At 37.6% G+C, this 138,480-nt stretch overlaps 16 protein-coding genes and 1 pseudogene across 37 annotated transcripts; 8 read left to right on the forward strand and 9 right to left on the reverse strand.

Annotated features, from left to right (window-relative positions):
• The first annotated feature begins 1,091 nt into the window (after positions 1-1,091).
• LOC147546820 (tryptophan N-monooxygenase CYP79A68-like) lies at positions 1,092-3,808 on the forward strand. The gene is made up of 2 exons (XM_086673461.1): positions 1,092-2,872; positions 2,964-3,808. The coding sequence occupies exons 1-2, from the start codon at positions 1,799-1,801 to the stop codon at positions 3,597-3,599; spliced, it is 1,710 nt and encodes a 569-aa protein (XP_086529587.1). The 5' UTR covers positions 1,092-1,798; the 3' UTR covers positions 3,600-3,808.
• Positions 3,809-4,860: 1,052 nt separating this feature from the next.
• Positions 4,861-12,746, reverse strand: LOC147546821 (B3 domain-containing transcription repressor VAL2-like). 2 transcript variants are annotated; one of them, XM_086673462.1, is made up of 12 exons: positions 11,589-12,746; positions 10,928-11,009; positions 10,740-10,841; positions 9,746-10,416; positions 9,529-9,625; positions 9,226-9,400; positions 8,909-8,991; positions 8,385-8,807; positions 7,833-7,882; positions 7,574-7,687; positions 7,441-7,508; positions 4,861-6,208 (listed from the first exon to the last, which is right to left on the reverse strand). In XM_086673462.1, exons 1-12 carry the CDS (start codon positions 11,750-11,752, stop codon positions 5,361-5,363), a joined length of 2,877 nt encoding a protein of 958 aa, XP_086529588.1. In that variant the 5' UTR covers positions 11,753-12,746; the 3' UTR covers positions 4,861-5,360. The 2 variants fall into 2 exon arrangements, with proteins under 2 accessions (XP_086529588.1, XP_086529590.1); XM_086673464.1 differs by having other exon boundaries at positions 8,385-8,699; positions 11,589-12,683.
• A 3,374-nt stretch (positions 12,747-16,120) lies between these two features.
• LOC147546822 (protein FAR1-RELATED SEQUENCE 5 pseudogene) lies at positions 16,121-17,454 on the forward strand (annotated as a pseudogene).
• A 1,065-nt stretch (positions 17,455-18,519) lies between these two features.
• On the forward strand, positions 18,520-23,593 carry LOC147546823 (uncharacterized). 2 transcript variants are annotated; one of them, XM_086633029.1, is made up of 7 exons: positions 18,520-18,963; positions 19,063-19,156; positions 20,709-21,911; positions 22,204-22,266; positions 22,371-22,591; positions 22,838-22,947; positions 23,224-23,593. In XM_086633029.1, exons 1-7 carry the CDS (start codon positions 18,901-18,903, stop codon positions 23,318-23,320), a joined length of 1,851 nt encoding a protein of 616 aa, XP_086489155.1. In that variant the 5' UTR covers positions 18,520-18,900; the 3' UTR covers positions 23,321-23,593. The 2 variants fall into 2 exon arrangements, with proteins under 2 accessions (XP_086489155.1, XP_086489156.1); XM_086633030.1 differs by having other exon boundaries at positions 18,604-18,963; positions 19,063-19,649; positions 19,708-21,911.
• A 794-nt stretch (positions 23,594-24,387) lies between these two features.
• Positions 24,388-26,688, reverse strand: LOC147546824 (uncharacterized). Its single transcript, XM_086633031.1, has one exon. It carries the CDS (start codon positions 26,540-26,542, stop codon positions 24,767-24,769), a length of 1,776 nt encoding a protein of 591 aa, XP_086489157.1. The 5' UTR covers positions 26,543-26,688; the 3' UTR covers positions 24,388-24,766.
• A 7,165-nt stretch (positions 26,689-33,853) lies between these two features.
• LOC147546825 (uncharacterized) lies at positions 33,854-37,481 on the forward strand. 5 transcript variants are annotated; one of them, XM_086673471.1, is made up of 4 exons: positions 34,381-34,643; positions 34,763-35,357; positions 35,840-35,970; positions 36,549-37,481. In XM_086673471.1, exons 2-4 carry the CDS (start codon positions 34,886-34,888, stop codon positions 37,020-37,022), a joined length of 1,077 nt encoding a protein of 358 aa, XP_086529597.1. In that variant the 5' UTR covers positions 34,381-34,643; positions 34,763-34,885; the 3' UTR covers positions 37,023-37,481. The 5 variants fall into 5 exon arrangements, with proteins under 5 accessions (XP_086529596.1, XP_086529593.1, XP_086529597.1 ...); XM_086673468.1 differs by having other exon boundaries at positions 34,392-34,643; positions 34,722-35,357; positions 35,837-35,970; XM_086673469.1 differs by having other exon boundaries at positions 34,392-34,643; positions 35,837-35,970.
• Positions 37,482-39,096: 1,615 nt separating this feature from the next.
• Positions 39,097-43,523, reverse strand: LOC147546826 (Leucine-rich repeat protein kinase family protein). 2 transcript variants are annotated; one of them, XM_086673466.1, is made up of 3 exons: positions 41,626-43,523; positions 41,211-41,472; positions 39,097-40,879 (listed from the first exon to the last, which is right to left on the reverse strand). In XM_086673466.1, exons 1-3 carry the CDS (start codon positions 42,677-42,679, stop codon positions 39,430-39,432), a joined length of 2,766 nt encoding a protein of 921 aa, XP_086529592.1. In that variant the 5' UTR covers positions 42,680-43,523; the 3' UTR covers positions 39,097-39,429. The 2 variants fall into 2 exon arrangements, with proteins under 2 accessions (XP_086529592.1, XP_086529591.1); XM_086673465.1 differs by having other exon boundaries at positions 41,211-43,481.
• Positions 43,524-50,351: 6,828 nt separating this feature from the next.
• On the reverse strand, positions 50,352-67,903 carry LOC147546827 (uncharacterized). 6 transcript variants are annotated; one of them, XM_086673476.1, is made up of 22 exons: positions 67,578-67,903; positions 66,821-66,969; positions 66,168-66,472; positions 65,914-65,989; positions 65,680-65,757; positions 65,429-65,524; positions 65,004-65,058; positions 64,586-64,676; positions 63,708-63,933; positions 63,271-63,424; positions 63,166-63,203; positions 62,458-62,527; positions 62,285-62,377; positions 62,141-62,166; positions 61,117-62,039; positions 60,912-60,958; positions 60,596-60,746; positions 57,708-59,179; positions 57,395-57,482; positions 57,234-57,312; positions 57,026-57,152; positions 56,584-56,890 (listed from the first exon to the last, which is right to left on the reverse strand). In XM_086673476.1, the coding sequence occupies exons 8-15, from the start codon at positions 64,607-64,609 to the stop codon at positions 62,008-62,010; spliced, it is 663 nt and encodes a 220-aa protein (XP_086529602.1). In that variant the 5' UTR covers positions 64,610-64,676; positions 65,004-65,058; positions 65,429-65,524; positions 65,680-65,757; positions 65,914-65,989; positions 66,168-66,472; positions 66,821-66,969; positions 67,578-67,903; the 3' UTR covers positions 56,584-56,890; positions 57,026-57,152; positions 57,234-57,312; positions 57,395-57,482; positions 57,708-59,179; positions 60,596-60,746; positions 60,912-60,958; positions 61,117-62,007. The 6 variants fall into 6 exon arrangements, with proteins under 6 accessions (XP_086529603.1, XP_086529602.1, XP_086529600.1 ...); XM_086673474.1 differs by having other exon boundaries at positions 57,708-57,900; positions 58,716-59,179; positions 61,117-62,166; XM_086673475.1 differs by having other exon boundaries at positions 60,596-60,737; positions 61,117-62,166.
• A 2,963-nt stretch (positions 67,904-70,866) lies between these two features.
• Positions 70,867-76,071, forward strand: LOC147546828 (uncharacterized). Its single transcript, XM_086673482.1, has 3 exons — positions 70,867-70,904; positions 73,554-73,815; positions 73,975-76,071. The coding sequence occupies exon 3, from the start codon at positions 74,003-74,005 to the stop codon at positions 75,962-75,964; it is 1,962 nt and encodes a 653-aa protein (XP_086529608.1). The 5' UTR covers positions 70,867-70,904; positions 73,554-73,815; positions 73,975-74,002; the 3' UTR covers positions 75,965-76,071.
• A 6,140-nt stretch (positions 76,072-82,211) lies between these two features.
• LOC147546829 (uncharacterized) lies at positions 82,212-83,271 on the reverse strand. The gene is made up of 2 exons (XM_086673493.1): positions 82,646-83,271; positions 82,212-82,554 (listed from the first exon to the last, which is right to left on the reverse strand). The coding sequence occupies exons 1-2, from the start codon at positions 83,031-83,033 to the stop codon at positions 82,463-82,465; spliced, it is 480 nt and encodes a 159-aa protein (XP_086529619.1). The 5' UTR covers positions 83,034-83,271; the 3' UTR covers positions 82,212-82,462.
• An 18,568-nt stretch (positions 83,272-101,839) lies between these two features.
• Positions 101,840-105,471, forward strand: GLY1 (NAD-dependent glycerol-3-phosphate dehydrogenase family protein). 5 transcript variants are annotated; one of them, XM_086673492.1, is made up of 9 exons: positions 101,840-102,307; positions 102,438-102,574; positions 102,666-102,771; positions 103,016-103,212; positions 103,308-103,395; positions 103,557-103,704; positions 104,209-104,358; positions 104,450-104,599; positions 105,003-105,471. In XM_086673492.1, the coding sequence occupies exons 3-9, from the start codon at positions 102,755-102,757 to the stop codon at positions 105,015-105,017; spliced, it is 765 nt and encodes a 254-aa protein (XP_086529618.1). In that variant the 5' UTR covers positions 101,840-102,307; positions 102,438-102,574; positions 102,666-102,754; the 3' UTR covers positions 105,018-105,471. The 5 variants fall into 5 exon arrangements, with proteins under 5 accessions (XP_086529618.1, XP_086529614.1, XP_086529613.1 ...); XM_086673488.1 differs by having other exon boundaries at positions 101,880-102,307; positions 103,011-103,212; XM_086673487.1 differs by lacking the exon at positions 105,003-105,471 and having other exon boundaries at positions 101,888-102,307; positions 103,011-103,212; positions 104,450-104,718.
• LOC147546831 (Lung seven transmembrane receptor family protein) lies at positions 105,450-108,473 on the reverse strand. The gene is made up of 5 exons (XM_086673485.1): positions 107,917-108,473; positions 106,645-107,578; positions 106,258-106,353; positions 106,042-106,178; positions 105,450-105,907 (listed from the first exon to the last, which is right to left on the reverse strand). Exons 1-5 carry the CDS (start codon positions 108,177-108,179, stop codon positions 105,760-105,762), a joined length of 1,578 nt encoding a protein of 525 aa, XP_086529611.1. The 5' UTR covers positions 108,180-108,473; the 3' UTR covers positions 105,450-105,759.
• A 2,402-nt stretch (positions 108,474-110,875) lies between these two features.
• On the forward strand, positions 110,876-117,880 carry LOC147546832 (DEAD-box ATP-dependent RNA helicase 20-like). Of its 2 annotated transcripts, none has more exons than XM_086673483.1 (16): positions 110,876-110,940; positions 110,996-111,515; positions 112,137-112,229; positions 112,303-112,467; positions 112,555-112,650; positions 112,734-112,808; positions 113,012-113,173; positions 113,607-113,687; positions 113,840-113,938; positions 115,008-115,103; positions 115,210-115,341; positions 115,446-115,520; positions 115,807-115,896; positions 116,003-116,077; positions 117,271-117,549; positions 117,655-117,880. In XM_086673483.1, exons 2-15 carry the CDS (start codon positions 111,231-111,233, stop codon positions 117,448-117,450), a joined length of 1,704 nt encoding a protein of 567 aa, XP_086529609.1. In that variant the 5' UTR covers positions 110,876-110,940; positions 110,996-111,230; the 3' UTR covers positions 117,451-117,549; positions 117,655-117,880. The 2 variants fall into 2 exon arrangements, with proteins under 2 accessions (XP_086529609.1, XP_086529610.1); XM_086673484.1 differs by having other exon boundaries at positions 110,911-110,940; positions 115,199-115,341.
• LOC147546833 (Rhodanese/Cell cycle control phosphatase superfamily protein) lies at positions 117,869-120,939 on the forward strand. The gene is made up of 5 exons (XM_086673486.1): positions 117,869-119,132; positions 119,301-119,555; positions 119,650-119,748; positions 119,874-120,161; positions 120,261-120,939. The coding sequence occupies exons 1-5, from the start codon at positions 118,680-118,682 to the stop codon at positions 120,648-120,650; spliced, it is 1,485 nt and encodes a 494-aa protein (XP_086529612.1). The 5' UTR covers positions 117,869-118,679; the 3' UTR covers positions 120,651-120,939.
• A 17-nt stretch (positions 120,940-120,956) lies between these two features.
• LOC147546834 (uncharacterized) lies at positions 120,957-125,027 on the reverse strand. Of its 3 annotated transcripts, none has more exons than XM_086673479.1 (3): positions 123,814-125,027; positions 123,437-123,586; positions 120,957-123,333 (listed from the first exon to the last, which is right to left on the reverse strand). In XM_086673479.1, exons 2-3 carry the CDS (start codon positions 123,561-123,563, stop codon positions 121,316-121,318), a joined length of 2,145 nt encoding a protein of 714 aa, XP_086529605.1. In that variant the 5' UTR covers positions 123,564-123,586; positions 123,814-125,027; the 3' UTR covers positions 120,957-121,315. The 3 variants fall into 3 exon arrangements, with proteins under 3 accessions (XP_086529605.1, XP_086529606.1, XP_086529607.1); XM_086673480.1 differs by having other exon boundaries at positions 123,437-123,589; XM_086673481.1 differs by having other exon boundaries at positions 123,437-123,617; positions 123,814-123,893.
• Positions 125,028-126,911: 1,884 nt separating this feature from the next.
• MAN6 (Glycosyl hydrolase superfamily protein) lies at positions 126,912-132,485 on the reverse strand. 2 transcript variants are annotated; one of them, XM_086634253.1, is made up of 5 exons: positions 132,344-132,485; positions 128,458-128,764; positions 128,090-128,284; positions 127,654-127,988; positions 126,912-127,507 (listed from the first exon to the last, which is right to left on the reverse strand). In XM_086634253.1, exons 1-5 carry the CDS (start codon positions 132,409-132,411, stop codon positions 127,105-127,107), a joined length of 1,308 nt encoding a protein of 435 aa, XP_086490379.1. In that variant the 5' UTR covers positions 132,412-132,485; the 3' UTR covers positions 126,912-127,104. The 2 variants fall into 2 exon arrangements, with proteins under 2 accessions (XP_086490379.1, XP_086490378.1); XM_086634252.1 differs by lacking the exon at positions 132,344-132,485 and adding an exon at positions 128,903-129,387.
• LOC147546836 (import inner membrane translocase subunit) lies at positions 132,234-136,386 on the reverse strand. Of its 2 annotated transcripts, XR_015223348.1 has the most exons (4): positions 135,531-136,386; positions 135,011-135,283; positions 134,026-134,421; positions 132,234-133,508 (listed from the first exon to the last, which is right to left on the reverse strand). XR_015223348.1 is itself a non-coding variant. In XM_086634254.1 (3 exons), the coding sequence occupies exons 1-3, from the start codon at positions 136,206-136,208 to the stop codon at positions 134,158-134,160; spliced, it is 1,215 nt and encodes a 404-aa protein (XP_086490380.1). In that variant the 5' UTR covers positions 136,209-136,386; the 3' UTR covers positions 133,884-134,157. The 2 variants fall into 2 exon arrangements, 1 of the variants encoding a protein (XP_086490380.1); XM_086634254.1 differs by lacking the exon at positions 132,234-133,508 and having other exon boundaries at positions 133,884-134,421.
• Between the last annotated feature and the right edge of the window lie 2,094 nt (positions 136,387-138,480).

A 138,480-nucleotide genomic window follows, 5' to 3' on the forward strand; every position in this document is an offset into this window, starting at 1 on the left:
TTTTAGGTGTTTGAACGAGACAAGGAAACCAAACATTCAATGGTGGTATTTTTTGAGGTTTTGAAAGGGATCTGAAGTGAAGCTTCAAATATGCCCATGGCAGTTGAAATAGAAGAGATCAAGTTCAGGAAGGGTACTCCACCCAGTTCATTTAATTCGGCAGGATTGTCTAGAAATCCCACAACCCTAGTAGTTGAGACCTTAAAAGTTTTTAAAATGAGATCTTGATATATATATATATATATCATGTATGTTCCACAGATTCTTTGTTTCTTAAGGTGGATTTGTTTTCCTCCGTGGGACATATAAGATCGTTCCAAGTTTGTAGTCAATTTTGCTCTTAAAGATCTTGAAAATTCAGTGGATATGGTTGCAGAAAATGACTTAAAATCAATAAATGATATTGCTGTTGAGCTCCAAAATTGGTTGAGTTTAGTTCTTTCCCATAAAGGAGATGGTCTGAAAGATAACCCTGAATTAGTTAAAGCGATGAAGGATTCAGATTTAAGTAATGTCGACGAATTTGCATCCATATCACTCATTCTTTCTAGTGTTGGTTTGGGTCCTCCCTTCACATACATTATGTTTTCTTCCCTGACTAATTGTTTATTCCTATAAATTAAATTTAGTGACGACGAAATATTTAGTAATTTGCATTTTATTTGATTCAATGAACAACTCCAACATTTCTTTTCTATTGTTTCTTTGAGTAGTGACAAGACCGAGTTTTTTTTATTTTTTTTTTCTATTGATAAAAAGGTTTGATGATCTACTCATGCACAGATGAACTTAGATATATATATATATATATATATATATGTGTGTGTGTGTGTGTGTGTGTCACCCAACAAAGTAGGAGTACTAGTAGTAGTACTGTAGTAGTAGTATCAAGTATGTATTGTATTTGATAGTGTAATTAAGATGATGTTTGTAATTAAATTCTTAGATGTAGAGAAGAGGGTACGTACGTACGTCTAAAACATGAAAGACTCCTGCCTGCATGCATTCATGCTGATTATTCTCTTCACTAAAACCCACGGATTTCACGCTGCCCTCCAAATCATAAACACACACACACACTGATGTAGGAAAAAGAAGAATCAAATTACCTCTTTCTCTCTATATATGTCTTTGTCTCTCTCTCTCTCTCTCTCTCCATAGAGACATAGAGACATAGAGTTGCATGCTCTAAAGGGAAGGGGGTATTACAAGTAGCTAGCTAGAAAGAAAGGAAGAAGATTAAATTATTAATTTTGGGTTTCCAATTAAATTGCCCCCTTAAGTTGTTGTAAAACACAAGACAGACAAGGGTCTTATTTGTTTAATTAATAATTTAATTAAAAAAATAAAGAAAATTGTTGTATTAAGTAGTCCAGTCCAATAGTCCTATACTCCTCATATATTGCCACATACATGAAGTAGATCAGCCCACCTATGTGCATGTAGTATTTTTTTATAATCTTGTCTCTCACGTGAAGTCCGTGTGGATTACCACATGCACCACCACCACCTACCATCTCTCAAAAGAAGAAGAATAACACATGCAATTTGTTTCATCTTTCCTATCTACTACTACTACTAGTATTTAAGATCCCCCACTTCTATCTCAACCAACTTAGGGTAATCATCCCCTACGTACAACTACTAATTACACAACTAGTTAGTTCATCATCATCAGTACTAGCTAGCACTTTTGGAAATAAATTGTTCAACATCAGCTGCCTGCAGTAATTTGGGGGTTAACGAATCTCTACATAATAACCAGTAATAATAAGCTAGGTAGAAAGCTGCAGTAAGAATGAAGGACAACAACACAACAACAACATCCTCCTCTTTTCTGACTAGTCTCAGATGGGGAGGTACTTCCAGCAGCCCTTCAGATGTAGCTGCCACAGGTCTAACTCTCCTCCTCAGTACTTCCACCTACCCAACTACTGCACTTGTCATCCTCGCTTCCATCTTCTTCATCTACTCCAAGTTCATCACCACCACCAAGAACTCTAAACACCAACTACCTCCTGGCCCCGTCCCATGGCCCGTTATCGGCAACCTCCCCGAATTGTTCCGCCAGAAGCCTACTTTCCGTTGGATAGAAGGACTCATGAAGAAGATGAACACTGACATTTTATGTATTCGTCTTGGTAGTACCCATATCATCTCTGTCAACAGCCCTGAGATTGCTAGAGAGTTTTTGAAAAAACACGATGCTATTTTTGCATCTAGGCCCATCACAATGGGGACCGAGTATTCTAGCCATGGCTTCTTATCTGTTGCCGTCGCACCCATGGGTGATCAGTGGAAGAAGATGAGAAGGGTGGTCGCTTCTGAAGTTATCTGTCCCGCTAGACTCCGTTGGCTTCACGACAAGAGATCCGAAGAAGCTGATAACCTAGTCCGACACATCTACAACCAATGCAACAACAAGCAGTCTCATGATGGTGAAGTTGTGGATGTTCGAAGTGTTTGTAGGATGTACAGTGGGAATGTTATAAGAAAATTGATGTTTAACAAGAGGTACTTTGGCAAGGGAAGAGAAGATGGAGGGTCAGGTCCTGAAGAAGAAGAACATGTCCAAGCACTATTCACTGTTCTTTCTCTACTCTATGCATTCAATGCATCAGACTTTGTTCCTAGGTTGAGAAGGTTGGATTTGGACGGCCATGAAAAGATCATGAGAAAAGCATCCTCCATTGTTAACCACTACCATGATCCTATTATCAATGAAAGAATTAAACAATGGAGATCACCCTCCTCCACCCATGATCACCTCCAGAAAACCCACCCAGAGGACCTCCTCGACGTTCTCATTTCCCTTAAGGAAGCTAATGGGAACCCCTTGCTCTCCCCCGATGAGATCAAAGCTCAATCTGCGGTACGTATAATTTTTTTAAGTATGTAGTAATTAAGATACTTTAAATATATAACTAATTAAGGGTACGTACGTATATAATTATTGCTTGCAGGATTTGATATACGCGTCGGTAGATAATCCATCAAATGCAGTTGAATGGGCACTGGCAGAGATGATCAACCAACCCGAAATTCTTCAAAAAGCAATAGAAGAAATTGACACTGTGGTAGGGAAAGATAGGCTGGTACAAGAATCCGATTTCCCACGTCTGAATTATGTCAAGTCGTGTGCTAGGGAAGCATTCCGTCTTCACCCCATTGCACCATTTAACCTCCCTCATGTTTCAAACGTGGATGCGGTGGTGGCAGGGTACTTCATCCCCAAAGGGAGTCAGGTGCTGCTAAGTCGAACAGGGCTAGGGCGGAACCCTAAAGTGTGGGATGAGCCACTTAAGTTCAAACCGGAGCGTCATTTGAATAAGGATGGATCGGGTGAAGTAGACCTAGTCGAGAATGACTTGAGGTTCATCTCGTTTAGCACGGGAAGGCGTGGGTGTATGGGTATCCCTCTCGGCTCGGCAATGACAGTCACCTTACTAGCCAGGCTTCTTCAGGGCTTCACCTGGAGTGCTCCTCCTGGTGAGTCAAAGATCGACCTCACTGAATCGACCCAAGATTTGTTTCTGGCTAAACCGCTATGCGCTTTGGCTAAGCCACGACTACCTGAGCAGGTTTACCCGATTAAGTAATTAATGAATCAGTGTCTTTGTTTTCCAAAGTACCTGCTGCTCCAGCTGAAAATGAAAAGTAAAAAAAAAAGAAACTTACTAGATCTCTACAATATTTAATAGATTTATCCTTGTTTTTCAATTAACTTAGGTGAGGTGTTTTTCTCTACTTTTTCTTTTAAATATTTTAAGTTCATAGAATAATCAAAACCAATTCTCTATTCTATAAATATTTATGTTCAACTCTTTTTCATTTGCAAGCCTCTCTCTCTCAATCTCTCTCTCTCTCTCCTCTAAAATATTGAAGGAACTATACTTGTTTTTATTGGGGAAAACTGCACATAGTAAGCCAAGAAACATCAAATTAAGCATCTATATTTATATTTTATATAAATATACAAAATGAGAACAATAATGTATAAAAAAAAGAAAACTCAGTTTGGTCGTTGAAATCAAACAACAAGCAACCAACTACAAGGACATTTAACAAGTAAAATGTTCTAACTCAAATCATACCCGTGTTGTCTAAAGAATTGATAAAAAAAAAAATTTGTGTTTCAAGATGCGGACGAAAATCAAATTTTAGCGTTCATATCTTTTTGACAAATTTTCAGCAAATTTGCAAGACCCAATGGTAATGTGGACGACTACAATTGGTCAACACGCTTGTCTTCCCATGGCCAGACTAATAAAAGCCCCCCACATCACTTTTGGACCTATAGTTGGCCTAGCTTTTGGAATGGTCCAAGGACAGACTGCCCACTTTTAGTAACTCATATTGGAGATATAGTATTGGGGAGTGCTACAAAAAATTGACTTAATTTATAACTTGAAGACGACACACTTTCACTAAAATGTCGTCTACTTTTTACCGGGGCCAGTCAGCAAGTCTTCATCTTTTGTACATTTAGCATTTTCTATATTCTTCACATACAATTGGAGGTGAGATGTCTTTTTATTTCTCAACCACTTACTATTTGCTAGGGTTACTAACAAAAACCTGGTTCTCTCCAACTCTAGTTTTTTAATGTGACCCTAATGAGTTGCCAAAAATCAACCTACTCAACAATAATAATTGAGTCAAATAATGTTGTTAGGCTTCAGGCCATTGTCTTGTTAGTGTTTGACTGGGTCATTATCAAGTTTATTACATCTACAATGTATCAAATGCCAAATATCACGACGTACGTAGATCGTAGTCGTCTTCCAAAAAAAACAATAATAATGGAGTCAAACTCATTAGTGTAAAAAAAAAAGGGCGGCCTATAGAAGTAAATCCACGGAGAGAATAAAAACTCGTTCCATATAAAGTAACAACATCCCTCTTCTTCTTCTTCTTCTTCTTTATATTCACCCCCAAAAAACTCAGGACCAGGGAGGGGGGTTTACAACAAATAAAACTTTTACAACAAAAGAGGACATATCTTTATTTTGGTTGGTGGGGTTGGAGCCCCAACCCCCGCCACCTGTGCAACACTCTCTACACATTTAAAAAAAAAAAAAAAACCAATCATCATCATCATGAGAGGAGGAACCATATCATACATACAATAGCAACTCCTGCTGTTGATCTGCTGCTGATGTGCCAAGGTAGTTTTTAGAGAGAGAGAGAGAGGAGCCGGTGGCCGTGGTGGTCGTTATGTGAGTTGGGTTAATCAACTCCTGCTGCTTATTTCACGTACTAAAGGGAGAGATCTCCCCCCACCCCTCAAGAAAGAAAAACAAACACACAATAAGATTATGTAAACAACACCCAGATAAGAATACAATCACAATATGAAACTATTCTGGGAGGGGTTTTCCCACTGGATCATTTTGTCCTGGAGATGAACCAGAAACGTCATCAACCTCGCACTCACGCCCCGCAGCTACTGAAGAAGAAGAAGCTAAGCATCCATTGTGAGCTGGCCTTTCCGGATCCACTGGATCCTTTTGTGACACCAGTTCGTTAGAGCTTGAGCTATTGGCCTGCTGCTGCTGCTGCTGATCGCTAACTAAGCTCCTAAGCCCTTGCTCTTTCAAATATGTATCCAACGGAAGACTGGCCTCCTGAAGAAGACTCATCATGCTCATATGTTCCGCTGCTGCTGCTCGTAACTCTCCTTCCCGATCGGGATCACAATTCAAATCGATCTTCCCGCCCTTGCCGCTCTCCATTTCCTTCTGGGTTTTAGACTGGCTCCCAGACTCCGACTCATTTGCTTGCTGCCACCCCTCATTCTCTGAAGCATCTGCAAGCAATGTTATGCATCTCGACACACTTTCTACTTCCATATCATCTTTGCAAATCTGCATTTTGTACTTGTGTGCAATCTCAGCCTCCTTCTCCGACTGCCTTTTCTTCTTTCTCATCATCAGAGTCTTAAATCGACGCTTCACTGTCATGCACACGTTGCACGTGCATGTGGGTTTGTGCTTCGGACCCTTCCCACTGGGGGGCTGGATGCAAACAATGCATGTGCAACCAGGACGATGACGTGGGTGTCTCGTGGTGGTCGCAACTGATGTTGTGCCTGACTCCCCTCCATTCTCTCCAAAAACAGCCGCAGTTGCTAACGTGTCCAGACCAGAGTGTTCATGTTCTTGCCCCAGCTTATGATTAGCTGCCTCTATTCTCTGTTTCTTCATATCTGTATAAGCAAAATAAAAGGTTAAGAACTAGTCTTTTAGATTCAGTTCAAAAGCATACAAAGATCACCATGGTCACTTCTAAGCATGAGTGGAATTCAACAACCTGAACTGCCAATTGAAAATTCTCATATTATAAGAATATGTTAATTCATCCTTACCTAAGTCCCTGCATAAAATGTAATTTCCTCTCAAACTATTCAGGCAGAGTGCTGTCTCGAGCAGCCATTAGATCTTATATCTTCAATATTTTGTTCAAAAATACTCTTTGAAGTTCGTCAAATACAAGTACACAACCTAGCATCTTAATTTACAGATTCACTTATCTTTCTCGAATTATACTTCATTTGAGTTCTTACAATTTTTGCATTAAATCCTAACATATATGATATATTTAACAAAATCAAATACCAAACTTGGCAACTAAATAACTAAGAGTTATATACAGATACATATTTTGCGATCCTTTCTCCATTCTGGGTACCAACATGTTTTCACCCTAGCATATGGAGATCCAGACCGTCATTGCGAAAGACACAAAATTACTAATATATATATTGCTGCGTGAAAGTCAGAATGATTACACAAAATATTTCAATAAAGCACCTCCATACTGAATTGCAACTATTGGTGGTTCGACAGTAGTTTCTTCTAGATTTTATGGCCGGTTTGGTTTCGATTGTTTTAAAATAGTTCGGGACACTTTGAGAGGTCCACACCTAATCAATCCACAGCTAATTTCTGGGGATTTTACTAGCTTAACATCAAAACAAGTATCTCCCAGTAGGGCAAAACCTCCAAGTAAATAAAAACAAATATTGAGTTTGCCGTGTACACCTAATCTGTTAGGTATGTATCAAAACATATATACATAGATTGAAGTGCAACAGATCCTAGTTTTCAAAAAAAAAAAAAAGTGCAACAGATCCTAAGAAGGTCCCAAGCCAATCCCATTACCGGGGATCAGGGGCTATCTGTTCCCGAACAGATCCGACCCTGATTGCTTAGAAATCAAGAAACACACACACATATATGGAAAGTAGAGCAATGCAATTGTAACGCAGAAACAAACCATGCATCTTCCTGGGAGTCGGATCAAATAATAAAAGCAACCCCAAACCAATAAGCAGCGTGGAAAATTAACTCTACCAAGCTCAATAAGATGAAGTCGCAGAATCAAAGGGAATAAGCATTTTCCATGTAGAACAGAAAAAGCATTACGAATACATCATACCCATATATAGTCTGAGAAGATTTTCCAGTTGCTTTGGACTTAAATCATCTGGTACAGAGCACGCACACCTGCCAGTATGTAATGATTAGTTGCCTTTCATAGGAAGATCTCCAAAAAACAATCTGCCACTGACCTATTTGGATCCCAAACATTGTCTATACATGTCCATATTGGAGGGAGAAGAACCTCAACAGGCAACCTCCTCCATTTCGAGCAACTGTCACATTGAGCCCATTGAGCCTGTTCCCTGCAATTATAAGTTCATTTTATTTAAGTCAGTTGCACAGTTTTCTTTAAATAAATACTTAATAAACTAAAATGTTACTACTATAAAATTATAAAGATCCAAAAGTAGGCTATTATATCTTATAATTGCTAAAGGTTGTACATACCCAGAGGCTGCAGATGTAAAAATAGTATTCTTCCCAAAAACTGGGGACTCCTGGAAGATGAAATATCATGAATAAATTAGAATGTGATATGACTACTTTACCTGAAACAATATGGGAACTAAACAAACAAAATTGAACCCCTAGATTTTTAGGTTGAATTTTTTTTCTCTGATTTTCTCATTTAAGGAAGTTTAATCTGCATATTTCCAAAGAATAATGTTTGTCTGCGCCAAATATCTGGCCTGAATCTAATGGACTGCTGGATTTCACCCTCTCTTTCTCTCTCTTGATTGTTGGGTGAAACCCAGCCAACCACGCAGATTCCGGCCATATTTTTCGGGCAGACTATCACCGTTGATCGCCAAATATCACCCATCAGTCATTTCTCTATTAACAGCTGAACCCCAGGAAAACAGTAACTATAGAGTGAATGGCATATATTAGGCCTTCCTGGGATTAGAGAGAGAATTGTGTATGAAACACGTCAGATTAAAAAAATTAAAATTTATATATTATACATAAGCTTTTGAAAGAAATCTAAAAATGTCTTACTTCGTACTCTTCGAACTCATGGTCCTCAATCACGACAATGCTTGGCTTGACACTTGGAGGTGGACGGAGCAAATTTTGTGCCTCTTCCCAAGTAATTTTCAGCTCTAGAGCAGCTTCACTATCCATGAGAAGCCTCTTACTTTTAGAACCAATGTTACGGCTCCTTTTCTTCTCTGGAACCTGCAGTTGCTGAAGCTGCAAGCTGTCATCTGATCTTCTAAATTGCTCAGTTTTACGCCATCTAACTTCGCTATCAGCTGAGTGAATAGGTACAGACAGGGCGTTTAGGTGGGGATCCATGCTTCCTTTCAGTGACTGAAGAAAGCCAGAGTAACCACTTATTATGGGTAGGTTCTCAATAACACCCGAAAAGAAAGAAGTGTTGGCAAGTGCACCATTAGCAATGGTAGATACTTGAGTATCCTGTTTAATTTATAGTTATATATTTATTCAGTAGTTAGAGTAACACAAAAGCAATCTGTGATTTTTATAGTGGGTAGCTGCAGACAACAGGGGTGAATTACCTGCTGAGTTACAGTGCTGGACTGTGATGCCTTTCGGAAACCCATAACAAGTTTACCTTCAGGATCTATCCTGCTGAATGTTACTGAAACACAAACCAACATTAGATGCAAACTTTTACTTATTAAGAGGAAGGTAGAAAGTAGAAAGGACACTCCAGTTTAATTAGTGCTTCATAAGTAATGTGTGATCAAGAAGAATACGTAAAACATATTCCCTGTGTCGCTGGGAATTATGTCAGAATTTCAGAATATTCCCATTTACACAGACCATATATATGATAAGTGTCACTTCTATAGCAAGAGAGGAAGAAAATTACCTCTATCACCAGCTTGTAGTTGCATGGACTGTATGCAAGGCGTTACACCCTCTAAGACATACATCCTGCTGTTGTTGTTGGGCCAAAATCTGAACTGAAAGAGCCACTCTTTCCCCTTGGCGTCTTGAATCCTTAGAGGAAGGCCTTCTGGTTGAGAGATAGGAGGAAAATATGCCTGTATAGGTGGAGCTCAAGAGATTTATAACCAAGCGATACCCTGAAAGGGTTTCTCTAAACGTAAAACTATATATAGATGTGTATGTAGACTAAGGCAGACATCTAGAAAAAAGTATCACTACCCACCTCTGCACATGCTTTGGGAAGCACTAAGCGACCAATACGACCAGCATCACTCGCACTAAGAACCTTCTCAAACAATGGCACAATAGTGGAATTTGAACTTGAAGACAAAAGTCAAGGAAAAAAATTGTGAAATGAATCAAATTATACTATTAAAATAACAGGACCATAAAACCCAGAGCAAAATCATATTAAAAAAATAGAAAACCATCAAGGATACTCTCCAGATATCTGCTGTAATTCTTGTTCTGTAATCCTTGGCCAATAACGCGGAAGCAATTGGTTCCTTCCCCGTCCTTCAACAGGTGGTCTTGCTACACGAATCTGCGGAAGCATATCTTTTGTTGCCTCTGGACCTATGCCAAGGCCCAGCTTTGGGGGCTTTGGCATTAGATGGCGAGATCTGTGCACCTGCTGAAAGGAAGGGTGTTGTTTGGTACGGTCCCTTCCTTCAACGACCATACCAGACATAGGTAGTGTGAGATTTGAGGTTGCTAATGAAGCACCAAGATTGATACTCAGACATGTTTGACTTAATGAATCGTGTATGCTTTTTAGCTCCAGTAGTTCTTTGTTGTCGTCTCTTCTGGTAATCTGACATGATACAATGGATGGTTGATTTAAGTTTGAAAAGCTTGTGTTTCCGACATCACCAATGGAAGGCATAATATTCTCTCTTTTGATTTGGCTAAGCAATCCACTTGGGTCATTTTTCAGAGATTGAAGCAAGTCGCTTTGGTCGTCTTCTACTGCATTTTTTCCTATTTGCAATAGCTTTCCCATTTCAATGCCATCAGCATCCAGTTTATTTTCCATGGAAGAGGATCTGAACTTCCTCACATTATTTGAGATTGTTGAACCAACCCCGTTCGGCTTTTCATCAACTGGTGTCTGCATGAAATTACGATGAGAATGAAACAACCAAGGTCTAAGAGACAGAATTCCTCTTGGAACATTTTTAAGATATGAGGAAAAATAACAGCCACGAGTACACTAATGTGTCAATATCCTAAGCTATTTTAAAAGAATTGTCAACTCCTCTTGAATATATCTTGTTAAAAAAGTTGAATTCAACATAAGAATCCATCTTGGCCCTTGCTAGTGTTGTAATGATGCCTGAATTTGAGGTGTCGCATAAGAAGAATTGGATATTGTAACAAATATATCAATATTTAATAACAGATGAAGTAACAAGAAGAGTATAAACATCTTACTAAAGGTTGCTCCAAATTCTTCATGCAGTTGATGCACTCCACACCTCCATTATCAAGTAGTTGAAGCAAAGACCTTGAAGCAATACACCCACAATGAAGACGCTGCAATTACAAAATTAAATCCCAAGTAAGACGAGAGGGAAAGGAAACAAAATACTAAAGAGAACACAATAAAATAGCAGGGCTACCTTGCCACATGAACTGCACTCCCTCCAACCAGACTCTTTTTGATGGAATGTCTCACAGAAAACCAATTGATCATAAGCAGACCTAGAAGAGATGTTAGTTAGTAGCTGATCAATTAATTGGATAGGAGTACTAACTAATACAGGAAACGGATTGATTCTTGATTTGAAAAAATAAAAAATAAGGTTAATGGTCAGTCACACAATAGGAGTTGTTAGTGTAATAATATAGATAGTATTGGAAAAAAAAAAAAAAAAGTATGAAACGGGTTTGCACGACGAAAAAGACTAGAAATGTGATGTAGAAGAAGGACGTATTTGGAAACAAAACTGAACTAGAGCTAGTGACTTGTGAGGGGTGGTGGTTCACATTTCATTTTAGGTACAATACAGAATGAGGAGGTTATCAATGTTGTTGTTGTTGTTTGGGAGAATTTGGATAAAATGTAGGGGCTAGGCAGTAGTAGCCTATCCATCCTGAAGAAGCTAGAGTAATTAATAATTGTATGTGGGAATTTCTTACTAAAAAAATCTCTAATAAGTATATTGATGAATAAATTAGAAAGAGAGGCAAATATATATAGCTAGCTAGGGCAAGTATGGTTGGCTAAAAATAGTAAAAGGGAAACGAAATAAAAATGAAATGAAAGGAAAGATATGTTACCCGCAGTTATGACAGAGATTGGCGAATCCATGACCAGATCGAAGGTCCCATCCCTTCTTCCATTCGATCGAGGATGTTGCCCTACAAAACACATTCATGCAAACCACCACCCCCACCTTGCTTTTGCTCTTGCACTTGCTCGAAGACGAAGAAGCCATCATCATCAAATTCAAATCTCCTCAGAAATAATAATAATAACCGACGACATTATCTGAAACCCTAACTTGGATTTGTAAATACCTCCTCCTTGCACTTGCAGGCATGATTCCCTGTTAAAACTTACTTATATATTTATTCAAATTAACAGCTACATAGTTCGATCGGATTTGGAATCGGATCTTGGTACTTTGGTAGGTAAAGTATTTGGGATAGGCGATCCAAGTTATTCTTCCTCCTCCTACTACTACTTACTCTAAGGATGCATGTCAAACGATGCATGCACGACGACGACGACCCTATCTATCTATCTATCTATATGTAGCTCCGAAATTAACCCGGCAGGGAGGGAGGAATCAAATTCTCTTTCTCTCTCTACAATAAAAGGAGAAAAAACAAACACTGTGAAGGAAAAGGGGAAGGAGAAGGAGTGGGGACAAAAGAAAAGAAGAAGAGTATGGTTTAAGCTGCTGTTACTGCCTGCGCCACCAAGTAAGGCGCTCACCGAACCCAAGGAAAAAAGGAACTCTTTTCATCCACCAGGCTCCTCCCCCTGGACCCGAACCGACCCGACCCGACCCGACCCGACCGTCGTATTCACCCAACTAAAATCGACACTTACTCACCCCCCACTTTTTACTCTTTTAACAACAACACATGACCTACTTTTACCAACATCAACTCCCTCCCTTTTTTTTTTGATGAAGGAAACTCCCTCTCTTGCCATTTTTGCAACCCAAATTTACTCCTACAAGACCTCGAATCCCGTGATTTATTGACTTTTTTTTTTTTTTTTTTGACGAAGAGTGATTTATTGACTTGGGATATGGAAGATATAATAAATTTAATCCTAAGACAGCAGTAACTTTTTTTGTTATTTTGTTGAACTAAGACAGCAGTAACTTAATTCAACAGAAAAAAAAAAAAAAACAAAAAAAAGACAGCAGTAACATCTTTAGAACAACAGTATATGACTTTATGTCCAACTACTAAATAAAAACTTGCAACCGAAAAAACTACTAAACCAAAACCTGATCGAATTAAATTAATAATAGATAATCATTATTATTTTGGACCTTTCATTTTGGGTGCTTGATAAGAGTATTTCTTTTTTAACCTTATAATCTTAGGTTCTGATTCTTAATTCGAGTTTCAATAGAAATATAAAAATATTTTAAAGAAATTCTTTTCTCTTGTTTATTATAAACTAGAAAAAAAAAAAAGTCAATTAGATGTGATTGAAGGAAGAAAATGTCTCATCAAAATAATATAATGGTTTATGTTGAAACTTGAGCAATATTTATTTTAAAAGATCAATGTACTTAATAATTTAACTAAATTCGTCAAATACAGGTTATAAGTCACCATTTTTTTCGGCTTTACCCAGTCACATCTACATTAACTTTTTTTTCTAGTTGATAATAAACAAGAGATAAAATTTTAATTAAATTATTAAGTGGAGAAAAAAAATACCTTTAAAATATAATGTCTCATCAGAAATATAATGGGTTGCATTGAAATTTGAGCTATATTTGTTTTAAAAGATTAGTGCAACGGGAAAAAAAAAAGAGTCAAAGTTTAATTGTCTAAAAAAACACTTCTTAGGCTTTCCCTCAGGGGCAGGTGAAATGTCATTTGTAACTGTTAACTCATAATTAACCAAAATTGTGTCATCTCCAAATAGTAGATATATTACTCCTTTTTACTCTTGTTATCTTGTAAATGTATCCTAAAGTAATTATTTCAACTTGAATTTTAACAAACTCTAAAAGTAGACCAGCAAAAACTTAGAAGATTTATTGGTTCTTGTAGTGTTACTAAATCTGAATTATTCTATTATTAAAATCTTGTTACATCTTCGAAGCAGTTGTGACGTTGATTTAAACAAAAAAAAGAGGAATAGTGGTATGAGAAAAAATATATCTCATCTACTTCTGAAGTAACTGATATTTAGTTTTCTATTTAATTCAAATTTTCTCACAATTTGAAGAGTTGAAGAAAATTTTGAATTCAATACAACACTGCTTAATTGATATATTATGTGAACCTTATGAGGATTAAATATTTTTTACTTAAAAGTTTATAAATTCAACTATGCTGCATTTAGATTACTATAATCAATAAGGGAAGTATGCATTGCAACTATATCTTTTACAACTTCAACAAAAAAATAACGACATCAATATAAGTTTTTTTTTAATGAGATGACATCAATATAAGTTGTCAGGTGAATTGAACTTTTAAGGGTTAAAAATAAAAAATATTTATAGTTGGTTAAAACTTAATTTTTATTAGGGATTATTAGGGTGTAAATAATGTAGTTGGGCTTTAGGCCATTGTCATGTTGGGCTATAGGCCCGGTCTTGTTTCAGTTTGAGTGGGCAGTTATTGAGCGTATCACATCTTTGATGTATCAATGCCAAATGTAACGACATACGTAGATCGTAGTCGAATTCCAAAAAAAAAAAAAAAAAAAAAAAAAAAAAAAAAAAACTTAATTTTTATATTTAAGTTCGAAATCCTGAAAATGATATAATCAAATCAAAACATTTTATGATTTACCACGTGGCCTTCTAGGCACATTGGTAGACGGACTTCTTAAAGAAAATCTAGAGGGTAAAGAGTAATTTTTTATTGGCCCTTTAGATATAGCCGATTTGATCCTTGTACGTGAAACACAATCTTTTGACCCCTAAACTAACCATTCGGTTAATACAAAAGTAGATTTTATTGTGTTTTTCAAGTCTCTATGGACCAAAATGACAACTTGTTCTATAAAAAGGTCGTCGTTAATGTCCACCACTATGGACCAAAATGACAACTTGTTCCATAAAAAGGTTGTCGACGATGTCCACTAATAGTCCTTCAGATCTCTATGTACCAATAATGACAACTTGTTTCATAAAAAGGTCGTCGATAATGTCCACCGATAGTCTCCTTACGACCCTTCTGGCAAGTAAGAAAGAAGGAAATACTTTTGAAATAGGTTAAAAAAGGACAAAAAATATTTGAAAATTAAATGTGCCTAGTAGAAGGTTGCGGCTTTGGGGAATAAAGAAAATTCTCCAGAGAATAAATTCTCGAGGGAATCCAGATTTTTTTTAAAATTCTCCGGGCAAAATTTTTATGGGGAATACAGAATACATTTTTTTGAAAGTTCTCCTCCATCTCATCTGTTCTCTCTGCCACTTCATCTTCTCGACACCTCATCACCTTCTCTGGCGAAAGTCGCCGGCCGACTAATTTTCCGGCCGGCGACCTTCAAACATAAAAAATTTGAGAGACCAAAGACAATCCATCTCATGAATTTGAGAACCCAAGCTAACATCTAAAATGTCACATGAATCACGATTCCATAATTGGGGAGGTGAGCTTCGCTCAGCCGACAATGGAAGATTAATATCGGGAGGACGGGAAAGAATTATCTGCCTATTAATCTCCAACTCTTCATGGGATGCAGTACAGGAAGAATCCATAGAAAGTTGTGTTGATGGGTGGTGGTTTTCCATGGATAGTGTCGTCAACAGAGCTTCACCCATTTCTTCTAGTATTGTTTAGGGTTTCTTTATTGATGGTGTTGTAAGATTTTCATTCAAAACAAGCATTCTTCAGCCATCAAGTAATCTCACAAATTTAACATAAGAAACTCATCTATTTAGAACTAAAAAATCTATTTACAGAATGATGAACAACTAATCTACGCGAGAATTATAGAAACCTAAACTATCAATGGTGATTAATCAAGCCCAGCTTTCTGGAATTATGAAAACAAGTGAGTATATAAGGTAATAAGAATTGAAACAATATAGGGGGAATTACTGAAACCCCCACCTTTTCAATATGCACATTACTGAAACCCCCACCTTTCATTTATAATTACAAAAACCTCCACCTTTTTGAATTTTTCCGTCACATTTAACGGGGTAGGGCCGTTAGTGAGGTGGAATGACCGAAAAGCCCATTTGTTAAACAAGCCCACCCTTTATGAATGAAAAAAAACTGGGCGCCTCCGAGAAAACACGTGGGGGCAAATAACCTAATCTTTCTCCCCCACGGGAAATAGCCAAGACGAGCAGCTCCTTCGGTTCTCTCTCTCTATCCATCTCTTGTAATTCTCCATTGAAGGTTATCTCTCTCTCCCTTAACCGAATGTTCTATCTCTCTATCTCTCTCTTGTAATCCTCCATTGAAGGTTCTCTCTCTCTCCCTTAACCGAAGGTACTCTCTCTCTAGGGTTTAGTTTTATGGTTTATAGTTTGGGTTAAATAGAACTTGTTAGGGTTTATAGTTTGGTTTATAGTTTTATGGTCTTCTCAAGCTCATGAACAAGCAAATATGGAGTGGGTGATGGGCCATCCGAGACTTCCAAATTCCTCTTATGTGGAGGAACATATGCCATCTTACTGGAACTTGATGACTTACATTAAAAAAAAAATCAAACGAAATACTTGTATAAAACCCCATTAAAGTGGAGTAACTTGAGTGGAATGTCAGGTCATCCTCCTGTTTCCATCACTACCGACCATGATCGTGTTATACGATCGGCTATCACACAAGTATTACCAGAGTCTCGACATCGTTTTTGCAAGTGGCATATTTTCAAAGAATCCCAAGAGAAGTTGTCTCGTGCATTTCTAAACGCCCAAATCTAGAAGCGGAACTTCATAAATGTGTGAACTTGACAGAGTCAATTGAGGAGTTCGAATCTTGGTGGTTGGCTCTAGTTGATAGTTATGGTCTCAGGGAACATGAATGGCTTTAGTCGATATATATTGATAGGCGACAATGGGTACCGGTTTACTTGCGAGATACATTCTTTGCTGAAATGTCTATAACCCAAAGAAGTGATAGCATAAACTCATTTTTTGATGGGTATGTGAATGCGTCAACCACCCTGCAGCAATTTGTTAAACAATACGAGAAGGCTCTCGAGAATCGGTACGAGAAAGAAGTGAAAGCAGATTATGAAACCATAAACACAACTCCGGTCCTCAAGACCCCATCACCCATGGAGAAACAAGCCGCTGATCTTTACACGAGAAAGTTATTTATCAAATTTCAGGAAGAGTTAGTTGAGACACTTACTTTCATGGCAACAAAAATGGAAGATGAAGGAGTCATTACTACTTATCGAGTCGCCAAATTTGGGGAAGATCATAAATCGTACATTGTTAGATCAAATGTTCTTGGGATAAGAGCAACTTGTAGTTGTCAGATGTTCGAGTTCTCAGGCCTCCTCTGTAGGCATATATTGACAGTCTTCCGTGTGACGAATGTTCTTACTCTTCCGCCTCATTATGTCTTGAAAAGGTGGACTAGGAACGCCAAGAGTGGTGTTATACTAGAAGATCGTGCAAGTGACTTATTGATTAGTTCTCGTGAATCTGCTACAGTCAGATACAACAATTTGCGTGACGAGGCTTTAAAGTATGTAGATGAAGGAGCAAAGAGTGTGGATATATACACTGTGGCAATGGAATGTCTTCAAGAGGCTTCAAAACAGGTGGCTCTAGCAAAAAAGAATGGTGGAAGACTTCCTTTAGTCAATGGAAGTAGCCGGTCAGATGGAGTTACTGATGGATGTTGTACCACCTCACACATTGTGCATCCTCACACAAGCATTCTATTTATATATTTGGTAGTAAACCTTGATTTTATAGTAAAATCACTTACCATTTTATATCCAGCTAGCCGTATTGAATACTTATAACATTAAGAAATTGTTATCTTCGACATGACTATGATATTATGTCGGTAACAGACCTGTAGGTTTTCAGTTCATATGAATGTTGCTTTTGACTTTACTCCTAATTATTATAAAGTCTCTCATAACAAGAACCCAAAGTAGTTAACTATTCTAATAATTCATATACCCCACCACCACCACCACCACCTCCATAATCAATTACAAAAGGTGGGGGTTTTAGTAAGTTTATTATGAAAAGGTGGGGGTTTTAGTAAGAGGGGTAACAAAGTAATATTTAAAAGTATAAAGTTAAATCTAACATAATTTTTAAAAAGGTGGGGGTTTTTGTAATTATAAATGGAAGGTGGGGGTTTCAGTAATCTGCATTATGAAAAGGTGGGGGTTTCAGTAATTGCCCCAACAATATATGTAAAAAGGGAACTTTTCTTCAGAAACCCTAGAATGAGACGCCTAAAGAAAACCCTAGATTCCTGAACTAAATTAGAACATGAACATAGTAGTTATGAAATCCTTCAAAAGGATTAACTACTTGAAAATATTAATAGAGTTGACATGCTAATAAATCTAAGAAACCCTAGAGAGAGAAAACCAATAACTGAGATCAACTTCGGGGAACCTACGATTACCTTCAAAGTTAGAGAGTGATATGTTCTAGAGAGAGAGAAAAGAAATTAGAGAGAGAGAGAAAATTTTAAAAAAAAGTTTTTTTTTTTTTATGTTTGAAGGTCACCGGCCGGAAAATTGGCCGGTCGGCGACTTTCGCCGGAGAAGATGATGAGGTGTCGAGAAGACGAAGTGGCAGAGAGAGGTGATGAGATGGAGGAGCCTTTTTTATAACATCTTCTAAAATTAGAAGCCCCTTAACAATAAAAAGAAACATAAAAAGTCAATCTTATTGACTAGTTTTAAGAAAAGTCTTTATACCCCGGAGAATTTTCTTTATTCCCCAAAACCGCGGCCCTAGTAGAAATAGCGTCTCTGGGGATGTATTATAACGTTGGACAAATATAGGGGCAAACTGTGACAAATTGAGGGTCATATTGAAATTAACACTTTAAATTTTGAACCACGGAGACATTCTTAAATCTTCTTCATGTAGAGCGAGTGACACAAGTATATATATAGTGAGAGAGTGTGAGAGTGAGAGAGCGTATCAGAGAAGAAAGAAAAGTCTCTTATTAATAATATAGCGCTAACGCGGGAATTCAAAATCAAAGAACTCCCCCTTCATAAAAGCCCTAAAATTCTCATCAATCTTCAAATATTCCCCTTCATATCTTCTGACCATTTATTAGATAAATCAGAGAAGGGAAAAAGTTGGATAATTTGAAGCCAATCCGAATTCTCTTTTGGGGTTTCAGATGAGGGTTTCATCATTTTACAACAGTTAAAAAAAATCTCCCCTTTGGAATCCTAAAGATCTACACAATTCATCTTAAACTTCTTGGTATGGATAATCGACTTGGTTCCCGAGAGGATCCATCCGCTTTCCCTCTCAAATTCGATCCCAAGGTTGGGGTTTCCACATTTCTGTTCGAGGTCTTTGTAGTTTGATTCCTTCTTTTCTTTACTTTGATTTTTATTTTTATTTTTTTCTTGGTTAATTTTCAGTTGATGGGACAAAAACGGACTAGTACAGATTTGGAGGGGAAGTCAGAGGGTAAGAGATTCAAAATGCAAGATCGTCGTCCCAATTGTGGTACTGGTAGGGTTTGCTTATTATCCACTCATATTTCATAGCTGATCACTTCTTTCAGTTTCCGTTCAAATTTAATCCGTCGTTTTCATATATATTGGATTTGGGTTTAATTCAGCACACGAATGCTAGTTGTTAAATGATGATCTAGGGTTGTAAACCAAATATTCTTATTTTCCTTTTTACTGGTTTTTGGTTAAAGTTTTGTAATTGCTTCTCCCGTTTGAACCCTCACTCTCCCACTTCAAGAAGGTTCTTTTTACTTAAATTGGACATCTCAAGATTTCTTGTTTTTGCTAGGAAAGGAGCATAAAAGAGTCGTCGCTATAGAGGGGATTAGACTTTTTGTGTATAGAATCTCTTGAAAGGTTTAGTTTAATAAATGAATAAGCATGTTTAAACCTAGAAACCTTAAATGTGTAAAACAGTTTAAAATTTGCCGATTACGCGACCCGTCTGACAGTCAATGCAAGACTTAAACGCACTAAAACACTTTCGACATGTAATAACAATAATACATTTCTCTGGAGGCAATGAAAATGGTTATTAATGCGTTCGAGTCATCTGTTCTGCTTGAATAACATGACTATGAATGTGCAAGAGTATTACGTAGGAAAAACATTGCCTTATAGGTTTGCTACTAATCTCAAGCTGTTGATGCATTATTACTTGTGTTAAAACAATTTACTTTATCTAATTGTATAATGGAAATGCTCTCACTGGGCTGATAATACTAATGGCTGTCCCCCAGATAGTTTGCTTGATTAGATTGTATTATTTAGTTTAAACCTCTTAGATTGTATTTTGGGTTCCACTAAGTGAGTTTGAAGCTGCCCTGGCACTACACGGGTATTTAGCACTTTAATGTCCATGTATGATTTACTTCATTACGCGTAAGAAAATTTAAGCGATGCCATTACTTTTTGGCACTTGAGATGGGGATCCAAGGTTTACTTTGTTATTCAGAGAAGTTAAAGGGCTGTATTGGCTTACTAATAAGGTAAGAGAATCAAGAGAAAAAAGTAACCTAGAGGAAGAGGAATATAACTCCAAAGAGGAAACCAATATCACCCTAGATTTGTACACATACAGTACAAATATACTTCCAAAATTATTACTTTACCTTCATGAAAAGTTTGTCTTACCTTTTTGAAAGAAAGAAAAAACGAAGAGGCACTTTGTTTATCTGTTTAACAATATAAGATGCTGGATACTGTTCTTTTTTTGAGTCAATAACTTTGCTATGTGATTAAAAACATATGGAAACTTCTTATAGTTTGATTTAACTAACATGCAAGAGTTGGGAAGAACTTCTCTCTCTAAACCAATACCGAGTTCATTAGCTTTTAACTTCACCTCAAGCACCACATTAAGTGTACACATGCTATGAGCATGCCATTGCATATGGGGCAACCGAGTTGGGAGAAATTATTACTTGATGAAATATTTTTGAGATTTTTCCTTCTTTTGATTGTACTGCAAGTCTGCAATATCATATAATTTGGCACAGTCTTGTCCTTATTTGCACCTGTACGACATAAAACTTAACCTTTTGCTGCAGGAACTGAAACATGTTATTCAGAATCTTCAGCTGGCAAAGAAGCCAAGAAAAATGATCTTTTGCGCAAAAATATGGAGATTTCTGAAATTGCTAAAGAGCCTGCAACCAAAATGTCTGATGCGTTGCGAGCAAGATCCGCTGGAGAAAGCGCTACGTCTCTGTCAGAAAATGATGCTTCTTTCAGTTTGAATCATGCTGACATTGTTACTGATCCAAAAATAGATCTCAACTCTCCGATGTTTGATGAGCCATCCTTAAATGTTGCTACTGCACACATTGATGAAAGTTGCAAGCGGAATCCAGTAAAAGGGCATCTCAAAGTTCATGACTTGGATGTTAGATCTTCTAAAGACATTCAGTTGGACCTCAATACTCTGGGTATCTCAAACTCAATAGACGAAGACCCGTTCTATCCTTCCAAAAGCCAAGATCATGTGAAATCCAAGGACACTTCAGAGTGCGGAAGTTCTACTGGTCCTATAGAGGAGAAGGACTCACTCAGAAAGTGGAAACAAATGAAAGAAAATGGTTTCCTTTCATCTTCACATGGTGGTATACCAGTACCAAAGCAGCGAGTAAGGAAAAGCAAAGTTGATCATAAGCAAAATGAACTTAAGAAAAGAATTGAGCTAGCAAAGCAAGAACAGGTTAACAAGTTCGCAAAGATTGCAGCTCCAAGTGGATTACTCAATGGATTGAATCCTGGGATTATAAACCATGTAAGAAATAGTAAACAAGTTCATTCCATCATCGAGAACCTAGTAAGATCTGAAAAACTCGAAAAAGGAAGTCAAGTCGGGTCAGCCAGCCAATCAAGGAAAGGAACCGAAGAAATTAATCTAACGGGGAGCGATCGACAAAATATGCTAGATTCTGGTGCCATTCGATTTGGTCATCCCTCTGGCGCTGAATCTCCGAATTCCTCATTGGAGATTCTGGGTTCAAGAAAGCATCATATGTTCTCAAATTCAAACTCTACTCATTCGAGTTCAGACAAGGTAGTTGGACGTGGTAATTCAAATGTTGCACAGAGGAAAACTTGTGGTGAAACTTCTGGGGCTTCGCAGCTTAATTTAGGCTGTACGAATGAAACTGTTAAACAAAAGCTAACATCATCAGTAAGTAAAGGGCCAATGAGTATCAGCACTTTGTCAAATGAGGAGGCAGCAAACCAAGATAGTGTGTCTTCTCTTTCTGTGAAAGGTAAGGTTTTATTGAACAAGTCTGTAATTTGTATCTTGTAGATTAGTTCACTACCCCGATTTGAACAACCCCCATCCTCCGACTAGTGCGTTGGATGGAATCACTTATGGAGACCCATATCGAGGCATCAACTATAAAATGAACGTTGAACCTTGAAAGTTACGTAGTTGGATAATTTCAAAATGAGAGTATATCGAAATGGTTATATGTCTCGAAGATGGTGTTACTGCTCATCTTCTTACTTTCTTTTGTTGTGGGTGAAGCTCATTCTTTTTATGGTACCCTCTTCTAGCTGCAAATGTTGCTTCCCAATGGTTGGACCTTCTCTCCCAAGACATCAAAGGACGTCTTGCAGGTAATAATCTTTTTATCCGCAAAACATTTCTTTACTAGCCGACGTAGTCGTCAATAGTACTCCTCACTTCTGTAGTTATGTAGTTCTTTTCCATTAATTTGCAGCTTTGCACCGTAGTAAGAAGAGAGTTGAGGCTGTGATTCAGACGGAACTGCCTTTTCTCTTGTCAAGAGAGTTTCCAGACAACAAAGAGAATCACCCTACTCCTATGCAATCCTACCTCCCTGGGTGTCTCACGACTTCAACTTCAGACATGCATCGGGCAAGGTGGACAACCCTTTTTGAACAGATGGACAAAACACTCTCTGAAGAGGCAACACAACTAGTAAGTCTAATAGACAACCGTTGAATTAATGTTCTATTACTCTGAAGAAGAATATCCGCTATTTGCAGGGAATTGGTTGTTACCCCCTTTCTTTTAGCAGTGCTAGTTTTTTTCTTTCTATTATTTTTTTAAATCTTTTCTCCTTCCTCATATCGGCAAGTAAATAGTTTGGTCTGAAAGTTGAACGTACAGAAAATTTTTCTTGGGGATAGGGATGTAAGTATCTCCCGATGTTTTGTTCTTCAGGAAAACTGGTTGAACCAAGTAAAAGAGATGCAGTTGCACTGTGAGCAGGGCCTGCAAGGTGTGAACTGGTTTGGCATGCAACTACTAGGCAGACCAGATAACAACTCCAGGTACACAGACCTATACTTTTTAAGTGACATGTGATTCTTTGATTTGTTGCCATCGCCATTTTGACGGTGCAAAATATTGGCATAGATGTGTTTCCTAGTGGTTATAAACTCTTTGCCTCAACTGAATGTGTATTCGTTGATAAAATTTTAGTTGGACCATGCATTTGGTTAAATTCACTCTTCGAGGTTAAGGGCTGATAGCCTGATACTGCTTTATTATACAATGGTGATTTGGCTTATATGCTATAAATTTTCACGACAATTGGGTTGATGCAGGATAAAGAAAGAGAGGGAATTAGCAGTGAGAGCAGCCGCGGCATCCATTTACTCTACCTGCAACTTGGTGATGAAAACAGAAGATTCATGTACCTGATTTTGTCGAAGTCCAGAAGTTGGGTAGTTTTTCTGACAAGCGTGTTAACTTATAGACTTTGTTTCCCATTGATCTCCAGTAGTTGTAAGTAGCCATCTGGATGTTTGTATTCATACATAGAAAATTTTTGTTGCTCATGTGTCGGATCTTTTTTTTTCCCTGTATGGAGCCTTCCAGATTCAGTGTCATTACCTCCTGATTAGAGGATAAATGTTGTCGGCTTAGACCTTCACTTTTTCTTTTCTATAAATGGTTGTGACATATAATGTTCTATATTTAGACTTAATACGTTTCGGTAATGGTAGGATGGTCTGTGGCAAAACCTCCTCCAGCCATCACCCATGGAATTCTAAGTTTAGGGATCAAGATGCATCATTTGATTAAGCTTCATATTGTGTATGGTGTTAGGAGTTTACAACCAGTTTGGAGCAGGGTTAGAAATGATTTTGGAAGAGGGACTCAACTTTCATATTTTATACCTCCTCCACTGTTATAATGTTTTGGAAAGAAACTTAGGTCAGTTGGTGCAATCAAGTGATATGGATCGCAAGCTTTCGTAATACAAATGAAGTTAAATATGTTGAATTTTTTCGAAAGCAGGATAAAAAGAAGTCGCCTAGCAAGTGGATTGGTTAATTCAGGAAGGATATTTAGATCCAATTCAAGCACTGGTTCTTTTTTGGTCAAGACTTCCATTCTTCCAATGGGAGCAGAGTCCACAAAATCTCAGTCCCCTGCATCTTAGATTTCCCCAGTCTAGTAAATCACAATTCCCATGACTTCCTGTGACCCATTCAGAGAACATTTGGAGATGCAGCACCTTAAATTCATGTTTGTTACAAATGGGTGGGGCGCTAATCTTAATATCCCGATGTCAACGATAGATTGATAGATATGGCCATATGACAAGGAGACGTCGAGACCCATGATGTAAGTTCCTCCTGATCATGGCGTTGAATCGTGCTACACATGGGTCAACAAAATCAAATTCACCCATAGAAAAAAGAAAAAGAAAAACAGCCCTACCGTATATTCATCTACTCTCCTCGGCAGAGCAAGCAATCACATCTCAAAATGTACTTGTGCAATTCTTTCGAAATGTACATTACTCACATGTACCAGCTTAACATACATGTTATGTTTATCTGCTCAGATAATGTTTCAGCAAAATTACATCGATAAGAACAACACGTAATGTAAGATATTTTATGAAGGAGAGGGCATCTGATGTTCCCCCCAAGTTCACTTTTCGGGTTTAATTGTTGCTGACGTGATAGAATCTATTACTTTCCAAATCACCCGAGTATTTTTTACCCTTCCTTGTTGGGGGAGATCGAGGAACCTTATCAACTTACATCCCTCAAAGTCCGTTCAAGAGGTCAAAGTTTATTCCTGTGGATTTGAGACAATCATCAAAGCCTGAACCTGAAATAATTAAGAGCATGCTCATCCTTCCATCACTTTTCTTGGTTCGCGGTTGGGAACAACACCTCGCTTCAATGCTATCCCATATACTTTACAAGCATCTAAATACCTTCCCTGATTATTATATTCACCAATCAGCAGGTTATAAGGTATTCTACTCGGTCGTGTGCTTCCTTCAATCATAAGCAATAAAACAAGCAACCCTTTGTCAACCATTCCCTTTAGGCAAAGTGCATGAATAACAGAATTGACTGTAATTAACCTAGGACGAAACCCAAGTCTTATCATCTCATACAAACTATCTAACCCTTTCTCTATTTCCCCTCCAATTGACAGAGCTTGGATCACCAAACAATATGTGTTGGGGTAAAGAATAAATCCTGCTCTCGTAATTCTCTCGCATACTTGTTCGACATCTTTTAGCAGCTTCCCATCAGTCCAGGATCTCCTGCAAATCAATCTAAGAAGGGTATTCATTATCCTCTCATTAACTTGTAACCCGGTATCTAACATCTCTTTATAAACCACTAGAGCTGCTTGAACTTCACCCCATTTTAACAGGCCATGTAACAAAGTAGTGTAACTAATACAATCAGGCTGGCAATTTTTATGTTTCATTTGGTTCAAGAGATTAATCCCCTCGAGAGGCCTCCCTTCTTTGCAATACCCGTTGAACAATGTATTGAAAGTCACTACAGTTGGTTTCAGTCCTTGAAGTAGAGCTTCTTCAAGCAACTCCATCGCCTCGTCTGATCTACCCACCTTACAAAAACCATCCATGACAGCAGTGTAAGTATAAATGTCAGGTTTCTTGGGAGATTTCTTAATATTCATTAACAGTTCGAAAGCTTCCTCAACCCTACCAACATAACACAATCCATTAATCAAACAGTTGTAAGTCTGAACAGTGGGTTCGCAACCTATTTGACCCATGACCTCAAAAACCTCAAAAGCTTTCTTCAATTTTCCTCTTCTACAGAACGAGTTGATGAGAATTGTGAATGTGACAACGTTTGGATGGAAACCATTTTGTACCATCTGGTCCAAAACCAATCTGGCTTGTTCTGGGTCATTTATCTTGCAGTAACACCTGACCATGATGGAAAAGGTCCTAGAATCAGGAACAAGACTATAAGATGGCAATTTGTCGAACATCTTGATAGCCATGTCAGGCTGATCCTCTTTCAACAGAGACATGATAAGATTATTGAAATCTTGAAGAGTGGTAAACCGTCCAATTTTGTTGAAAGCATCAAGATTTTCTACATCATCATCATCTATTAAGCTTGTCATTATCTTAACTTGTACTAATAATTTACCATTACCCTCTTTACCAGAATTCAAAGTTTCTACTACATTTTTATCCAAGGGTTTTTTAAAATTGGGAAGACTTGGTTCTTCTTCTTCTTCATTAAGAGTGGAGACAACATCTAAATGTAGTAGTAGGTCGTTTTCAGGAATCAAAATTTGACTTTTTGTTGTATCTTCTTGGGTAAGAAAACTACTAGTACTAGTAGTAGTATTGTGATGAAGTAAATCATGAAATGGTTTTTTGGGTACTAGTATTTGAACACCACCACCACCACCACCACCACCACTGGGAACAAAAGATTGAGTATTTCTACTACTACTAGTAGATAAAGATAAGGAGGAGGTACCCCCCTTAAGGAGAAGAAGCTTTTTATTATTACCTTGCTGGATTTTGCAGTAGTTGTTAGGATGTCGAAGCAAGTGATGAAGAGGCCGCTCAGGAAAAGAACATGAGGATTGAAACGAAGAAGAAGAAGAAGTCATCATACAGATAATAGAACACAGAGAAGAGAGAGAGAGAGATTTTACATTCAGTCAGTCAGTCAGTCGTTCTTGTGGTCACTGCTGCTCCGCGAATGTGATAAATAAACGACTCGCGGGTTGGATCAACACGAAGGTTTATATAATCCAACCCCAATTACGGGTGGGAATCGGTCCGGACCGGTCGGTACCGGACTCTAACTTCATCGAACCGGTCGACTCAGACATAAACTGTTGGTGACCACCTATTTACTCGGGCGGACTCGGACGGTCACTCTCAAGAATTCTTTGTCCATTGACCGTCCAATACCGTTTATTTTACCGGTCCAGTCGGACACCGGACGGTCTCGTTCCGGACTTTCCAATAAATTTACTTAATTCAGGACTTTATTTTTTATTACCACAAACAAAATTACTTACAAATGAAGATGTTTAGCCAAGAAATCAAAAGTAAATATAAAAAAGAAAAAACACAGTTGATCATCATTTGACAAGATATAATTAAGCGATGCACTAATATTTGGTCTTCCAGAGGACTATATGACTATAGCCAACGATCATGATATATTCATATGTCTATAAAATTCAACGGTCAACTTCTAAAAATGAGGACAGTTTAGTCGGTCAACCTATTCGGTCAACCTATTCGGTCATTCGTACTGGTCGGTTAGTGGTCGGTCCTTCGACATAAAATTTTGACCGTGACCGTCCGCCAATTTTTTCGGGCCGGTCGGACACTGACCGTTATGACCATCGGGTGTCCATGGACACTTTTTATCTCGGTCGAATGGGTCGGATAGCGGTCTTCCGGATCTTTTTCCCACCCCTAACCCCAAAATATAATATAGGTGGGAATAGGGCTGGGAAAACGGTCCGGAAACCCGCGATCCGGCCCGTTCGGCCCGAACCGTGGGAGACCGATGACCGAAGCAGCCCCGAGCCGGGTTAGCCCGGCCCGACTAAACGGGCTAATAGGGCCGGGCTCGGACAGGTTCTCAATTCCGAGTCCCGGCCCGTTAAGCCCGTCCGTAGCCCGGCCCGATGAGTAGCCCGTATAAGTAGCCCGATAGTTTGCCCGTTAGTTGAGCCCGATGAGTAGCCCGGCGATCAGCCCGAAATTGTCCGCGTGTTTTTAATGAATCCAACGGCTGAGATTACATGTAATCTCAGCCGTTGGATTAAATCTATCGGGCCTATAAATACCCCTCAATTCCCAGGTAAAACCCTAATGCCTCTCTCTCACTGACCGAACCCTAATGCCCTCTCTCTCTTCCGCCGCTCTTTCTCTCTGTTTCCGGCGATTTCTCTCTCTCTTTCCACCCCTCTCTCATCATCATCTAGGTTAAACCATCATCATCATCTAGGTTAAAACATCAAAGTAACCCTAAAGCCTAATACCTAAACGAAAACGAAAACGAAAACGAAAACGAAAACGAAAACCTAAAGCCAACGAAACATTAAAGGTTCCCGGTCATCTTACCTTCATCATCCAACCGATAGGATCTACAAAAATGGTTAGTATCTTCTCTCTATTTTAGTCTTCTACTGTTTCTAATGATGCATGCGATGTGGGTTTCGAGTTGGACTTTGGAGAAACCGAGAAAGGGATCTGCTTCTGAGTTCCGACTTCAGATGATGTTCGGTTAAGGTATACGCTGATGATCTTTAAGATCAAATGAAGCGGTTAAGCCTCGAACTCATCTTAGATAGATTTTTTATTTTTATTTTCTGTTATGATCTTGTTATTTGATTTGATTTGTAAAAAGTTATACTATATTGTTATTAGATCTTAGATAGTTAGTTTATCTTTAAATGTTAACAGATCTGTTTGATCAGACAGATCAGAGTTCTAAACCTTTGATCTGTCTGATCAAATAGATCGGATTAGGGTCTGTTCAAATAGATCAGATCAGAGTTGTAATTTTTTTTTTTTTTGGTGATTGATGAAAGTCGATGTAAGATGTACATGTACAGACAAAAAAAATAGTGAATTTTTTTTTTTTTGTTCTGAAACAGAACACTCATTTGATTAAATATATCAAACTCGAATGAGTGTTCTGTTTCAGAACCGTTAGATCTCTTTGATACAAGATGATAGTTCATAGTTCATAGATAATAATCTTATTTTTAGTTCTGAAACAGAACACAAACATAGAGTTTGATCTGTTTAATCAGACAGATCTGAGTCGTCTGACTATCGATCTGTCTGATTAAACAGATCCGAGTGTTCTGTTTTAGAACCATTAACTAATTAATAATATTTTTAGAACCATTAGATCTCTTTTCTTATACAACTTAGTGAGACTAGATCATAGATTAAAGTATTTTTTTTTTCAAAACAATTAAAAACATATCTTTTTTCAAACTAATTAATAATGATGATCTTGCCTTCATGTTTAGGACAATTAAAAACAAATGTTCTTCTCTCTTTCTTTCTTTTTCAAAACATATCTTTTTTCAAACTACTTCTCTTCTTCTGTTTTTCAAAACTATTCTTCTTCCCTCTTCCTTTCTTTTTTAAAAATAGATTTTCTTACCTTCTCTTTACTTTCTTTTTCTAAAACAAATCTTTTCAAACCTTCCCTTCTATTTACTTTCTTTTTCTAAAACAATCTTTTATAAACTACTTCTCTTCTGTTTTTCAAAACTCTTTCTTTCTTTTTCAAAAACAAATCTTTTTTGAAACTACTTCTCTTCTTTCTGTTTTTCAAAACTACTCTTCTTCTCTCTTTCTTTCTTTTTCAAAACATGTTTTCTAACCTTCACTTCTATATTCCTTCTTTTTCTAAAACTAATCTATTTTAAAACTACTTCTCTTGTTTCTGTTTTTCAAAACTACTCTTCTTCTCTCTTTCTTTATTTTTCAAAACAAGTTTTCTAACATTCACTTCTATTTTCTTTCTTTTTTCTAAAACAAATTTTCTATTAAACTTGTCTGTTTTTGAACTTGCCTATTTCTAACTTCTATGTTTCTTACCTTCTCTGTAGGACTCATGATTTCAGACTGGATCACTTGTCATTCCAGTTTTGGATACGTTGTTCAAACACTTAGAAGGACCGAATTGATGAAGAACCTATATGGTTCTCCCAATTGAGGACACTTCTTTGTTGTTAGAACACCGTAACCAAAATGGGTGATTCAAAGAAGCTGGTTAGAAATTGAATGTCCGAACGAATATTGATGTTCCTACAAACCGATGATGAATTTCGTTATCTTAGATCTCTCATGAACTCAGCTTAGTAGAATGACTTTCTATGTTGGCTGTGATTCTACTTAGGTTGATTTGACGGAGAGTCAGAGTGGTGCTCATGGAGAAGTATCTCCTGCTGGTACTGCTGATCCTCCTGTTCCTGGTGCGTCTGCCCCTGCTGGTTCTCCCGCAGGCGAAGTAGATGTGCTGACTGGAACGTCAACCTGTGCGAGAGGCAGAAGTTCTAAGGTTTGGGACTTTTATTCTTTTCATGATGCTCCTGATCCTAAAAATGGAGGCAAGATCGTTAAAATGGCAAAATGTAACTTTTGTGGTGTTTCTCGAAATTCAAAATCATCTAACGGGACAACGCATTTCAAGAGACACACATTTAAGTGTGCTAAAGCACTAAAAATCGACTTGACTCAATCAAAGTTGGTGCAAGATCCAAACAGTGGTAATATGGGTTCATTTCAGTTTAGTCAAGCGAGAGCTCGCAAAAACATGATCAAGCTTTTAATCCTTCGCGAGTTGCCGATGCAATTTGTGGAGGACCCCTTCTTTCAATTTTATATTACTGATTCCTTCCATCCTGGGTTCAAGTCATTTTCTAGGAGCACTGTTAGAAATGATATCCTTAAATACTTTAAGGAAGAAAAAGATGCACTCAGAAATGTTTTACTTAGTGCTCCTGGTCGAATTGCTCTTACTTCTGATATCTGGTCTTCGAACCAGAGGCTTAGTTACATGTGCATTACAGCGCACTATATTGATGAAATTTGGTGTGTCCAAAAGAGAATCATCTCTTACATTCTCTTGGACAAGTCTCATACGGGGGAGCACATTGCCAACGTTTTGTATGATAAGCTAACTAATGACTGGATGATATCTGGCAAAGTGTTTTCCTTGTCAATGGATAATGCAAGTGCAAATACTGTGTCTGTTTCTCGTTTAATCGAGTTAATGCCTCATTTACCTTTGAGAGGCGAATTATTTCACGTTCGATGTTGCTGTCATATCTTGAACTTGGTTGTTCAGGATGGTTTTAAAGTTCCCCAGTTTAAAGAAATGCTTACACGGTTGAAAGGTTGTCTTGAATATATCTCTGCATCGGAGACTCGAAATGCACAATTTCGAACACATTGTGAATCAAAAAACTATTCTCCTAAAAAATTGCAGTTAGATGTAAAACATCGTTGGAATTCAACCTATCTTATGTTGAGAAGTGCCCTTCCGTTTAAGGATCCGATTGACTCGTTCTTATCTGATCGATCTCCGCCTTTTGTCTTATCGAGTAGTGATTGGCAGCACGCCAATTTGTTGTACAAGTTTTTGAAGCCTTTTTATGAGGCAACCAACTTCTTTTCTGGTGTTGATTATGTGACTTCTAACTCCGTCTTGGAGTATTTGGTTGATATTGGGATGGTATTTTTAGATAATCGGCACGATCCTATGTTTGCGGGCATTATTCATTTTATGGAGGCTAAATTTTGCAAGTATTGGGGTGAAACTCCCGTATTGTTTGGTGTTGCATGTATTTTAGATCCAAGGATCAAAATGAAAGTTCATATGCTCTTAACCGAACTTCAGAATTGTTTCGATACTTCGGCTCATGTTATCAAGTGTTCTACCGAGCAATCTGCCACCATGATCGGCAAGTTACGTGAATTATTTAAAGAGTATACGGCTGATTTGAGTGTGCCTACATCCGTTTCTTCGTCGTCTACTGTTGATCAACCTCAGAGTGAGCTCGATGGATCGTCTAGGCGTGGTGCTTTTTGGAGAAGTATTAAGAGAGTCCGAAAGGACCCAATAGCTACCGCTTCCGAAGAAATATCTAGATACGAGTCTGAGCCAGATCCTGCGGTCGATAATATTGAAAAGTTTGATGTTTTGGGTTGGTGGAGTGAGAACGAGAAGAGGTATCCGATTTTGTCCCGAATAGCACGTGATGTTCTTGCTGTCCCGGTTTCGACTGTTGCTTCCGAGTCGGCTTTCTCTTTAGGTAAAAGAATTTTGGGGGACTATCGGAGTAGCCTAACTCCGGAAATGTTGGAGTGTTGTGTTTGTCTTAAGGATTGGTGGAAACATGAGCTTAATGTTACTTTGAAGGAGTTTGATCCGTTAAACGACGGGTTTCCCGAACCAACTCCTAGTCCTAGCATTTCTCAAGTTCAATTGCTCGATTAATGAATGAAGGAGAGAAATGTAACTTTTTGTTTATATTTTGGACTTTTTGTTATTAAAGTGTTGGAGGGAGGGAAATGTACTTTTTGTTATTAAAATGGGTGATTTTGTTTATGATGATAATCATATATATAATGGTTGGTATTTTATTTAATTATTGTTTTTTTATTAAATTAATGTTTTTTTATTAAATTATTGTTAATTTTTATTTTTTTAATAATTCAATAAACCCGAGCCCGACCGACCCGAGCCCGTTGGAACCCGTTCGGGTAGTCGGGCTCGGACGGGCTATGGGCACTTCATGTCTTAGATTCGCCCGGCCCGATCCGCCCGGCTCATTACCTCGGGCTCGGCTTATCCGAGCCCGATCCGCCCGAGCCCGGCGCTTGGTAGCCCGAGCCCGACCGAGCCCGCCCGATTCCCACCCCTAGGTGGGAAGTATTCTTTCTAAACCAATCCCACTATTCTCTAGTGGGTCTTCTAAAACAGTGAGGCCTACAAGTATTAGAGCGGACCGTATCACTAGTAGTTTAGAAGACTGTTCATCATCCTATCAAGTACTAGTATTACTTGTGGCTATGAGAGCTTGTTTGCACAATCTTAATATCCTATAACGAGTTTATGTTTCCTGATTTATTCTCGTTTGCTCTTCAAACGAGTCAGACAATCTTTTAAATTTTTTGCTCTTCATATTTAAATGATGCATGTCTTTGAGCTCTACATGAAGGTAATCGTACTATTATTATAGACTCTTCATACATGAGCGCAACAAGGTTATATATAATTGAATTGTTTTTATTTCAAATTGCTTCCTAAAAGAACTCATCTTGAAATCTTACAACAAAACAAGGTTCTATATCACTTTTTTTTTTCTTGTTAACAAAAGGTTCTATATCACTTTTTTTTTCTTGTTAACAGAAGGTTCTATATCACTTGAGACGTCTTTTATTCTCAAATGACAAAAGATGGTTACAAAAAAGTATAATGGAAAATGATACCTCCGTATTATGAGTATAGGCATATGTAAAAGACCAAATTATAAAAGGACTATCAATCATCACAGGCGTAGAGATCTGGTTAATGTCTTACATTGCAAAGGATCTTTTGTATTAGGACATTCTCTTCTTACCTTCTTCCAACCCATTACTGGTTTCATTAATTTCTTGAAGAATTTTGGTAAACTAGAAGAGACTCTCCCACCTTGTTTATGTGGAATATGTACACTCGGTGGTGGTCGTGACCATGGTGGGGAAGGTGGTAGTGTGAGAGATTGGAAGGCATTTGAATCGGAAAAGCTTCTACCAAGAATGATGCGGTTGAGCTGGAGTTGGATAGCTTGCAGCTCAAATTGATCAAATAGAGAACTTTGTTGTTCATACTCACCATTAGTACATGATGGTTTTCTCTGGTATTCATCTTCTCCAACTCCTAATTGCATTGCTGTTGTAGGCCGCCTAGAAGTGAAAAATCTCAATTACTGTGAGTATATATAATCAAGTAATGATTTGAATAGTTACTTTATACTTACTTGCGGACATTGCATCAACCATATTCCTACTTCACCTTTTATATACTAAAGTAATGAACCTGGCTAGCTTATTACACACAAAAGTAGTGCCCATCTCATTTTCGGTTGTTTACCCCATTATTCTTGCCCACCCTCATTTTCGGGCACTGCATCAACCATGTATAGATGTCACATTATAATACTATACGGAATGGTATATCTATGTTCCTATCATGTATTCGTGTCAATTTGACCGACTTGTAGGTCATCTTGTCACGGGTGTAAAAAAGGAAGAGAGAAAAAGATGGGTGCGGCATCCATCTCTTGGTGCCCCCGTACGGACTTGAAAAGGCGCCACCTCCTCCTTTGACTCCAAACCATTTTCTGCTCTAATCGATACAATCTTTCCCTAATCGATTAAAAACCCAGACGGAGATGAAAGAAAGAAGAAGGATAAAAACCCTTACAATCTCTCGGGGCATCAACCCAAGAAGAAAGTCTGAGCTTGCTTATGAAGATTTGATGCCCTTGCTTGAGAAAATTTGAGCTTGCATGTGATGGGTTTGATGCCCCGAGCTTGCAAGAGGGTTAATGACCTTGCTTGCTTATGAAGATACGAGCTTGCTTATGGATCTGAAACATGTTAGTGCCCTAGATTTTGAGTTCGAAGAGAGTTTGCTTTATGTCCTAGATTTCGAGACATTAAGCAAAGTCTTAGATTGATCAATTAAGAGCCAAAACAAGGCAGTCTGAGACACACTCGGACTGGTCCAAGGCCGAGCCCTTGATTTGACTTTCGGACTGAAAAAACGTGTCTGCAGATGTCGGAGATGAAACGAGATTGACTGGAGATTATCAGTATTTTTTTTTATTGAGAGAGTCAATCCGTATTGGGAGACGCAAAGAGCAATTTGGAGAAAAAGAAAAGAGAGAAAAAGATTAGACCCAGGAACCGGTTGAATCGTGACACCAGACTCGGTCTAATTACTACTAGTACTCCTCCGAGTAAACTTAATTAGTAATTAAAGATGCAACGTAGCTAGCTCGCTAGCGTAAGACTCACTCTGTTTATCAATTCTACGACTACTCTCTCTCTCTCTCTCTATCTATGATCTATCTTCCCCTCCTTTGGCTCCCAAATTAGTCAGGCAGGTTAATTAAGAAGAAGAATAAGAAAGAGTATGAAACCCTAGATAGGTTTTCAATCTCTCCATATATACTAGTACGTAGTCCTAACTAATTTTGATCTGATTACGAAAAGAAAATATCAATTTTGATCTCTTCCAATTTTGTTGTTCAGATTCAACTCCACCTTTGGTAACTAATGCTTACTGATTTCAGCGAGAGGAAGTTTTGGCAAGTGTTAAATACGTAAGTAAGTTGTGAATCGGTAGTAGTAGGTTAAAGAGAGAGAGAGAGAGAATCGGTAGGATCGGAGGAGGAAAGGGATCTGATAGAAGAAGAATGGATACTAGTGGTGGTAGTAGGAAGAAGAATGGTTTAGAAATGGTATTATTATTATTATTATTATTGGTATTAGTGGTGGTCTCAGATGGTGGATCTGATGATGATGATGATACAAGAAGAAGAATGGATCTGATGATGATACAAGAAGGAGAAGAAGAAGGACCTTCTCCTTCACCTAGCCCCCTTTCCAATACTACTACTCATCATCTCATACCGGTGAACCTTAATTCTAACAACAACAACAATTATCCTCCTCCTCCTCCTTCTCCTTTAACAACAATTAATTATTCTTCTTCTGAAGAACAACAAGAACAACAACAACATAGAATTGATGTTGAAAAGTGTTTGAAAGAAGACTCTTCTTCTTCTTCTTCCTCAACCAACAATTGCACCATTAATGCTAGTAGTATGATCATTGCTTGTCTTCTTCCTCCTCCAATTGCAAACACTCGTTCAAATCTAAATGCTGGTACATCCTCTGCTGCTCTATTTATTTACTCCAATTGCAAGTTACTTACAACATATTCTGCTTCCACAATCATAACACATTTCATTACTATGCTCTACCTACTAATTCAGACCTCATTTGGTGTTCATGGAAACTAATTTATACTACTACTACTACTACAATGTTGGTGTGGCTTATTCATTTCCCATACATACGACCAAATGGATACTGCCTGGCCATCATGTTGTCAGCTCTAAATAGTATAAATTGAATTCGAACATGCGGCACAAGAAGCGTCAATCAACATCATATGAATATCTCCCACTTAATCTACTTCCTTCTCTGCAGTCTCTCTTTTCCGTTGTTGCCTTCCTTACTCATTTAAACAATTTAATTAAAAGAAAGGAGTCGTGCGTCTTCTTTCTTACTTTACTTGCATAATGAGCTTGAAATTATATATATTTTTAAGATCCATTTTCAGTTTTATTTATCCCTTGTAGCAGGTCTGCAAGAAGAGTTTTACCTTCTGATTCAAAATGAAGGAGATATTGATCTGGATGTAACTATTACCTTTCCATCTTCTATTACAATGGACATTAAGGATATCCAAATACCGAAACACAGATCCAAAAAGGTCCTCTTCCATTATCTCTCAAATTTCCTTACCTTTTACTTCTTTGAGCTTCATGAGGTTGTCACTTTGGACTTGTTTGAAGTCCCTTGATCCAATCATCTCATCTGTTTGAGGTGGTTTAGTCAGTCCTCAACGGTGGCTAGTCGTATCCAAATCCAAAAAGGATACAATAGTAATCTGTGAGGAACTGTTTGTGAACTATAGTATGATAACTAAAAAGGATTGTTCATAGTTAATAACCAGCAAGTCTTAGAGTGCAACCTATATTAAATATGTGAGTCAGGTAGAATTTAACGTTAAGATAGAAAGAGAAAAGAAGTCTCCCCAATTGTGTTCCTAGACAGCCAAAAGACCCAAATTCCAGCGTTTAATGAGTCGGGGCGCAATTGAGTCTAACGAATATTGGCGTATTGATTAGCGTCAATTACTGCTTAAGCTCGCTTAGTCTTCACTCTTTATGCTGGTTCTGAAATTTAATTCAAGCCATGAGTTCCCTCTACTTACCTATAATATTTGTAGGTGGTGGACAACACCAACTTTGTGTGCTTATGATAATATGGTACTTTTGTTTGTTACAGGTCAATGTACTGGTAAACACCGCAAAACCTTCTTCAATAACATTAAACTCGGGAAGTGGGAAATGTACAATACAAACAGCGGTGGTTCCTAAATCTCAAGGCAACAACATTTTCTCGACGTTACCGCATATGCCTTCTTTTACGACTCTGGCGAGCCCCATCTATGGGGCCTACTTATTGTTTGTGATAGCCCTTATAGTTGGGGGTTCATGGGCTTGTTGCAAGTTTGGTAAGCGGGGTCAGCAGCATGGTAGAGGAGAAGGAGTGGCATATCAGGAGCTGGAAATGGGATCTTCCTCAAGCATCGTCAATGTGGAAACAGCAGATGGTTGGGACGAAGGATGGGATGATGAGTGGGATGAGGAGAGGGCAGTGAAGTCACCAGGAGGGGCGATGCAGACGGGTAATTTGTCAGCAAATGGTATGACTTCTAAGACTTCTAGAGATGAGTGGGGAAATGATTGGGATGACTAACCATTCTTTTTATCATGAAGAAGTAAACTGTAAATTGAAGAGAGTTGAATTTGAGACCAGAAATGATTGGGGATATACAAAAAAAAGATGATATTTTCTTTTTCTTTATATTGTGATTCAAAAATGACAGGGGAAGAAGATACAGGTGAATTTGAGACCAGGAGGGGATCAGGTTTTGTACTCTGGAAAAGCCAATGTTGAATTTGTAATATACTGGGATTTAATTTTATTGTATTTTTTCTCCCCGGGAAGGAAAAAGATGATGATGAATGGTTGGAGGGAAGGTTGAAGTTATTGATCAGGAAACAAAAGAGCCTCCTCCCATTTCAGTGCAGCTGACAGTCTCTCCTCTGCTATTGTAATCTTTGGGTATTTCAAATGCAACATTTTTTTTTTGTTGAAAGATTTCAAATGGCACATGATAAAGGAAAATGATATAGCAAGGGGAATTTTTAGACAGATTTGGGAGAGAATCTTAAAACAACCCAATGTGGTTGATTTATCAACTTTTTCTTGATTTGTATCTTAAATCAAGAGGAAATTCTTACCGGTGATTTGAAAAGTTTCTGTCCAAATATGTCTGGGATTTGCATTGCTACGTACTAGTATTTTTTACTGCTACGTACTGACATGGAACTTATCCCAATCAGGAGTTTATACTGTTTCATCGTACTACAACCATATGGTCCACTTGAATTAAAAAACAAATGATACTAACTCTAAAATTTGGAAACCTTTGTGGAAGCTCAGAATTCATCCTCGAATTCTTCTATTCCTCTGGAAGCTAGCTCATAACATCCTCCCTCTTAATACCCTCCTGAGTTGTTTTATGCCTCATATTAACAAACTCTGCCCCCTATGTCAAGAAGAAGATGAAACAACGATCCATCTTATTTTACAATGTAGAGTTACCAAAGCTATACTTGATAACTTCAATCTCAACCTCCCAAACAACACCGACATAAACTCTTTTAAGGATTGGTTCATGTTGTTACACAACCAGGATTCAGTCGAAAACCATCCTCAATCCCTAAACACGCTCGAAAAGCTGGCCACTATTCTCTGGTATGCTTGGAAACATAGGTGTGAAATCATATTTAGAAACGAAGAGCTAAACATTCCAAGAACTACCTCTACCATTAACAGTTTTATTCACTCCCAAACTGTCTCACTCACAACCTATCAACAAATCCCTCAAAGTACTCAAAATGCACTGGAACCCTCCTCCTCAGGGGATAGTAAAAATCAACTATGATGTGTGATGGGAAAAGTTGACTTTACATGCTTACATTGCTTTCGTTGTTCATGACTTTACAGGTAAACAACTCGCATCACTCTCCTCCCTCTCCAGCAGCCGATCAGTAGATGAAGGAGAAGGGAAGGCCTGCCTTGCTGGAATCAAATGGGCAGAAGATCATGGTTTTAAGCGAGTTATTTTGGAAGGAGATTCGATAAATGTCTCTAACTTTTTGAATCAGGCAAAGAACTCTACTCACTGGACTTCTAAGCATACCCTCAATGAAGTAAAGAGGAAGAAGGCTTCTTTTGATAATATCTCCTTTTGTTATGTAAATAGGAAGTCTAACAGCAAAGCACATAATCTTGCTGTAAACTCTAGGAAAAATGGCAAATGTACTATCTCTTGCTTTCCTATCTGTTTTAACTCTCAATGTAACATCTCTGGACAAGCTATTATTCTCTATCAATAGATGTTATTTTGTCTCAAAAAAAAAAAAATTCATTAAAACAGGGAGAGTCTCGATGCTTCTTTTCTCCCACAGCATCACATTGACATCTCCCAAGAAAAGAAGTATTTTTATACCATTCAAATATCAAGACAGACTTTGACCTCCCTCATCACTCCTCCTTGCTTCTTTCATCCATTTTCTTATTCCACTTCACGCCCCCCAATTTATTCTTTTTCTCTCTTCTTCTTTTATCATCAGATGCATCAGTAGTCTCTTGTTTCTTTTAAAAAAAAATAATCAAAGACAACAACATTGGTGAGGGAGGTCAAGGAGTAGTGTCAAATTTCTATACATATAGAATATAATTAGTTAGCACAATGAAGAAATAAATAAAACACTTATATATATGATATTAAAATCCCACATCTAAATTCGAATCCGGTGAATAGGAATCCCGCACTTAATGTCTTTGAGTACCAAAAGAGAAGATCCACTAATAAACTACTACAACACTACTGAAACCTACTCGATAAACTAAAACACCAAAAGAAACAAAAAAAAAAACACTTAGAACACTTAATCTTCTTCTCCTCCACCTGTGAACTTAATTAAAACAAACAGGAACCGGATTCCTCTTCCCCGGAAATACTCTTTAAATAGTATTATGTATATCCTCATCTCCAATTCCCCTATTATAATCTTGCTTGTATAGCTCAATCTCATTCCAACTCCTCTTGACCTTCTGAGGGGCATCTGATCAGCTCCAATATATTCACCACCTCTCCCATGTCTGGCCTGTTTGATGGAACTTGGGAAGTACATATCAGCCCCAATTTCATCACTGGTATTGCCTCCTCCGTCGGGAACTTCCCCTGCAGCCTTCCATCCACACATTCTTCTACCTTCCCTTCCTCTAATGCACCTCTCACCGTATCACACAGTACTACCACATCATCCTCCATGTATTCCACCGGAGGCTTCCCCGTCACCACTTCTAGGATCAACACCCCAAACCCATACACATCACACTTCTCTGTTATCTTCACTGTTTTGCACGCAAACTCCGGTGCCATGTATCCAAGTGCACTTTGTACCTTGCTGCTCAGAACATAGCGGTCTAGCATTGGGAGTAACCTCGCCAACCCAAAATCTCCAACTTTTGGCTCACCGTTGCTGTCTATCAGAACGTTACTCGATTTCAAGTTGTAGTGGATGATGTCCATCTGGTGCAAATGGGCTAAGCTTCTAGCAGTGCCAAGAATTATGTTGAACCTATCATGCCATGAGAGGATGTCTCCTCCTGGTCCTTCATGAAGCTGCTTATACAAACTCCCTCCAGAGACAAATTCGTAAATGAGGAGCTGTAACGATGGTGTCCAGTAATACCCTTCAAGTGCTACTAGATTATCATGCCTAATTTTTCCAAGCTTCTTAACTTCCCTCTCAAAATCTTCTTGGGACTTCACCAGACTTGAAACAGTTAACTTCTTTATGGCAACTGGGCGCCCGTCCCTAAGGACAGTCTTGTAAACAGCCCCAAATCCACCTCTCCCAAGTTCACAATCCTTATTTAGCAGTGCGTGGGCACCAGCGCTAAAGTCGGGATCACCTGAGAACATAACAAGCTTTCCAGAGTTTGCATCAGTAGTATGAGATCTGCTAAAGTCATCCTCACCTGATAATGACAGGCCCGCAGCAGCCCGAGATGCGGATCGAACATGGAGGTTCAGGAGAGTGACAGCAACTACACCAAGGGCAATAACGACAGCCGCACCAATCGCAATGAGAGCTGATATACTAAGAATGATCTTTTTGTGACGAGAGTTTGGTGGCAAAGAACCGGTGGTTGATGAGTCCGAAGATGAGTTTGGGTTGAGAACAATTGGTTTGGGAAGGACTCCTGGGCAAGAACGGTTAACTACAGATCCACATAAGGATGGATTACCAGCAACAGAGGAGGGGGTTATGGTGTTAAAGAAACCGCCAGCAGGTAGTTCACCTTGGAGGTGATTGTGCGAGACGTTGAAGGACACCAGGTGCGCGAGATTGGCGAGCTGCTTTGGTAAGCTTCCCGTTATGTTGTTTAGAGACAAGTCCACAGATTCGAGGTGGGCGAGGTTAGCTATCGTTGCAGGGATTGGCCCTATGAGTTTGTTCTGTGCCAAGATCCTAGCAATCCAAAGACAAAGAGAAATAAGTAATCAATTTTCAACACATAAAACTACTAGGTAACAAGCAGGAACACGCATGAATTAAAAACAATATGTTTACTTCAAGACAAGAGATCTGTTTGGTGATGTACTTAGATAGGCAGGAGATATGATATAATAGAGTCCACAGTTGGACCCGAAACGAACACAAAACAAAAGTACCAAATCGTAAAAGCATAACAGCAACAACTTCAAAAAGTTAACGAAAGTATAACTGATGAACCATTGAATGCAAATTTGGCAAAGACAATAGCAATGATCGGTATCAAGAGGGAAAGATTAGCACTCACAGAATTGTAAGAGATGAACACTTCCCAATCTCAGTAGGAATTTTACCGGATAAGGAATTCTTCTCTAACCTTAGTTCCCTTAAAGAAACCACACCTCCAATTTCAGAAGGGACGCTTCCACTTAGTTGGTTTTCACTGAAATTGATAACACCAACCTCCTTGAGCTCACCAAGACTCACTGGCACAGTACCAACCAGAGAGTTCCCAGATAAGTCCAATAGCTGCAAATTGTTTAAAATCCCGATGTCCGGTGAAATTTCACCTGAAAATTCGTTGTCAGACAAATCTAATACTTTAAGCTTTTGATACGAGGTTTCCATTGATGGGCTGGGTGTTTCTATTTTGCCGTTTAGGCTGTTCCCGTAAAGAATAAGCCTCTGTAAGCCTAGTCCAAAAATCCAAGCAGGAAGGGTACCTGTCAATGAATTTTGGCTAAAATCCAACTCGGAGAGGTTTTTGCAGCTGACCAGCGAATCAGGCAACCCGCCATTAAACTTGTTTTGAGATAAATTCAATGCCTTCAGTGTCTGGAGCTGTCCCACTGAATCTGGAATCCTACCAATGAAGGAATTCTTGGAGAGATCCAAAGTTTGGAGGCTAGTCATTTCTCCAATCCATGTTGGAACTTCACTGGCTAATTGGTTTCCATGTAAGTTCAGAGAGCTGCACATAGAAAGCTTCCGCATTGAATCTGGAAGGCTCCCTGATAGAGAATTATCGCTGAAATCGATCACTTTCAAAAGTGAACAATCCCCAATCTCGTTAGGCACTAGGCCAGTAAACCGATTCTTTCTTAAATTAATTGCTCTTAGATTATACAAACTGCTTATCCCTATAGGAATCTCACCCTCGAGAAAATTATCTGATAGATCTAGAGATCGAAGACCATTTAGAGACCCGATACCAGAAGGCAACGGACCTGATAATTGATTGGAGGAGAAGTTAAGAGCTGCAAGAGTGGAACATGAGGTCAGGGTCTGTGGAATTTGTCCGGAAAGCTTATTGTTGGCAAAAGAAACAGCTCTTAGATAACCACATTTGGTGAAAAGGTCGTCGGGTATGGATCCAGAGAGAGCATTCCCACTGAGGTCCAAAACACGGAGGTTGTCGAGGCTTGAAAGGGAGGGGTTTATAGTGCCAGTGAAATTGTTGTTTGAGAGAGACAATCTGCGTAGGAATTGGAGTCTGAGAAGACCTCGGCCAATCTTTCCAGAAAGGGACAATCCATCTAGAAGAAGCTCAGAAACACGGTTATTTCTAGGGTTGCATCTAACAAAAGACCAATGGCAAGGAGTATCATCATCTTCATTCCAAGAAGACAAGATAGATTTAGGATCAACTAGTTCGGCTTTGAAGACAATCAACCCTAAGACGTCGTCACTGAGAGGTGGTGGATCATAAGAGGAGGATCTGGCTAATAATAGTGGGAGTAGAAGAACCCAGAAAAGACCAAGCAATTTTAAGCTCATATCGTTCGTTCGTTCGTTTTAAATGAGAGAGAGAGAGAGAGAGAGAGAGAGAGAGAGAGACTGAGAGTAATTTTAGGCTTTCACTCTTTTTTCCAGGAGAAATAGCAAACTGTGAGTGAAGGAGGGGAGACTTACTCAGCTGGCTCTCTCTGTCTTTCAACTGTAATTTTAACTAGTTAAAGTTTAGGGGTTTGAGTTGAAAGAGAGCAGATTGTGGCAACAAGAAATGGTAAAGTAAGAAGAAGCCCTAAAAAGAAAGTGATTAGTAGCAAAAGCATAATACATAGAAGAGGGAGGAGGGATTAATAAGAAGGCATTTTGTTGTGACCTAGAAGTAGTAGTGGTAGTGTAGATCTTAAAATGGAGGAGGATGATCTTCTTGTTGGTAGTCAGTTTGGCCGAAAGCAACCGACCGGAGGAGCTCCAAGAACAACAACAACAGTAAAGACAGATTTAAGAGAGAGAGAGAGAGAGAGAGAGATCGAACCGTTAAAACAACCAACAGGAGTCGCCGGAAAACGCCATGAGGCCGTTTGAACAACAGATATGGAAGAAGTACACCACCATTAAAGAAAGAGAGATTGAACCTCACTCACTCTTAGTAGTATTACTTTCTCTTTCTTTTAGAGAGAGAGAGAGTAATAAAGTAGGGGTGGGGGGTTGTGGTGGCATTGATACAGCGAAAATCAGGTAGATTTGCTCCCCCCCAGTACCCACTGCTACTCTTTATTGCACTTAGTGGTGGTGGTGGTGCTAAAGTACACGGTTTTCAAAATGGAATCCCACTTGGATGGACGTCTACGTGTCATGTGGGTTCCTCATTGCTTCTTTTAAAACGGGTCCCATTACCAACGTTGGACTCCCCCTTTTTAATTAATTAAGGTGACTCCTTCGTTACTGCATACAATTTTGTTGAGGGGCATACATACATGACTTCCCTCTACAACATATCATCTATGTCTAGTAAGTACTAATTTTGTGTATTTTCTTCTCCCACAACAATGAGACAGGATAAAAGGTATTGTGTGAGCTGTGCTTCGACCGAATAACTCCAAAAAAAAAAAAATTAAAGAAATGGTTGTAAGGATAAAAATTAGCGAGTAATCTCTAAATATGTAAAATTAAGTTGTTCTATGTAGTAGTAGTGTTCTATTTGGGCCAAATCATATTGATCAAAATATGTGTACCCCAACGCCAAAATTGGATGCCCTTAGACACCCCAATTAAACTAAATATAATCGTTAGTTGTGCAACAGTCAACCCCACTATTAGGAGGGGGAGGACCCGAGGAGTTTTGAGTAAAAAAGAGACATGTCTTCCTTCCTGTTTTCTTTTACAACAAGGAGAATGATGTTTTCTTTCTCACGCATTTCATTCTTCAGCAACCAAATCATTACAAACAATTGACACCATGAGTTTTGGTAAAATGGTTTAGGCCTCAGTCCACTCCACCCATTATATACCGGGAAGGTATAACCAATGTTTTATACAGTACACCATGAGTTCTATGATCTCAAACGTTTCTAATGGTGCAACCTTAGCTATTGAAGATAAATTTGAAAGTTATATCTCAATCCTTGAGAACGAGTGTAGGAAATATAATCTCAATCATTAGAGATAAGTTTGAAAATTGTCATCTTAACTATTGAAGAAGATGATATATTTTGAAGACGATATTCTCCTCGGTTATTATATAGATTGATTTTAATTGGTTGTGTTTTTTCTAGAGAAACAGAATGATATGGAAAGGATAGAGAGAAAGATCGATGACAAAATTTGTCTCTATCGGCGACACTGACTGAAGGACAGAAGTCCATAGGTCAGGGCATCGCTTACGCAAATATTTTAAATACAAACTTCTCAAAATAATATTTAAAAGTGATGGACTGATTTATAAATATGGTGGGAGTGAATGTAGCGGCAGCTGCATCAGTCAGTCAGGATGGGTACTATAGGGAGGGAGGAATCAATACACACATGACAAGGGCACAGAGCCATAACTTGATCTGCACATCTTTGCCAGCATAGCCCGTGCCGAAATCCCCGTGCTCGGATTCAGGAGCACAGTATCTACCATGGTTGATGCATTGAGTTTTGCACTGTCTGCTCAAGATAAAATGTATAGTGCAGTATGAACTGAGTCTAACCCTTTTGCTGTAGTATCTGAGCTGCTCCTTTGAAGTCTTTGACAAATTCAATCTGAGTGTCACCCTTAGGTCCGCACTCATCATTGCTGTTTGTCCAGAACTCATACTCGACACGGTCTTCAGGATGGTGAATAATAGTAGATGAGCATAAAGGACTTGGGAGAAACAAAAGACATTAAATAATAAATGGAAAACAAGAGTCTCAATGCTCCATTTTTACATTGCATCTCTCCAGAAATATTATTTCTATTCCATTCAAACATCAAAACTAGACCTTCCCAACCCTTTGCTTTTTTCATCATTTTTCTACTCTACTGCAAACCCCCGAAATTATTCTTTTCCATCATTTTTCTTCTTTTGGCTTCAAGTTCACTCTATTGTTTCTTTAAACTAATCAGAGACAACAAAGCTGGTGGTGAGTCCGAAGATGAGTTTTGGTTGAGAACAATTGGTTTAGGATGGACTCCTGGGCAAGAACAGTTAACTACAGATCCACATAAGGATGGATTACCAGCGATCGAGGAGGGGGTTATGGTGTTAAAGAAACCGCTGTAGGGGACGATATTTGGGAGACAATATCTAGATAAGATTTATAATAGATTTAGACATATAGTAATATATTTAACTATATTAAAATTTAGAGATGTACGGGCTTCTAGCCCGTACAGAGCTCCTTCAACTCTTACAACTTGCTTTATGAGTTCTTCAATTCAATCTCCAATTTGCTTCTCTTGTGCTTCCTATATATCTTACCTCTATTTATACTAAAGATAGAGCATACTAGTAAAGACTAGAAAATTCCACATTGGGACTTACAAAGAGTTAATGTGATTTTTAGACTAATCTTTTTAGTCAAACTTCTCTAGACTATTTTTCTCTAGATATTTCTACTCTAGAAAAGACTCCATCCAAATACTTCTCCCAATACAAAGAGTTACATAGGAAATTACAAATTACTAATTTCCAACACCCCTTCTTAATTTGTAATTTTTATCGAGTCCTTGAATTTTTGAAAATTCTTGTAGCACCATTTTCTGTATTAATCTTCTTTGGTTGATGGTTTCTCCTTCCGGTTTCATTTCAGACCAAAAATATTAACTCAATATTGTTTGCATTTGCTCGCTGTAGCTGGAAGCATATTTTTAAATGAGCAACGAGACTTTTGCAGTATCTTACTTGGGAAATTCTTGAAAGAAATATGAATCACTATTTTTCTCCATAATCTTCATAAAAAGAATTAATATCCCACTTTTCGTTTCCCAACTGGTGTGCTCAAACGACAACTTTGGTCGTATTTTCATGCAGATGCTTTGCTTTTTTTTTTTTTGTTGATACGAGCTTGATCAATTTTAGATTCAGAGGCTCTTCACAACCTATTGAACTTGATCACTTGGATTCAGAGGTTCTGGATTTAATTGCTATAACTCAACCCTGCTTTTTGGGTCTTCTTTTTGTTGATATTTTTTTGCTAATTTTTCTGTCTCTCCTTCTTAAGAGATTCTCTCATTCACACCACCAGGTGGACAACCCCTTTCTTTGGGTACTCACTTTTTTCCTTGCTCTCTCTTTGTTTCTTTTTCCTTCTTTGTGGGAATACCGTACATTAAGTTTTTTGTTTGCCAATAGTGAGGAATTCATCGCCTTTTTTTTCGTTGCATTTTCCTCCTTTTTTCTTCCTTTCTAATATGGAGATACACCAACACCCATATTTCAATTTCCAATTAACCTTGGATGAATATTTGTGTAGGACTCAACATTGAACCTTCGGCTCAGATACCACTTGTAGGGGACGATATTTGGGAGACAATATCTAGATAAGATTTATAATAGATTTAGACATATAGTAATATATTTAACTATATTAAAATTTAGAGATGTACGGGCTTCTAGCCCGTACAGAGCTCCTTCAACTCTTACAACTTGCTTTATGAGTTCTTCAATTCAATCTCCAATTTGCTTCTCTTGTGCTTCCTATATATCTTACCTCTATTTATACTAAAGATAGAGCATACTAGTAAAGACTAGAAAATTCCACATTGGGACTTACAAAGAGTTAATGTGATTTTTAGACTAATCTTTTTAGTCAAACTTCTCTAGACTATTTTTCTCTAGATATTTCTACTCTAGAAAAGACTTCATCCAAATACTTCTCCCAATACAAAGAGTTACATAGGAAATTACAAATTACTAATTTCCAACAACCGCCAGCAGGCAGTTCACCTTGGAGGTGATTGTGCGAGACATTGAAAGACACCAAGTGCGCTAGATTGGCGAGCTGCTTTGGTAAGCTTCCACTTATGTTGTTTAGAGAGAAGCCCACTGTTTCGAGGATGGCGAGGTTTGCTATGGTTGCAGGGATTGGCCCTGCGAGTTTGTTCAGTGACAAGATCCTAGCGATCCAAAGACAAACAGAAATAGGTAATCAGTTTTCAACACATAAAACTACTAGGTAGCAAGCAGGAACACATAGAACATGAACAAATATATGTTGACTTTAAGACAAGAGATATGAAATAATAAAGTCCACATTTGGATCATAAATGAATAGGAAACATAATTCTTAGAAGAGAAAAAGAGAGATGGATCGAACCTTTATGAACGAAAAGAAAGGAGTCGCGAGAAGAAAAAAAAAAGGCAAGAAGTTGTTTCAACTACAGTGGTACAAATTTGGTGGGGGCATGATATTGATGGATCTCTCCCACTCTCTTGTCCCGGACATTAAAGAGCTACCACTCACTACATCATCCTTCATTACTCTCTCTACTCACTGCTTTCTTCTCTTTTCTTTCTTTCTTTCTTTCTCAGTAGGAAGGTAGGTTCACTGCTCCCTCCTCCTTTTATTCAGGGTACACAAAATGGAATACCCTACTTGGAAATTGGATTGGATGTCACCTTTTTTTTTTAGTTGAACTGACTGGATGTCACCTTAAAAAAAAAAAAAAAAAAAGAAAAAAAATTGGGTGTCTGCGTTGCATGTGGGTTCCGCATTGCTTTCTTAACTGGGTCCCATTCGCAATATTGTTGAAAGTCCCTTAGAGCATCCCCAATGGTTAGCACCAAAAAAAACACCAAAAAGGAATCTTCACCAAATTTTTTGGTGTTTTCAAAATGGGGAACCCAAAGGCAAAACACTAAAAGTCTCACCAAATCACTATTCATCACACCAAATTTCATTTTTACCATTTTTTAACACTAATTTTTTTATAAAATAAATTTAATTAGTTGAAATTACAAGACTTAAACTACAAATTAAACTAATACGACATTTCGACTGTTGTACTCCGGTTGCGTGTTTTTTTCCTATTTGCGTCTCGTTAAACGAATTCATTAAATGTGGTCATTTTGACCGTTGTACTCCGGTTGCGTGTTTTTTCCCTCTCAACCCAAGGTGTATGTCTTTTTTAATCAACCCAGACACTATGTCTTGTCCCCTCAAGTCTGCAAAAGTTGTCTTGTCCAGTCAACCCTGCAAAAGTAGCCTTGTCCGCTCAACCCAGAGTATCTTATTGAACCCTCCCCTATAAAAGTGTTGTGGCATGGAGAGGTTGTTGCAGAGTATTAGTTAGAGATTATAAATATACCTTGTTGCTCGAGCGTTCCCATTGAGTAAAGATGTCTGGTTCATCGTCGTCTTTTTGCTTGATCTGTAATCGTTCCGGTCATTCCATGAGCGAGTGTGGATGGAGTTGGTGTTATTGTCCGAACGATTGTCATGATTACCTAACCTTGAGTTATGCAGACGGAGTTAGTGGAAGAGGTGGTTATCTTCACTGCAAAAAGTGCAACTATTTTGACTGGGTTTCAGACTATATCGATCGTTTGTTAAAGGTTAGTTTATTAGGTTACGATTGTGGTTATATGTATACATAAATTTTATTCCCAGTGTAACATAACAAATATGTTCAATTTATTCAGGAGGTGGCTGAAACACCATGCCCTGTTTGCGATGAGGTTGGACACGATCATAATACATGTCCGGGAGTCGAGCCTAAAGACGAACCTCCAACGTATTATTCGGGGGAGAGCGATTCCGATTAATATTTGGGATCCCAATGTTTTATTACGAATATTAGAATTCTCTAAAAAGTGTAATTATGTATGTTATTTCTATGGAACGACATCTACTTTGATTCATGGAGTACTTTTTTTTTATTGAAATGTCTCCGAAAACCCGGAGTACACAAAATCGATAACGGTAGAAATGAAAATCATGATAGTCCGATTATGTGTTATTAAGGGTATAAATAAAAATATTTAAGGTAATTTTTTTTTTCGAATATTTAGATTAAATGTTTAATTTTGATTTTAGTGTAATTTAATTAATAATTAAAAATTTTATCGGACCAAACACAAAAAAAAAACATCAAAAAGGGACCAAAAAATTAAACAAGAAACAAAAAAACACCAAACATTAAAGAAAAAACAAAAAGAAAGACTAATAATTAAATAAGAAACAAAAAAAGGGGCCAAATAATTATTAAATAGACCCCTGGCCCACCTCTCACCATTTTAGTGAGAGGGAACAGTTACTGTTCACGGCACAGCAGATTTTTGGCAATCTGCTGTGCCGTTGGGTGGAGAATTTTCAGGAGATCACCAGAATTTGGTGATCTCCTGATCCGTTGGGGATGCTCTTAGGACTACTTAATTAAATGGTTCGGAGAAGTGGCAATGGTTGTTAATTACTACTAGTAATAAGAGTCGAGTAAAAAACTGGCATGCCTTTCTTTTTTAAGGAAATTAATCATATCGTTGTGCTCACGCTAGGGTTTGCATTTGGGGAACCAAATCATCACCAAAGTTCAGTCGACTATTTGTCTGGAGGAAGAGTATGATGATATGGAACAGGAGGGAGAATGTGGGTGCTGTTAGCTGTGTCTTACCTTAGACCCCTGGCCCCTGACCGAGCATTCATGGCACTAGAATTTGATAAACATTAGAATTTTTCAATGAAATAAATCACAAGTAGTTTGTGCGAAATATGACACACTCGGCCCCTGCAGCAGCAGCAGCAGCAGCAGCAGATAGGAGTAATTGTCTTTCTTGAAGGAAGGATGTGAATGACTTCTTCCTCTTCCAAACTTCTTTCAAGGAAGCATGTGAATGCCAGCCATCCAAGCAAGCCTCCAACAAGAAAATGCCAAACCTACAGTTAAAAACATAAACCCCAACATATTGGTATATATATATATATATATGTATTTGTTACTACACTTTTTAGGAGATTCATTATTTTAAGGAGTTTCCACCTGACCTCTGGGGTAACTAAAACTATAGTTCTCTGATCATACACATTTATACATTTTTTATGACCAATTAAACTGCCATAAATGTGAATACATTCCCTTCACCTCAATACATTCCCCTAACACCATTGCAGAATCTAAAATGTTAGAGAACAAGAAATACTAGACAACAACTTTGTGAATTGCGTGATTCGTGTTTTTGATGATTCTGGTCACTAAACAACGACAAGGCACATAAATTTTCTGCCTAGTTTTTCTTTTTCTCTAGCGTTAGAAAAGTAGTGTGGAGGAGTATCCACCCCCTTCCTCCAAATAGTAGGCTTATTATTTTGGTACAAGACATAACTCAAGGGTTTCAAACAAACAAGTATTCCTACATCTGATGTAGGATTATCAATTACAATCCTGAGATATTAACACACCAACCAGCTAATGCTTGGGTATATATATGTATCAATGAGAAGCAAAAGCACATATATATATATATAGACATATACATATGTCACCCTTGGCCTTGAGGCAAAGGAAGACTCCTTGCAGTTGAGCAATTAAAATTAAGGCAACAGATCCCACTATGTGCACCATCCATCGCCTTCTGTTACTTCTCTCTCTTCTTCCTCTGATTGTCTGACGGTCTATGTCTACACATAAAGCAACAGATTTAGATGTCACTGCGGGTGAGGTGGTTTTGGACCTCACCTTGATTGTCTAAGGGCATGTACTGTGCCATGATCGACCTTATCTCTGAATCCATGTATCTCTGCACCCATCGTCATCAAACACTCACATTAGGAAATAACATATTAAAACCAACTGCTATACGCTTATATATACACCAGCACATATATATACCTCCCCCTTCATTAATTATGCAACCAGTTTAAACAAGAGAGCAGACCTATAAGAGTAAGGCTAATATTATTTGAAAATAAGATAAAAGAAGCGCATTTTGTACCCGGATTCTGTACTTGTAAACGGCATAACCCCCAACTCCAGTAAGAGCCAGTCCCAATATGATTGCCCACACAAAGTTCCAACCAGCTGACTCTCTCCCATTTTTACCTGCATTCCCAGTAACAGTGACTTTCTGTCAGATTTCAGACACACCACATTGCAGGGAAACAATTGGCATCTTCCTGAATACCATGAACTCCTTATTAAAGTTTGAATCAAGGAGGTCTCCTCATTATCTTCTCCATTTTGTGATATCCTTGCTTAGTGTGATCAACTTCAGCAGGAATTTCCATTTACAGTTTCTTTTTTTGAATGTCCAACCGTTGTTCAAACTTACAAGAAAATAAGAAGTTATAGACAGAGTACGGAAAAACAGACTATAACACAAGATATAGCTTTCATTAAGGTATTTTAGTTAAACAAGAAACTGTTAACACGGTTCGAATAAAAATGCAGAAAAGAATAACAAAGAACTTCCAGTTCTCTTTTCCTCATTCTAATTAAAAATATAACAGGACGTAACGGCCAAAAGCAACAATTTCCTTGCTTTCCTTGCATTCGTCCAAATGTGGAACATGCCCAAAAAGTAAGAGATAGTGTTATATGAGTGAGCAATACAGAACCACAAGTGTAACTGTTCAAGTATTGGGAATAACGGGGAACTACAAATTCAAGTATTAACACTTCTCAAAACAAAACTATGTTACCCAGCACAACTGCACAAGGACTGTTCCATTAAGTCGTGCCAGTACACTACCTTGTCAACTATGTGGTACACTAGGGGTTTACCTCTTCAGTAAATTACTTTAAGCTGTAGGTCGCCCTGAACTCTTTTTGCAGAAACTTAATTCTTGTTATGCTTATAAAGAGATAAACACGACTCGAACTTATTAAATCTGAATTTCAAATAATAAATATTTTAACTAGTTAGAAAATCTGGTAGAAAAACTACTTGACTACTTCAAGATAATAAAGGAAAGTAGGAGGGGTTAAGATAGCAAGATGACCTAGAAACAGCTGCAAGTCCTATAAAACGGTACTGATTTGGCATAGTTGGAAAATTTTCAACTACTTACTGAGCACGCTGAGAAAGTTTTCCCATCTTGAGTTTTCTTCCAGCAGCCTCCATTGTTAATTTTACACCGTAGAGCTCCTGAAGCTTTTGAATCATGACAAAGAGTTGATTAGATGAAAGGGTATTCAACGTGTTTAAATTGCTTAATGTCGTTTTGCACTAATGAAGCTATACCCTTAATCTCTACTTTTACTATAACTAGGTTCCCACCGCGCCCTACGGGCGCGGTAGATCCCTTTTGGCTAACGCCGTCGAGATAGAATGTGGTGAGACAATTTATTTATCGCGGGCGACTACATCTAAGCGGTGCACGTATATCGGGTCAATGCATATACCAAGATGTCCATACATCACAAAATTTATTTCCATGCCATATACCATCATACAGAGACCTTTAATTCGCATATTCTATGCAAATTACAGGTCTCTTTGTGATCCTAGATGTCCTAAAAATGAATTTTATGATATATGGACATCTTGGTATATGCATTGACCCGATATACGTGCACCGCTTAGATGTAGTCGCCCGCGATATATAAATTGTCTCACCACATTCTATCTCGACGGCGTTAGCCAAAAGGGATCTACCGCGCCCGTAGGGCGCGGTGGGAACCTAGTTAATTATACATTGGTTTGGTTTGTGTTAATCTGAAAAATACATGCAACGTAATCTATATCAAAATTAGTGACTCCATCGAAAAAATAAACACGTAAAAAATAATTTTATACATATGGAGAGAGATAAATTCGAAAAGCAAACTATGTGCAAAAGATATACCAAAACTACATAACAAATTAAATTGTTTACATATAAGAATATTGAGAAGAAAAGGAGAGTATAGTGGAGAAGAAGATAAATCTAAAGTTCATTGGTGTTGATGTTTCTTTCTTTGAAATTGCAATACCTGTAAAAAAAATTAAAGTTAATTAATAAAAATTGTACAAAAATGGACCTACCAAATTATAAGAAGAAAGCAGAAATAAATTTATTTCCAGGGAGAGAGCAATAGCAGAAGAATTAACATTAAGAACTTCAAAAGAACTTACGAATTGAATTAACTTACCAAAACACCATTCAGTTATCTGCATTAGACATTTCAATAACATTAATCAAAACACCATTCAAAACATTAAGTTATCTGCATCACTTAAACAATGAAGAAAATAATAACATACCTCCACATGTTCTCTAACTTCTTGAACCACCAGTTTGAGTGCCTCTCCTACCTTCTTCTTTGTCTGTCCAACACATATTACAAACCAAGTTAAAATCGATTAATAATTATTTTGAGATGCATGCCATAGGTAGTGAAGAAGATGGTTGAAGAACCATTGAAACCTATTCAAGTAGGCCAATAACATTAACATAGTAAATAAGGCAAGATTGAATAAAGATTCCGAGAGATATGAGAGGTAGTTTTCATTTTCTTCCCCACTATTATCTCTTACTCCCACGATTTTCTCCCATAACAATAGAGTATCAAGTAAAAGTCGAGAATGACCTTATAGTTAATTGGTTAAAAATTAACACATCTGATAATTTTTAACATAAATGAGGGTATAAAAGTACAATAGTAGTTTGGAAAAGTTACATAATTTATTTTTGAGAACCTCCATCGTGTGATGAGAAGATCTAAAAGTGGTCGTGGGGTGGTCAGAGATTTTAACTGATTTAACTATTGACGTTAATACCCTTTTGTTTTGATACGAATTACAGGAAGAAGATTTTATATCATCCGTCGGATGTGTTCCCAACAAAATCTCTAAAATAAAATGGACGGTCAGACTTATCCCCTGGATAACCGACTGAGCTGTTTTAATATAATAGATGAAGAAATAGTCCAAAACCACAATTAATCAACATCTCGAGATAGGTTATGGCTCATGAGGATGACATACAAAATACCAAAATTTTGATCAAGTTGAAAAAAAAACCTTCACATCGGGTATATCCAACACCAACAAACTTTACTCCTTCCACAACAGGGCATTCACATACTCTACCTCGAATCTTTTAAAAGTCATGAAGTTTTATTAGGAGAGAGAAGCTCTGACTCCTGCGTTAGTTTTCCGGCAACATAATCTTCCTCTGAGATCGCAGTGTACCACTCCACCGCTAACACCATTGCACAGAACTAATCTTCTGGTATAGCGCAGTTTGGTAGACTGAGTGCATCGACTTGGATTTAACCTTGTTGTGGGGTGGTGTCGGAAAAGGTGTGCTCTTCTTCTGTTTTCCGACAGCATCTCTCCCCTTGAGATCGCAGTTCACCAGCCCACCGCTACTGCTATAGCACAGGATCTTCGATTCCGGTATAGCGCCGTCTGGTGTACTGAGTGCATCGATAGGGGGTACCGTCTTGCCGGAGTTTAGTTGAAGGCAACCATGAACCGGAAAACAAAATAAAGCAGAAACGGCTTCTCTTATCTAGACTAAGGAATGGTAGGTGTCCTATCTCAGAACTAGGATACTTCAGGGAATGGGTGATAGACTTACCCCAGAATGGTGTCTCTAGCCTCTCAGATTTCCTGGAGGCTATGTCGATCGTAGACAAAAAAACATCAGTATCAAAAAGATGTCAAGGTTTAGGGATGGTTCTTGCCTTTGGTTGTCGGAAAGCATGATGAACAAAAGGGGTGAGTACATATGGGCACATAAAGTGGGAGAAGGAGACAATAGCAAGAAGTCTATCTATATTCCGATGGGAGTAAAAGCTAATGGATGGACAACTATGGCGGCAGAGCTAAGGCATGTGATGGAGGTGAAACATCAAGTGAAACAGAGCATACCTCAACTTCTGGGGAAGGGCGTTAATCTTACTCCCTATGCCAGAATTCACCTGGAGAAGGTGAAGGGTCAAGGAGGTCATGACCAATAGTAATAGGTTCAGCCCCCTAGCCGGCCTCAAGGAGAACCAATCGGCGCAACAGCATAAAGTAGACCTGGATAGCCGTGTGTCTTCAAATGGATGGCCCAGAGACAACCCCTACGCCTTTAAAACCAGGCTACAGCCGAGAGGTAACCACCGAAACTCACCCAGTTCTACTTCATCTCTCTCTAAACCCTCTTCCTCTAACCCTATTATGGCTATATCTGAGATTTACGCTATGGATTGGTCTAAAACCATAGTGGTTTCGTTTGAATCTCATGGTAGCTTTTGGCATGAGATTAAGGAAGTGGTTAGCAACATCATCGGTGCCAAGGATATTGAGATACTTCTCTTCTCAGACGGCGCAGCTATCATTAAGTCTAATTCAGTCTCCATGTGTGGGAAATCACGCTTAGAAGGAACCTCAACGACTGGGAGGTACAACAGTACATCCAGCTCCTGAACATCATTCAAGGGGTCAGGCTTTCGGAGGATGAGGACTCGAAAATCTGGGCTATGGAGGAGCAAGATCCTTTTTCAGTCTCAAATTGCTACAAGAGGCTTGATCAGGATGATTCCATTCTCGACAACTGCGAATCGAGAATGATTTGGGCTAAAGCCCTCCCCCCGAGAGTTGGTTTCTTTGTTTGGGCTATGCTTCTCCGCAAAATCCCAACTGTGGACGCCCTTAGGGGAAGAGGTTTCCAAATGCCAAATAGATGCATCCTATGCAAAGCTGAGGAGGAAATTTTGGATCATTTATTTCTGAATTGCAATATAGCTGCAGGCATCTGGAGCTATTTCTCAATATCTCTAGCTACCCATTGGTGCTATCCGAGTAAAGCCAACACTATGATCACTCAATGGGATGGCCTTTGCAAAAAATGTAAGAGGAAAGAAGTATGGCAGCTGGTGCCAGCAGCCATTATGTGGAACATTTGGGCAGACAGAAACAACAAAATCTTCAAGGATAAGAACCTGAATTCGAATGTGGATGTTGAAGATATTAAAGGAACTTTATATGCTTGGATTAAAAAATTAGATAAGTATAAAGATGGAACTTTCCTAGATGTTGTTGTAAACTGGGAGGCTTGGATGTCGTGAGAGGTTCTATTCTTAGCCTCCCCCCCCCCCCCCCCACCCCCCTTTTTTGTAAATAGTTTTTTCCTTCAATATATTCAGTCTGAGTTTCAAAAAAAAACATACTCTACCTCGAAACGTATCCTACATGAGAAGTCATGCATGATAACAGATCAGACAAGAACATAATGTCTAGTTAAAAAGATCAATCAAATATGAGTGTACAACATGAGTTCATAATCAATTCACATAGAACACAAAAATGAACAAGAACTAAACCTGTTCCCATATAATATGGAATATTACAGTTTTAATCAGTATAAAAGATTTGCGGGCAAGCTTCGAACGAAAATAAAACCTAAAAACTGAAAAGAATCTTCTAAACTAGCATAAGTAAACGTACCTTAATCAGGTCAACAATATGTAACTGCTATATTTAAAGCCCATAATGCTTTGAGCAAGTACTTAAACTTCTATAAGTTTGAATCAACCAGACCACCAAGCAAAGAAATGTATAGATAAGAAAACTTACTCTGCACGCTGTCTCATTAGCAGCCTTATCTTGCCAGCACCCGCCATTGTTCTCCAAACACTCATTTGTTTCTATTCCCGTGCCTCAATTAATTTACGTAGTAATATGAAGTCCTCATGCAAAACTTATAGGCTAACTAATAAGGAAATCAGTTAAGCGAACATAAGCTTATATTGATTTTGTGAACAGGAACTTGAAGTCAAAAAGCATTAAGCGCTGACACTTCTAATCAAAATGCCACCACGTTCTATCTCTTTGATTGTACAAGAGAAAGGCTAATGGCGAGAAATGAGGTTCTTCTTCAGAACTTCAGATGGTAGAAAAGAATCATGAGTAAGTAAGAGCACAATAACAGAAGCTCGTTGACTGGCAGTCTACTTCGAAAATGAACACTACCAAAATAGCTTAAGGAGTGAGAAAGAGATCAAGAATTCTGTATTACCATCACTTAAGCAGACAGATGGCTCAGTAGTCTCCTGGAAACCAGCACATATTGCTTTGAGCACTGCACCTCTGTCCAACTTATCTGAACCCAGGGAACTAGAAGATTACACGAGGTGCTTCTCCATCTAATGAACAATCATATCCATTTTGAGAAGAGAGAAAAATAACAAAAAGAGCATGAGTAACCAATCACAGATTTAAGCTACCTCTATATTGTCTGTTGTTGATTACGGGAGTGGGCAATATAGTCTAACATCTCCTCGAGGACCTTTTCCAATCTAAAAGCTGGCAGTAAGATCCATTAAATGGTAAGAAGCAAAAATAGATGAACACTTGTTACGAAAATGGCAAAAGTGATAAACTTCACCTGGGCATCCTGCTCCGCTTTAAGCACTGATTCTCCATATGGGCTTCAGGATCTCCTATACACTGATTTATCTTCTTGAGGTCAATGCCTAACCATTAGAACAAAATGTACGTTGTCATGTAATGATGTAAGGATCTTGGACTTTCATGTAATCATGTGATTATCACGTATAAGAGATATGATGATTAAGTGGGTCATCCAGCTTGAGGTATTTCATGTGGACAAATAACTTAAGAAACATACAAAAATAACTCGTACCCATAAATGCATAAATGACCATAAACATTGTGGAGGAGATAATGACTAATCGTACCAAGGGATTTGATAACTTGATCTTCACACTGCTTTGTATACTTTTTCTCTTTCATGGGGCATCTAATTGCAAAGTCAGTTACGTAGTCCCACCATAACCATGGTTTGCCGCTTTCATTAGCAACTTTAAACAAAAAAACCTGCCTTAAGTTCTGAACAACGACATCTTTGCCATCATACCCCCAGCTGAAATCCTGCTCAGGATCAGGAGCACAGTATCGACCATAGTTGATGCATTAAGTTTTTCACTGTCTGATCAAGATAAAAGCTAATCTTCCGGGCAAGGAATGAAATTTCGGTTTCGGTGGAAATTTCGGTCGGTCCAAAAGTGGAAACGTTTCGTAGAAATGTTTCGGTCAGTGTGGAAATCTTACAAATCTACAGAAATGATAGAACTATGATGCAATTGTGTACAACAAGATTGTTAAATCATAATGAAGCATAAAAATGATGTTTAACATTTTCTATTAGTTTGAGGGAGTATTAACAATTACACAGTTACTTCCGGGGGTAAATTGAATAATTTTTTGGCTATAACACCCAAAAGATAACATTCTTACTGATAATAATTAACAAACTATGTTAGTTTGAGAAGATATCGTCAATTACACAGTTATATTAGAGGTGTTACGAAGATAAAATCAATTTAGGCAGTTAAGTCAAGGCGTAAATCATTCAAATAGATTTAAAAACCATGAAAACATAACATAAAAATCAAGAAAGATCTAAGAGAAATGAAGATGAAAAAGACGAAGAAATGGATATGTTTCTAGTATTAGTTTCTACGGTTTTTTTGCTAGACTTCTACTATGTCGGTCGAAATTTTCATCATGTCGGTGGAAATTTCGATATTTCCCACAACTTCGGTGGAAATTTCGATCATGTCGGTGGAAACTATGCAGGAAATAGTTGTAAGTGTTATTTCGTGCACCTAATCTCATTTTAGGAAACGTTTCGCGAAATTTCGGTGAAATTTAAGGAAGTTTCATTCCTTGCTTCCGGGCAGTACCAAGTGATGTAGTGTGGTCTGAACTGAGTGTAACCCTTTTGGCCAAGTATCTGAGCTGCTCCTTTGAAGTCTTTGACAAAGTCAATCTGAGTGTCACACTTAGGTCCGCAATCATCATTGCTGTTTGTCCACAACTCATACTCGACACAGTCGTCAAGGTGGGAAGTGCTTCCCTCCAATCCAAATTAATATTAACGATGCCCACGTTTGATAGAGCCTTCTTGATGCGATCTTCAAGTGTTTTGCTAATTAGTGTGATTGGGATGGTAATGTTCAGCAGGTACTCCGCACTGGAGTTATCAGAGGTTCAATCCCCTGTCATCCGCAACAAGGACGGCCGCTACCCCAGCATTCTGTGCATTCTATGCCTTCAACATGAAGTAACAATCTGCCAACAGGACATCCTTGACAGTCGAAAATCAGTTCAAGCTACGTTTCTTGAACGTAACCACCCGACAATATCACTGGACCAAAATTGAAAGTAAAGGAGAAGTTGTCATGTAACAAAAGAGTAGTGCCTTTAATGTATCAAATTCACATTAACAGAACTTATATTCACATCAATAAATGTGTAAACACACACGCATATAAATGAGAGTTAGGAAGTATGAACTATTTCCAAGTGGGAAAATTTGATGAGTAATGATAGATAACAAGAAAAAGCAGACAGATTATGGACATGTGTGGCTTGCCGTGATTTGTCTTTCCAATAATTCTGATTCACTGAAGCGCGAATCACGTATGATTTTTGTCTAGAGTCTGAATGATTTTTCTTCTTTCCTGGCATTTCTCAAATTTGACTTACAATTACAAAAATAGAAACATGTGATCACAATCAATAGATTAAGAAAAGAACCTCCTCTATCGGCAAGAAGAAAAGTTGGGAGACCAACAGGCTTGGATTTGAAAGAGATATCAACCTCATTGAAACCCTTGCAAGCTTTGGTATTCAATTTGGGATAAATGACTTTCCCAACAATTGTACCTCCATACTGAGGAACCCCAAAATTACCAGTTGCACAAAAAGGAATGAGTAAGAAATCGTTTTCCCACCTTCTTGATGGTAAAATTTGTTTGGTGTTTTTCTAACCTGTTTGCCCATGAGAAAGTGAGTTCACACTTTGTAGGTCTAAACAAACAGCGGAAAACCGATTTTCTTAGGACAATTGGTTTTCCCACTTAATTTTCACACGTAACAAACGGGCCCTTAAGATCAACTTCAATCAAGAAATTTTCTACCAAACTTTGAATGAGATAACTTCAGGATGCTTTAAGAGAAGTACTAAAACGTTTCCCAGGACCCAACTCCCAACACAAACTCCCAACACTAGTAGTCTAGTAGTCTATAGTTTATTCAACCCATGAATTTGTATTATCTCTTCAACTCTAGTAGTCTATGTCAAAAAGAACTTTTAAACCACATTAAGAAGAGGTGGAAGATAAAGGACTTAACCAAGTGGGTTAGCTAAAAAAAGTAACGAGTCAGGTTACGTGTGACACAAAGTTAGAGTGGGCGTAAGAAATAAAAAATGCATCTCTTAAAGTTCAACTCTTGATTTGCTACATGTCCCTAAAAAATCAAATCCATGAATTAGTTACTGGTCATGCTCGCCTTGTGTTCCAACTCTCATTTGTGCATGTCCCATTGTCCCTAAGAACCAAATTCACAAGCTCCAATTCAAGGATAGGAAAAGACAGACAGAACGAGTTTATGACTTTGGTAATTACGAAGATTTTCCAAGTAAGATGTTCTAATCTTGAATCTCGAATGGGGTTTGGTAGATTATTGTCATCTTGATGCTTGGTACAACTCTTTTAGTATGAATTTTAATAGTTGGATAACCACATTACTAAACATAATTTCTCTACAACTTTCTCACCCCTGCTTTTGCTCAGATGCTTCTTTAAGTACTTTCTGAACACACAGAAGCCGAATAACATAGCTTTCGAGCATTACAGTATAAGATTCATCCTTCCCCGCAATCCCACCATGTTCCTCGGATTTTGTACTGTCTCTTTTTCCTGCAATCACTGCTCACAAACTACTTAAAAAGTTTTCTTTTCTTTTAAGATGAAAATTTCAGCATTCTGATGGACCAGATTACATTCTAACAAGTCAATATCTTTATCTTTTTTCTTTGTTTAAAACGTTATAACAAAACCAAACTTATGAGATAAAATGGATAATTGAAATACCTGTATTCCCACCTTGTGAAAATGGAAACCCATCATCAAACTGATATCTGGAAGATAGTGAAAATACAAAGAAAGAGTAAGTATTTCATGAAAGGTTGTTAGAAAGAAATAAGAAAACCCATTGATAAACACAGAAGTAATTATACACACACACACACACACACACGTGCCTGTGTGTGTGTGTGTGTGTGTGTGATATAATTACTTTTTATCGTTGATCTCAAGCTTGCCAGGAAGCTCCTTTATAGCCGACGATGTCTCTTCTACATGCTCCACAGATTGTCTTCTTTCTTGCTCCTTAATAAGCTCTTGACTTTCATCTTTTGTTCCCTTGCTTTCACTGTGTGTGTCCTTATAACTTGCATCATCTACAGTTTTTCCTTTGCCCGCAAACAATCCATTGTTTCCGATTGAAATTCCTTTCTCCTGCTCTTGGATATATCCACAACCAGTTTGTCGGAATGTTGATTTCCCTTCAGATTCTCTGCTGTTGTTTCCCTGCCTGGAAGGAAAAGCTATGTCTCCCTGAGAATCAACAAGGGGGGTGAATGTAGAGACTTTTGTTCGGTCAAGGAACCTTGAGATAGATCAGGTTCAATAGTTGAGAATATATGGGAACACACTTTGCTGGATGATTGCTCGAATACAGGATTTTCAAAGTCGAAGGGAGTACATGCTTGAGGGAAGCATCAGTTTTGGTTCTCTTGCCATGTGGTTGTGTATTAATTCGAAATTTGGTATCTGAATATGCATTTAATATATCGTCTGATCCATACTTCCATTTGGAAGATGTTTGATCTGACTCCAAAAAAGTCCTGCGAAAAAGAATCAAGACCTGACTCCCTTTCAGTTGAAGTGTATTTTTCCTCATATAAAGTGGACTTTCTCCTAAATCCTTCGTCACATTCCAGAACTCTTTTACTTGATTGACTGGTTTTTTCCTCGAGACCTTCATCACCCCTGTATGCTTTCCTGACCCATCAAGACCCTTTACTCTGTGAATATCTATGTACCCTCTTTGTTCGCCAAATAAGTCCTCTGTTCCAAAATGTTTCCTTGACTCTGGCAAACCTCTGTGTTATGTTTTCCTTTGCTATTATGCTGAATGGTTAGCTCTTTGACCCCAAACTATCAAGAGCCAAAGAAGGAATCAGCAATTCTTTGATAAAATAGCCCTATAACAATAAAACTTGTTCCACAAATCATCTCTTCATTATTATAAGGATAACCTGCAGCACAGGAGGACGACTCTTCGCTGTACAAAATAGGAAACAGTAAAATAAATAACCAAGAATCAATTGGTGAGAGAGAAAGAGACAAACTTATGATATGTTGATTGCCTTACTGCACTCGGGGTTGAAAACGGAATTTACCTCAGCATGCTAATGTTATCCTTCATGTCTTCTGTGGCAAAATACGACCAAGTGGGTAAATCAAAATCCGAGCAGCAATCTACTGTAGGATACCTGCCCGATGAAAAAGAAGGATTCAGCCCTCAATGTATGTGTTTGCTATTCAAGTGCTATTACGAGAAAATGTTAGATACCTTTTTCCATATAAAGTGAAGTCATTATCCTTTTCTGAAGGCAGGTGCTTGAAATGTGGAGGACTCGACTCTAATTCACAGTCAAAAAAGTTAATCATTGCCTGTGCTAACAATTTCAATATGTCCTCTTAATTTTCTTAAAAGCTGTCATTGCAAGTTCTAGCAATTCCAATGCACGTCCTTTCTTCTTTTTCTAAAGTGAAGCATTTTATCTACTTAGCCTCGAGTAATCTTCTCATGCATAATCTGCCATCGTCCTAAGTAGCAAAATCGTAGCAGCTTTTATAGAAGTTACCTTGTCACTTCTTGGATTTTGTTTTCCAAATATGGTTTTGGCCTCCATTTGCTAGTAACTGGGAATGAGGCTCGATCTCCAAGACCACTTACAAGAAAAAGTTGGTCTCGTTGGATTTCTAAGCCTCTACGGGATCTACCACTTTCTTAGAGTGGTAGATCTTGATCCTGACAGGCCATACAAGTACACAATTGGTTGGGTTCAACCCGTTATCCAACCCAATCTGTTTTTATCGCATTAGAACACTAAAATGATAGGATAAGATGTTAATGGTCAAGGGGCTTTCAAACCATAATAGCTCCCTGTCTGACAGATAACCCACTTATTGGCTCTGTATAATGTAAAAGTATCTGGAGAGAACAAAATTACGAAACATAATTCATTTTGATTTCTTTCAAATATTGAACATTTACCTAAGATGTTGAAATCTTCATGTGCTCTCTTTGCATTTCTACAATGATGTAGAAGTATGGTCATGGAACTGATCTCACAAAAGCATAAGAACTTATAACACACACCTTGTATTCCATATAGAGGCATCCTCGAAAGCAAAGTCATGCAAGTCAGACGTTCTCTTTCTAAAAGAATCAGTAGAACTATAATCCACTTCAAATGGTTGAATATTGATAGATGCAGCCAAGGTCCTCATATCAGGTGAAAAGATAGAACTAGCTGGTGAACATAAGAAAAATTCCTTTGTGAATAAACAAATAAGTCAAACAGCAAGATTAACATTATAATAACGGCAGACCAAAAGAACAACAATAAAATTATTACGACAATCATATTAGATCACTTGTCATACAGAATTTAGTTGCTAAAAATCTCAACCCTAGATCTAAACAGATTAAAACCTATAAATAAGACTGCTTTTAAATGTTTCAAGGTGTATCATATGATATATTCTCTACTTTGAGATGAGTGCTTTCATTGCATTGAAGTAAGAATGTTCTACCATTCCATGGGTCTTCACTAGAATCTTCGAAATTGTCGTAGAAAGACCCTTTATTATTGAAAAAGTTGCCTGTGTAACAATCGCTACCATCCTGAGACATGCAACCATTTCCCGTGGGACCACTGCTACTCATATTGCGAGGGGTATCCCCCATGTCCCTAGTGTTGAATGGTAACTCTGAATAACTGCAACCAAATGGCTTCTGGATACCATGTAATATTGCATTCTGCGTTTTATACATCATTTGAGTTTCTTCAATCAATTACAGTTGACGTAGCTAATATTAGACAAAGTATATTAGAAAAGTATGAAATGATAACGACCTGGAAGAAAATATATATTTTTAAAACGCGAAGAAGGAAATATATTGATTGGTATTATTTCAATTACAGGTACATGTGACCTAAGACAGAAAATGTGGCATAAGCTTCTAACATGATCATTACATATAAAGGCATATATATTAGGAAGCGTCCTCTATGTGTGCTATTTGACATAGATACAGGAATTGATGAATCATCGTACTGCAAAGTATCCAATCCTGTTGGACCACCACTAAGGCACTGTCAGAAAAAGGAACTGCATAGCTACATGAAAGTTTAATGATAGTTAGAACTGATTTCTAAAAGTTTATTAACTGAAAAGGGAGAGTTTAAGAAAACAATAGCATGGAAAATATAGAAGTTAATCCATAGCCTAGTTCGTATATCAAATCTTTTCCAGACCTAAGAAGTCAATGTTAGTATGTTACTAATTCCACGGGAAAAGGAGGAAACTGGCATAGAGAAACTCGTTCTAAGTGAAGATGCAGAAGCAACTACGTACCAATTTAAAATGCAGAATCCAACAGACAGAAGGGTTCTAAATATAAGTCTTACCAGTTCGAGGTCAAAGTCGTCCATCGGGTATTTATTGGACAAGTGGTGTCGATTCACTACCTTCGGTGATGGGCAACCATTCAAGAAGTCTCTAATATAAGATATGCATAAATAATCAAAATTTGAGATGAAATTTTCCGCAGACAACAAATAAAATGGCTTTTTGGTATTAACATGTCATTTATGGGTCAAGGGACAGTTGCAAAATAGGTGGTTCGTCCATTAGAAGATTAATTTAAGGTAATCCAGGCATAGCAGGATTCGGTGGGATCTTTAAGATTATTGTGTTAGGGGTTTTGTGTTGTCATTCAAGACATAGCTTTTGCACAGGATAAAGAATTGTGGAACATCTGGTTATAGTGTAATTCTATCTACTTCATCAAGGCTTTACAGGGTTTTAACATTGTACTATGGTTACCTGCTTTGTTACTTTGGTGAACTAACTGGAGTTTGCATCCTCATTTTACCTAAACCTGACAAGCACGGTGGCATAAGTAAACAAAGAGGTTAAGATATTGACAATCACCCTGAAGTGGCAAATACACTGAATTGCCTGGGCCTGCAAACTGTAGTCATTTTGATCCGTGATACTATGTTCACAAAGCTTTTAAGCTTTCTAGCTTGTGGTTTTCCCGTTCTCCACTATTTGTATCTGTGTCTTAGCTTCTCTTTTAACACTTACAAACATGAGAATATGAAATTTTGCAAAGATTCTTGGAAATTAATCGAGGGAGAAGAAATATTCCACTTTTTGCACGAAAGTCTTCGTACAAGTTGGTGCTTCTGTGCAATATTAATAAAATGCAACAAATGTATGGCTTTTGGATGGACTAAAAGACCAACCTTCAACAGAAAAAGCAACATGAGATTCATGTACTTGACTTTCTTCTGGATTTCCATGTGACTCATCGTCGCCGAGTAAATCAAGAAAAGAAAACTCTAAAATGCAAGAACGGAGAAAAATAAACTAGAGCAACCACCAAATAGGACCCGAAGGTCAGACTTGTATATTCAATGGAAAATCATCAGAGAATCAAGTTAAAAATAAGATCTTATGATTTTCATTGCTGTCTTTCAGCAACCTAACTTATTACCATTGTTCTGGCCTCTGGGGAGAGTACTTTTGAGAATGTTGAAAAGTTGTTACTTTATCAGTATCACCGGATAAAATCCTGTTAGGCAAGCATCATGTAAGTATTCCATATGAAGAAAACATATGCAACTGCAAGACTAAAAACACGCGACATAATTTACGAGACATATGCTCAACGAGAGAAGGTGCTGTCAAATTCAAGGTCGAATATAGTCAATCGGTAGTGCTCGCGTACCTAGTCTTTTCAGACACATCTCTCACTTGCTTCTTAGGGGATACATTATCATCTGTTTCACCTGATGATTAAGTCCCTGTCAGAGATACAAGAGAAATTAGTCACATCACACTCATACAAATGAAATTACACACACGTCAGACTCAGACAAATGAAAGACAAATATGAAACAAGTTGAAAGGCTAAAACCTAGCATGCAAGGTGGCACACAATCATGCATAGATATGGTTTTAAAAGAAAAATAGAAAACATACTATTCTGCTTTGAGAATTGATAGCTTGCAGGTGAAAATCTGAGGACTGGACCTTCCATTGCTTATATCAATATAAAAACAGGCAAAGAAAAGAAAAATAACATAAGTACATTATGAAATAGTCGAATACCAAAAGCCCAAAACTGATGTGATCCCTAAACATGGTTTAGCCATAGGAAAGATAGTATAAACTTAACCTGAACTCTTAAACGAACTCATACAAATTTGGAAAAAAGGAAAACTGACTTTTCTCCTTAGATAGGTGATAGTTAGCTGGCGAAACTTTGAGCGTGGAACCTTCTGCCGCTTTTTCAGCATATACACAGAAAAGGGAAATTAGAACATTGTAAAGATCAGAGAAAGAGTGACACCGAGTAATTACGAGAGTTTAAAAAGAATGAGTTATTCCTCAACAATATTTATTCCTAGGATATATAATATTAACGACACAGCTTGTGAAACCAATTTACATAGGTTTCCTGATTAAATTACATATTCCTCCATCACAGCAAACTAGTAGGTGCACACTCGCTCTTCCCCATTCAAGTATGTCAAACAATTCACAGAAAGTGTGTTACTAAACAAACAAAAAGAACAGTGGGTATTAATATTAATAGATAGTATTACCATTGATGCAATCAAAATTAATCTCACCAGCGTTTTTCTCCAAGCTCAATAAACTTAGGATATCCAGTGATTTAGGCTTTTCAGAGTAGGGGGGAGATGAGTTTATGCCATCAGCATCGATATCGAACTCAGTTGTATGCTTTTGCCTTTTCTTTTGCTCAAAGTACTGCTTTTGCCTAACACATTCATGTGCATTTATTATAATAAAAATGAAATTTGACTAGAAAATTCAGTCTTAGAATCCTTTTCAAGATAAGTAAAATCAGTCAGTAGCCATAGGCCCATAGCCGAGCTGCTGAGCATACACATTGCGAGGATATACATATATATAATATGTGTATAATATTAAGACAAAGAAAAGTATCGATGCTCCTTTTGATTTCCTTGACTGAGTGTATCATCGGGCAGTTAGAATCAAGGGACCATGAATAGAAAAACATATTGTATTAAATTTAATTAACCAAATCTATATAAATACCTAACTGGAGTTACTGGATCTGTGTTGTTTAGAAATCATACGTAATAAACAATGATTGAGGAGTTTTGTTCTTGGCTACTAAGAAGAATAAAGAGAAGGTAGGTTCGAAATTAAATGCTTCGATCGCATGAAACTGAAAATTCTTCAGAAAGAATAGGAATTGTTTGTTTTATTACATAAAGAACACAAGTATTAAGTATGAATGTTCGATCAAAATTCCAGAAGAACATAAACAAACTCTAAATACCTCAAAATAAAACCCTAATTCTTATGCAGCAAGAGAGAGAGAGAGAGAGAGAGACTTACGCCTACGTTCTGAAGAATTCGCAAATCTTTGTAACCGGATCGGAAAATACAAATAACGGTTTCGCTGATCGTCTTCAACAAATCATAACAGGAATTTCGTTTTTCATCAGTCAAAATTGGATATGGATAACTTGGTTAGAACAGTGGAGTGGTATTGAATCTCGAAATGAAGCTAAGAATGAAGAATTAAGATTGAAATTCATTCATTCAAAACACAAACTGTTAAAAGTTCTTCAATCCTTTCTTCAAACCGAAAGGAAATTACAGTCGGTGATAGGAGGAAATGGACTGGCGGGAGATTGCTACTAGAAAAAAAAAAAAAAAAAGAGAGAGAGAGAGATTAAATGGCTTTATGTACTTACGCGGTTCGCGTGTTTGACCATTGCGTATTGCGTGAGCCCCTCCGCCCAGAGATAACAAGTCATCAAAATGGACCATAAAGATGACCAACTTCTATTTTGCCTTTGCCAACAACCCTTGGCTAACCCTTGGCTCAAGTGGTAAGAGATAAGTCTTCCAACTTAAAGGTGAAGGGTTCGAGGCACACGCTTACCAATTCAAAAAAACTTCTATTTTGCCTTCTCTTTTCACTGTTTCTTTAAGTTAACTTTAACAACCGATTTATCTTTTCCTTTTCTACCTCTTTCTTCAAATCTATTTTCTTCCCTGTCTTTTGTCACTTTCTTTTTGGTGTCATTGGAAGTCGGTCGACGACCATTTTTTATAATCTCTTCTTATCCTTCTCACCTCCTCCAACCACCACCACTACTTTCTATGTTCGATCACTAAACCTCCAACATCCACTCTCTAAAATGTTAGCAGATTACACACTTATGTTCCTTTTCTACCTCTTTCTTCAAATCTATTTTCTTCCCTGTCTTTTGTCACTTTCTTTTTGGTGTCATTGGAAGTCGGTCGACGACCATTTTTTATAATCTCTTCTTATCCTTCTCACCTCCTCCAACCACCACCACTACTTTCTATGTTCGATCACTAAACCTCCAACATCCACTCTCTAAAATGTTAGCAGATTACACACTTATGTTATGACTTCCAGAGAGATATCATTGAAATGACTTCTTAAGAAGATGAAGATAAAAAAAATGACTAAAAACTAATTGCATGAAAAAAAGAGAAATATTTGAAAAAAAAATAACTAAAAACTTTAACAACAAAAAAGAATGTATCAAAAAATTATAAAAAAAAATAAAATAATGTAAATATATAGTGTTATCTATAGAAATATACATTTATGTAATAAACAAACACATAGTGATGGAAGCAAGGTACGATATGCTACAATCACAATGCTATATTTTTGGTATCTTTGAAGATAAGTTGCAAACATAAAACAAAAAAAGGAAGATATTGTTTAATGGTTACGTTGAGCATTCACATGTGTGCTCAAAACATACGTACACATGTTTAAAACAACAATCGATTTCTGCCAGACACAAAATCTGATTTAAGATGGTAATCTACATAAAAAAAACTAAAATATTTTTGAGTTTGCTCGTTATATTAACATCATACTAACAGATATATTTTAAAATGCTTAACAACAAGTCAGTTCGTCTGATAAAAACCCACATCTGCTAAAAACGTAGTTCTAGAGAGAAAAATGGAGAAATAAATCTAGAATTGTACTTTTTAATTTCTTAGAACAAATAAAATTTGCGTAAAGTTGAAAAGAACCTTATAAGATAAAGAAACGCCAAGAACAACCTCACGAATGGAGCTTCAAATAACTAGATCTAAAAATTTATATATTTTTCTCTCTAAAACAACTCAGTCAGTTATCCAGGGTATAAGTATATTTTAAAGATTTGGTTGGGAACACGAGGGATGATATAAAAACTAAAATTGGTTAGAATATCCTACAATAACTACTACCCACCTATTTATCTCTACCCACGTATTTCTCTCCCTATATATAAGTCGGTTGATATTTTTTCCTTGAGAAGATCGTGGGATTAAGAGATTAGTGGGGGAAAATCTTTTGTAACGACTTTGAAGTGAATATCAACTATATATATTTTTTATCCTAACAAAGTTTTGGCATCTTTTTCAAAAAGTTTCACCATTTTCGATTATATCCTTCTCTATATCTCTCGGTCGACTCCAATTTAGTGAACGGATTAGTAAAGTAGAGAAAAAAAAATGTAGAAATATTTTTTCAATATTCATTAATGGTATTTATATTTTTTGTTTTGGTTTACATTAGTTGTCATCTATGGCTGTGTTTGATACTAGTTTGGGGAAAGGAAAAAAAAATAGAGAATTATTTACTCCGAGAATCATTTACTCCAAGAAATACTTTCTCCCTAACATTTTCTATATTTTCCGATGTTTGGTTCATTAAGAAAAATATTCTTCTTATCTTCACTGATCCAACTCAAACTCCCCGTCCTTGCACTAAAAACTCCTCCCCCAAAACTTCATTAATAAACTAAACAATTGTTAATTGACATAGTAAGATTGACTATGTCATGTACCATAAAGTTCCAGGGCCTTGTCATGTTTCACAAATCTAGCATTAGCATACCCATTAATTTGAAGTTGTGCAAAACTACAATAGTTCTTCCTACCATTAATTTTTTCATATTCTGAAAAGCAATCAAGACATCTTCCATTGCGTTCCAGTAATTGATTCATTTCATCATGATCATTCCACTTAGAATAGATAAACCCTAGTCATCACTGACTGCATACAACCGAACCCACATTTGGATTGGAGAATAATTCTTACCCTAGAGTTGGTAGATGAGAGCTTTTGGGTCTGAAATGTAAGAAATCTTGAGGGGTGAAAGTAGGTGGTAAATGAGATTACAAGACTTGATAGATAATGTTCAGAAGTTAGAAAGAGTGAAAGTGTGGGGAGATGATGTTAGAGGCGTTGGATGTTCTAATAAAATGAGAGTATTGGGAGGTCGGAAGACGAGTAGATGATGAAGGTTGTAGAGGTTGTGATAGTCGTTGGAGAAAGCTTGGGTTTTGGGAAGACCAGGAAGGCGGAAAGAGATTCTTTGGGAGGAGATGGGTAACAACTTTCCCTAATTTTAGGGAAAATATGGAAAATGAAGTCACCTAACTAAAGATGTTTCTTTCCCCAAAATAATTACCAAACAAATGAAATTTTTTTTATTTTGTAGAAAGTGTTTCTCTTTTCCCTGGAAAAAGTGTTAATCAAACACAACCTACGTCTTTAGAAAAATTTATTTTTGTTGTCATCTACGAATAGTAGTCTTTTGATTTTATTATTTCTAATATGTGATTGTGATAGCCAAAAGGGACTATTCTAAAACGAAAGACAAATGAGTGAGGTCAGTGGCGAAGCCAGAAACTTCTATGAGTGGGGGCACCTCTTTGTTATAGGTAATGAAAGAATTCCACAGTACACGATCAAGCTAGGATCGAAAAGCAAATTCTCAACAAAAATTTATTTATAATTTAGATATTCCGTGGTAATTTTGATGTATAACAATCAATCTCTAATTTTCTCAATATGGATCAAAAATCTTTCCTCCAACTGGATTCTCAAAATATACTGAAATACAAAACAAAGGAGGGGATGAAGAGATAATGGTGAAGATTAAGAAGAACGATGCTAGATGATGAAGAGGAAGTGATCGTAATTGAAGAAAAGATGAAGATTAAGTTTTCTTTCTAATAACATGTTTACCAGAGCAAAAGTTTAAAAAAGACAATTTTGAAATTCAAAATACAAGTCACCGAAAAATCAAACAAAACCAAAATTAAGGGGGACATTTAGAAAACTCATCATCTCTACGAGATCATTTTATTTAGTTGGTCACTTTGAAGAGGTCAAAATTGAGTTATTCAATTAATAAGAACCAATTTTAAGCCAAACATGACCTTTATAATGTATTTTTAATAAGTAGTCATCTTAAACCAAACAATAATTTCAAGTAGTAGTTTAGAAAAAAAAGTATAAGTAGTAGAAATTTTAGAAAAAAAAATGTAAGTAGTAGAAATTTTCTAGAAAAAAAGAATGTTGTGTGTGGGGCTCGATTCTTTAACTTCACCAACTAAGCTAGAGAAGAACAATATTTAAAATGGAAATATGTGCGAATCACAGATCTTTGTGTCATCCTCGATGTTGTGGAAATAGAATTTGTGACGCATTTTGCATTTGGATATGCACAACCTCGAGATAGATACACCACTGAGGCGTGTCGACCAAGACGGATACAATAACAAAAGCGTTAGCTAAAAGGGATCTACCGCGTCCGTAGGACGCGGTGGACACCTAGTCCAAGAAAGAAAAAAGATTCTTTCATCACTCTTTAGACCAATTATGCGATTTCCAAGCTATTGAAGTTTATTAAAAATAATATGTAAGCAAAGAAGTGTCACTGGCTATTACTTATAGACTCTAAAGTAACCTATGACTACTTATAACATACACTGCATGCATACGAAATAAGGTTACTACATTCAAATTAACACCAAATAACAACAAATTGTAAAACTAAATTACAGTAATGTTATTCCAATATAATGCATTGTAAAAATTTACACAATTGAAGTATACATTATCTACAATTTTTTTAGATGATACATACACATAAATGAGAGAGTGGTCATGAAAAGAGAATCAAGGGAGAGAAAAATTTTGATACAGAGGAGAGAGATGGAGAATAAGATAAACTCCTCAAAAAATTCATTAATGTTTATGTTTTTTTTTATTCCTTTGGCCTTGTAAATCAATGAGATTGCAAATGGTTGTTGTTCTTCCTCTCATTCAGAAACTCTCTGAAAAAACAAAAGACAATTAAATAAGACGTTAAATAGGAAATAATTTAGCTTGAAAAGAATGTACATTAACATCGAATGTTGATGTTTAATAATCCATTCTATGCGTACTGGCTCCAAAAAGAAACAATTCGAAGGCTGAAAATATTCATTTTGAATCTATGTTTAAAGGAAGTATTCATTTTGGAGAGATTTACTCCCATTTTAAATAATTCGAAGGCTGAAAATATTTCATAATTAGCAGAGAGATTGAGATATAAAGAAAAATGATGGATGGGTTGAACCTAACCTTTAGACAAAACACTAATAAAACCTGCAAAACTAAAAAATCTATTGTAAGTCATTGAACAATATAAAGAGTGAAGGAAATCAAGAAACAACCGAGATCCAAAATACAAACTGATACATCTGCCATTAGTAACGAAGAAGAAATCAATTTAAATTTGGAATGACTTTAACGTGGCATAACCACGGGATATAGGAGGTACATACATTTCTTCTTAAACCAACTAACATAACCAATCAAGAAGGAAAAAAGATAGATCAATACAAAAGAGAAAAAAATATGAAATTACAAATGGTTTTAAATTGGATAAATCTACTATATCCATTGTCACCCCTATCATTTCTTGTTAATTAAAAACGGCTGAGAGATATAGGGCTAGGAGTAGAAATAAATAAGGAAGGAGAATATATATTGTGGGTGGTTAGAGATTTCCTCTCCACTAATTTCTCCAACTCCCACAATCTTCCCCATGTTATAAGGTATTATATGTGTAAATGACCATTATGGTCTTTTGGTTAATTACATTGAAGTTAATTTTGTATGTAATTTTTCACATAAATAAGGGTATTCAAATCCACGGGCAGTTTTGGTAGGTTCCAGATATAAGTTCAAACGTATTCCAAAAGAGAAAATGGAGGAAGTTAGATTAACTGGTTTCAAACTCATTTTGAATCATTAGATTGTAAAAACCGTAGATGAAAATCCGAAGACTGTGAATATCCGGAGATAAATCTACGGTCGAGCTCAAAAAACACCATTGTGCTATATATAATAGATATATGTATCTAATACAGCGGCAAATGTCGCATAACATTAACAAGTCACGTTAGGGTCGTGGGGGCGCAGGCCCCCACGGCCCGTATGTGGGCTGCGCCCCCACGGCCCGTATGTGGGCTCGCCCCTGAGTGAGGTAGCGGATATCGATATCCTATCACCTTTCATGGTCAAAACCCTTTGATCTCCTTTAGACAATGGCTTGGACGGCAGATGATGTATTTCAAGTTCTGATAACATCTCAGCCGTTGGGAGTAGGGCATAATAGATAAGAAAATAGGGATAACATTGGGTTGATGATAATTTTCTCATCTCAAAATGAACGCCACTTTCTCCCTGTTCGCCTCCTCCTCCGGTTCTTCTGCAATTCCTGTCGTTCAACAATTCGGAAGAAGTGACTGAGTATGCATCCTCTAGTTTTAACTCCCTTTACCCACAATTTTATAATTTTGCATCTCACAGCAAAAGTTTTTTTTTTTTTTATATCTATGATTACTTATTTTGTTTAGGAATTAGGGTTTCTTTACATGTGATTTTGATGTATATATGTTTATGAGACAGGGAATGAAGTATTTTCAGCTGCATTAGAATGAAATTAGCTGATTTTAAGAAGATGGAATATAAACTGAAGAAGAAGAATAAGGGTAGATGTTTCATTACTTCAAGTGATCCTCCTCGTATTGATATTGGGACAACTAGTAGTAATAGTAGTAGTAGTAGTAGTAATAATGATGATTTGTTGTTAGTGAGGGAGATTGGCTATCCCTTCCCATATTACAATATGATTTTAAACCATTTTATCTGTCTCATTGACTATGCTATGCATACTATTACTACCACCCGACAACGACAAGTTTTGACTGAATCAGCTATTGTAGTGGCAAAAAAAGATGACCATCCTCAAAGATTCAAGTCTTATTTGCTTACTTTTGGTTTTGATTCTGCCGCTAATGAACACAAATTGGTATGCACATTGTCGTCTGATGCCGCTAACTATTTAATTTGTACCTTGGAGCTCCAAGTTAATATCCCGTTTAGAAAGCGGGGAAGTAATCCCATTCCTGTATGCATAATGCCGTTCGATCTAGCAATAGAGAAGAAGAAAAAAGATAAGAAGAAGCAGGTTAGATGTATTGTTACTTCAGCAGATGATCTTGCTATTCGTACTGGCAGTTGTAGTTTTTGTATTGACGATGATTTCTTAGTCCTGGAGATACTAACCAGGCTCCGACGGAAGCCCCTTTTCCGTTTTAAGAGTGTTTGTAAGCGATGGTGTTCCTTAATTCAACAAAATCAACACTTTATTGGTTCAAACCTTGCCTCTTCGAAAATCTGTCGTCTACTCATCGTCGTTCCTGTACCTATACCGGAGGTGGAAAATGAAACGGGTGAAGTATTTCTTAATGACTTCTGTGTCGACAGGTGGCCTTACCAGGAGTTCTACATTACAGCTGATCTAGTGATGTTTGAAGAAGACGACATCCGCGTAGTGGTAGACAGAGTGAGGGAGGTGGATTCCTCCTCTTACAATAGGATTTCAAAACCTATAAACGGTTTGATTTGTCACATTTTCACAGAAATAGAGGGTTCTGCTCGTATATGCAATATCAATACCGGGGAATTATCACCATGGTTTGAATCATCATTGTTATCGGGAGAAAAATATTGTAATGGTGTACGTAGCTGCAGGATGAGTATGCGCTATTCTGTTAGGAATTGTAACTACCAATTTGGTTTTGATCCTGCCACTAATAAACACAAATTGGTATGTGTATGGGCAATAAATAATCCTTATGGTTTTATTTGTGAGGTTTTGACTGTAGGAGGGGGAAGCCAACAAGGATGGAGAAGGATAGAAGAGGTCCCAACAGATGATATAACACATGATTCTGTTTACGTGAATGGTATTATTTACTGGAGCAGTTATCATCTTATGGAGTATGGAGGGGCGCTGGGCAGAATTAATTGGCGTCCTCCTGAATGGAACAAAATAGTGACATTTGATGTAGGAAATGAGAAGTTTGAAACAATCATGGTACCTGAATCCATCATTGATCAACCTCGGGAACATTTCCATGTGAATACCCTTCAAAAGGAAGATCAATTTTATTCCAATAGTCATGGGCATCTTAATTTATTACAAGTGGATGGACATTTAGCTATGCTCATTAGAATGAACAGGTCTCTGTTCAAGATGTATATATATGAAGAAGATGTTGATGATGACTACGACAATAACAAGGGAAGATGGAGAGAAGTGACTAGTATCACACTGCCTTTCTGTTTGGGGGAGGACGAAAGGTGTAGGTTTCACACTTTCGCAGGATCAGATGACAAAATAATCTTAACAAAAACCCCTGAGGACTGTGTATGTAGTGAGGAAGAAGAAGAGTGGAAGAAGAAGAAGAAGAAACATGTGTCTTTTTATTCTTATAATTGGAAGAAAGATAGTTGGACGGAGTTTGAAGTAAGTGGGATCCCTTCCTCTGTTCCACATTTATGTACTGAAAGCTTTTTTGCCACTTCCTTGGAGACCATTTTGCCACCATAATCTTCTCTCACAAGACAAGACTGCATTTGTCGTCTATTTTCAATTTATATTACATTATAATTATATTATATATCCATGTTGGTTGATGAATACTATTATTATTTTCATCTCGGTGGTCCACCTCTTGTGGACTGTGGTTATGTTTTTTTTCTTTCCAAAAACTGATATAATAGGAAGCTCTCTCCAGTTGGAAATTTTTGGGCAACATGGTAGAAAAAAAAGTTGTTTTGGAGTAGCCTAAACAAAGAAGAAATTCTATTCATCTCTCTATTTGGCTGAATGGTGAAGTATATGTTAATGATATGTCATCACATTAGGCGTTAGGCCGAGGGTCGGGGAGGGACTAAATAGAGTATGAATAGAATATTTGAACAAATACACTTCTCCCATACAAGAATTATGCTGGAATTTCAAAAAAATTGGCCATCTTAGAGAACTCTTGTAGGAATATAATTTTGACTAACAAATTATTAGCTCTTAAAAATGAAACTAAATACTCAAATTAGTTTTAAAAATATCTAACTAAGATGTTGTAAAATGGTTATATCGTTTTCTAGATTGATTGAGAATTATCTACACTTACAAGTTCGGACAAAGGTTTGCCTATCTTATTTAGTTAAGGATGCGACTGTATTTGAATGGATGTCATATAGTTCATGAAGTGAACGTTCGTTATTTTGTAAGTAAAATAATAGAAGAAGATGTATAGTTAATCATCTAATTCCAATGGTTATGAGGTTTACTTGAGATGATTTTCCAAAGGATAATTAAACCATCCACATCCAAAATCAGCACTAACTCATCGCCTCTAACTCCCAAAAAATCTTCTAAGGAAATACTTTGTGAATGAATATCCTGAAAAATGTATCTAGGTCACACTCTAACTCCTTCCAGGCCATCTTAGTTGTCCGGGTCCCTAAATTTTTTGTTTATCTTCTAGATCTACTGTTTCATTCCCTACTCAGAAATCTTAATTTTCACTGATATCCTCTCTATAAATCTTTATTTTCATTAATTTTCACTGACATCCTCTCTATAAATCTTTATTTTCATTACCTGTGTGTAATTCCTTTTTATTTACGTTTCCCCTAATTTTATCAGATATTAGAGTTAATATTAGTTTCATTTATACATGTTGGGAAGAAGAAATTAAAACTGAAGCAAAAGAATAAAAGAAAAGGGATATAGGATATGCATAAAGATGGAGGAGGAGGTGCTGGATTGAAGTCTCAGATTGTTTCACTTGATGGTAAACGACCATAGAAAAAGAACTTGCGCAATCATCACCATCCACTTCAAATGGAGCAGTTACTTACGATCTCTCGTTACTTCAACACTTTGCGGCTATATCAAGGATGATCAATCTACTACAACAATTGAAGTCGAGATTGTTGGAAATATGGGGTAGATCAATGGAACTGTCGGGTAGAAAATAACTTATTCACTGTGTCGTGGTATGGAGGCCACTGCCTTGAAAGTGATTTCGGAGTAACCGGGGTGCTAATTACTTGATTCCGATCACTCCCCAAGGATTGACCACAACTTACTTCCTCTGTCTGCACTAACAGAGATAGTAATGGAGATAACATAACTCGAAAACTTAAACAGTCAGAAAGAGGAAGATAGCCGAAATTGAGTTGTGTGTTTTCTCTCTTGATTTCGGCCAGTATATATAGCCTCTGAGAAAACCCTAACTGCCTAGGAAACGTGGTAGAGAAGTTAAGGGAGTGGGAGATAAACTCGGAAACTAGTTTGATTAACCCTACGAGATCAGTTAGAGATATACTCAAATACTGATTAGGTTAATCCCACCGACTTAGTCAAAATCCGAGTTTAAGTAAAACTACTCTTCGTGGCAAAAAAGTCTTTTCACTATAAGCTCCTAAGCTACCAAGCACCCGAGCACCCGGGCACCCGAGCACCCGGGCTCACGGGCCACGACCCAAAGGCCCATAAGCCTAAATAGCCAAAGAGTCCAAATTGGTTAAAAGTCCAAATGTCTCACATGTGTGCGCGCGCGCGTGTGGGAGCCTTCTCTACACCACCATGTGCTTTACAATGAGTTGTCAAGCTACTTATTATAAGACATCTTTAGTTTCACTAGTTGAGAGATGTGGGACATTAATTGTAGAGAAAGAAAGCTTTGAATGCCATCTTCCTTCTAGAGGTGGACCCCACCCATGTGCTAACTTGAAGACAAATAGTCTTGACTAGTAGTGAGTGGGTGAGGCTCACTCTCAATTAATTATTAGATGGTAATGGGCCCAACCATTGTATAAACCCAACAGAGATGATGTAAATTAGTTTTCTCTATATTATTAGTATAATAAATTTATATATTGTCGACCTTTAGGGTCTTTTCATTCTCAATCTTAAGGATCTCTTTATTCGATCTGTAGGGTCTTTTTTTTAGTCCGTGTCTTGTCAATTTCTTTCCTTTCATGAAACATTTTACATTCGAATGTTCTGTGAACTTTACTTGTGTAACTCTCATGTAGTTCTCAGAAGAATAAGAATTATCTATCATGTAATTTTGTGATCGTTATCACCTATGAATGATATTATAGTTTTACTCACAAAACTATAATATTTTAGTTGAATATGGATTTTGATCGACTTACATACTCGCATTTATTAAAATTTTGAGGATAATGACTTGTATCTCTATGAGTTACAGGCAGGGCCGTGCCTGAGAATTTGGGGGGCCCAGTGCGAAATATGAATTAGGGGCGTTGTATAAGTAAATGTAAAAACGTACTTTTGAAAACAAAATAGCAAAATTTCCAAATAATTTGACCATGAAATGATGAAAAGATAATAATTCGTTTATGTATTAAATCTCAATGTATTTCAGTCGAAATCGATGGCTATATGATAGTGAATTTATTTACTAACATAAAACTACTTTTTTCTTTGTTTTGTTCTTATATGCTTTTCCAAATTTCCAGATTTATATTTTTTTGTGCCGAAGATATTAACAGTAATTAACATCTAATAGTAAATATTTACACAAGAATTCAAATTAGTAAATAACGAAAACTGATTGATGTATTATAAATAGACTAACTGATTAAATGTAGTTGAAATGTCGAAGAGAAAAAATTGTAGTAAAAAGAGAGAAATAATCCAAATGTCACACAAAAATTTTCAGAAAACGAGTACACTGAAATAATAGTTAAGTAAGAACCTATATGTTGAGCAGACGATTGAACGTGAAAAAAAAACTATCTTTATATAATATAAATTCTAAATCTTTTTCTATTATAGAGAAAATAAATTAGAGATTTTTAGATAGAGAAACAAATTCAATATTTAGAAAGAGAGTAGGTTGGAAGAAAGAAAGAAATGAAATGGAAAGTAAGATTCAGAGAAGAAAAAGATGTTAACATTTATTACCTAAGGAGTAAAGGTACCTAATAAGCATGGAAGAGAGAGAGAGATTGTGGCGTTAGATGCAAGAGGAAAAATGGTAAACAAACTTCCACCCAATTAACAATTCACACCTATCTGAATGTTTCAAATTTCTAATTCTAAAAAAAATTGTGGGCCCCATGCAGTGGGGGGCCCAGTGCGGGCGCCCTGCCCGCACTGCCCACTGCACGGCCCTGGTTACAGGAGTAACAAAATTATACACTCGATCTATTACCCCTAAATTTTCGCAACTGGGGTTGAATTGTCTATGCCGAAAAAAGAAAGATGACATAATCAGTATACACATGAAGTGTATGGAGAAGAACCAAAATTAGTTTAGATGGACAATAAATGTATGTTTCTTTGTTGGTCTTTAGGGCCTGTTTTGTTGGTCTTTAGGACCCTTGTATTTTTTTCGTCTTTATTCAGGTTCGAGTGTTTGATCATGGACCACTATTGAGAGTTTCTTCATCAACTTAGTGCTCTCTACCGATGTACCGGAATTAGAGGCGCAAACCGGAGATCTGCACACCCACGGTTGACGGCGAGAAGAGAAGAAGGTGAAAGAAGCATCGGTTATAAAACTACCCTAGATGGTTAGTGGCGACTGCACCAGAAGTAGCCCACCAGTTAGATCAGACAGCTCTAGAGGCATTCCAAGTGGGCATAACTTGTCTTGTTTGTCCGGTTTTGGTTGTCTTTGTTTTTCAACTTCATGATGTAATCCTCATTAGTCTATTGGCCGTTAAATGAAGTTTAATTTCCAAAATTAAAAAAAAATACCAGGTCTGAAATTTGGAAGTTTTCTTCTTATAAACCCGTCCGCTTGAAACATTTCGAGCGGGTGTTTTTAGCCGCTCCCTTGCCAAAATTAGTTGGAACAAACAATTTAAGTATAGAAACATTTAAACCCTTTAAAATGCATACATGATAGTTTTCATACCGGGAGTGCTACATGTACAAAATCCTTGACAAGATTCTTGACATGATGAGTCATTTTCCCTAAAAGACAAAAGAAATTAAAAAAATTTCAAAGTTCGACTTTGATCTGGACCGTTCTTTTACCCGTGTGACTCATCGTGTCAAGAATCTTGTCAAAGATTCTTTGTACACTTAGGATTTCCCTTTTCATATTCATTTCCACATAAAAACTACTTACCAAAATAAAAACATAAAAACTATAAGACCTAACTGCATGTCCACTGTTCAACAAAAGAAAACTGCATGTCCACTACAGTAACGAACATTCTAATAGAAAGAAAAAGGCCCAAGGAGTTGGTAATATAATAAAGGAGCCTTACCCAGTCTTGTTTGGAATTTTTTTTAAAGAAAAAGTTTCATTGATCAAAGAAAAGTAGAGTGGTAGCTAAGGAAGCTAACCATCCCTGAGACAACAAAACCAAAAAAGCAAAAGATTACAATTGAACTGGCTTATAACCTGACCATGACATCCCAATTACTAACAAATTGACTGAACTGAGTATTGATAATCCAATTCTGGTTCGAGACCCAAAAGTAAATTATGCTCTGCACCTTGACGATTGTATTCTCTACGGATTGTTCAGCATCGTCTTCTTCCTCCAAAACTCGGTGATTCCTCTCTAACCAGATTGTCCATATGATGGCTGGAGGGATACACATCTGAATAAAAGACTTTCTATCTGTAATCTTTGAAACTTTCCACTTACTAAGAACTTGAGAAATGGTATGGACATTAATGTCGAAAAGATGAAGAGGATATATAGAATCCCACACTTTAGATGTGAATGGGCAAAGGAGAAAAAAGTGAGAAGAGGTTTCACAGTTTAACTTACACAACGAACATTTGTTTGGCACAGCGGATCCTCTTTTTATCATCATATCCATGGTTGGAATACCATCTAACATGATAGTCCAGAGAAGAAATGATACCTTTGATGGGATAAATTTATTCCAAATCCATTTTGGAGTTAAGCTTTGGCGAGTGACGGATTGTTGTTTGAGCTCTCTATAGAAGGAGTTGACGGAGAAACCATGTTGAGAGGGCATCCATACTCGATTATTTATCATGGAGAATAAGGAACTTGAAACTTGAGTTGTTGATAAGAGTGAAAGATTACTTGGTATCTATGTGGTTGTGGATCCAGGGGTGAGAGAATGAGAGAGAGGGAGACACGGATGGTTAATTAAAGTAAACTTGGGATGCAACCACTCGGACTTCTCAGAAAGGATAATTAGACCATCCTCATGGCTGTCAAGCCCAAAAAGTCTTCTATGGAAATACTTTTGTGAATGAATATCCTCAAAATGTATGTAGGTCACATTTTAACAACCCTTTCAGGCCATCAGGATGTGGGTTCCGTCCCGGTGATGATTATGGTGGAGAAGCATGATGATTGCCATTTATCTTCTTATGTTAGTTGAACATGGATTTTGATGGACGTACATATGCACATTTATTAAAATTCGGAGGCTAATGACTTGTATAGTTTTTTCTAAAGGTATAACTTGTATAGTTTATAACTAAAATACACACTTGATCTATTACACCTAAATTTTCACAATTGGGGTTGAATTGTTGATGTATAGAAAAAAGAAAGATGACATGACACATGAAGTGTAGGGAGAAGAACCAAAATTAGTATAGATGGACAAGTATCCCAATGCCAAACTGAGTTTACATGCCAACACGAAGAGGCCGAACTATTGGGCTGTCGACAAATAAAAAGGTCACGTCCACTATAAAATTTGGAAGTTTTCTCCTTATAGACCCGTCCGCGTAAAGCATTTCGAGCGAGTGTTTTTAGCCGCTCCCTTGCCAAATTTAATTGGCACAAACAATTTAAGTTCAGAAACATTTAAACCTCTGTCAACAAAAAAAAAAAACATTTAAACCTTAAAAATGCATACATCATAGTTTTCATATTCATTCCCACGTAAACACTACTTAACAAAAAAAAAACATAAAAACTATAGGAACTAATCCACTATAGTAACAACATTCTAATGGTAAGAAAAAGGCTCAATAACATTTTCAAATAGATGACTAGATCACAAGGAGTTGGTAACATAACAAAGGAGCTTTATCCAGAACAACCACTAAACTTCTCAGAACAACCCTTGTTCTTTTTCCTTCTTGAGCTTTTCTATATGGGTTTTAATCTTCCATTCCTGTTCATTCTTTTCATTGATTTTAAACGCTGAATGTTACAGAAAGCACAAGAAAAAAAAAAAACTGTCAGCACACAATAAATGTAAAATATAGAAGGTTTACAGAGAAAACTTAATTACCATATATCATGCCTCCTGTCCTCTGAACAAGCTTGCCTTGACGATTTGGTCTCTCCTTGCTCGAATCTAGCATTGCGTTCTTAATCAAATTGATTACGACATCCTCTCGCATTGTAGGCGTGTAATTTCGAAATCCATTACTGGCAATTTCAGCTCCAGAGCCGCCGAAATAGGAGTCAGATATTACTTCGAAGGACTCTTGACGGTTCTCAATGGTCTCCACAGCCCATAACTTACGATTTCCATTACTAAATCCCCCTAGTGCTATAACAGCTGCTTTTTTTTCTTCACGATACTTTTTGTCTGACATCCAAAAGGCTTTAATCTCCTTGGCCGTTCGGACGACATCCAAGTGTTCTTCTTTTACTTTCGGTGAAACCTTATCCATTACATCATCAAGTGTGCGCCTATTCCCGGCCAGTAAGCAATAAAAGTTAGCGGGGGGCTCACCTAAAGGTCGAATTTTGTAGTCGTATACTTCAAACGTTTCTCCTGTATCATAACTAGACAGACCGTCAATAGCAAAAATCAGACCACGCTTATGCTTTAAAGCTATTAATGTTGTGCCAGTATCTATGTCATCATCATTTGGAACACTACTATTCTCCACCTGTAACAATTGAAGTATGAAAAAGAAAATCAATTACAATTAAAAGTCATGATATTAATTAAATTAAACAACCCTAAAAATCAAGTCTTTCGAGACAATAATGAGAGACAACGGATGCTCGGAAGACAAGAGAATGAGATGCATGTAGCTAAATAAAATCAAAATGACATGAGTATGATAATTTGACTATTAATGCTACTACTACTAGCTACTTGGAGTTAGTGATGATACCAATTAAGTGTTCAAGGATTTAATCACAGACAGTTTGTTGAGTGATTTTACCGTTTTGGCTTTCCTACTTGACCCACCCGTCTCTCGACTTGAACCGCTCTTCCACCACGACATTACGTCAAAATAGAAACCCTAATCAAACAAGAAGATAACAAAATAAGTCTTCAAAAAAGAAAACACTAGCTAGCTCAACTCTCGCTAGCTATTTTCTTCCTCTTACTACTTTCTTCCTCTTATAAATAGATCAGGTTTGAAACTTTAGAGGATAAATCTTTATTAGAGAAAGAAGAATGGAGGATCATAAAAGAAAGAAGAATCACTATTCTCACCTAGTAATAAAAGAAAGAAGAATCTTTATTTTGAACAGAGGCCTGCCCTAATTAATTGAAAAGAGAACAATAATAGAGCTGTTGAAAAGGATACATTGTGGCGGGAAATATCTATATGGAGAAAGATTACAGAGATGTTCTGATCTCTATAATGACCCATTTTAATGCATTTTGACCAAGGACAAAGGAGAGATGGTTTTATTTAACCTATAAGCTACAACTTTTGTTGTGCTTATCTCTCTCATAAGTGGCCAGGCCAGGAAATTTACTTTGTGGGGCACGTTTTAGTTACAAATGAAAAGAGTTAATATATTGAAGGAAACAAGATTACTATAATACCTTAATTCCGGTGTATTAAATATCTACATACTGTGCTTGGTATAAAAATACAATTTTAGTCTACCAAAGTAGGTTACCGATAGGCCTTCAGTGAAATTCACTATATATTGTCAAATATTAATTTGGTTTGTCAAATTTGAAGTTGATATGTCAAAATTATCAAAAGCTCAATTGCATATTTCAAAGAAAACGATTTTCGAATAATAAACATAATAATGTTGCATCTCATTTGAATTTTTTTTAATTAATGCATTCTTCGTATGTAGGCTCCATCATATGGATTATACTTTGAAAGTTATTTGATTTAAAAATAAAAAAATGAGAATGACTAAATGTGTTACAAAAACATTAAGGAGAGGACATTGTGTATTTTTCAATATTTTATCGACATTTTAAGAATAAATCGACATTAAAGTCTGTAGTGTAAGATCCTTTTTTATTATTTAATTTTTTAAGGTAGGTAAATCTATAATTGCATTTTGTTTTTACTAAATATTATCATTGTGCTTCAATTATAATCTTCTTGTCAAGTAATTAAGCTAAATACTAATTTGGTCAAATGATTTTGGTGTCTCCATTAAAAATAAATGAATTTAGTCTAAATAGATGTCAAATAATAATAAATAGAAATACCATAGTTTTGTTGATAGTTCAATGATGACTGTCTCTAATAGACTTGTAAATGGACTGATATCTTAGATCAACATCTTTTTTTTATGGACAATTCATCTTTTCAACCTCACATGATTTCTATGTTCTTATTATAACTTTGAAGAGATGACATCGACGCTCCTTTTTCACCTCACCTTTGAGTTAACAAAACTATTGCAATATGGCTTAGGCCAGCGCTTTGGGGAAAGCTAAATAGTTTCTGGGGTGTGAAATTTTAAAGGGAATATACAAAATTTTGAAAAGTTTCCGGAGAAACATATTTTATGGGGAATATGGTTCAAAATAAAAAAAATCTAGAGAGAGAGAGTGAGTGAATTTTTTTTTTCTTTTTTCATGGTCGCCGGCCGGAAAATTTTCCGGCCGACGACCTAATCGGAGAAGAGAGAGAGAAGATGAGGTGGAGAGAGAAGATGAGATGGAGGGAGAGAAGTGAGATGGAGAGAGAGAGAGAGCTGAGGTGGAGAAGCTATTTTGCCCAAAGCGCTGGCCTATGGCTTAATCATTTAGGACTTTTTTCATCACCTCAATGTATGTATCATTATTCTAAGATGTTTTTGTTAAAAATTTTGGACTAAGTTATTAATTGAACTATTTTATATAATTAAAAATTAGTTTTATAATATTTGGATTTGAAATTTATGTCTAATAGTTATGTCTTTTGATAAAACTAGGTATCTCTCCGTCGGACTTACGCCAGTCGTGGTCGAAAACTTTTATAGTACATGCATGGTGGGTTCAAGCATTTGCTTGGATGCACGTGCTACGTTGTCTACGTAAATCATCGTTTGATGTCACACGAACAGAGCGAAAATTTAGACTTGCTAGCACTTTTTTACCTATTTCAATATCATGTGGTGCTAGCACGTCTAGATTTTCGCTCAGTCCGTGTGACATTAGACGACGATTTACGTAGACAACGTAGTCCGTGCATCCGAGCGAATACATGAACCCACTGTGTTTGTACTATGAAAATTTTCGACCACGATTGGCGTAAGTCCGACGAGATTGATCGTACCCGCAAGACGCGAGAATACAACAAACATGAACTAAAAAATATTAATCGCATTTAAATTGAAATTATAAAATTAAATTAATTACCACTATTGGAACATAAGAAATTCACAACTAATACGTACTAGTTGTCAAAATCAGATTTGAAGGTTTAGAGGATCAATCTTTAATAGAGACAGAAGAACAGATGATCATAAAAGAAAGAAGAATCACTATTCTCACATAATAGTAGTAGTAGTGTAGATCAACTAAGACCAAATGTCTCGGATTTCTAAATAGTACTACAACAAATGGACGAGAGAGATGGAGATGGATTTCTCTCGCTATTTTCTTTCTAACACTACTATTCTTTATTTTGAGCAGAGAGCTAATTAATTGAAAAGAGAAGCAAACTAATACAACTGATGAACAAGGATATATTTTGGCGGGAAATAACTATATAGGGAAAGATTATAGAGATGTTTTAATTTCGATGACCCACATTAATGCCTTTTGAGTTTTGACCAAGGACCGAGGAGGGGTTTTTTCTTTTCTTTTTTTGTTGAGATAGAGATGTTCTATTTAAGCCGCCGCTTTGGGGAATAAAGAAAATTCTCCGGAGAATAAATTTTCGAGGGAATTCAGATTTTTTTTTTTAAATTCTCCGGGGAATAAATTTTTATGGAGAATACAAAATACATTTTTTTTGAAAGTTCTCCTCCATCTCATCTGTTCTCTCTGCCACTTCATCTTCTCGCCACCTCATCATCTTCTCCGGCGACCTTCAAAAATTTTTTTTTTCTCTCTTCCTCTCTCTCTCTCTCTAACACTCCGGCAAAGGGAGACCTTCGCCGGAGGTCCGGTCTGTCCATGAACAGACCGATCTGGTCTGTTCATGGACAAACCAGATCTCCGGCGAAGGTCTCCCTTCGCCGGAGTGTTAGAGAGAGAGAGGAAAAAAAAAATTATGTTTGGTAGCCGGCCGGAAAATTGGTCGGCCGACGACCTTCGCGGGAGAAGATGATGAGGTGGCGAGAAGATGAGGTGGTAGAGAGGTGATGAGTTATAGCATCTTCTAAAATTAGAAGCCCCTTAGCAATAAAAAAGAAACATGAAAGTCAATCTTATTTGACTAGTTTTAAGAAAAGTCTTTATTCCCCGGAGAATTTTCTTTAGAGTCCGTGGGTATATAGACCAAAATAATATTCAAAAAAAGTTTATGATCCAATCTTCTCAAAACATGGATATTTAGTCCTTTTACATTATGGACATAATAACTCATTCTTTATGAGAGAACTACCGTCCATGTCCCTCCTACAAAAATCACGGGATTTTTAATTTTCAGGGTGAATTTGGAATGTTTCTAATGTGGGCGTGATTTAGGGGATTTAAAGCAACTAACGTATAAATCCGAAATTGATTTTTCTCTATCTTCTAACCGTTTTGGAAAGCAAATATATTTCCAAATCAATTCAAAACAAAAATCGTAACCAAATCAATTTTCTCTCTCTTTACAGATTTGGAAACCAAATCAATTTTCTCTCTCTTACTATGTAATTTTTTTCGATTCAAATCAATTTTCTCTCACTTAACTTTCAGATTTGGAAATAGTATATTTTCAAGGATCAATTTAGCGTGACTTGGGGGTTAATATACAAAACATAGATATCACCTTCTCTCACTTAACTTTCAGTTTTGGAAATAGTATATTTTTCTAGGAACATTAAAGCAACATGTGTTTTCGTTTTTACTCATACATAAATACACATAGAATACAAATTATGAAACAAATACGTAAATTATGTATTATTTATGACGAGGAAACCATCATTTGTCAAGTATACAACATAATTTATCAAATGTATGTGGGTCTTGTTCAATAAATTACACATAATTTCTTTTGCATTACACATCCTTTACATTCTGTTACAAAAAAAAAGTACAAAATCTTCTTTGGTTAAAAAATGGTGCCCATCCATGTACTCTCCATTAGTTTCGTTGACTCACTTTGATTTGACGATTCTCTTTGAAATTTCATCTAGTATATCAAATCTACACACATAAATACACATACATTAAAGAAAAAAAATCATATATTGTATTATAAACTACATGTACAGTTTCGTAAATTATATATATAATGGTTGTCAAATTTTGACAACATTTGAAGGTTTTGAGTAGTTTGGTAAACTTATCAAGGCTACTGTTTTGGGTGAAAAGTACACGTAATGGTAAATAAATAATACACAATTTATGTGCACTTATACGTAAATTATATATATAATAGTAAGAACATGAAGATATACGTAAATTATATATACTTTATTGCAAAGTACACGAGATTTGATAGTAAAGCGAAGTATTTCTACTAATGAAATGAGTATTGTTTTGGTGTTAAAGCACGGGTAATGTTCTATAAATTACCTATAATTTACTATAAATTGTGGTAATTTACGATAAAGTACATGTACTGTAAATTCTGTTATGAGTAACCGTACGAAAGAACAAATGTTTCATAAATCCGTACGGATTGAAAACCAGATCTGAAGAAAAAAAATGAGAATATCATTATGCTTAAACTACAAATCTAAAGATATCTGTTATGATGATTGATTGCAATAATGTCAAACTCGAGTTGAAGGATTAAACATCAAGATCAAAAACATAAATGAAATTTGAAGAGAGAGAAAGAAAATAAACATCAAACATTTGATAGATGATTGATAATCTGATCTCACGAAATATAAGAAACAACAAAAGATTAAACATAGATCTAAAGAAATATGATATTATCACTGGATGCAAACATAACATACTAACTTTGAAGGAATCATTGAATAAGGAATAAACATAAAGATCTTAAACAGTTATGAAAATTTTAGAGAGAGAAAATAAACATCATACATTCGAAGTTAATGAATTAGTAAATAGATCTTATAGATATGTAGCATAAATCTGATACGTTTATAATAGAGCGAATAATTAGGGTTTTAGTTATAAGAAGAAATATTAGATATTAACAATGGTGTTTATAAAGATTTCGTTAGTATTAAACCTGATAAATGATGAATTTGGACAGCAATATAATGTAGAACAAGAAGATTTTCTGAGTTTAATGGAGGTTTGTCAACTAAATCGGTTTTAGAGAGATCAAATAAAGAGTTTCCGTTACTGAAAATAATGAAGATATCCTTACTTTGAATAGAAACATGATTGGAGAGAAATATGGAAGATAATAATGAAGATATCCTTACTTTGAATAGAAACATGATTGGAGAGAAATATGAGAGATAAATATGGAATAAGATATACATAGATTTCGAAGATAAATTAGTTATAAAATATGGAAAGGTTAGATTAGGGATTATGAAATAATATTTATTCTAGAGATTTGTGTTTTCTCTCTAGATGAAACCAAATGGACTAGATATCCATTTATATTATTTTTTGGTTTTAAAACCCTTTATAGAATTAGAGAGGATTATTAGGACCCGTTTTTTGGACTATAAGCCCAAAAATTCTTTTCTTTATTCCCCAAAGTCGCGACCTTTATTTAACCTTTTTGATATAAGCTACAACCTCTGCTACGCTCATCTCTAATGGGCTTGCAAATTGACTGACATCTTAAATCAACATTTTCTTTTTATGGACAATATAGCTTTTCAACTTCACATGATTTCCAGTTTCTTATTATAGTTTTGGAGAGATGACATGGACTCCCCTAATTCATATCACCTTTGAGTTAACAAAACCAGAGCCGTGTTTGAGGGGGGCGGGCAGGGCGTCCGCCCTGGGCCCCCACCTCAAAAGGGCCCAATCTAATAAAAGGGCCACAACTAATCTTATATATAATACATACCTACTTAATCATCTAATGACTAATAGCTCTACTGGGAAGGGTAATGGGTGTCCATGCAACTGACTTGGGTTCGAGTATTGGCTTCCTCATTTTGAAGTTTGTTTTGGATGAGAATATAATTGCTAAATCAATCTTTATTTTTGCTCCACAACACTTTGTCTTAACCATTTTGTTATTTTAGGTGTATTTTGTTAGTTTTTGAAGTGTTTTTAAGAAATAGAAAGCTAAATGTTTTTTTCACAAAAAGATAACAATAATATATAAATACACATGTGAATCATCTATGATTTTCATTATCTTATATTTTGTTCAATTTTTTGTTCGTAATTTATTTTTGTACAAAAAGCCCGCAATTAATTTTTGCCCAGGGCCCTCAAATTCTCTGCCACGGCTCTGAACAAAACTATTGCAATATGGCTTGATTCAACTTCAACCCTTATTGTATACACTGGAGATGAAGATAACTCATCAACATTCATTATCATCTTCAACGGCCTTAGTTGCAAAAACAACATCTTCTCAATCTTTCAAGCCCACCCACCATCGAGGTAACCACCAACTACAAGGAGGTGTTCGTGGTGGTCGATCAAATGCAAGCGGTCGAGGTCAAACTCCATCCAATAATCAATGGAGATCTTATTCTCTTAATTGTGGTTCTTCTTCTTCCATACTTGGGAATCCTTCCCAATCAGAAGATCGGTCAATTATTTGTCAAATTTATGGTCGTAATGGTCATTCGGCTTTACAATGTTATCATCGAGATGATTATGCATATCAGCCCAATGATGTCCCTCAAAGCTTCGATCCCTACCAACCTCAAGAAGTGATTGTTGATCCTAATTACTATGCTGATTCGGCAGCATCGAATCATATAACCAATGATGCAACTAATATGACAACTCGAGGACCGTACTATGGAGGTGATCAAGTAACAATTGGTAATGGTTAATTACTTTCTGTTAAGAATGTTGGTAATATCAAACTTGGTTCCCCTGCTTTTCTATTACTTTGAAGAATGTATTTCATGTGCCTTATCTCTCAAAAATTTATCTTCGGTTTCTCAACTAACAAAAGGTCTCGATTGTTTCGTTGTTTTTTATCATGATATGTTTTTTGTACATGATCGGCAAACGAGGAAGCTGGTCCTTCAAGGTCTTAACAAAGGGCGAATTTACCAATGTTCGGGCAAGGCACTAAGGGATTTCTCTAAGAGTCTCCAATCATTAAGTTGTTGTTTCCTAGGAAATAGTCCTAAAAATAACGTGTGGCATATGTGCCTAGGACACCCGTGTCTCGTACTTTTAATAAACTAATTACAAATAAAATGCTTACGCATATTAAGAATTTATCATCATCTCATATGTGTGAATCTTGTGCTCTTTCCAAACACCATCGTCTTCCTTACTCTTTATCAACTAATCATTCCAAAACACCCATTTCTATAATTCACAGATTTGTGGGGACCCTCTCTTGTAACATCTTCTCAAAGATTTAGGTATTTTTTTATTACTTATTGATGAGTCTACTCGCTACACTTGGTTGTATTTTCTGAAAGAAAAATCTGATTTTTTAAAATGTTTTACGAATTTTAAGAACCTAGCTGAAAACCGGTTTAACTCCAAAATACAAATTTTACAAAGTGATGGCGGTGGCGAATTTTCTTCGACTTTATTAAAAGAATTTCTCTCCGAACATGGAATTTTTCACCAATTTTCTTGTCCCCATACCCCCCAACAAAATGGGATGGCGGAAAGGAAATTTCGTCATATAGTCGAAACGGGTCTTGCACTTCTACATCAAAGTCATCTTCCAAAACTTTTTTGACCTGATGTTTTTGGCACCGCTGCTTATCAAATAAATCGTTTGCCAACTTCGGTTTTGCAAAATCAATCTCCTTTTTTCCTCTTATTCAACCAACACCCAAATTACAATTTTCTTAAAGTTTTTGGTTGTAGGTTTTACCCACTTCTTACACCTTATCGAAAAAATAAATTAGAATTTAAAAGTAAACCATGTGTCTTTACATGTTATAGTTGTTGATGTCGAAAAATGGTCTTCCGTTATATCAGCATGAAACAGGGAGTTGATGCATGACATCCTCCATAATGATTGAATATTCTGTTATGTGGGTTGAGATTCCTTCGACCGCTTCTGATTTAAACTCCGGATTCCTGCTTCTTTGCTCATGCTCTTGCTCCTTGCTCGTTACTCCTTGCTCCTGTTCCAGCAGAGAGCTAATTAATTGAAAAAAGAAGAAAAATAATATTTTTTTTATTTTGAACAGAGAGCTAATTAATTGAAAAAGATGAAGCAAAATAATACGGTTGTTGAACAAGGATATATTTGGCGAGAAATAACCATATGCAGAAAGATTATAGAGATGTTTAATGCCTTTTGTTGACCAAGGAAGGACCGAGGAGCTAGCTAAGGATGGCTTTATTTAACCTTTTTGATCATATAAGCTACTACTACAACCTTTGTTGTGCTTATGTCTAATGGATTTGTAAATCGACCGACATCTTAGATCAGCATTTTCTTTTTATGAACAATTCATCTTTTCAACCTCACATGAGTTCCAGCTTCTTTATTATAGCTTTGAAGAGATGACATCGACTCTAGCTTTTTCATATCCCCTTTGAGTTAACAAAACTATTGCATGTTGAAAAATGGGCTTTAAACCAAATTTTGGTTTGGGCCAATATGAAGTGTGAAGAAGTTTGGGCTTAAGTGGTGCTATCAAAATAGAAGGGGCAAAGAAGGAAAATGGCTCCTTGAAATTAATTAAAGGGAAATGCTAAATGTACAAAAAATCTTTGACATTAATTAAAAGGAAATGCTAAATGTACCAATTAGTTAAAAGAAGTAGTAGAGCTCCTTATGTCTACAACTTGAGTAAGCTTAAAGAGAAAAAGAACTAGGGTTTTCTTTGGAGAAGATCCTTTGTAAAGAAATTTGAAGTAATTAATTGGTATGTATCTATGACTATTATCTAATGTTTTTTAATGTCTTTTTATTTGTTAATGAAAGGAACAACAACAATGTTAGTGTTTATGATGAATGAAGATTTGTGATTAAAGGATAGTTGGTTTGAGTATATGGTGTTAGATCCTTTATGTTATAGTTGTTATTTGTCTTAAATCTCCAACAAATGGTATCAGAACTATGTTATCTTATCATTTCAACATTTTGAGAATCTAAGCTTTGTGAAAAAATCTGGGGATCTAGTAAGAAAAAGTGACAAATATGGTGCAATCTCAAATACCTATGTTAACAAAAGAAAATTATGGACATTGGTCTATTCAAATGAGTGTATTATTGATCTCAAGATTTGTGGGATATTGTTCAAAATGGTTATGTAGAGTCAACTTTAGAAGAAGAGGATATTATGAATGACTTGCAAAAAAGTGTCCTTAAAGATTCAAGAAAGAATGATAAAAAAGTTGTGTTCCTTATATATCAAGGAATTGATAGTTCTACATTTGAAAAAGTGTCCGAAGCAAAATAATTGAAAGAGGCTTGGAATATTCTCAAGAATTCTTTTAGAGGAGTTGATAAAGTGGTGAAGGTTCGTCTTCAAATTTTGCGTGGTGAATTTGAATGGTTGAGTATGAATGAAGGAGAATTTGTCTCCGATTATGTTTCAAGAGTATTGTCTAATGTTAACGAAATGAAAAGGTGTGATGAAAAATGTGATGATGTTCAGGTGATGGAGAAGATTTGACGGTCTTTGACACCTAAATTTGATAATGTGATTATTGTCGTTGAAGAATCAAAAGACTTGAAATCCATGACGGTAGATGAATTGATGGAAACATTGCAAATCCATGAACAAAGGGTGAATAAAAATGTTGCAACCTCTTCAAATTGTTCGGTTGATCAAGTACTTCAAACAAAACTCACTTTAGAAGAAAAACAACATACACCCCAAAAAGAAAGAGGCTATGAGAGTTATGGTAGAGGTTATGATAATCGTAGAAGAGGCTTTGGAAGCCAAAGAGGAAGAAATTTTTTTAATAGAGGAAGAACAAATGAACCAAGAGGAAGAGGTAGAAGAAACTTTACTAGACCTTATAATAGCCAAGGTAGAGACAAAAGGGATATTGAATGTTATAATTGTCACAAGCTTGGGCATTATAGTAATGAATGTTGGTATAAAATTGAAGTAATAATCAAACCTTGTTGAAGATGAAGTAGAAATTAATGTTGATCTTACATTGTTAGTTTCTTGTGATGGTTTTGATGAATCACAAACAAACACTTGGTATTTCGACACTGGTGTAAGTAATCATATTTGTGGAAAAAGAAAATTGTTTGTTGAAGTGAATGAAAGTGTGAAAGGGTGTGTAAAGTTCGGTGACTCTTCAAAAATACCGGTGATAGGAAAGATAATATCCTCATTCAACTAAAAAATGGAAAACATAACTATATTTCCGATTTTTATTATGTGACCGCAATGAAAAATAACATTTTGAGTTTGGGACAACTTTTAGAAAAATGTTATGATATAAGATTGAAGGATCTTCATCTCACATTAAGAGATGAGTTAATTCTTATATGGCCCCCTACTTTGTGACCAGCTTCCTTTATGGCCCCCAAATTTCTGTAAATTCAAATATGGCCCCCTATTTTCATGGAAATGTCATAACTACCCTTCCCATTAATATATTTTCAAAATAAAATTAAAAACAAAAACCTAAATTCCACCTCACTTCCCTCTCCACGTCACCTCTCTCTCCAAGTCAGCACTCTCATGAAGGTCGCCGGCCGGAAAATTTTCCGGCCGGCGACCTTCAAACTTAAATTTTTTTTTCACTCACCTCTCTCTCTCTCCAAGTCAGCACTCTTATGAAGGTTTTCCGGCCGGCGACCTTCAAACTTAAATTTTTTTTTTTTCACTCATCTCTCTCTCTCTCTCTAAAAATTTTCCGGCCGCCGACCTTCATGAGAGTGCTGACTTGGAGAGAGAGAGAGGTGAGTTGGAGAGAGGTGAGTTGGAGAGAGGTGAGTTGTGGAGAGGGAAGTGAGGTGGAATTTAGGTTTTTGTTTTTAATTTTATTTTGAAAATATATTAATGACAAGGGTAATTATGACATTTCCATGAAAATAGGGGGTCATATTTGAATTTACAGAAGTTTGGGGGCCATAAAGGAAGCTGGTCACAAAGTAGGGGGCCATATAGGAATTAACTCTTAAGAGATAGAAGTGATACTCTAGTTCCTAAGGTAAAGATGACAGAATAGATTATTTCTCTTAAACATTCAATATGGTGATGCAAAATGGTTAAACTCTATTGTGAAAGATGAATCTTGGTTGTGGCACTTGAGACTTGGGCATCTAAACTTGATGGGAACCTTGGCAAACAAGAATACGGTAAGGGGTTTACCATGTATTGATCACCCAAACAAAGTGTGTGAAGGGTGTATCTATGGCAAGCATCATCGAACAAGTTTTTCTTTTTTCTAAAGAATGAAGGTGGAGAGCATCTAATATATTGGAGCTTGTGCATACCGATGTTTGTGGTCCATTGAAACCAATTACAAATGGAGGTAACAATTGCTTTCTCACTTTTATTGATGATTTTAGTAGAAAAACATGGATTTATTTCTTAATAAATAAAGCCGAAGTATTTGAAGTATTCAAAGAGTTCAAGAACATAGTTGAGAAACAAAGTGGTTTTATGATAAAGAAACTAAGGTCCGATAGAGGTGGAGAATATACCTCAAGAGCATTTGATATGTTTTGCAGATAACATGGGATTGTTCATGAACTTACTCCGTCATACACACCACAACTAAATGGAGTTGCCGAAAGGAAAAATCGCACCATATTAAACATGGAAAAGCATGTTAAAAGAAAAAATTTTGCCTCGAGAATTTAGGGTGAAGCCGTTGCATGTGCCGTATACTTGTTAAATAGATGTCCCAATAAAAGTGTCTATATGAAGACCCCGCAAGAGGCATGGGGTTATTACAAGCCTAGTATATCTCATTTAAAGATATTTGGATGTATTGTTTATGCAAAGATACCAGAAGCAAGAAGAACAAAACTTGATGACAAATGTGAGAAATGTAGCTTTCTTGGGGTATAATGAGCAAACGAAATGTTACAAGTTGTTTAATCCAATTGTCAGTAAAGTTCTCTTTAGTAGAGATTCGGTTTTTGAAGAAGATTTGACATGGGAATAGAAAGGAAAAGAAATTATTCAAGTTGAACTTAGACTTGAAGGAGAAGAAGAAGAAGAAGATGCACCGCCAGGAGAATTTCAAACAGACCCACAAACACCATCGTCCTCATCTCCATCATCCTCATCATCGGAGGAAAGTTCTAATGAAGTGCCAATGAAAACTAGAAGTTTGAGAGAGATTTATGAAGTCGTGGATAATGAAGAAGAATTGAACTTGTGTTGTTTTCTCATGGATTGTGATCCTATTAGTTATGAAGAGGTCATCCAAGAAGAAAAATGGGAAGATGGAATGAATGAAGAAATTAATGCAATTAAAAAAAATGATACTTGGGAATTGACAAGTTTACCAAAGGGATATAAACCTATTGGTGTAAAGTGGGTGTATAAGACAAAGAAGGATGCAAGTGGAGAAGTCCAAAGATATAAAGCAAGACTTGTAGCTAAAGGTTACAAGCAAAGAGTCGACATTGATTATAGTGAGGTATTTGCTCTCGTTTTTCGTATGGAAACAATAAGATTGTTAATCTCTATAGCGGCTCAATATTCATGGAAGATTTATCAACTTGATGTCAAGTCGGCATCTTTGAATGGTATCCTAGAGGAAGAGATATATGTTGAACAACCTTTGGGGTATGTTAGAAAGGGAAAAGAAGATAAAGTTTAAAAGTTGAAGAAGACCCTTTATGGGTTAAAGCAAGCTCCACATGCATGGAATGCAATAATTGATAAGTATTTTCAAGAAAATGGGTTTGAAAAGTGTCCTCATGAGCACACTTTATATATGAAAATTAAAGAAGATGGAGGTATGTTATTTGTTTGTCTCTATGTTGATGATTTGATATTCACCGGTAATAATTCAAGACTATTTGAAGAGTTTAAGAAGAGCATGGTTAAGGAATTTGATATGACCGATATTGGGTTGATGGATCATTTCTTTGGTATTGAAGTGAAGCAAATGAAAATGGTATATTTATTTCTCAAAGTGGGTATGCTAAGGAAGACTTAAAAGATTTAAAATGGAGTCGTGTAATTCGATAAACACCCCTCTTGAAAGTGGAATAGAATTGAGAAAATGCACAAGAAGTAAGGATGTGGATCCTACATATTTCAAAAGTTTGATTGGAAGTCTACGTTATCTTACATGTACAAGATCGGATATTCTGTATGGAGTTGGGCTAGTGAGTAGGTACATGGAGACACCTGATGAATCTCATCTTAATGTTTCAAAGAGGCTCCTTCGATATATTAAAGGTACGCTCAATGATGGTTTATTTTTCTCTTGTGCACAAGATTTTAAGCTTATTGGTTATTCCGATAGTGATTGGGGTAGAGACTTAGATGAAAGAAAGAGTACGTCGAGATATGTACTTTTTATGGGTTATACGGCATTTACTTGGTCTTCCAAGAAACAACCTATTGTGACTTTATCTACTTGTGAAGCGGAATATGTAACCGCTAGCTCTATGGCTTGTCATGCCATTTGGTTAAGAAATATGTTGAAGCATCTTCAATGTCCTCAAGTCGGCCTAACCGAAATGTTTCTTGACAACAAATCGACTATTGCTTTAGCCAAAAATCCCGTTTGTCAGGAAAGAAGTAAGCACATCGATACACGCTATCATTTTATTCGTGAACATGTTAAAGAAGGTGATATTGAAGTGATGTATTGCAAGTCTCAAGATCAAATAGAGGATATATTTACAAAGCCTTTAAAGCATAATGTCTTTGAAAGATTGGAGTGGATGTTAGGTATGAGAAGCTATGGAAATTTGGTTTAAGGAAGGATGTTGAAAAATGGGTTGTAAACCAAATTTTGGTTTGGGTCAATATGAAGTGTGAGGAAGTTTGGGCTTGAGTGGTGCTATCAAAATAGAAGGGGCAAAGAAGAAAAATGGCTCCTTGAAATTAATTAAAAGAAGTAGTAGAGCTCCTTATATCTACAATTTGAGTGAGCTTAGAGAGAGAAAGAACTAGGGCTTTCTTTGGAGAAGATCCTTTGTGAAGAAATTTGAAGTAATTAATTGGTATGTATCTATGACTATTATCTAATGTTTTTTAATGTCTTTTTCTTTGTAAACGAAAGGAACAACAACAATGTTAGTGTTTATGATGAATGAAGATTTGTGATTGAAGGATAGTTGGTTTGAGTATATGGTGTTAGATACTTTACGTTATAGTTGTTATTTGTCTTAAATCTCCAACATTGCAATATGGCTTGATTCAGTTTAGGATTTGTTTTCACTATTAAATTGTGGTAATGGTGAACGCACATATAACCACACTTGTTTAGTCCAAAATAGAGAGAACAGTTATAATATATTTTATATCTAATAACATATACATAAATATAAAGGAAAAGAGGGGAGTGACTGAGATTTATAACAAAATAGGGATTTAATATTTTTTAATAATTGTGTACTTACTTTATTAATTTTTTATTTATGTAATACTGTTAATTGCCAATCTAAATCAAAGAAAATATTGTTTACCCAATCATTAGTAAATTTGTATCTGCAATCTAAATATGCATATAAAAATTAGTAAGAGCATCTCCAATGCAAGACTCAAGAAAAACTTTAAAAATTCTATGTGAAGTGTGTAAAATGGACCTCTAAATAGTCTATTTCCTACTTGACTATTTAGAGATACTCTATTGAAAAACCTTCTCCAATGCGACACTCAAGAGAAACTCTAAAACCCTATATTTTGGTGTAAAACTAATTGATTTCCTTAGCACTTAAAGATCCTCAAGAGGATACTCTAAATTTAGAGTGTCTTTTTAAGGATCTCTAAAATAACTACCGCCACCTCATTTTGGAGATTCAAGATAAGTGTTGCATTGGAGATGAATTTTGAAGAGAGATTCTAAAAATCTCATGTGACACTCTAAATTTAGAATTTTGAGTCTTGCATTAGAGATGCTCTAAGATGGAGATATGGGTGTCTGAGTTATTAGGTGTTAGGGTTGGGCCAAACAATGTGCCCATTCTTCTATTTCAATATGTGGGGGCATTTAAAATATGTTACAAGAATATTTGAAGTTAACCTTTCTCTTATGTTTGGGGGCCCCTAAACTGTCGTGGTCTAAAGTGAGACTTTGCCTGTTTTGAGATCAGAATCAGCCCTGATTTCAGTCGTCATTGTTCAAAACATGCACTAAAGCACAAGGCATGGAGATTACGAAGAAGTATGTATCAAGTTCTTGTTGGTCGCTAGACAATGTGTTTGAGTTATTGTTCTCCTTTTCTGTGTATTTTCTTTAGGAACACTACTCTCTATCTAGTAGTTATAAAATAGAAGTATGTAATTTTATTTAAAAAAAAAAGGTTTTGCGGGCCTTCCCTGTCTTTTTATCCTTTTTCTTTTTCTTCATACAAAAATGGGTTTTTTAGGCCAAGACCCCCATTTATTTAGCTATATTAGGGGGACACCCCTAAAAACATTTTCGTTTAGGCGTTAACCCCCAAAGTTCATTTTCCGTTCAAATAGCCGTGAAGTGGTGGTCGTGCGAATCACATGCTCGCCTACTGACCAAAATACCCCTGTTCTAATTTTTAGTATGTGACCCCCATTTATTTAGCTATATTAGGACTACACCCCCAACCAAAATACCACTTGGAGCTTCACAACCACCTATTTCTCAAGTATCTTCTTCATCTCAACTATCAACTTCACAACCTGTAGTATCTTCGTCTTCTTTTGCAATAAGTGATGCTACCAATATCAAATTTTCACTATAAAATCTAGATTTTTCTTCTGCTGAATCTAAGCAAATGGGTTCTGGTTTCAATCTGGAGTTCACTTCAATTTCTTGTTTTTGCTCTTCTTCATTGTCAACTTAGGTTGTGTTTTTTGCTCTGAATCTTGGTTTCATTTCTAGGTTTCAATTTCTCTAGTAATATCTTATAAGATTTCATCTTTTCTTCGAAACTCATGTCTCAGAAATGGATACTAACTCCTTAAAACAGAATTAGAAGATTTAATATCAGATTTTTTGTAAAAAACAATTATAAAACAGAGACTTTTGAAACCAATTACACCATTTTTGGGTACAACTACTACTAGTTGTTCTTCCATTCATTTTTGGGTTTTGTTTGGTGGATATTATAACTTAAACTTGACCCATACAAGTAATATTTTGGTGCAACTACCTCGGGTTGGTAAAGACATGATCCACCCTATCATCGGAGTTCGAGTGACACCTCGACCAGAGTCACCCGCTAATTGGCTCTAGCTCGGGGAGAGTATGACCAAATCTATAGTTGAACCTCAGACTTATGAGACGGAGAACGTAACAAGGGTGAACCAACCGGAGTCACTCGTGGATTGGATCTAGCTCTGGCCTCTGGCTAGGGGTGAGCACGACTCAGTCTACGGTGCGAACGTCGGAGTTAGTGGTTCGACATGTAACTAATCGATCGTCAGATGGGAAGGTATTGACTCGGGATAAACTATTCGAATGGACAAAGTATTTTGGTTGGGGGTGTAATCCTAATATAGCTAAATAAATGGGGGCCATATACTAAAAATTAGGGCGGGGGTATTTTGGTCAGAGATCGAGCATGCGATTCGCACGACCACTACTTCACGGCTATTTGAACGGAAAATGAACTGTGGGGGTTAAAGTCTAAATGAAAATGTTTTTAGGGGTGTCCCCCTAATATAGCTAAATAAATGGGGGTCATTCTCTAAAAAACCCTACAAAAATTCAAAACACACCCAGTCACCCAACGATGTGGCACTTACTGTGCAACAACCATACCATGGTAAGTAGCTAAGGGTGGCCCTCGGTCAGGTTCGAGCGCCTATTGGGTATCTCTAGTATGGGATGGGTTGAGACCTCTCAAGTAGACTATATCAAAGACCACTGCTCTTAGCGGGCTTGAGTCGAGAAAATTTAGAATTTCTTTGAATGAAAAGCACCATGAGTACAAGTCCGCGACACGTATACCGAACTTCAGGTGGGTCAGGTTTAGAGTCTAACATCCGGTTGTAGGAGTAGGTTGAGGAGTTTTTGGATGAATCCAACCCCACCCACTATCTATAGACGGGTCGGGCCAACCCAACTATCTGGGAGGCCCCAAGTAGAGTTAAAAGAAATTAGGGGTTGTCGGTCAGAAAATTGGATGGTCGACGACTTTCATCGGAAAAGAAGAAGATGAGGTGGCATGAGGGATGAAGTGGAGGAGATAAGGAGAGATGAGGTGGCTTCTGTGTGTTTACTTTGTTTTAGAAATACTTCCGTTTTGGCCCCGAAGAGTAGTTCCTGAAAAAGATGTCATTCAGTTTCAACCCCCAATTTATGACCAACTCACAGTTTTGCTCCCCACCACCCCCCGCACAAGTTGTCGACAGTTCGATTACAAATGTATCTTACATCAAATTTACCTTAAATATAAAATTCAATATTATTTATTACTTAAAATTATGAGTTTTTTTTTTTGGAAATTGACTACGATGTACGATAGTCACGATAACCACCAAATTCTAACAAGAACATGCCTAAATCCCAACTAAACTATAGCCTAAAGCCCAACTGCATTATGAGAGATTTAACTATAAAAGATATCAAACTTAAAAGATTACTAACATATAACAAATGTAAAACACAAAGAATTAAACCCAAAAATGTAAGGAAAAAAAACGGACTGAATCATGATTTCTCGGGCCGGTTACGGTCCCAACCGTGACTGCTCGACCTTTTAAGCATCACTAGGACCATTGAAAAGTAAGGGGGTAAAAAGGGTAACGTCCAACTTGGCGGGTCAAAGTGTTAGTAAGAAGGGGTTTTTTTTTGAGAATTCGACTACGATATACGTTAGTCGTTACAAGGTATTGATGCACCATGAAGATGTAATAAGCACGATAACCGCCTAATGTAAACCAAGAACTAAAGAGACCTAAAGTTTAACAAGAAAGAGGCCTAAAGCCTGACAAATTATTACATTATTTATATCCTAAATTACATAGGATAAATCTTGATGACAACCTGCTTTGACCGAGACACGACCTCATGAACTTAAGAAGGGTGCCCATCAGTTGCATTAGGGTGGTGGACATAAGGAGCGTTTGTTATCCGAGGGGCATGATATTATTACTTATTATCTATCATCTCTCAACTATACTAATGGCGGCTCTGTACTTAGAATCATCATCATCATCATCACTTTTCAACTCTAATTCTTGTTATTATTCTCTACGCTTCCACTCTCTTTCTCCTCGTCGTAATCTCAGACTGAAATCTCTGTCATTCTTCTCCTCCTCCTCAAAATCAACTTTTCCTTTTCGTATCTGCTGCTCGGTTGGAGGCTTGGGAGAAGATAGAGCGGCGGCGGTAGAGACTAAAGATCGTCGCAAAGCTGTCAAAATTGCTTGGGAGAAGTTAGTACGATGGTCTCGTTCATGGAGATCCAAAACCAAGTCCGATGTTCTCCAGCGCACCAGAAAGGTTAGGTTGAAATTATGAGAAGAGACATTTTGAAGATTCGGAGAAATTATCTCAACAACTTGTTTAGTATTATAATTAATAGTTATTTGATGTTGTTAATGGGGGGGGGGGGGGGGGGGGGGGGGGTTAGGTTGTAGTTCTTGGAGGTGGATCTTTTGGTACCGCTATGGCTGCTCATGTTGCTAGTAATAAAGCTGATATGGAGGTTATTATGCTTTTAAGGGATCCACTTGTTTGCCAATCAATCAATCACAATCACTCTAATTGGTTGGTACTAATGTAGTACTAGTTCAAACTCTTTTACTACTACTCCACTTGCTTGCTGCTTATTGTTTGTTTGTTTGTTTTGATTTCTTAGCAACTACTTTCCTGATCTCAATCTTCCACATAATGTTACTGCAACTACTGATCCCAAAACTGCTTTAGACGGTGCTGATTTTTGTCTACATGCCGTCCCTGTCCAGGTCTTCTCCACCCACCTCCATTTCAATCTTTCATTCTCTTGTTCTATTAACACAAATATAATGGACTGCCTAAACATCCATTTCCATTTTGGACTCCTCAATCATTGTTGCACAAAACAAAAAAGATTGGATATATAGGGGACAATCTTATACTACTTCCTATTATATACTATGTTACTACTAGTTTAGTCGAGGGAAGCTTTGTCCGTTCTAACCCTGTGTAATGTATTTTGATGCAGTTCAGTTCATCCTTTCTTGAGGAGATATCAATGTATGTTCATCCGAACCTGCCCTTCATATCTCTCAGCAAGGGTTTAGAGTTGAATACCCTAAGAATGATGTCTCAAATTATTCCTCAAGCACTTGGAAACCCACGTCAACCTTTTATTGCTTTATCTGGACCATCGTTTGCATTAGAGCTGACAAAGAAATTGCCGACAGGTAGTCAATTAGAAAAATACCAACTTTCCATAAAAAGTTACATGAGCCATTTTTCTCTTTATTTCTAATGAATAATACGTACTTGTTTTTACCAGCAATGGTGGTGGCATCAAAAGATAGAAAAATGGCAAGTGCTGTTCAGCAGCTACTAGCTTCACGATATCTAAGGATCAGCACATCTAGGTACATAAGAAGCTCTTTTAATACACACTAATCGTTGTTTATGATACCTTTCTTACTAGAGTTACAATCATAACTTCATGTCCTGGTTGGTCTGTTGTACAAAATTTATGCCCCTACATATAAAAAGCAAATACTTCAGTTTATAACATATGAAACTCCAGTGATGTTACAGGAGTGGAAATTGCAGGTGCACTCAAGAACGTGCTTGCTATAGCAGCTGGGATTGTCGTGGGGATGGACCTTGGGAACAATTCTATGGCAGCTCTTGTTGCACAAGGTTGTTCTGAGATACGATGGTTAGCAACAAAGGTACTTCACCTTTTCTCTTCAAAGATCAAATTAGCATAGTGGAGAAAGAAGAATGAGAAAACCTAAATAAGATAAATTATTGCTCCAAGGTTTTCTTCAAGTCCAATAGTAGAGTCTCCAACTCTCCATTGCACAAGCCTATTTGGCCAAGTCTAAATCTATCCTATTATATCATTCGTTGAGCATTCTCTGTTGTTCAACAAGCCACTCCGTATACAAGTGGAAGGGAATCATGCTATGAGTATTTTGTTTCCTTTTTCTCCGTTATCTGGGGTATTTACTGTTTTTTGAAACTTCTATGAACCAAAAGCGTATCTGTCAAAAGTTGTAAATAGTTTGACTCCAAATTTATTTGAAAGTTTTGTTATAACCAGCTTAAGCTAGTTAGTCAGTATGTCTCTATTGCTCTAACAAGCTAAGTTGGTTCTATTGTTTTTGTCATTTTTGCATTAAAAAGACGTGAAATTGTTGTATATTATCATCGTATTTGGTTTCTTCTTGAAGATGGGTGCGAAGTCAACGACAATAACAGGATTATCAGGAAGTGGAGACATAATGCTCACATGTTTTGTAAATCTTTCAAGAAATAGAACACTTGGAGTGCGTCTTGGAAGGGGAGAGAAGCTTGATGATATTCTGAGTTCCATGAATCAGGTCCTAGGATAGCCCCTCTGTACTTGTACTTGATTTAAGCTTTCGTAAGGAAATGTGGATAAATCTTCAAAGTTGTATTAACTTGATTTAGGTAGCTGAAGGTGTATCAACAGCTGGAGCTGTTATTGCGTTGGCACAGAAATACAATGTGAAGATGCCAGTTTTAACTGCTGTTGCTCGTATAATTGATAACGAATTAACCCCAAAGAAAGCTGTTTTGGAGTTGATGGGCTTACCTCAGGTTATCAGTATACCCTAATCCCTCTGAGTTACTCATGTCTGGTCCCTGGTGTGGCTTGTGGAACCTAGTCATGTGTCATCGTGCTTATGATCTATAAATAAAAGGGAAGAAGTTGCTTGATATGACCCTGATATATAGTCACTTGTTGTTTGCTTTTGGATACGAATCATTTGTTCTGGAAAGTAGACAACCTATAGGATATATAATTTCACCGGTTAAATGGATAGAATATGTCATAGCCATTGGGTTTCTTTTGTTCCTAATCGTAGTCTCATTTTTGTCATGCTCAACATTACACAGCTTCCCATCCACCTTTTGCATCTCTGCTATTATAGGTATTACCATGTTCTATGAGATGACCATCTATTTTTAATTATGTACTTTCTTGTCGTTTGAAATGCAGGTTGAAGAAGTATGAACATGTAGTATGTGAAGAATATTTCTAAAATCGTCAGGTTCTTTTAGTTTCTTTAATTGACAAGCCATTCAGGATTCATGATTTTTGTCTACCTGTGGTCCCCTTATTCTGGTTATTTCGAAAGATCATCATAATACGGCCATGTTAGACGGAGAAGAAAATGTAAGTAAAAAGGCATTATTAATAGCCAGTTTTTTTTTGTGGTGGTTGACATGGAAGCTTAGTTGTGGATCACAAAATTTTCCTGTTCTTTACTTCATTCTTAAATGTATTTGGACAAACAGAAGTGTTTGTTAGCACACTCTTCTCTTGTTGAAATTGTTTAATTTTTTTTCCTGGTCGTGTATATTTATATATAATCAGTAGAACAATGACAAATATATTGATATTTACTTTTTAATCTTGTGATGTGAATGAGAATTACAGGAACACTTTTTCTTTTGCAAATGAAAAACAACCTAATTTCCTCGGTAGAGTTTTCCTTCTCTTAGCTATTTGTACTAAATTTTACCACTTTGATCGATTACATAATTTACACCATAAGAGTTTGGTTAAACATGATCATCATCATCATTGTTTCATAAACTACATTTTAGGTTCCAAACTCCTCAAAAGAAGCAAGCTTTTCTTTTGATTTTCCCTATTTCCTCTTGTTCACCTTTTCTGCATATAAAACATTACTACTCGGAAGGATTACATTCTCCTCCGGTATCTGCTAGAATTGAGGAATAGACAATCATCATCACTCTCGTTTGTCCTCTTCGAGAGCTTCACCTGTCCCAAAAACATGATCAGCTGCATTCACATCCCCAATCACTTTCACACCACTTCCCGTCAATGATATCCCTTCCTCCTCCAAGTCATCCCCCGTCTCCTCAGAGTAGGCATATCTGCAAATAAATCCCTTCATTAACTAAAATATATTCATTTTCTATTAATGGTTTTAGTCATCAAGGGATAATCCATATTACTTCGCCAAATATGGAACATAAGGAAGATAAGAATCCATAATAGATAGTCATACCTAGTTGGGTTATGAGAAGGAGTCCAAAGGACACAGATCACAACTAGGAGTAAGTAAGCAAGGACACTCCAAAAAGCTGGTATCATCCATGCTCTTCTCCATAACTCGCTTAATGGATCTGTCGCATTGAAGTACAACTGCTACCCAACAGCTCAAAATGTAAGACACTAGTAAGAGCTTTGTATTACCATGATACCAATTCTAGCACAACATTACCTCATAGCCAATCCAAGCAACAGATAGCAGCACCGACAACGCCAGCGAATTTGTAAATTTCCTATAAAGCTCCAATTTTGCCATGCTTCTCCTCAACTGTTTATTCAAAAGGGAGAAGAAATTACTACACAATCTCATCGAGATGATTAATGCAAAATTTCATGTTCTACTAAAATTCCTTCTCATACACGTCCTCCTTTTAATCATATACTACTTTCTATCAAGTATTTTTCCTATTTATGAAAAAAAAAACATATTTTCCATAACGATTATCATTCATGTCCGCAGAAGAAAAAGAAAGTATCTTTCTCTAGGTATCTAGCATCATTCGAGTGCAGCGGCCTGGGATAAGCGAAAGAGGAAATGAAAAAGAAACACAAAAATCACCTGCAACTTCTCGAGAGTTTTGGATAACGATGAGAAGATCCAAAGAATAAAGCAAGCATCAAGGAGAGCAACAGGTAACACCAAGAACAGCTTTGCTTTTCCAGAGAAGTCATTAATATTTCCCAAATGTTCAACAAGCTCAAGTGCCTCTGAAGCCAAAAAATAAACCAAACCTAATAGAAGCACTTTCGAAGTAATCCCACCAAGGGTTGGTTTCACAACACCATATCCCATTGAAACCACTAAAAGGAGAAGTCGAGAGACAGTTTTCTTGACAGCGCTAAAGGTGACTGCCCACATGGTGATGCCCATGGGTCTGCTCCCCGTAGCATTAAAGTTGGCATATTCAAAATACCAAAGCGCCATTTCACACATTCCCAAAGCAATAACAACAGTAATATGATAATGAAGCTGTAGAATATCTTTCCAGAATCGAACAAACTGGAGAAACCACAAGAGACCAAGTACAAGATAAGCTAGAGACATGAAGCCGTAGAATGTCATGAGGGGTCCCATCTTTCCAGGTAAGTAACCTTCTGGGTTCCTCCAGACGGTTCGGCCGTTGATCAATGTGCCCTTAAGTTGTGGGTCACAGAACATGAAGTAGAGATAATACATTCCGGTACTTTGTATCTCGACAGTTAAAGGTGTCATTTTAGCTTCTTCATCTTTTCCTTCAAAGAAGGTCTGAATACGTTTTGGCCAATCAGGGTTGTCTTGCTTTTGGTGAATAATTACCTCTCCGACCTTACAAGCTCCATCCTTGGCAAGATCAGGAGTGCAGCATAAGGCATCAGAGTTGAGAAAAGAACCACCAATCCTATCCCTGTCTTTGACCTCAAATATTATGGCTTCGATCAATCCAGTCTTTTGTTGCATTTCATTTTGCTTTTCGGTGGATTCCTTTGTCCTCCGGAAGGTGACAGACTCAAACCTGTAAAGAGAGGATATTGTTGTCCAATACAAAACACAAGACACACACACACTGTGTTAATTGGCTTTGTATTCATAATAAATTGAAACTTAAAATGCGTGTGACTTAATGATGAGCAGGCAATATAATGGCAGTTAGGTCAGCATCAATTTTATGTTATACAAGTAACCTAGTTAGTACCTAGAAGCTGGTATTGATTTCCACTTGTATGTATGTACGCGCGGATAGAGAAAAAGATATACTCTTAGTACTTTTGGTTTTGATAAGGAGAGATGGGGAAAACAAAACAGAAGAAGAAAAAAAGAAGATCTAAGTTATTAGTATAAGCATAGCATTACCGGAGGAAAGATTTGCCGGCGTTAGGTTTATTATCATCAGAAGGATGAGGAGGAGGAGGGGGAGAATCGAGGAGCTTGGAAGCGTAGAGACCCTCACTACCACCGTGGAAGAAGAAGGAATTCAACTGGGGACTAAATGCTTCGTTTTTGTACTCGTGAATCGACGCATCAACATACAAGAGCATCAGAAACCCTAAAAGCAGTGTGATCAGATGAGGAGGGACAAGACATGTTTTTCTTCTTCTTCTTACTTTGAAATCCATCGAACAACACCGACCTGGAGAGATCCTTCTTCTTCGTCTTCTTCTTCTTCTTCTTCTTCTTCTTTTTCTTGGTTCGAAATTAAAGCTGTGTGCGTGAGGATGTGTTTTGACTTTAGAGTTCGAAGTAGGTATGGCAGCAAGAGGTGGGGGCGAGAGTCCCTTGCTTCATCTTCATCATCAAACCTAGAGTGGGGTTAATTCCGCTTTTGCCCCCTAAAGATGACCAACTCACTCAAATGGCCCCCTAACCAACTTTTCCTTCCATAATAACGTTGTATCTCTTCCCAGACCAGGACCTCGTATCATGACTTCTGTCCTGTCACATATCCTGATTTACTACTGTACAAGTAGCATTTCTTTGTCGTGACTTGAGCAGCAAACATGGTTCCTTCCTTCCCGAACACAACATATAATTGATTGTCCGTTGTACTGCATTTTTCAAGTGTGTTTTATTCTCCTTTTTTCTCCTTTACCATCACTAGTTTTTGTAAAATAACTTTGATGAGAAGAAAAAAGAAGATGTTAGGAGAATGTGTTTATCTACATGCATGGAACGCCCTGAGACTAGGGTTGTTCATCGGTTGGATAACCGAAATTTTCAGGCCATCCAAAGACCGAACCGGAAGTAGCGGTTTCTGAAAAATGATGGCCGAGCCAATCCGGTTGTGGTTCGGTTCGGTTATCCAACCGAACACTATATGAGCGGTTTGGTTCGATTGGATAACCGAACCACCTGTTGTAATTTAAAAACCCCTAATTTCCATTTTCTGGCATACACCTGCTGCAATTTTAATACACCAAATTTTCATTTTCCGACATAAACACTCCAAATCAATTTAATTTAACAAGATAAGCTTTGTTCATGACAGTTCTAAATGAACCTTTAGAAGTGACAGCAAAAGCAAATATGATTAATGGCCACTGTAAAAATTTCATACAATCTATGTTATTTGCTTGGCTACTTGACCTATTCCACCTCCTAATAATAATATTGGGATTGATAATAAGAAAGTCACAAAGTTTATCACACCAATCAAAGTATTACTTCCTCTCATCTTTCTCTATAAACTCACTTTCTCTTCTCTCTTGGACTGTGTTCTTTACCAAGGGTTATGAAGATATTGAAATTTTAGTGTAAAATAAAACAAACCCCACTATATCATTTACTAAAGTTGTACCGAAACTTGTTCACTGTTATATCATTTACTTATAAACCCCACTATGTACAAAAGAATCAAACCCCAGAGAATCATACTTCATACCAAATCATCAATTCAAACAAAAAAAAAACAATAGGAGAAGAAAACAAGCCTTGTTATAGCTTTGGTTGATGTTTTTAGATGAAACCCATGTGAGAATAACCTTGAACTGAATTTAAGTTTGGTGATCCTGAAAATTTTGGTAATCAATTTAAGTGAATAAACTTTTCAATATATTCATTACTCAATTTCGAGAATAAGCTTGAACTTGAACTGAATTTTAAATGAACCCTAGATTTAGTAATCAACTAATCATCATCTAGAGAGAGAGAGTTGTGTTACCTTCTGATTTTGTAGAGAGAGAGAGAGTACTAGAGATGGTTGTTTCAAATGGAAGAGATATGGTAGCTTGAGTTCGGTGGTGGATTTCGAGTGCTTGATCGGACGTCCGGCGGTGGATTTCGAGAGATGGTAGTCTGTTTCGAGAGATGATGGTGGAACTTCGAGTGTTTGCCTGTTTGGGAAGAAATTTGGGAAGTAGGTTAGGTTTTGGGTTGTTTGGTAACGGGTCGGTTCGGTCTCTCGGTTATCCAGGGGCCTCATCCATACACCGATCCGAAGCCTTCGGTTTTGGGCTTTAAGTAGCCGAGCCAATCCATAATGCTTTTGGATCGGTGCCCGAACCGGCCAAAACCGTTTGGATCGGTTTGGATTGGTCGGTTCGGATCCAGAATGTTCACCCCTACCTGAGACTGGACCCCCTCCCCCCACCACTAGGGCCCTACTACCCATTTTCTATAAAGGTATAAGTAATATATAACCAGGGATAACTGAATAGACACGAGTTACCTATCAAATTAGTTGGCGCCAAGAACATACGTTCCATGCAAGAGAAGTAGGTTCGGATCTACTGCTCTTCACATCTTATTGTTTTGGGGGTGTTATAGGCGCCCCTAACTACTGTTTTTGGCCCTTCTTTAAAGGAAATGGGACTTTTGTGCTATTGAGAAAACAAATTATGTGGGGTTTTTGGATTTTTCCTTGATTTTTTCTTTTTCAGTTTTTGTTACGTCGAGACTACAATTGTCAAATCAATTTTATTTCCGGTCCGTTACACTTTTTCTTAATCACTTTGTTATTCTTAGGTGCATTTCTTACATCTTTTGAAGTATTTTTAAGAAATTGATTTCTAAGAGTTTTTTTAAAAAAATTCTAATAATATGTAAATATATATTGAGGATTCTTAGACTAGCTTTCCTATAAAAATGAAATTTTAGACTGGAAAACTATTTCCACGACTACTCTCTCAAAAATATGTTTGGATTCATTTATACTTTTCATCTATCTACTGATAGATTATCTTGCATTTTGTTCAATTTTGTTTGTAATTTGTTTTATTGTATACGAATGGCCCAAATTTAAACTTCACATTAGGTCTCCAGATTTCCAGTCACAACTCTGTCTACATGTAATGCGTGAAAATAAATTTATCACATCAATACACACAATGTGGGGGCTTTAATTTTGACTGTATATACCATTTGAAGTGGAAGACGAAGAGAGTGAGAGAAATGTTTGCAAAAATCAATCCCACTTTTCATTGCAAAAAAAAAAAAGAAAAAAATGTTTGCGGGTGGGTGAAGAAGGAACGTTCCACACAGCTGAGAGCGGCGTCCATATAGCTAAAAAAGAACACCACAGTAGCCCGCCCAGGGGAGAGAGAAATTACTTGCGCACACGTCGGTTATATCATCACACCAACACCACCACCACCACCAGTTCTCATCAGAGAAAACACCACACCACACCACACCACAGTCAGCAAGCAGCATAATAGATTGAAGAAGAAAAAATGCCTTACGTTCCTCCTCATCTCAGGTCGTCGTCCTCTGAAAATGGTAACTCATCGAAACCCCACCCTTCCCAAACCCTAGATTATACAACAACCTCACCGAACCTACCTCATCATCATACACCACCACAACCCCACCACCACCTCAGAAACAACAACTCATCTTCTATCAATGCCTCTCGCCGTACATCTTCCTCCTCAACGAGAACAACTATCTCCGTTCCCGAATCTGTTTTCCAGCTGTGGAAGCCGTCTGACCGGGTTTTCCGACTCAATGACGATCAGGTACTTGTCGTTCTAATAATGTATCTTTCCTTCTTATATGGCTATGAATAATAGAATAGGTCCATTAGCCGAGTTCAGATGCGGCGATACTGTTCTTATTTTATCTCTAACTGAACACCATTTTATGTGTTACATTCTTGGGGTTCATTCCTGACTGGTGCTGGTTGGTGAACTGGAAGTTTAAACCCTTCCTTTCTTTATTCTGGTTAAGAAATCATCATCCATCACTAACTAATAATGTGTAGTGTGGTTTAAGGATGATTGTGCCCCTAAACACTATACCAATCTTTGTTCTTATAATAGTACGTTCCTTTTATTCAGTGAGATGGTTAAGGCATCTTTCCAAATCTCCATCCACCTCCTGGAGAAGAAGAGTAGACACCTCTACCTGTATGAAACACCCACTAAATCTCTCTTGCAACAAACACTTTTTTGGTATAAGAAAGAGCTATAGACGTCCTGTATGCTGTAGATACAATTACTCTAGTAACTAATCTACTCTTCCCTTTAAATTAACATGATACCATATGCTTAAAGTAACCTCAACTTGTAGACGATCTAAAACTTTTAGCTTAAATTTGTAACTCTCAGGCTGGCTATATCGTTTATGTCCTTTTGCAGATTGAAGAGGTTCGCTTGCGGTTAAATGTTGATGTTACTGTTGCTGAAGGCTCCCTAACCGCACCTGCACCTATTGAATCATTTACAGACATGGTATCATTATTAAACATCATTATTCATTTTCATCTGTTTGATTGTTCACCCAATCATGGTATTGGTTTTTCAGTGTTTGGATGCAAATATCATGAAAGACATAGTTTTCCATGAGTACACTAGGCCGACTTCGATTCAAGCACAAGCAATGCCAGTTGCTCTTAGTGGAAGGGATCTTTTGGGTTGTGCGGAGACTGGCAGCGGGAAGACTGCTGCTTTTGCAATTCCAATGATCCAGGTTCTTTAATTTCTCATTCTATGTCCAGTCAGGATCTTTTTGTCTCTGTATGATTTCTTATTGTTATCCACTTACCACACCTTGCAGCATTGCTTGGCTCAACCACCTGTACGGCGCGGTGATGGCCCGTTGGCATTGGTGCTGGCCCCAACAAGAGAACTTGCCCAACAAATAGAGAAAGAGGTGAGGGTTCTAAGAATTTTTATCTACCAAATTCTTCGTCAGTCTGAAGTTGTTGCATCCCCATTATCCACTGTTCTCTCCAGGTTAAGGCTTTCAGTAGGTCCCTGGAGTCCTTTAGGACCGCTATTGTTGTAGGTGGAACAAACATGGCAGAACAGGTAATTTATGGCTGTGGTTTCATGTCTATTGTGGTTGCAAATATTATTACTTTCTAGTTCCATCATGATGGTGAAAGAGAAACTAATTTACTAGTTTGTTCCTTTCAAGTTGTTATCTGTTTATTTTTTGTCTTATCCTTGGTTCCTACATTTGCAATTTGTTTTCCCTAAACAATTGGCTTTATTTATGAACCCTACCACAGAGGTCTGAGCTTCGAGCAGGAGTAAACATTGTGGTTGCAACACCTGGAAGATTTATTGATCATTTGCAACAGGGGAACACCTCCCTTTCTAGAATCTCGTTTGTTGTTTTGGACGAGGCTGACAGAATGCTAGACATGGGGTTTGAACCACAGATAAGAGAGGTAACAGCAGTTGGCAACATTCATTAATGAGCTTTTTAAGCTAATGTTATTTTTCGAATTTCATTAGGTGAAAAAATCACAGAAATTTCTGTGGTTTATGTCTATGTCATCAATATTTATTGAATTAATTAATTTAATTTACTTTACACCCAGCCTGCAACTTCACCTTGTACAGTGAGAATGGATGCACAGTCTTGCTGTGTCTTTTCATCATATATCATGTCAGGGAAGCCAGATATTTGAACAACCCCACACAGGTTCCACGTTACGATGTAAAAGGAATCTTTTCTTGCATAAACCTGCTACGTAACGACTGAACCTTATACACAAGTTAATACATACCGTGCACCTGCAGAAGCCTCGTGTTTGCATGTGTGTTTCTTAATGAAGACACGTTTTGTGTGTTCTGGTCTTATGACTATTTTTTTTCCAGGTGATGCATAATCTTCCCAAAAAGCACCAAACTTTGCTGTTTAGTGCAACTATGCCAGTAGAGATTGAAGCCCTTGCGCAGGTACACCAAATATTGTAATCTTTCTTCCTGTATGACTGGAACCATGTTGACGTGGTTCAGTTACCCAGATGGTCTTTTTTAAATTTAGTGATGCTGTTGAGGAGTGCCTCTGCACATACTTATTGCTGACTCATTTATTATGCAACTCCCAGGAGTACCTTACTAGTCCAGTGCAAGTAAAGGTGGGAAAAGTAAGTAGCCCAACAGCGAATGTTTCTCAACTTCTGGAAAAGATTACCGAGAATGAGAAGGTTAGCCCATTCTCACACTTCCGGTTAAAACGTTTATGTGTCATTTTTTTTTACATCTGCTCTTATCTAGTATATCCTTAGCACTTTCGTACCTTCTTACTTAACTTCCATTTTCATAGTTATGCTCTATCAATGAGAAACACGCTAACATTACCTGTGTGAATTGGAATGCTAAATTATTCAATCAATCAATTGTTTTTGCTTATTTATTTATTATTATTATTGCTTTTATAATGTATGCACCTACAGCTTGTATCTTCAAGGTAGATACTGATACATGAACAAGGGAGAAACTCAAACAAGGACAAATGGGGTGGGGGGTCTCAAACTCTATTTTTTATGTCTTACTTTTGAACCTAAACCTAAGTAGTTGACTCCGCCCTGTCTTGGCTAGACAGGAGTTTGAGCCCAACCGAGTCAGCACTCAGCAATGCTCATATACATATAAGTGGCTGTTGTAGACCTTCAACTAGAAAGAAGATGTTGCAGATCTAGAAGTAGAATCTAGAAGTAGAATACGAGAGATGCTTTGCAACCTGGGATCTCTCATTTTTGTTTCTAAAGAACATACTGTCTTGTAAAAAACGAGTCAGGTAGCGAGTCAACTGGCCCATTTCTCGGCTGACTGGGCAAGGACTTGTTGTGTGACTTTTTTTTTGTGATAGTGGAATATGACCTGCCTCTGCTTGGGCTGAGGCCGAGCCAGAGGCATGTCCAAACTTGCTTGGGAGTAACTAAGAAATCCGTCTAGATGGACTTAAATATCAGTGCTTGTTTATATCATTATATACGGGTAACCGTAAGTTAGACCATTTCTAGAATTCTAACCAATATATTTAAGATAAAAAATCATTTCTGTCACTCTGTGTCATTTTTCTGGAACTAGTTTGTCCTACATGGCTGTACAAGCTTGCTGTTTATCTATTTTTGTATCTACTGAATGTAGGGGAAGCATTTCTGTATTTGACGTGCTTATTCTGTAATTTTGTAAAAGAAACATCATTAGTTGTTTGATGCTATGAATATTTACCATGCTACTTCTGGTTGTAATGGTTTAGAATGCATACAGATTGATAGGCTTTTGTCTTTGCTTGTGGAAGAGGCATCTCAGGCCGAAAGATCTGGTCATCGTCTGCCCTTGACCATTGTTTTTGTGGAAAGAAAGGTAATGGAGCTTTGCGTTTTCTTTTTATTTCTGTTTTGCACTGAGTACGTATCTTTGTAGAATGGTGGTCTACTAAGTACTGACATGGTGTTAAGTCCACCTATAGAATAAATGTGACGAAGTTGCAGAAGCCCTTGTTGCACAAGGTTTGCATGCAGTTGCTCTTCATGGTGGCCGTAGCCAAAGTGAAAGAGAGGCAGCTCTTCGTGATTTTAGAAATGGTTGTACTGATATTTTGGTATGTCATCAGAGGATTAATTGTGTTCACAGTTGTCATATATGCTTTTTATGGTTTATACTAATAAGAAGACAGAATTATAATGTTGGGAGCTTCATGTGCAGGTTGCTACTGATGTTGCATCCCGTGGTTTGGATGTCACTGGAGTTGCTCATGTTATTAATCTTGATCTTCCCAAGGTATGATTGTCTCCAGTTGGTACTTTTGTTTATTGAAGGGAGGAATCTGAAATCCTCTTGTGAACGTTGGCACGTCTGATGACAACTTTGATGTTCTTTTAAGTGATCTCCTCATCCTATTAGTTTTCACCTTGCAACTGTTTCCAGTATATACCGTTCATATTGTTACGTAATAGATACTTGAGTTTCAGATAGCAAATTATACTACCATTGCTGCACTTCGGTTAGGTTGTTTACTGTTATCTTTCAATAACCTAAAACGTCTAATGTGCTTGTGTTGGTGAAGACAATGGAGGATTATGTGCATCGCATTGGAAGGACAGGACGTGCTGGATCAACAGGACAAGCTACTTCATTTTACACAGAACGGGACATGGTGTTCCTCTTTTACATACCTATATTTCCTGTTTCTCTTTATCTCCTGAGATGTTTGTATATTAACTCTTCATCTTTTCACAATTGGTGGCGGCTGCTTCTCATAGTTCCTCGTGGCACAAATTAGGAAGGCAATTACAGATGCTGAATCTGGAAATTCTGTTGCATTTGCTACTGGGAAGGTATGTTTTTTCTGGTTGAATAGTCAGTACTGATCTCTGCGTTTTGGATTCAAATCTGGTTATATATATACATGTCTGGTTACTCCTCTCTCAAGAGATAGTCCATCGATCGTACAATTAAAGCAAGTGGTTCCTATTATATATATAGGCCACCGCTTTGGGAAACAAAATCATTTTCAGGGGTACAAAAGTTTTGGTAGGGAAAAATATGTTCGTTTTTTTGTTTCCTCAAGCTTCGCATCTTCTTCTCCACACTCCGACAAAGTCGCCGGCAAAACTTCCATTATTGGTGACCTTAATTTTTTCTTCTTCTTTGTCCTCTCCTCCCGCCACTACCACGGGTCGACACCACCACCTCTGGCCAGAACCACCACCTCCTATTCTCTCCTCTATCTCTCTCTAGTTCCCCTTCGCTGGCGGGAACCTCGGCAAAAGGGAACTTTGGTCTTCATGAAGGACTTCCGATCTAAAACACCTTCGTGAAGAGGAAGGGTTTCTAGATCCGGAGACCTTTCATTTGCACAAAGGGGTTTCTGATGTGGAAACCCTCCGTTTCCCCTTCGCTTGGGGTTCTTGCCGGCGAAGGGGAACTAAAGAGACATGCCACGAAACCCCCGGGGAAGGGGAGCTAGAGAGAGGCCATGAGAGAGAGACACAAAAGAGATCAAGAGAGAGACCAGATAGAGAGAGAGAGATCAGGAGAGAGACCAGAGAGAGATAGGACGAGAGAGAAAATTAGAAGTGGTGGGGCCACCAGTTACGGGTCAATGATGGTGGTAGTGGAAGGAGATGAGGAGGAAGAAGAAGATCAGAGAAAAAAAAATTGGGGAAGAAAACTGATTTTTTTCACCCAAATGGTCTTGTTTCCCCGTAAACTATTTTTGTTTCTCCAAAGCACCCACCTAAGTAAAATATTGACTCAAATATTTTGCTTATTTATGCAAAAGTGCAAAACTATCAGAAATTTCTCCTTTTCACCATCCTGATCGATACAGCTGCTGACCTGCATAATGCATATTTTCTCTTTATATAGATAAATATCCAAAACTATCAGAAATATCTTCTTTGGTAGACACTACTTGCATATTCTCTTGAAATGGTGTTCATTCCCTTCGTATTTTAATTTGTTGTTCCCTTCCTATATGTTGATGGCGAAAATATCTTTTCTACACTTACATTGGCCTGTGCTGTAGATCGCAAGGCGGAAGGAAAAGGAGGCATCAGCTGCACAAAGAGAAGCTAGGGTTGCGCTGTCTAAGCTTTCTTTGACGGGTCCGACATCAATAAAGATAGAGGACAGATACAAGTACATGCTTGCGCCTCCGACAAGCATGAAGGGAGAGGGTGCTGCTGATGATGCTTGGGATGATTAAAAGATAGAAGAAATGTGCTCCTCTATTCAGTCATCATGACCTATTGACTCAGAATTGTTTCTTGTTTGGTGGGGGGGGGGCAAGAAGTAGTTATAACAGGTAAGGTGTTTACTTAGAAGTGTAATTCTGTTCCCACCATTCTTCCTTGTTACCTGATTTGCGTAGTACTGATACCCCTTTCTTCTTATATTGATGCATGTACAGGTATGTGTCGCCTGGCAGGTTGGCTTTTCTGGCGAACACGTAGAAAACTATAGCAAATTTCACTTCAATGTTTTGGAGCAAATGTAGTTAGAGTGTATACGAAGGACTTTGTTAATTCGTTTGAAATTTGTACTTTACGGTCATAATTTCTGATCTGGTAGTGAAAAATCTCTAGTTGTGGCTCCTGATTAAGTTTCTGAATGGATAGTTTTACAAGTTGGAAAAATGAAAGCAGGAAACTGAATTTAGAAGGTTTCACGATCACATTGGTTAGGTATTCTCTTGGAGTAGGTGGTGAGGCACAAAGATCTCATTTGTGATGCATTGCACCCCTTGATTATCTTTAGGAAAAAAAATGGAGCTTTTGGAGTCTCATTCTGAGTCGAAGCATATAAAGATGGAATTATTCCTCAAATATCATCGAAGGACGAACATCACAAGCACACCCTTGATTTTGGTCCATGACCACCTTCCTCCAAAAATCTCCCTAATTCTCTAATCTGCCACTCTCAGTCAATGGCTGATTTAGTAGTTAAGGTTTAGGGGTTACATTAGAACAACTTTTATGCCTTGAACATGAAGTTGGATGGTGAGTTTTCGTATCCAACTCAGTCATCTCTCTCTAATTCCGTCTGTCCCAACGTCGGAATGTTGAGCTTGAATTCTAATTTTACCCGTAATTAGAAATGTTTTGACTTGCCAAATTGCAAGATGGTGGAATCTTATTTTAAAAATTGATCATTATTTAGAATTTAATTTCTGTTTATATTGATCGATTTAGTGTTCTCTGACTTTTTACATGTATAGAGAGGAACTGAAGGGGTGAAGGTGAGATTACTCTCTTTTGTAAGATTAGTTGTGCCCCTGACACTTTCTATCTACTGGTAATTAGGACATACTATAAACTAGTAGTAGTATATAAGGTTGGAGCCCCCCAATTGAGCCCGGAGCGCAGTTTGGCCCTGGGGAAATGGAGTAGTAGTTGGGTACAGAAGGAAGGGGGTTGGTTTGTATTTGGTCTAAAGATGCAGCCGTTGTTGATGAGGTGGAGGTGCACCACAGGAGGGATCTTACAAAGGAGGAGGAGACGGATGCTACCTTCTTCTTCTACTTGTAACCCTAATAAGTTTTCTCTCTCGGTGATAATCGGTTCTGATACTCCGTCAGAAAGCTCCTCCTACTCCTCTCATCTTCCTATGCTATCATCATCATCATCATCATCAAAGTTCTCCCATAACAAGAGCAATCTCCTCCGTGGAAACAAAAACACACTAGTAGTATTTTCCAAATCCTTATCAGGAGGGGGACCGCGGAATCACCGTGCTTATTCTTCTTCCGTTTCAGGTATTATGCAAGAACACGCTGATACGGTGGATGAAGAAAATAATCTTCTAGTGGTGGTGTCGTTCTACAAGTTTGCAGATTTCCCAGACCACGCTGATATGCGTATGCCTTTGAAAGACCTCTGCCAGGAACTAGTCAGTATCTATCTATCTTGATTTCTACTGTGTTTGTTTTGAATTTTAGTTTTTAAAAGTCATTAGCATTCTTGTATAGTAAATGTATACATTCTGAATGATAACCTCATTATTACTTGATTGAAAAAAATTGAAAAAAATTCTTACTTTTTGCTGGTCTGTTTTCAGCGTGTTTCAGGTGGTATTATTCTTGCACCAGAAGGAATAAATGGGAGCATTTGTGGTTCAAGAGAATCAGTCGAAGCAGTTCTCCGATTCATTCAATCTGACAATCGCTTGAACGGCCTACGCAGGATTGAGTCCCCAGTGAGTCCTGAGGAAGAAGCTATTCATCATCATGGCCACACTAGTACTTCCCCACTTGGAGCAGGGGAAGATGCACCTTTTCGATGGGATCATGTGCGAGTCAAGCTCAAGAAAGAGGTATTATATATACCTTGGGGTTTTAAGACTTGTTCCCACAAGAAGGGATTGGAGGAGGGAAGGGGCTTATGACTTGGGTTTTTGTTTGCTGCAGATTGTTTCTCTTGGACTGCCAACTGTGTCACCTATGGAAAGAGTTGGCAAGTATGTGAACCCAAGGGACTGGAATGCTTTGATCAACGATCCCGATACAGTGAGCTTCTTACCTTTCTTCCATTAACCTACAAGTGGTTCATCAATCTAGGCTAAATTTGTATACCTTGTGTTTGTATGAATCACGAGTCTAGTAGATGGTTGACTGTGAGACTGTATGTTTAGGTAGTGATTGATGTACGTAATAATTACGAAACAAGAATAGGGAAGTTCAGAGGCGCAGTAGATCCATGCACAGTAGCCTTCCGGGAGTTCCCATCTTGGGTAGATGATAATTTGGAAGTAGGAGGTGGAGGTAGATCTGAATTGAACAAGGTGGAGGATGTCAAGGAAGAAGAAGAATGCAATGGTGAAGTACAAGAGAAGAAACCAGCTCGAGTGGCAATGTACTGTACTGGTGGGATTAGATGTGAGAAAGCTTCCAGTTTTCTATTGAGCAAAGGCGTCAAAGAGGTATCTCTCTTTTCTACATCTATTTGATAGAGTATTACCACCTGGTAGAAATTCAGTTGAAATTATTATGGAATGGGATTATGGGGATGGTGTGTGCAGGTGTATCATTTGGAGGGTGGGATATTGAAGTATCTAGAGGAGATACCAAAGGAAGAGAGCATGTGGGAGGGGGAGTGCTTTGTGTTTGATAAGAGAGTGTCGGTGGAGCATGGGTTGGGTCAGGGTACCTTTAAGCTCTGCTATGGCTGTAAGCAACCTGTGAGTGACGTTGACATGGAGTCCCCACTGTGGGAGTACGGAGTCTCATGCCCATATTGTTTCTCCACCACTTCTCAACAAGAGAAAGACAGGGCGAGAGCTCGGCAGACTCAATTCCAAACATGGGGTGTAATTGGTGGCCCTCATAAGGGCCGACGACCTCCACCCCCCAAGCCAACCCCGGCCGGAGGTGATAACAACGTGACCGACTACCAGAGAAGGGGTGGGTAGTTCAGGGAGTTCCTCAGCTCATTCAAGTTCGATTTAGATGTATCACTCGAGAATCTGGTGGGAGCCCCTTTTACTTTTAGAGGGGACATTATTTGTTAATGGAGTCTGAGGGAGTAATTATCTTTATTTTTGTGCCCTTTAAAGTTATTGAAGTCCAATACTCAGATGTGGGTGGATTAGCAAATTGAGTTAGGTTGGTATCGGCAGGGGAATGTCAAGACAAGTTCAGCGTGAATTGAATACTGAGTTTATGTTTATTTATCACAATATATAATGGCTATTTAGGTCATAATTATCTACATAATAAGCAAAAACAACCAAATGTATTTAATATTAGCAAAAAAGTGACACTCCACTATGCCACCATATATATCCGATATATGCTTTTATAGATATCAAAATGAGAGTACATTATTTGTGTGACCTAAGATGATGCCTTAGACATGAAAGACGAACGGAGAACCTCTCTTGGCCACATCTATGCAGAGAAACTGGACAGTCTTGCAAGCTCTTTGTTCACTTAGTTACAGAACAATTAACTCAATTTCATCAATTCATTCATATCCATATATATATATATAGACAAGTAGTGGTATCTATGCCTCAGGTAGAGGTAGAGAACTCGCTCTAACTTCATAACACGGAACATCAATTTCATTGCCTTTCTAGTTCCTATAACTCCACTTTGGAGGTTCTCTTTCTGGACTCTCATCATCTGATCCTTCCATCATCTGAGTCGGTGACGAATAACCCATAAGCTTATGGAGTGGTGACCCTGATGAACGTTGTACTTGTTTTAGCTTCTCTAATTTGGCTCCACTCAAAGGTTGACTGCTTGATGATGATTCTTCCGGACTCTTATATTCCTTTTCACTTGCCCTTGAGATCGAGACATGGTATTTAGATGGTAAGGGAGCAGATGAAGAATTGTCAACCTCACTCGGTGGAGGCGCTGTTGGGTTTACTCGAAAAGGAACACTAGTTCCCTTGTGAAATTGAAATACAAGTACTCGAGAACATGAACCACATCGTAACTTATGGTATATTTTATTCGAGACGAGAAAATCTGCAGGTAGCTGTACAAGCTTTCTGCAGCTGTGGCAGATAATAATTGGGCTACCTCCTGCTATGGGCCGCCAATGTCGTTTTATAGGATTCCGTCTATCGTAGTGATATGGCTTCTCCACCTGATGCCTCTGGTCACGAGGAAGAGGGTCTGAGTTACGACACCAGATTGTGGATTTAAATTCGTTACTGGGCTGACAAGGATGATAGCATACATGATCAACACGACAGCAATTGGGTTGCGGATACTGACATTGTTCAGTGCATCCATGCAAACACTTGTAATCAGCATGGTGTCTACACTCAATGGATTTTCCTGAGAAACGGACTTTTGATTGGAAGGGCACTGAGTTGCATGGCCTGTGTGGTTGAGAATGATTCCAAGGATGGTCAGATAGTTGGTGACTGTAATAACACACAGGCTGGTCCTTGTCTATTTGTTGACTGCTTCTGATTGAGAACCTTCCGTTTGTCCTTCCTCTCTGGGCGTACGATCTATGAAGATGATTACGCAATTCCTCCACCTTTCTCAACAGCTCCAGTTGGTCATGAGGTATCTCGTTCTCAGTCGGATGCAATCCTGACTTGTATACAAACTCTTTACTCCTGAGAGTTGAAGGACCAGCAACATTATGGTAATAATCTGCAGACGGAACCTTTCTGTTATAGATGGTCTTTCTAGGAAGAAGTATTTCTTCTTTATCCGATGATGGCATCCAGTTTTCAACTGACTGACGGGTGACCTTAAGGTTGTGTAAATGGTTTTCCTTTTGTTCTTCGGTACATTTTAAAGTAGAATCCTGTTGATTAACATTATTAGTCTTCTTGTCCAATATTATATCTGAAGGTTGCTTCTCGGGCAATGACTTGGTCGACAGTTTCTCATATCGACTACTTCCAAGTTGTAGATTGATATCTGTGTTGATTTTATTGCTTACAGGGTCAAAAATCTCTGATACACTTTGAGGTTCAAATAGCCCTTGAACAAATAAGTGGTGCTTATGATGATCAGGAATTTGGTAATCCCACCCTTCAAATGAAGAAACACTTCCATCGTAGGCATGAGATGAAGTGGATAGATACATATGTGTGTCGTCAACTTTATCCTCAACCACTGATATACCACTGAGTTTATCCTCCTCTGCTTCCAGAGCAGTAGTACTAGTGTTGTTGTTGTTAGGAGTAACTTCCACCAGAGTTCCTCCTATTGAGCTTGTGCTCTCGGAGTCTGGAAGAACAAACTCATGAGATTTTGACGAGGAAGTATCATTCATTTTCTCGGTTGAGGAAGGACTACTACATGGTGAGACCAAGTTTTGATTGTTAGGAGGAGATTTTGAGAGTCGGTCTACTTCTCCAACTTGACCCACTTGTTTCTTCTTCTTCTTCTTATCTTGAGAAGAAAAGTCATCTGAAAAAGAAGTTGTTTTGCCATTATTCCGGAGAGCTGGAGTAGAAAGGCTCATCTTACCGAGATCTTCAGACTCACTTGCTTCAGCTGGGAAAAAAGTGGATAGTTGACTGGTGGAGGGGTACAGTTCCTCCTGCTTGGATGGAGTCAATTGGTTGCTGTGGTCTTCACGATCAATTGAGTTTGCAACATCTTTACGATTTTTGGCTGTTGGAAGGAATATATATAAATATATATATGTATAAATTAGGTTAAGAGTAAACACAATTGATGGAAGGCGAAGAAATTTTGTTGGAAAATTTATCGTTACCTCGGAGTGTAGTACCACATCCGCCACATATATATAAAGGAACATCAGGTGACTCTAAGAGAATCCCGGGACATCTCGGACACCTAACGTATCTCACGCTGGTGTTGGTGGTGCTGTTGTCACTCATTATATTAACTACTGCTGCTGCTGCTGCTGTAGTCCATAACAAAGTTAATCAAGCCTGTGTTTGTGTGTGAAAATTGAATTCAATATCATAAAAATCATCTGACTTGAAAACACAGCTAGGGGGAACATTCAGAAGCCAAAAGAAAAACAGATAGGAGTATTTATGTACAAGACAAGTAAGAAGAAGATTCATTTTTAGATGGAGCAATAGAAGAAATTGTTATTAAAACAACAAGGAAGTAGGAACCAACCTGATTCGGAGGAGGGGGAGGGGGTTTTAGATCATAATCACTATCATCATCTTCTTCTTCTTCTTCTTCGTCAGAGCTCTTACTTAGTTGTTATTTGTTGTGGTTAGAATATCAAGTAGGGGGGAGTCGAAGCATCGTAGTCAGCGCCCCAGACTTGTAGAAAATTCAGAGCCCCAAAAAAAAATAAGAACCTTCCATTCAAGACGTGTTGAGTGGAAGTCCTCCTCCCCCCCCCCCCCCCCCACCCACTCCACTTCTTGGTTCTAATTTCTTTGCTTGGAAATTTTCAACTCCTCTTCCTTTCCGTGTTAATTCCTTTTTTGACCCCTCACAATTCCCATTTTTGCCCCTCACAATTCTTTCACAGCTTTAAATTTGTACCTTGGACTCCCTCCCTACTCTTCTCTCTCTCTCTCTCTCTCGATTTGATGAAGACATGGACGACTTTCCGGCCCTTTATTTGTCTTATTCACAGACAAAGTCAGCGGTAGAGGGGTTCCCCTCCTCTCCATTAGGTTTCAAGAAGATTTTTATTTCCACAACCCCGCCAAGGGAGTTCAACAAAAAAAAAAAACAACCCCACCAAGGGGACTTCTTATGGTCAGAAAACCTGTAGAGGACTCTATAAGTAGGGTTAGATACTATATTCATGTTTAAAATATGGCAACATTTGAACAAAATTTTAAGCATAACCTTCTCCTCACATTAATGTTAGCGAAGGGCTAAAATGGCATACAAGTCAATCTTGGGGGCCTAAACATCTACAGTCCAAAACGAAAAACGCATAGGCAAAAAAGACTTACTGAACCTTCAATGAGCTATTAGTCGAAACCAATAATTACAAGGCATAGTGGCTTCATATGCTTCCGTTCTATTTTTGCACGAGGTCTCTTAAAAAAAATCTCACTATAAGTAAGTACTATTAGTATTAAGGTGGGTGATTTGGGAAAATAAAAAAAAATCGTCGGAAAACGTCACTGGTTTGGAGTTCCCCCCAAAACCAGTTCATATCGATTTTGGGGATCCCCAAACCGGTTTTGGAAGAGGGTCTCCCGAAACCAGACTGGTTTGGAGATCCCCCAAACCAGTATGAAACTGGTCGGAGGAATCCCCATCCAACGTGGTGGTTTGGGGTTCTCCCAAGCCATTCATGTTTGGGAGAACCACAAGACTGATCTGGTTTAGGGATTTTCCCAAACCAGATCGGCACTCCGGCGAAGGAGATCCTCCTCTTCGCCGGATTAAATAAAGAGAGAGAGGAGAGGGAGGGATAGAGAGAGAAACAGAGATGGAGGAGTAGAGAGAAGGAAGATAAATAGAGGGTGTAGTTTTATTGGAAGGAGAGAAGAAGAAGAAAAGAAAATGGCGGTGGCCGGAGTTAGAGGTAGTGACTGGAGTTGGTGGTGGTAGCGAGTTAATAGTAAGAGACAAGAAAGAAGAAATTATCTTGTTTCTTTTAAAATTTTGCACTCTAATAATTTCGTCAAAATTCACACGGTTCCTTTAAAATTTTATAGGCCGGATCATTTTTTTTATTTCTCCAAATCAGCCACCTAGTATTAACCTAATGGAAATTGGCCATGCTGATGGTGGGTTTGGCTAATTATTGTGGTGCATTTAAGATTATGATGTCGGCTCACAATTATTTGTTGGTGTCGTCAGGCCGCAATAAATAGCCCAAACACTTTAAACAACTACTCCCACCGCCCATTTTCTAATTAAATGAAAAGGTTAGTAGTTGGTCAAGCTTCTGGTTGATGACCAGTTTACTGTTTGTGGTTCTGACCCCTTAAGTTTATCAAAACACTCCGGTGATCTACTTATTTAACAGAAAAGTCTGTCTTTTGAGAAGTATCAGAATATCACTGGAATCAACTAACTTTTTTTTTTTTTTTTTGAAACCAAGGGAACCATTTCCATTAATAAGTGATAAAATCACATTGTTTACATGGATGATACATCATTCTTATTTCTCTCCTCTGAAAACTTCATGAGAGTTACATACCTTTAAATGCAAAGTGCCTCATGAAGAGAAAGAAATTGGACTAGACACTGACTCAAACAAAAGACCCTAAAGGTCGAGAATGAGAAGACCCTGAAGGTCGCGAATAAAAAGACCCTAAAGGTCGACAAAAAGAAATAATAATAATACAAATACTAATACTAAAATCACCACCGTAGGCTACACCGGAAAGTCGTCGTCGTCACCGGAAAAACCGTTTTCATCACCGGAAAACCGTCTTCATCGTCGGAGAACCGCCCCCATCGCCGGAGAACCACCACCACAGGAGAACCGTCGTCAATGCAACTTGAAAATGTTAGCTTAAAGAGGAAGATGACAAGAGTATCTAGGAATAATTGTTCTGATTTGTGGGTAGAAAGTCGGGTTGTAATGAAATAAATCAGATCCTCCATGAATCAAAGGAAAGGGCTAGAAAATCTCTATCTCACATCTCTTTCCTGTAGCAAGAAACCATTGTTTCACATCCTCCAATGATGCAATAATACCCTAGAAACTATTAAAGGAAGGAAGACTGACTACATACGAAAGAAAAAGGTCGATTCGGCGAAGGGAGGACCCTTCGCCGGATCCACAAAACGCAGATCAGAGAAAAATTTAGAGAGAGAGAGACGGTTTGGTGAGAGAGAGAGAGAGAAAGATATTTTCCAGCCTAGCACGAGTGAGACTGGAATCAACTAACTAGATCATGAACTTTGCTTTGTAATTTGAGGGACAAAACTTACCAAAAAAAAAAAAATCAGAAACCTCTATGACGCCCATGTCAGTAAGATATTTTTGCAGCTAAAGAATTGAATTCAAAATTTGAGTTTGGATTTACAGATCGAATACAAAAAATTGCCTTTTGGAGTGTTTTAGCCTTCCACGTCATCCATTTGTTCAGGCTCTGGTTGAAGCTTGAGCGACTGAGGAGAGAGAAGAAACAAGTGATGGTGGGAGGAGAGAAAGTGAGGAGAAAGATAGAGATGAGAAATCGCGGTGGTGGTGGCCGAAAATAGGCGGTCATATACGAGGAAGAAGAAGGTTTTTAGTTGCCTAGAAAATAAGGCAAAATTTACAGTTTTTTTAGAGTACACAATTTGACAAAAACACAATTTTCCTTTAAAATATTGTATCTTAGAGAATTTTCTTATTTTTCCAAAACGTCAGGACTTGCATTGGTGAATTAACTAGCCCCAAATGTGTTTATCCTAGTAACCAAGTTTTCAGCATGGGGATATTACTAGAAGTATAACTAGTAGTAGTAATTAAGGACATATATACATGCATGATCATTCTTGTTTCTTAGTGCAACCCCAACGACACCTCCAAGAGCAAAGGGAGTTGAAGAGCGTAAGCCTAGTGGAGTGAAGGGAGACAATGTGTGAGGTGGATGGTGAGTTGGACAGCACAATGGCGTAGCCGTCGTCCATGTAGTCAGTCCCTTGAGGGAAGAGCTGCCACATCAGACTACCAGCCCCACTCCCCCCTTTCCTTGTTGACTCCAGTACTGTACTGTACACTGTGCTAATCAGGGTGTCCCTGTAGGATGAATTGTAACCCTTGTCCTTGGCCGATACTCCAAATTCCGTAAACACCACAGGCATCCCTAGTCTCTTCTCGCCATCTTCAATGTGGGATTTCATCCACGACCTTACAAATTCCACGTAAGTATCCGATATTGATTCGGAAATCCTGATCATATATATTTCACAGACAAACACAAATATTTACACATGTATGAATGAATTTGAATATGTATATACCCACGTACTAGCTAGTAATTAAGTAGTACAATTAAGTATGGATGTTAATAAGAGGTGGTAGTATTATATACGTACCAAGCGTCAGGGTAGATGTGAACGGATGCAAAATCAATACCAAGAGCTTGATGGTTCCTAATGAAGTCGGTTCCTACTTGTTGGCACAAAGTGTTTGGATTGAATTGAAGTCTGTCTGGTGCTGACCCTCCGTAGAATCCTTCCAATCCTATCTCCAATAGGTGCTTCCTGTCTATGGATTTCACGTGCACCGCCATCTCTTCTATCCAGCCCTGCAACTTATCTCCAGAAGGATCCGATGGACATCTTGGTTCGTTCATCAATTCCCAAGCGAAAATCGTCGGATCATCCTTGTAGCTCACCTTTGTTAATGTGTTCACTCGAGTAAGAACAGTCTGTAATAAAACACAATGTTATATATTAATTTATAGTAGAAGAAGAGCGCTTATAAATAGAGTTTGTAATATTGAAAAAGCATGCATGCAGCTTGTATTGCCTTGACATGATCTTTGTAGTATCCCTTAAGAGTTGGATGGGAGAAGAAATCGTCATCAGAAGTGAGGTTGAGACCAGCATCTTTCCCCCATTTGACATACTGTGCTTTCCCTCCGTAGGCGTCCCAGTTGTTCACTAATGACAGTATAAGCCTGATTTTATACTTTTTTGCTTCACTCACTATGAAATCCAGTGCCTGTATGTATGTAAGTCATTAGCGCGCGGTTGCATGTGTTATTTAATTACTGGTCTAAAATACTATTAATTATGGCCTCCGCGGCTGGCCGTACGTGTTAATAATGTAATATATAGTAATACTAGTAATAATTTAATGGGCGGTAGAGAAAAATAAGTACTACTCAAGATCACCTTGAAAACATCTTCGTCGTAAAGTGAAGGGGACTTCTGAAGGGCTCTCCAACCACCATCATTGAAAGCCCAAGTCCGACAGACAGTGAGGCCAACTGAGGAGGCTTGGTGGAACACCTCGGTGACCTTACCTCTGGTTGATTGATCGACGGCCAACAACATCAACCAGTAGGTGTTGAACCCATTGATGTAGAATGGTCGGTCCTTGATCACAAATTGATTCCCATTCTTCGTCACCATCTCGGCCTGATCATTAATATCTCCAAATTGATCACCACCACTAGTACTACCCCGCTCGTCGTACCTCCTATTAGTGCAATTAGACAGAGGCATTACATGTTGTAGTACTCCAAATTAAATTAAAGACTCATCATAAATCAATCATGCATAATTAATTAATTCCTCTTACATACGGAGTGGAAGAGATTATGATGTAGGTACTTACAGGGCATGATTTATACTAAAAGAAGATGATGAGAGATCGGGATGAATCAGTACTCTATTATCGTGTTGTAGCAGCAATTCATCATGTTCATGATCATAATTGTAGCTAATTGATTTTGCAATGAATAAGATGAGTATGAGAAGAATGATTTTAGAACAAGGGACAAAAATAGAGCTAGCTGATGGAAATGTCTTGTGCCTATTCGTCATCATATGTTTCCCTTAAACTATTTAAGAACAACTACTATATATATATAGATATGTAGAGTCTCATGGACTAAATGCATAAATAGAATAACACATGTACATACATATATATATATATATATGTGTGTGTGTTATTGATCGATTATAATTATATATGTGGAGTTAATAAGCTACCTAGACAATTAAAGAGTATAGAAGAGGCTAACTAGCCAAGAGTAAACATTTCCCGGTGCATGCTTACAAGCAAAGAAAACTTTATAATTAAGCTTCATTTCTTCTACTAGTTAATTTGTATGCTTTTGGTTTAAATAAAAAAGAAAGGTGTGAAGTAGTCGCAAAGGTTAATTACTACATCATTTCATCTTGCCTTCTTCTTTTTCCTAATTATTACTTTTTACGGGAAGAAGGGAAGGTTTCTTCTTTTTAATCCAAAACAACTTCCTAGGTCATCTATATGGAATTTAGACCCTAATTAATTAAAAAGAGAGAGAGTGAGAGAATTACCTACTACTACTACTATTTTCCTCATCGCGAGTACCAAGTCCTGTTGTAATCGTCGTGGCCGGAAGTAGTTCAAATATTATATGATCCCTACCACCACCACCACACCAGACACCGTTTCACCAGCAGCAGTCTGCAGTGGTCGTGCGCCTCACATCTCATAGTAAAAAACAAATGAATATATAGTGCACTCAGCCTAATTGTTTCGGTTTCTTCCTCAATTTGCCTCGTGGATTGGCTTTGTGCTTAGGTGTCTCACTAAAATCACAAGGTGCTTCCTACCAGTACATGCATACCAAATTGTGCATGTGATCAACTGTCTTTATATACAACCCTCTCCCTTTTTTTGCTTGGAATAAATGTTCTAGTCTAGGAAGGTCGTGTAGGGGTGGGAATAGGTCTGGACGGACTGGCCACGGACACTTTCCCTCTCAAACCGGACGGTTCGGACACCTAAGTCTCATGTTCGTGATGGAAGCCGGGCGGACTCGGACAGACAATTTACAAAATTAGAGTGTCCACGGCCCGTCCGTGTCTGGCAAAAAGGCATCGGGCATTTCGGTTGCGGGCATTCAGACGCCGGGCAAATGTGCCCAAACCCTATTTAAGGGTGCCCATAACGAAGCAAAAGCTTCTTTACTCGGCCCATGCTCCACATAGCCAACTGAAGAGATGTTATGGAGATTTGGGTGCCAAGTACATGCATACCTTTCAACAAAAAAAAAAGTACATGCATACCAAATTGTGCATGTGATCAACTGTCTTTATATACAATCCTCTCCTTTTTTTTACTTGGAATAAATGTTCTAGTCTAGGAAGGTGGTGTGTACTTCTTACATTATCTCTCTTTGTGCCAATTTGGTACTATAGGATGGCCTAACCATTTGGTAGACCAAACTTAAAATAATATTGGAATCATTTAAAATACAATGAAAATTAAAATAGAATGTTGAATTGTTTTGTGAAGCTAATTTGAGCTTAGAAAAAGACAATTTCTTAACTATTTTCACTATCAATCATGTATTGTAGTCTCTTCTTTCTTCATGGGCTAATAATGGTTAGCTTAGAAAGCTAAAATTCCTAATTTCAAAGAACATATAATATAAATCTCTCAAACGTAAGTAAGATACTAGCTGCATAAAAGATATACCAACTTAGCAACATAGTAGTTTTTTTTTTTTTTTGGAACTGAGCAACATAGTAGTTATTCGTATAAAATCATGTTATTAGTCTATCTCTTGGCTAATTTAAGAAGGCCCTAATAGAAGAAAGATTTATAGTTTATTTCTTGGGCCAATGGAGAGTCTTACTTGGACTAAAAGAAGAAGAGAATTCAAAGAAGTAGGATGTCAAAGACGTGATTTGAATCACCAACCTCTTTGGTACCCAATCTAGGCATGCCCAACTCAACGCTAACGGAAAAAGAGGGTCAAACGGGAATGCTGGACAAAATTGGGGCCAACGGAAAAGACGGTCAAGTGGGAACAATGGACAATGTTGGAGGTCAATCTGACGAGTTGGTCATGTTATGAGGTCTATCCGAAATTAATCCATATATTATACGCGACATAAGTTTCAACAGATCGACCTCTTCTGTGTAATTTGAACAGAAAATCACCCAAGGGAAAAAGACGGTCAAGTGGGAACAATGGACAATGTTGGAGGTCAATCTGACGAGTTGGGCATGTTATGAGGTCTATCCGAAATTAATCCATATATTATATGCGACATAAGTTTCAACAGATCGACCTCATCTGTGTAATTTGGACAGAAAATCACCAGTCAATCTCATTTTCCTTACGAATACGTATACGTTCTTTCTACTTTCTAAAAGCCATCTTGCTAGACTCACATGGTTTCACCCCTGTTGTCTTTTCTGTTTTACTTTTTGATAAACACCACTAGGAATTATTTGGGTAAAAAAGAGAAGTAAAAGAGCAAGGCCATAGTTGAGAATTGGGAGGTCCTGTTTGAGGAAAGGGTATTTGCATATGACATGAAAAATATAGGGCATGTAAATAATGTAATAAATTTGTCCGACTTTAGGTCTTTTTTTTTTTGAATTGTTAAGCGTGTGCCTCGAACTCTTGACCTCTAGGGTGGAAGATTATACCTCTTACCACTCCAACCAAGGGTTGTTGGCAGATTTTAGGTCTCTTTCATGTTGTGGAGCTTTAGACCTCTTTCATTAATAGTCAAACTAAGGCAGTTATCGTGCTTATCACTATCTTCATGATGTATCAATGCCTTGTAACGACTAACGTAGATCGTAGTCCATTTCTTGAGGAAAAAAAAAAGACAGGACATGTGTGCAAGTGAGACATAAACGCCAGTCATTCGTGCACTAAAAGTTGTCGATTCAGTATGGCTATTCAAAACAAGAACAAAACTCGAACCTCGAGGGCTTATTGACAGGATCGGCTATTCAAAACAAGAAGAATACTCTAACCTTGAGGGCTAGTTGGCAGGATGGCGGGCAGTTTAGGAAATTGGCTTGAAATATATGCCTGTAATTTATAAAATTTTTGTTTGCAAAATGTAAATGGACTGAGTGGAGTCGACCTCAAGAGGTCTCCTTCATCTATATACGAGTATATAGTGTATGTGGATCGATCCGAAATAAATTGTTAAACATGAATGGATAAGTAGAAGTAACTAGTAGTAGTAGAAGAGGGGGATGTCAGGCGATAATGATGAGTGGTCAGAATACGTTTGGTTGATTAGTACTATTTACCTGGAAAGATAAGAAATCAACGCTGCACTGGGTCTCATGCCCATGAGCAGCTCTATACAAATCAACATTCCTACACACCACCACCAGTGGGAATTTGGAGGACACCCACCACCTTCCCCCTCCTACATCCAACACGAATTTGACTGCCCCACTCAACATCACCTCCACCTCATCCGTCATCGTCGACTTTCTCTTCATAATCAAATTATATTGACTCCTCAGCCTCTCCCCTTCCTCGTTGTCCACCACCATATCTGACACCCCGCTCTTTACCTTCAGTACCACCGTCGTGTTCTTCTCGTCCACACCCAAAGAGAAACCTGGGACCTGCTCCGACTTACCAAGCGTCACCAGACCCCAATTCACATAGACCGTTAATTTTTCTGGAAACAACAACTGTATTCTCTTGTTCACGTTCGAAGCTGCCATGTACAACTCTATATCTGCAGATATGTAACTCTGCTGTGAGGAGTTGGTGATGTTCAAATGCGGGACAAGTAACCTCTCTATGCGGAATATGGGCATACGTGGTTGGTAGTAGCCGAAGAAAATAGCTCCTCCAAGGGCTACAAGTAATACTAGTAATATCAATATGACGCAAGACCATATGCAACAAATGCAACAGCAGTTGGGTGGTCGCGATGAGGAGAAGGAGCAGCAGTAGCAATTACGACCATGCCTAGAGCTGCTAGTTAGCCTTCCGGACTCATGATCATCATCACCACTTGTAGTACTATAATGAGGAAATTCAGAGAAGGATACACGACGCAACGACTTATTCTTATTTGCATCATTAGTAGTAGTAGTAGTTGTTGTCGTGGAGATGATGGTTCTCTTGGTACCTCCACCACGGACACCCCCGGCAGGTTCAGAGACTACTGCAGAATTGATATTGTTGGATTTGGATGAAGCCACTGCCATTAGTTAAATATCTCTCTAAATTTCAAGCCTCCACCCACCACCGCCAACAGAAACAACCACAACAATGGGGCTGCCACCATCACCACCCACACCTAGGGGCTCAGAGAGAATGGGCAATTTTCAGGGAGGGATTGGAGGCCGTTCGTCTGGTCAATCTCCTCTTCCCCCGCTGTTCGTCTTCCTCCGCTGTTCGTCTTCCTCTTTCTTGTGTGTTTTTGGATGGAGGAGAATAACATTCATTCACCTATCAATCCCAACCAATGTGTCAGTTGAGTTTTTTCAGCAAGGCCACAACCATAAATAGTAATTTGCCAAACCAGCTTTAGCTGAGATAAAGGAGGGGTAAGAAATGGTGTTACCACCCAAAAAAATTTACACCCCCCCCCCCCCCCCCCCCATATGAAGATGAAATTGCATATTGTACACATTTTCCTCTCTCTACCTATCTATTCAGTGGTACAGATATCTATTCTGATCTCTCTCTACCTATCTATTCAGTGGTACAGATATCTATTCTGAGGTAAGACTCACTATAGAAACATAAATCGAAGTCCCAAAGTTGATAAAAAAATTTGAGCACAAAAGAATGTAGGAAACAAAAAGCAATTCATCCTCCCAGTTGAAAACAACTAAAAAACATTCCTCCGCCCTTCTCATGAAATTGAGTTGAAACACACGATACACATTCAGACCGAATTTCTGGGGCCTTCCTCACGATTTAGGCCGTTATTAACATATAAAGGAAAGAAAAAAACGCAAACCTATTTAATATCTTAAGGCTGAGCAGAAAGCAACATATTCAATTTCATGCTAACATCTCACGTTGGTTTGCCGAAAGTGTAAAGTGGAAAACCCAGAACTTGGACAAAAGAAGATGATGTTAGTTCTGCCAACTAATTACGTTTCTCCAACTTCTCAATCTCCTCTCGGTTTTTTCTTTCTGCCTCCTTCTGTTCTCTTTCCTCATCTTCTTCCTCTTCTTTTTGATCAAGTGCTTCAAATTCCTTAGCTGCAGCCATAGCTTTCACTATGGGGTCTCGAAGTTCAGATATTAACCCACCCCCTACCTTATACTCTTCTTCATCCCCAATCAGGAAGAACCGTTGGTCAGGTCCCGTCGTCATCGGAACGTCAACCGCTAATAGCTTCATGTCATACTGCACACAAAATATCCTTTCACGTCATTAACATCGAAGGAGATACCACTAAAGTTTTTCTTTTTGAAATGGCATATAGATGAATTTTTAGAGAAAAGAAAGAATGAGGCAGGATAGCTAAGTAAAAACAGATTCCATGAACTTGCTTCCATACAGTTTTTTTGGAAGTTGGCATCTAACAGGAGTACTTCCACAGTCCAGTGTTCTTATTTAGGGGTATGTAAGAGTCGAGCTTAAGTACCTATCAGATGGTACATAATGGCATAGTGATACATGAATACCATGTGATGATCAAACTGCATAGGTAAGAAGTAACAGTCCCAAGGCCAAGGCTTGGAACTAAATACAGAAGTTAGCCAGACTTCTTAGCCACCCGTTGTTTTCCTTTCTTGGAGAAGCTTGCACTGTTTTGGATCAGTCTATGGTCAACGACAACCACTTGACAGGATCAGATGTTAAAGTTTCAGATAAGGGATTCCAATAAATTTCGGATACAAAATGGCTTGGGATTATAGTTTGTGAGTTTCAAAATAAGAAAATTCGTCATTTGCTTCAATAAATTGATCATAAGTCAGAGACAAGTTCAAACCTGTCCCTTTTTCTTCTTAACTTCAACACTTACGAGACCTTTTCTTTCTGAGCCTTGTATAGGGAAAATGAGGAAACACCGCTTGCCACCAAGCATAGGCTTGAAGTTCTTTAACCGAAGCCCACCTGAAGACATTATGTATGCTCTCAAGTCAGTACCCGACAACGGGGCACCCATGACCTCGAGAATCCCAGCAGAAGTGTTCAGCTTCCTCATTGCAATTCTGTAAACCTTATCGGGATTTATAGTGAATCTTGATCGCACATATAGGCCCTTAAATTAACAATGACAATGGAACATTAGCATGAAAGATTTACAAATAATCAATCTGACTACGAAATGAAAGCATCAGCTTTAGTTTGTATGACAACAAACGTATAGGCATTTTGGGTGTTTCTGACCCTTTACTTGTTAAACAATAATTATATGTGATATTAAACAGAAAAGATGATCATAACCATAAACAAGCAAATGGAGGAATAATTTGAGGAGGGAGGGAGGGAGGGAGGGGGAAACTCACAAGAAAAGCAACAATGGCGGAGGACAATGCAAGGAAACCATACTTGGCCATACCTTCAGAGAAGCCAATAAAAGTATCAGCGATGCCAAACATAATTCTCCATAGGAGAAGGCAGAGTCCAAATGCACCGGCACCCAACAAAATCATATAATTTCTCTTCCAGAAGGCCTCGATTTGGAGGCAGACAGCCCCCCTGTACCGGACAAATGCTGATCTGATCACTGACAGAGGCTTATCAACCACAATCTTCTTCAGTTTGGCATCTGAAGAGGAGGCTTTGGAGAATAAACAACGACTACTAGTAGTACTACTATACCACCCTCCTAACCCCCCTCTACTATTAATTATCCTTTCCTGGTGGAGGAGGAGGGGGAGGTGGTGGTTGCTTCTATTATTATTAATTCCTACTACATAATAGGGGTTGTGGGCAAAACCTCTGTAATTCGATAGCAGCAGCAGTCTGGGTTTGATATCGGATGAACCTCTGAGATTTGAGAATCCAGCAGCAGTTGTTGGGTTCTGGGGAGGAATAGAAGAAGAAGAAGAGTAAGCTGCTGCTGCTTGAGTCAAAGGGGAGGAGAAGATGTTACCACTAGATCTCGAAGGAAATCGCAGAGGTAATGATCTTCTTCTATACAGGAGGAGAGACTCGATAACTCTTTTGGAACTATTTACCATTTTGATTAGGCCTCCTATTCTGCCTCCAAGGAAAATCTTATTTGGAGAGGGAAGAGGGCGACCATGAGAAAGAACGAGAGAGTGAGAGATGCCGGAACCGGAACTGGAAGAGAAACGGGTTAATTCTATTTTAGACCCACCATCTCACCAAAATACCCCCAAAAGATGACCAGCTTCCAGTTTGCCCCCTTTTTTCATTCTTTTCGGTGACGTTTTTTTCTTACCCAATTTACCCTCTTACTAATTTTTTGACAAATATAACATCTATTCATTGATAATTAAGCGAGCTACATTGATGTTACATTAAGATAGAGTGCAGTTAGGAAAACAAGTAGAGACAGATGTGTTGTTCTTCCTAGAGTTCACAGCAAGGTTATGGGGTTTACTGTTGAACTTCCTATTTACATGCACGAAGGAGATACTAGTAAACGATGGGACCAGCTTCTGGACTTCTTTCAAATCATGTTTCGACCTCCATAGGGTCAAGTTTCTCCTCCCATTCAACAAGTTGCTGACATTGACTGAGTTGCCTACCGGAACAACCTGTCGGATAACATGGTTTCTTGACCACCATTTCAGACCAAAATATAGTTCGCACCACACCCGAAGAACCAAATGGAAGAAGAAATTCATAGTTTCAAAAAAACCACGCAATTTCTTAAAAGACGAATCAAAAGATTCCAGGATTACCCCCCAGTATTCTCTCGATAGAGAAGTCATGTCCCACCCCAATCTGAAAAGATCGCGATCGGACACCTGGTGCATAGGGTCGCTAACTAAGTATGAGTTGAAAAACTCAACAAAGCCAACAAATACATGCAGAGAAGCTGCAAAGGATGGAGGGTGAAGTACAGTACCATAACTGATAAGAAATTTGGTCATAATTGAGATCACCGTGGTAATGCTAACCAACGTAGGAAAGGTTCGAAACCAACACAAGTTCGGAGATAGACCTATATAGATTGTGACGTCCAAAAAAGATGATAGTCCAAGCTGTGTTTCAAAGATAAACCTTGACCATTTTTCCGGGTCAAAAGGCTTACCAAACATCGAAGGAACCCAGACCCGTTGTATTATTCCTGGATCAAACGACTGGCCCAAATAGTAGTAGAAACAGGTCCAACTATAAATGATGAATTTGGGCCACTTAACAATCACTAGGCCCACTAAATAGCGCAACCCAACAACCGAACTCGACTGAACACATACTTCACACGTGTATTCTGACAAGTTATTAGTTTCTTTGCAAGTGACACGTGCACTATCTTCATCCCCCAAACAACTATCCGCACCGGCGTCGGAGCAGAGCTCGGCCATCATCAAACCATTGTAGAGATAGTCAAACAGATAGAAGAAGTATGGTTGATCCATTTGTGGGCTTAGAGTCTTCAGTGAAGAAACAAAAAGAAAAAACTAAAGGACAAGACAAATCTCCTAAGGGTTACAAACACTAAAACCAGCAAACTTACTCAAATGAAAAAAAGAACAGATCTAATAACTAATAACTAATCAAACAATGAAACATATCATTGATGAGTGGATCCTATAAGAACAAGAAATTAAAGAGCAATATAAACAAGTAGGAACATCTAGAAATAAAAAAACATACAGATGATGAAGATCTATTTGCCCTGCTGTTGGGTCAGGGTACCCTTATCTCCGATCACCAAGCACGAAGCCGATGGTCAGGATCAAAACCTTGTCTACAAGAACCTTATTACCTTGGTTTACTCTCAAGAAAAGAAGAAGCCTCTTACTAATTCAGTGGGCTGAAAACTAATAATGACCGGTAGATTATTTTGAGAACCTAATGATTGGTAAAAGTGATAAATTTACATAAAAAGTTGAAGTAAATTCACGTGAAGAAGCAACATCATCAGAAAGTGTTAGAAAAGCTAATTTGATTGATCCGAGCCATAACAACAGTAATATGTATGAAAATCAAAATTTTGTTATGGAAATGAATATGGACAGTAAATTTGTCACAAATTTGCTGCAAAGAAGTGTAGAAAGGTGATCTCTTTATGAAAGGTTGAACCAAATCTAGTCATGCCTGATTCAGAAGATCTGCCCAGGTTTCTTCCACTCCTCTTCCCTAGTCACAGAATAAACTCATGTACTATACCTTACGAGTTTTGAAGGAAAATATTTTTTGCATATCGGAATTAGAGTGATTAGTTCTAAGTTTGGAGATGATGGTCTCAAATTAGAGTGTCGGATGCGTTGAGCTTCAAATATTATACAAAGAAGCAAATTCTCATCTTCAAATTGA

Source organism: Eschscholzia californica, unplaced genomic scaffold, assembly GCF_041429995.1.
Source record: "Eschscholzia californica isolate CP2 unplaced genomic scaffold, dmEscCali1.0.p SCAF_4, whole genome shotgun sequence".
NCBI classification, from domain to species: domain Eukaryota; kingdom Viridiplantae; phylum Streptophyta; class Magnoliopsida; order Ranunculales; family Papaveraceae; genus Eschscholzia; species Eschscholzia californica.

Bases quoted from the DNA above. Each gene is read 5' to 3' on its own strand.
- LOC147546820 (XM_086673461.1), top strand. From the start codon at position 1,799: ATGAAGGACAACAACACAACAACAACATCCTCCTCTTTTCTGACTAGT. The intron at 2,873-2,963 runs GTACGTATAATT...TATTGCTTGCAG, and splicing joins AGATCAAAGCTCAATCTGCG to GATTTGATATACGCGTCGGT.
- LOC147546821 (XM_086673462.1), bottom strand. From the start codon at position 11,752: ATGATGATGGCTTCTTCGTCTTCGAGCAAGTGCAAGAGCAAAAGCAAG. The intron at 7,883-8,384 runs GTAAGACATTTT...TTCATCTTCCAG, and splicing joins ATGAGTTCGAAGAGTACGAA to GAGTCCCCAGTTTTTGGGAA. The intron at 7,509-7,573 runs GTCAGTGGCAGA...ACATACTGGCAG, and splicing joins AATGTTTGGGATCCAAATAG to GTGTGCGTGCTCTGTACCAG.
- LOC147546823 (XM_086633029.1), top strand. From the start codon at position 18,901: ATGGATAATCGACTTGGTTCCCGAGAGGATCCATCCGCTTTCCCTCTC. The intron at 21,912-22,203 runs GTAAGGTTTTAT...ACCCTCTTCTAG, and splicing joins GTCTTCTCTTTCTGTGAAAG to CTGCAAATGTTGCTTCCCAA. The intron at 22,267-22,370 runs GTAATAATCTTT...ATTAATTTGCAG, and splicing joins CATCAAAGGACGTCTTGCAG to CTTTGCACCGTAGTAAGAAG.
- LOC147546824 (XM_086633031.1), bottom strand. From the start codon at position 26,542: ATGATGACTTCTTCTTCTTCTTCGTTTCAATCCTCATGTTCTTTTCCT.
- LOC147546825 (XM_086673467.1), top strand. From the start codon at position 34,886: ATGGATACTAGTGGTGGTAGTAGGAAGAAGAATGGTTTAGAAATGGTA. The intron at 35,358-35,836 runs GTACATCCTCTG...TATCCCTTGTAG, and splicing joins TCGTTCAAATCTAAATGCTG to CAGGTCTGCAAGAAGAGTTT. The intron at 35,971-36,548 runs GTCCTCTTCCAT...TGTTTGTTACAG, and splicing joins CGAAACACAGATCCAAAAAG to GTCAATGTACTGGTAAACAC.
- LOC147546826 (XM_086673465.1), bottom strand. From the start codon at position 42,679: ATGAGCTTAAAATTGCTTGGTCTTTTCTGGGTTCTTCTACTCCCACTA. The intron at 40,880-41,210 runs GTGAGTGCTAAT...TTGGATTGCTAG, and splicing joins TGTTCATCTCTTACAATTCT to GATCTTGGCACAGAACAAAC.
- LOC147546827 (XM_086673475.1), bottom strand. From the start codon at position 64,609: ATGGACGACTTTGACCTCGAACTG. The intron at 62,528-63,165 runs GTAAATGTTCAA...ACTGTGAATTAG, and splicing joins TGAAGATTTCAACATCTTAG to AGTCGAGTCCTCCACATTTC. The intron at 62,378-62,457 runs GTATCTAACATT...TTCATCGGGCAG, and splicing joins TTCACTTTATATGGAAAAAG to GTATCCTACAGTAGATTGCT.
- LOC147546828 (XM_086673482.1), top strand. From the start codon at position 74,003: ATGAAATTAGCTGATTTTAAGAAGATGGAATATAAACTGAAGAAGAAG.
- LOC147546829 (XM_086673493.1), bottom strand. From the start codon at position 83,033: ATGGATAAGGTTTCACCGAAAGTAAAAGAAGAACACTTGGATGTCGTC. The intron at 82,555-82,645 runs GTAATTAAGTTT...TGTAACATTCAG, and splicing joins GACAGGAGGCATGATATATG to CGTTTAAAATCAATGAAAAG.
- GLY1 (XM_086673487.1), top strand. From the start codon at position 101,945: ATGATATTATTACTTATTATCTATCATCTCTCAACTATACTAATGGCG. The intron at 102,308-102,437 runs GTTAGGTTGAAA...GGGGGGGGTTAG, and splicing joins TTCTCCAGCGCACCAGAAAG to GTTGTAGTTCTTGGAGGTGG. The intron at 104,359-104,449 runs GTCCTAGGATAG...AACTTGATTTAG, and splicing joins TTCTGAGTTCCATGAATCAG to GTAGCTGAAGGTGTATCAAC.
- LOC147546831 (XM_086673485.1), bottom strand. From the start codon at position 108,179: ATGGATTTCAAAGTAAGAAGAAGAAGAAAAACATGTCTTGTCCCTCCT. The intron at 107,579-107,916 runs GTAATGCTATGC...CTCTCTTTACAG, and splicing joins GCCGGCAAATCTTTCCTCCG to GTTTGAGTCTGTCACCTTCC. The intron at 105,908-106,041 runs GTATGACTATCT...ATTTATTTGCAG, and splicing joins CCTTCTCATAACCCAACTAG to ATATGCCTACTCTGAGGAGA.
- LOC147546832 (XM_086673483.1), top strand. From the start codon at position 111,231: ATGCCTTACGTTCCTCCTCATCTCAGGTCGTCGTCCTCTGAAAATGGT. The intron at 113,688-113,839 runs GTACACCAAATA...TGCAACTCCCAG, and splicing joins AGATTGAAGCCCTTGCGCAG to GAGTACCTTACTAGTCCAGT. The intron at 115,104-115,209 runs GTAATGGAGCTT...GTCCACCTATAG, and splicing joins TTGTTTTTGTGGAAAGAAAG to AATAAATGTGACGAAGTTGC.
- LOC147546833 (XM_086673486.1), top strand. From the start codon at position 118,680: ATGCAGCCGTTGTTGATGAGGTGGAGGTGCACCACAGGAGGGATCTTA. The intron at 119,556-119,649 runs GTATTATATATA...TGTTTGCTGCAG, and splicing joins GAGTCAAGCTCAAGAAAGAG to ATTGTTTCTCTTGGACTGCC. The intron at 120,162-120,260 runs GTATCTCTCTTT...TGGTGTGTGCAG, and splicing joins TGAGCAAAGGCGTCAAAGAG to GTGTATCATTTGGAGGGTGG.
- LOC147546834 (XM_086673479.1), bottom strand. From the start codon at position 123,563: ATGAGTGACAACAGCACCACCAACACCAGCGTGAGATACGTTAGGTGT. The intron at 123,334-123,436 runs GTAACGATAAAT...TCCTTCCAACAG, and splicing joins ATGTGGTACTACACTCCGAG to CCAAAAATCGTAAAGATGTT.
- MAN6 (XM_086634252.1), bottom strand. From the start codon at position 129,114: ATGATGACGAATAGGCACAAGACATTTCCATCAGCTAGCTCTATTTTT. The intron at 128,765-128,902 runs GTAAGTACCTAC...TTGCACTAATAG, and splicing joins TTTAGTATAAATCATGCCCT to GAGGTACGACGAGCGGGGTA. The intron at 127,508-127,653 runs GTACGTATATAA...ATATATGATCAG, and splicing joins CACATCTACCCTGACGCTTG to GATTTCCGAATCAATATCGG.
- LOC147546836 (XM_086634254.1), bottom strand. From the start codon at position 136,208: ATGGTAAATAGTTCCAAAAGAGTTATCGAGTCTCTCCTCCTGTATAGA. The intron at 135,284-135,530 runs GTGAGTTTCCCC...TGTTAATTTAAG, and splicing joins CCGCCATTGTTGCTTTTCTT to GGCCTATATGTGCGATCAAG. The intron at 134,422-135,010 runs GTTTGAACTTGT...TTTTGTGTGCAG, and splicing joins TTAAGAAGAAAAAGGGACAG to TATGACATGAAGCTATTAGC.